General features: G+C 56.0%; 5 protein-coding genes across 6 annotated transcripts; 2 read left to right on the top strand and 3 right to left on the bottom strand.

Moving 5' to 3' along the window:
• Positions 1–10643: 10643 nt before the first annotated feature.
• KIF1A (kinesin family member 1A) lies at positions 10644–70827 on the top strand. Its single transcript, XM_067301495.1, has 50 exons — positions 10644–10749; positions 20383–20459; positions 21853–22032; positions 22442–22507; positions 23211–23389; positions 24088–24199; positions 24482–24559; positions 24900–24965; positions 25421–25438; positions 25903–25978; positions 26101–26179; positions 26648–26790; positions 27299–27325; positions 30270–30481; positions 31467–31546; positions 32412–32487; positions 37749–37828; positions 38211–38317; positions 39060–39143; positions 39344–39524; positions 39645–39717; positions 40015–40108; positions 41009–41157; positions 42086–42264; positions 42364–42501; positions 43556–43810; positions 48834–48952; positions 49049–49134; positions 49714–49852; positions 50073–50241; positions 50748–50838; positions 51877–51995; positions 52286–52341; positions 53937–54045; positions 54477–54543; positions 54649–54733; positions 55488–55593; positions 58460–58486; positions 62570–62593; positions 64367–64481; positions 65638–65771; positions 66607–66668; positions 66793–66938; positions 67313–67525; positions 67757–67834; positions 68276–68400; positions 68545–68691; positions 68862–69054; positions 69150–69268; positions 70305–70827. The coding sequence occupies exons 1-50, from the start codon at positions 10644–10646 to the stop codon at positions 70345–70347; spliced, it is 5487 nt and encodes a 1828-aa protein (XP_067157596.1). The 3' UTR covers positions 70348–70827.
• A 5028-nt stretch (positions 70828–75855) lies between these two features.
• ILKAP (ILK associated serine/threonine phosphatase) lies at positions 75856–88557 on the top strand. Of its 2 annotated transcripts, none has more exons than XM_013939695.2 (12): positions 75856–75927; positions 77407–77472; positions 77869–77925; positions 79042–79152; positions 80078–80204; positions 81230–81336; positions 81838–81931; positions 83863–83950; positions 84407–84528; positions 86465–86584; positions 87895–87976; positions 88277–88557. In XM_013939695.2, exons 1-12 carry the CDS (start codon positions 75882–75884, stop codon positions 88415–88417), a joined length of 1161 nt encoding a protein of 386 aa, XP_013795149.1. In that variant the 5' UTR covers positions 75856–75881; the 3' UTR covers positions 88418–88557. The 2 variants fall into 2 exon arrangements, with proteins under 2 accessions (XP_013795149.1, XP_013795148.1); XM_013939694.2 differs by having other exon boundaries at positions 79042–79158.
• A 3697-nt stretch (positions 88558–92254) lies between these two features.
• Positions 92255–96313, bottom strand: ERFE (erythroferrone). The gene is made up of 7 exons (XM_067302202.1): positions 96068–96313; positions 95868–95958; positions 94927–95141; positions 93655–93763; positions 93456–93546; positions 93025–93103; positions 92255–92569 (listed from the first exon to the last, which is right to left on the bottom strand). Exons 1-7 carry the CDS (start codon positions 96311–96313, stop codon positions 92471–92473), a joined length of 930 nt encoding a protein of 309 aa, XP_067158303.1. The 3' UTR covers positions 92255–92470.
• Positions 96314–97629: 1316 nt separating this feature from the next.
• KLHL30 (kelch like family member 30) lies at positions 97630–102701 on the bottom strand. The gene is made up of 7 exons (XM_067301494.1): positions 101895–102701; positions 101427–101595; positions 100911–100997; positions 100363–100518; positions 100029–100217; positions 99191–99336; positions 97630–98179 (listed from the first exon to the last, which is right to left on the bottom strand). Exons 1-7 carry the CDS (start codon positions 102666–102668, stop codon positions 97928–97930), a joined length of 1773 nt encoding a protein of 590 aa, XP_067157595.1. The 5' UTR covers positions 102669–102701; the 3' UTR covers positions 97630–97927.
• Positions 102702–105217: 2516 nt separating this feature from the next.
• Positions 105218–116086, bottom strand: ESPNL (espin like). The gene is made up of 5 exons (XM_067302200.1): positions 115916–116086; positions 107737–107845; positions 107161–107276; positions 106811–107004; positions 105218–106697 (listed from the first exon to the last, which is right to left on the bottom strand). Exons 1-5 carry the CDS (start codon positions 116084–116086, stop codon positions 105218–105220), a joined length of 2070 nt encoding a protein of 689 aa, XP_067158301.1.
• Positions 116087–122193: the final 6107 nt, after the last annotated feature.

Below are 122193 nucleotides of genomic sequence, written 5' to 3'. Positions count from 1 at the left end.
CCGAGGCGGGCAGCCGCGGCTTCCAGAAGGATCCCGCCCGGCGCGGCCTCGCCCGCGGGCGGCCCCGGGGTGGCGCCTCTGCGGGCCCCGCGGCAGGACGGGCCGGGGGACGCCGTCCCCGCACCCCCCCCCTCGCCCCGGGGCAACCGCCGCTGCCCTGTGGGCGCTGCATCCCGACCTGCGCCGGCTCCCCTGGGCGCAGCTGCCTCTCGCCGCGAAAGCGAGCGGTCTTGAGACGTCATCAGTCTGCTTCAGAGTCAACGGCAGCGGTGGAGGGAGCGGCGGGATGCCATGGCTGGGGCTGTTGCTTGTCGGTGGGCAGCTCCCCTGCTAGGGGAGCACAGTGAAGCCGTGGCCCTTGGATGCCTCACAAGGGCGAGCCGCCTTTGTTGACCTTGGGCTTGGGGGCAGCTCGGTAATGGCTGCCATGTCATTGCGGGGCAGCGTTGCTCATTTTTGGCTTGAGAAGAAGGTGGTCCCTGGCTGGAGATGCTGGTACAGAGTCTCGTACCCATCACTGCTCGTTCCCCCGGCTCTGGGGGAGCAGCCCTGCACCTGCCCCCTTTGTCTTCCCTCTTCTTCCCTCCGTGGCAGCTTCACCTAGACCTCAGGCACGTGCAGAGCCCAGGCCTCTAGTTTCTCCCGTAGAAAGTCAGGTGTGTCCGTGCTGCCCTTGAGCCCTGGGATTTCTTGCAGGGGTGAGCTAGAAGCTGCCTGCTCATGTCAGAAATGACCCTCCGGCGCACAGAGTCACTGTGCATCAGAGGTCTCCTCTGGCAGGGCTGTGGCCCCTGTGGCTGTAGGAGCAGAAAGCGCCGGTGCCCTGACCTGCTCCTGCTGGAGACCTGCTCAGGTGGGCAGAGGGGAGCAGGGGCATCTCCACGAGCCCCTCCGCCCCCAGGTACGTTACGGGGCTTGAGTTCACCTTGTGGTGTTCCCGTGCCTCGGCTGCAGGGCCCCACGATGCCGGAGGAGGACCCCGAGCGCGGTGCCTCCCCGGAATACAGCTGAGCATCCCCGTTGTCTTTGCGCAACCTTACGGCAAGGCCGTCTTTGACTTGCGGAGCTGCTGGAGCAGTTCCTTGGTGGGGTGGCCTGGGCCCTGCGCGGGCTGGGCACCCGTTGGGGTTGGATTTCTGCGGGGCGAGGAAACAGTCGTCTTTGGGAGATGTTCCCCCCCCCCCCCCCTTCATTTTGCAGCTCAAGAGCCTGGGTGGCCAGGCTCTGAGGGACAAGAAAGCGGCAGCAATTTTTAATATATATTTCCTTGCTGGTTTTGTTTCTTCTCCTCCGAGGCAGGTCTCAGCCGTGCTCACTGAGCAGAGGTGGTGCCCCAGCCCTGGCTGCGCGGGCTTGGGCTGAGCCCCGGCCCGGCGTGACGCCGCTGACCTCCATTTTGTTTCGGAGGTGGCAGCTGGCTGCGCAGGGCCGAGGGAGGCGGCGGGTGGCTCGTGCGGAGCCGGATGCGATTCCTCCCGCCGTGCGTGGCCAGGGCTCTAGCCCCTGAGCCGTGCGGTTTCTCTGTCTGCTTGGTGTTTGCTTCCAGCGCTGTTCCCTGCAGCCCGCTGTCACGGGGTGGTGGGACCTGTGCAAGCAGCCGGCGTGTCTGCCAGGCTGCCGAGCCCCCTCCTCGCCCGCTGCCCGCCCTAGCCATTGCGTTTAGTATGAAGGAGGTGGCTTCCACGCAGAACAGACTGCATTTTATTGCGTGGTTTTTCGGTGACATGGGTTTTTGTGTGCAAAACAGGCGATCAAGGGACCAGGCGATGGAGAAAAGGTGATTCACCCTTCCAGCAGTGATGATGAACCCGCTGCCTTCTAAGGGGCCTGGCCAAGGGCTAGGAAGAGAAAAGCCTTTCGCCGGCAGGCTTAAATTTGCTATCCAAAATCTGCACTGAAATTCTTTGGGGGCTGCAAATGGCCGAAAGCTGCCCTGACGTGTGGTCCCGCATCAGCTCGGGGCTTTGTGCTGGGCGAGCGGGAGGCGAGGAGGAGCGGCGCGGGGCGGCTCGCCCGCGACAAACGCCGGCCGGAGCGGGGAACGAGTGCCGGCAGACCGTGACATCAGCCCGTTGTTATCTCCGCCGGGCCCCTGGGGGCCCCGCAGGAGGAGTCCCTGTGCGCGTCGCACGGGCGGGCATGCGGGCTCCCCCGCGGCCGGGGTGCCGGGCCCGCCGCTCGTGTAGCTTGGCACCGCTCTGCCGTGTCGGTCGGGCTGGGGGGGATCAGCACGGGGCCGAAGAAGCGGGGGTGGATTTTGGCTGGGGCCGATGGGCACATTCCCCTGACTGCCGGGGAGGCCGGCGAGCCTGGCCTTTGCTGTTGATTTGCCCCGTGCTGCCCTCCAAGCTCCTTCCCTGTTTGCATGTGCTGCTCTTTCAAAAACTGCACTGTCACAGCGCCGTGCGCTGTGCGGGGCTGCAGGGAGCTTCCTGACTGCAGTCTCGGGCATTTCCCCTCGTAGGAAGCCAAGTGCCTCGGTCCGGGGGAGAAAAGCAGGGCAGAGATGCTCCCAGTGCCAAGGCCCTTGCTGCCAAGAGGGCTGCGTGGATTTCTGGGGCCAGGGCCCTTCCCTTGGCCGGCCCACAGAAATCCCGGGCTCCGGAGAGTCCGAGAGCAACAACTGCTGATTTCTGGACAGCTCCAGAGCAGACGGAGGGAGGGGAAATGCTTCTCCATGCTTTCTTCAGCCCTCTGGGCTGGAGGCTGATGTCTGCAAAAAAGCAATTTCCGGGTGCCTGAGATGGATTGGCGATAGGGATCAAGCAGGGTTTTAATATCGCACCGGGCTGCGGAGGGGAGGGGCCCGGGCAGCCGCAGAAAGCCGGCGGAGAGGAGCAGCGGCGCTCGGCTGCCAGACGCCGATGCTGTCGTGTCATTCGGGCGGCGGAGACCGGGTCGGGCTCCGTCCCGAGGGGGGCCAGCAAGCCCCCAGCCCTCTGCTGAGCATTGCTGTCCCTGTGGGGAAACCGGGTGCTCGGAGGAAAGGCGGGGGGCTGCAGCTGTGCCGGTGGTCCTTCCCCTGGCCTAGAAGCAGAGGGTGGGGAGCCTAGCATCTGGCTCCTGGTGAGGGATACGGGGAAACGGTTATTTATTAAAATGAAGCCCATTCCTGGCTGAGAGCACCTTGCGCCTTCTCCCCATGCAGGGCACAACCAGGTGCGATGTTGGCCCTCGCTGCAGAGGCGATGCAGACGAAAGGAGAAACTTTGGGTTTCCCTTGTCGCAGACAGCTCTTGACCTCCCAGAGCTGCCTTCTGCCGCTGGAAGGCAGTTTGCTGGGCGCACCATTGAGCACGAAGCCGTTGCCCCATGCTAGGCTTGGGGCGTTGGAGCTTGCGGCCGACCTGCCAGCAGCAAATCAGCAGGAGCCTAGTGTCACATGAACCACGGCGTGCTTTAGCCCCTAGGTGGGCATGAGGGGACAGGTTTCCAGATTTCCAGTGACGCTTTTCCCTGTGTGAGGTGTAGGCTGTGGAGGAGGTCCTGGGATGCTGGAGGGGCACCCTCTCCTGCTGGTCACTTCTCAGCCCTGGTGGGACAGAAGAGAGGGGTAGGGCTGTGGGTGGATAGTCCTCTGGCTTAAAGGAGATCTCTTCAGCTAATCTCTGCCCAGTTAATCTTAGCCGATCCAGTTAATTGTAACTCTCTAGGCCTTACGCTTGTCTCCTGGCCGTCAAGGGCTCGTGGGTGTGCCAGTTGGATCAGAAGAGCTAAGTAGGGCTCTTGTGCACGGAGGGGGTGAGAGACCCCTGCTCCTGCCCTTCAGGAGGATTCAGCCGTGGCCCCCCAACGCTCTGGCCCAGGGGACTCTGCCGTCCCCTCTCTGCACCTCTGCAGTCCCTCCTGAGTGAAATGTCTCTGGAAGGAGATGGAGGTTTGCTGGGAGTTTAGGTGGGAAAGGAGTGGGGATTTGGGACCTGGTGCAATCATGTTGAATAGTTTCAGCCACCTGTGAATTGAAATACGAGAACCTCCTTCTGTAGCGTTTCATCTCCATTTTCCGGTGGACGTGTGAGATCAGCCTTGTTTGCCTGGTTCACAGAGGTCCCTGCCCAGGAGCCAGGCATGTTGCTGGACTGTTCCCAGTGAAAGACTGATACCAGGTTATTGAATTTCTCTCGATGGCAGATTAAGCAGGCAGTGTCTGACTGTCCCTGAGAAGAGGCAGCCTGTCTGCTCGGCTCAGCCCTCCCTGGGCCAGCCGAGCCTTCCTCTCCTCCTGCCCTGGGTGAGGCTGCTTGCCCCAGTGGTTTCCCTCTGCTCTCTGCCTCTCCTGCCTTTTCCCAGCATGGGACATGCAGCCCCTGGCTCTTGCAGGCAGTCCCAGGAGGGCTGGGTTTGGTACTTAGAGCCAGACAGCACGGGTAGTTCACCCCACTGGGTCAGCCTGGTGTGTGGATTCTCCATCTGGGATTGGACTGGGTGAAGGAGGAATTAAAACAACTGGCGTGCAAGACCCTGCCCGTTGTGGTGTATCCACCTCTCCTGGGCGATCTGAACCTCCCCGGTAAAGGACTAAGCACCTGTGGCTGGCCTTGCTGGTTCTAGCCGTGGCTCTATCGAACTGGCTGCTGCCATCGTAGGGGGACTGTAGGCTCAGTTCCTCCCTGTAGCTGTGCCTGGAGGGGAACAGCGGCAAGAGAAGGAGACCAGGCTTCAAACAGAGCTGAGCCTGCTGGTGTGCATGTGGGGCTGGTTGTCTGAGAGGCTTGGTGCTTCCTGGGGCACTCCGCTCCAGGGCGCGTGGAGGTTGGCGGATCCTCGCGCGGTTCCTTCCCACCTTGCCGAAAGCATTTCCCAGCTCGCGCTGGCACTGGGGCTCCTCCAGGGACCTGGGGGCTCTGTGTGTGCAGCCTGCCTGCACCGTTGTGCCCCCGTGGGAGAAATAAGATTTTTGGTGCAAAGGGCTTCCCAAGAAGATGCTGCCACCCTAAGATTGAAGGGCTGGATGAAGGGGGGCTGGAGCTGAGGTGGGAATCCCTACTGCCCCCAGCAAACGGGAAGGGGACATGGAGCGAGATTCCCCTGGGAGCACTGTGGCCGGGAGCCACCAAGCGGGGTCTGAGCTGAGCCATGTGCTGTAGCCCGCTTCAGCGCAGGAGGAGCTGCGGTGTTTCAAGCAGGGGCTGATCTGGAGCCTGCTGAAGCCCAGTGGCATCTGCTTGCCAAGCAGGTCCTCAGCTGCTCCACCCTGGTTCGGGGCACGTACAGCCTTTTAGTGCTGGCGCCCGGGGCGAGAACACGGACCCAGGTAGGAAAACGAGATGGGGCTAGAAAGCTGCAGAGGAGCAAGGAGGAAGCTGTGTTTTGCTGGCTGATGAATCCTGAGGAAATGGATGGAGCTGCTCCAACACAGAAAATGGAGCCTGGGTTACTTCTTGCGGCTCTGCAGCAGACACGGGGCTGGGAATAACGGCAGGGAGAGAAGTCTGTGCTGCCGAGCCGAGCGAGCCTAATAAAACAGATAGCTTTCTAGAAATATGCCAGGGTAGACACTGGGGAGAGCAAAAAGAGCAATTTTAGCTTGAGGACAACACTAGTATTAGGCTGTTCAAGGATGTACTGTCCAGGAGAAAATTCCTGCTGGAAATGCAGGTGGTTTCTAGCTCTCAGAGCAATGAGGTATGGAGCAGCTTCCCAGGAGGAGCGGCAAGCTAACCCTGAGCTGTAGGCAGCAGGGGTTAAAAGGAGGGGTCACTGGTTTAGGGGGGAGTGAGCAGTCCCCGCCAGCCCCACGTGATGCAGACAGGCCCCGCGGAGGACTACGGACAGCCACGGATTGAGGCCGTGCAGCAAGGAGTGGTGCCAGGAAAGTGGGACAGAGGAGGAGGAGAAACCAGAGCTTATGGGTGCTGACAGTGGTAGGGCTGGAGGAATGGCCGAGGTCCTGGTGGGCTCCGATAGGAAACAGTGTGGGAGCAGGAGGGAGCAAGGGCAGGGTCTGAAGTCACCCATGCCGGCGAGTGGTCAGTCCCTGGGCAGGCAGGGCTGCTGGACAGGGTGGACACAGGTCCTGACCAGGTCCCCTAGCACGAGGTGCCAGGGGAGTCTCTGGCGCCCTGCTGCCCCGGGAAGGTGACTCTTGCAGCGTGGCCGAGGGGGATGGCAGGGTGGTCTGTGACGCGAGGCCGGAGCCCGGGAGACCTGGCCCAGTTCCTCCCTGTCCTGTCAGCAGCCGGCCATCCCTCTGGGGACTGGGGAGGCAGTGCTGGCAAAGCCTTGACCCAGAACGTGGCTGCTGTGGTGAGACCAAGGCTCAGCGAGCCCCTTGCCCTCTCCGGAGGCTGGCTCCGCATGCCTGCAGGCAGAGCATGAGCGGGGTTATACTGAGAGCTCCTTCCCTTGCCTGGACCCTTCCAGCTCCCGCGTTCAGGGATTTCCTGAGCTGATGTTGCAGCCAGACCACCTTTCGTGGCTGCAGATGGATGCGTCCTATGTGGATTCGTCTAATCCCACGTTGGTGCTCCGGGCCTCCACGCTCCCCTGAGTGGCTACCTGAGATGGGCCGTCTCTCCTTACCTGAGCGCTTCCGCCTTGCTAGCGCGGAGGGGGCCCTTATGCTGGGAGAAACGCTGCAAACTAACTTTCAGATGCTAATGGGCCTTTTTTCGAAGTAAAGAGGAAAGGCGTCTGCTGTTGGGAGAAGAGAGATCTGTGGGTTACATGAGGAGGAGAGAAAAGCATTTGACATGGGCAGTTGTCAAATGCCATTTGGAGTTTAGCTGAGGAGCAATTCAATCGTCCCTGAGCGCCGGTTGTGCAATACGGGGCTGTGCTGCCCGTCTCTGTTTCAGGACGCGCCAGCTAGAGCAGATGGCCTCCTGTGAATGCCGCCATTCCGCCCAGGAATATATTTTGTCATTTTACAGAAAAACAACTTTTTCTTTCCCCCTTGGCACAGAGTCAAATTTATTTTTATTTTTTTTGCTGCCCAAGAAAGCAACAGAATGGAGAAGGCAGAAGCATGTTTGTACACTGCATTGTGCTCACCAGGTCTGGGCTCGGCAAGGTTCTTAAACACATCTTTAAAGTAGTCTGCGTTCAGGAAATCCTGAGAGCACACGCTTGAGCTTTGAAGTCAATGGGATTTAAAGGTGCAACTGCTGACGGAGAGCAGTGTGAGCTCAGGAGCCATCCTGAACCTTGGCCAAAGGTGGGCAGTGGGAGTAGAGCTTGGTGACTCCTACCTAGCATGAATATTTGTCGTCTTCCTAGGCAGGCATGCTTTCAAAATGGACAAAGCATATTTGAAAGAAAGCACCAAGCTTATAATATTTTGTGGCTACAAATTTTCCAGTGTGCCATGACTCTACCTGTCTTTGGGCAAAATATATCTTTTTTTCCCTTTGGAACTGAAAACTCAGCTGTCAAAACTCAGTTTATTTCAAACTACCCCCTTCTCTTGGGACACTTTCCAATTTTTTTTTTCCTATTTTTTCCTCGTCTGCCACAAATACAGTTGTATTTTCATTTCCACTGGGGAAATGTCTTGTGGTGAGGGCAACCCATCCTGGTTACTTGTAAGCACAGCTAGAGTAACCAGAGCTGTGTCATCACTCACTCCTTTTTGGTCTAGAGGCCAGATCACTTGCTCAGTGTCTGGCCTGTCTCAAGCTGCTGTTTTGGTGCCTTAGTTTAATTTTTTCTACCCTGTATAAGCAAGTGTGCCCTGTTCTCACTTTCACAGCTCCTAGAGCATGATGGAGAACGAACTGCAAGATGAGATGAAAAGAATGTATTTTAGTAAGCCTGTCTGAGTAAGCACCAGAAACTGGTGGCGGTGGAGAGAGGAAGGTGTCAAAGAGTGGGCTGATTTTTAAGGAAACATGGTAAAAGGGAAGCACTAAGGAAAGATGGAAAGTATCTATTCTTTTGCTAAATCATCGGCTCTTCATGGAGAAGGAAGGAAGCATGCAGGGAATGGAAAAGGGGCCAGAGAACCTGGGACAAGATGAAAGGACCTTGGGCATCCTTCTCTGGTTAACCCCAGCAAGGCTTAATTTTGGATCGGGAAAGGCGGGGACCAGTTGCCAAGAGCCTGGAAGACAGCAATGGGAAGAGCAGGTGCTCTAAAAGATGTTCTAGGGCTGCTCATTTTGGCTTGTGATTTTTTGCAGTTAATAATCAAATAGAAAAAGCAGTGAAAAAATGGTCATGAGCTTCAAGCTTTAGCTGACTGCACGACGACCACCTCCACCACCGCAGCCCTCTGTCCCCCTCCTTGCTGCAGGTCTCCCCAGCCGCCCCCACGTTCTGCTCTGGCCTGCTCGCTGGTGCTCCGTGCCCTCTTCCTCCTGCTTGCATCCCAGCCTGGTCCCCTCCGCGGGCTTCCTGGCTTTGTTCCTCTCGGGAAGCTGCTGGGTGGAGGTTGGGGCTGGCCGGTGTCCTAGGGACACGCTGGGGACGGCCCTGAATACGGAGGGAGGCTGCCGTGGATGGGAGATGGAGTCTCCCTTCCTAAGCTGCCCTCACAATTTCTCCTGCCCACTCCCTTCTCAGGAGGCTTTTTTGGCTCGTCTTGCAGAGATGCCCCCTCGCTTTGAGAGAAAATTGATTGTTGGATTAGCTAGATTAAGTGGAAAATAGTTATTGAGTGACAACCCTCCATGCTCTCCAGCGAAGGGCAGAAGGGCCTGAGGCCGTTGGTCTAGATGAGCGATGGGGGACACGGTGGAGATACTGCAAGCGCTTGGGAACAGGACCCCAACGGGAAGGTCGATGGAGGGGGCCGGTGGCTGAACGAAGAGGAGCCTCATCTCCCGCAGCTTTGGTCCTGCAGGAGCCATGCAGCTGGGCCACCGTCCCGTCTCCTCGTTGAGCCCCATTTTCAGAGGAAGCCTCGAGGAGCCCTGCCGAGGCCCACCGAGAGCCGCAGCCCGGCGTTAGCGGCACCCAGCCCAGCGCGGCAGGGGAGCCCCGCTTTCCCAGCGTGCGCTTTGCGCTGGGGACAGCAACTGCGCGTTCAGTGGGAGAAAAGGGAGGAAGGCGCGGGGTGAGCCGCAAAATCCTGGTGCTCGCCAGGGCGGTTTATCCCAGAGCCGTCCCAGAGCACCCGGGCTGCCAGCTGAACCGCTCGTGCTGACGCGATGCTTTTATTTTTCCCAGGAGCTGAATGAGAGGCAAACGGCAGTTTTTATGCAGGAGGCCTTCTCCTTTCGCCTCCTCCCCCCATCTGCATGGTCCCGCATTTCCGTCTCTGCTGCTCTGCGGCATGGATGAAGGCAGGAGGCTCGGGTGATGGGTGTGGTGTCGTGTGCTCTGGTGGGTTTGCCGGCAGGGGATGGGATACCTGTTCCCAGGTGGTGTTACCGGTGGCGTTAGCACCCTCGTAGCCTCATTCACTGATGTGGATGTACTGCGATGCAAGGGAGGGATCAGCCCCAGCAAGCGAAGCCGCAGGGCAAGCAGAGCTGGCTAGCGTGGGTCCTGGACGTGATGCTGGTCTTGCTCATGGTTGTGCTATCCCCAGAGCGAGGGCTGGAAGTGGCTTTGAGATGGTGTGGGAGATGCAGGGATGAGAGCTGGGAAGGAGTGTCCTTCCCTCTACCCCTGTTCATACCTAGGTTTTGGACAGTTGTTTTTACCTCTTTCCAAAGCCCTGGAGATGTCCATGGCCCCAGAAAAGGTGCAGGCACACAACACTGCTGTGGCTGTTGGAGTGAGACTCTCCAGGGAGCTGGTGAGGTTCATGTGCGTTGATCAGATTTGGGCCAGGAGGGAATTTTCTCCGTGGGTCAGACTGGGCTTTTTGCCTTCCTACAACCCTGCAGGGGCTTATTTAACAAATACCGTGCGAATGCAAAGAGGCAGGTGATGACTCTTAGTCTCTCCTACCCTCTTCCTGAGATACGTGACAGCCTGGCTTTTGACGGTAAGGTTTTTAGGGGGCTTCCGGCATGGGTTGGGCAGCTGCCCTGCACATCGCTCAGCCGTGTCCCGTGACCCCAGGGGATTCACCAAACCAGGTGGCTCCTGGTGAATCGCTTGGGGCTGGCCAGCTCTGCTGCTGGCTCCCTGCCGCTGGAAAGGTCTCTGTGCCTGGGAAAGGTGCTGAGGAGTGGTGGGCCTGGGGGGCCTGAACCAACCCGGGGGCTGGCGTCAAATATTTTCAACTGGAAAAAGCAAGGGGAAGCAGTTTTCAGAAGGTGGGAGTGTGACGCACCTCTGTTTTCTAAAAGAAACGATTCATTTCTGAACTGCTAAGCATGTAGCACCATTTTATGTTTTCAGAATGAAAATTTTCAGTCTTTATTATGGGATGCAGTGTTTTCCATTGGAATGTCTGACCTAGGATAAAAAGGAGGGCAGAAGAGGCAAAATAAAGGCAAATTGAGGGATGAAGCGACATGTTTTGTTTCAGGTCAAAGGAAACATTTTGTGCAGTGATGAACTGATGCACCCAGGAGATTTTGTTTTACTGAAAACCCTAGGAAATTGTTGTCTAGGCTTGACGCAGACTCAGTTTTTCATTCATTTCTCTGGCACAGCCGCAAGACGGTGGTTTGGTTCCTCGCTCACCTCTCTGCGCAGTGGGGGCAGGACTCGGGGACAGCTTTCCTAACCTCATTTTCTCATCCTTTCCAGGACGCTCCTCGTGTGGCTCCGCTCCCCGTTAGCAGGACCCACCTCCGGCCGGCAAGATGGCGGGAGCCTCCGTGAAGGTGGCGGTGAGAGTGCGGCCCTTCAACTCCCGGGAAATGAGCCGGGAATCCAAATGCATTATCCAGATGTCAGGAAGCACCACGAGTGAGTACCGGCCTTTGGGGACCACTGCGGCCCAGCGGAAGGGGAGGGGACTCACTTGTGCTGACTGTAAAGCAGGGCTGGCAGGCCGAGGGGATCTGAACTGCTCTGGGTCCTGGCAGCAAGCAGCGCTGTGGAAGAGCAAAGGAGCACGTGTGGCTTGTCTGCTCGTGAAACGGCTGCGTGCTGCAGCTGCGACAGCAAGCAGCGGGCTGCTGGGACCTTCAGCATGGACGTCCATCGTGCACAGTGCTGTCTGGAGGAGAGAATGAGGATGCTGGGGCGGGTATCGGCATTTCCGTGGGCGAATACGGTCTCACTGGTGAAGTGGCAGTATCTGCGAGGCGGCGTTGAGCCGTCGGTTTGTGGCGGTACCGAGCGGGGCAGCCCTAGACAGCGTCCCATGGCAAATGTGGGCGAGAGGAGTATTTAGAAATGCTTGAAAATGCTAGTGTGCAGCTCTGGCGATGGGCGCTGAGCGTGACCATGCCGAGGCTGCGTGCCCGAGCACGGCTGGAAAGCGTGCCTTTGCCAGCCAGCGGCGAGCAGCTCCGATGGGTGAGGCCGTGGGCGCGTGCCACCACAGCGATGCCTGGCTGGGTGCTGCGAACCGTGGGGTAGTATCGCGACGCACTTCACCACTTCTGCAAGACTTAGAGTCGCAGGAGCAACGCGATGAAGGGGCCGGAGAAAGGCAGGAAGGGAAGCGTGGTATTTTCCAGAGCGCAGTGCTGATCCGAGACAGTGCTGCGTGGTGTGCTACCTCGCTCGCTGTTGGAGCTGCCTCGTGAGCCTTGGACGTGGCATGGCTGCTCCAGGGGGACCAGCCGCTCAAGCCCATGTTTCCTTGGGCCCGGCAGCTGCAGTGAGGAGAGCAGGACCAGTGTGGAAGAGCTGGCGACCCAGTGGAGCCAGCTCTGCTGTGCAGCCTGCTTCCTCTGCTTGGCCTTGGCGGCCTGACGAAGAACCTCCTCCTCCTTCCAGCCACCCTTTTGCTGCACCGCAGCGCCCGAGAGGCCTTGCCGCACCGGAAGGACCAGGCCAACGTAGACGTGCTCCTGGCTGCAGTGTACGGCATGGCCCGGCCAGCGGGAGCCGGACAGCTCCTAACGCAGGAGCAAGGCTTGCTGAGGGACCAGTGTTTTTCAGGACAGACATGGCTCGGGGTTTCAAGAGCAGGCTCTCCCATGAGGGGCCTGTCCAGCGTTCGCCTCTTTAAATAACGGGTGCTGGAAATACGTGGTGGAAAAGGCAGCCGAATCCCTCCCCTTTGGCTCTGAAAACCTCCAGATGGGGCAGCGTTTAAAATAACTCCCTCTTTCCTGCCTGGCTGGAGCTTCCTACGTCACCGACTGTGGGTGAAACGCTGGCAAGAGCCACCTCCACGGTGTGCGCCGCCGGGCTGCCATGACAACCCTGGAGGCAGGCTGCTGGCTTGGGGGAGAGGAGTCCACCCAAGGGTGCCAGGGCGGCTCTGCAGCACTGCCGAGCCCCTGCCTGCCAGGGACCAGGTATGGGCTGGGGAGCAGGGCGCAGACGGTTGAAAGGTCTCCAAGGCTGCACAGAGCCTTGGAGCAGGGTCTGCGGGACTGCATCATCCCTGACTGGTCTCTGCCTGGCCTTTTTGTACGGAGATGCTCCACCTGCCCAGGATGTCCATCCCAGAACTGCTCTCCCTCTCCTTGAGGAAGCCTTTCTGGGCCAACTCTGCTGCTCAGGAGACAGGACAGGATTCAGACTGGACACCCCTTTTGGCACTGCTGGGAGGGGGGCCTGGTTCCCCCCACTCAGGCCTGGTTAGGCGCATCAGGCTTTCCCCCCACTCCAGCGCGGTCAGGTTTGCTCAGAGCTAGAGAGGTCCCTCAGGTCCTTTTGCCTGGTGCAAGAGGGGACAGCCTCCAGGCGTGGTGGCAGGGCATGTTTGGAGTGGGACAGGCATTCAGACGGGCACGTCCAGCCCTTGCGTGGGCACTGTGAACTGGTTCCTCCTCCCTCTTGCCCAGGCTGAGCTGAGGCTCGGGGTTGGCAGGCCACGGCTCCGGGCAGCGGGGCCGGCAGGGACAGTTTTCTCTGTGGGCAGCTGCAGTTCCCAGCAAGCCCTTTGCTGACAGCAAAGTTTTCTTGCCTGCACAACAGAGCAGTTACTGAAACGTGAATCAACAAATCATCGGCTAATCCCCTCTGCTGAGAATGAAAGGGGTTTGTTTGCAGCTCCATGGGCTACACCAGCTCAGCACTTGTGGCAGGCGCAGCCAGCCAAGGGGTTTGTCCGGCCCGGAAAGGGGAGGAAGAGCTGGGAGCAGAATAGAGGGAGCATGCAAAGTGACTCTGCTCAGGAGGAGAGGAAGGGAAAGGGGTGTTGGGAGCTGGATGAGAAAGAAACCTTGGACATGGGGCTGAGAGACCTCCAGGGTCTCCCTGGAGAAGAAGCCTTGCCTGGACTGTGTGCATGCTGGCAGTGAGGGGATGGTGCTGGGGGGGTTTTGCAGTGCTCATGCCTGGGGCCTGCGTGGGGCCAGGACAAGTCCTGTGGGCACCATGGGCTGCACATCCCACCTATGCCTGCACTGGAACAGCCCCCTCCATGGCTGGCATCACCTGAGGCACAGCTGGGAGTCCCCGTGAGCTCCTCTCCCTGAACGATTTGCTGAAGAGGCATTGGGCTTGGGTTTTCTCCTTGCCCATTAAAGGGCATCAAGCGGATGGTCTTGTCTTCGGTTTCAGTGAATTCAGGTGCGCTGTCTGCAGTATCCTGCGAGCAGAGCTTTGCTCCTCTTCCACTTGCCATCCCACCCAGGTTACCCGGCAAATCCAAACCTCTCTTTGCCAGTAGAGAGAACTTGCAAACATTAAGTCTTTCTCTTGGATGCCTTCTCTCCACCCAAGAGCCTTGCCACCCACAAAGTTTCCTTCTTCTCCAGTAGCAGCAAAACTCTGGTGTCCCTTTCTCCTGCCAGATGGGGGAAGGCTGAAGGATGGGCCGGCAGTGCCAGTGACCCTCCCGACAGCTCAGCACCGCCTGCATCAGGCGCTAACACTCCTTGCAGAAAGGGCAAAAAAAAGAAGAAGAAGAAGAAAAAAAGCATATCTTGGGGCGAAAGTTCCCCCTTTCCAGGATTATTTACAGAGTTTGCCACATGCCCTGGAGAGAGTCTTTTTTTGTGCATAATCAATTAAACACCACCGCGTGGTGGGGCAGGGAGGGAAGGAACCGGCCCTTCTCTGCAGTCGTTTTGTCCCCAAATTTCGAGCCCGCGCCGCCGCCCCCTTGGCTCACCTCGCCGCGGCCGGCCGGCCTGCCAACACTGCCGCTTTGTTCGCGGGAACGTTCGTTCCCCCCGCGGGCTGCCGCTGACGCCGGCTTTTCCATTGTTGCTGTGATGTGCCCTCGCTTCAATAGCCCCGATTCGCTTTCTTGGCAGCTTCGCGCTGCGCCCGGCCCGCTTGGGTGAGCGCGGCAGCGGCTGAGCTCTCACCCTTCACCCTCCCCTGCAGGAGCAGGGAGGAAAAGACCCCGGCTTTCTTCCCGCCAGGCTATTAATATTCTCTGGCCAAAGCCGTGTCTCTGAGGGCGAGTGCTGTGCTGAATGGCAGAGCCTTGGGAACCGGCTGGCCTGTGCTTTTACGTCTTCCTCCCGAGAGCTGGCTGCCTCCGGCCGCCGTTGCCCGAGCCGTGCTGAGAAAGCTCCACCAGGCCTCCAGCAAAGCAAGTCGGGATGTGTTTCCAAGCCTCCGCCAAGGTTTACTCTCCTTCCGGCAACCTGGCAGAGCACCTCCAGTGTTTTATTCCATCCTGAAGCCTTGTGATATTCTTCAGAAAAATGTATCTCACGGTAAAACCCAGGATGTGTTGGTTTTCGTTTTTATTTTGCTCAATAGTTGCCCGTTCTCCACATTCTTGCAGTGTTGATGGCTCTTTATGGTAATGAAAACCGATGTCTCCAGATATTTTCTTCCTCGCTCTTTTGTCCATTTCTCTCTCTTTTCCCCTTTCCTGTTTTTCTTGCCTTTGGCCAGAGCACAAACTTTTCACAACAATTTTGGAAAAGCTCTGGGGCGACTAAAGACAGACAGACTTCACAGCTGCCTCTTGATAGCTTCTCAGCCTGGATGAGAGGTTTCTCCTGTGGCTAAAAGCAAAAAGAGGGGAAGAGAGGAGAACGAAAAAGCAATAACAGAAAAGGGAGCGAGGAAAGATCTTCCAGGTTTTGGTGCAGGTTTTCTTCCCCATTTACGAGCCCACTGTCGAGGTTGGCAGTGTGCAAGCCAAAACGGCGGGATCCCTCCATCTTCCCTGCTCTCTCGTGTGCCAGCTTGGCAGCCCTGGGGCCAGCTCCTCCCCAGGCAGGCCAGGCCAGCTGGGTGGCTGCAGCTGGAGCCGCCGGGCGCCCAGCGCTGCTTGGTGCCGTCCCCGGCTCCTCATCCGCCCTGTGCCCGGCGCGGGATTGCACCAGCGCGCAGAATAGCCTTGTTATGCAGGCGCCTTCCTGTCCTCCTTTGGCACATGCCCGTTTTGCCTTATTTGCCTTGTTTTTGTAGGGACAAAGCTCCCGTTAGCTCTGGTGGAGCCCCAGTTTTCCCAGGTTCATCTCTGTGGCTGTGGGTCACACAAGCCAGGCAGGGAGGCTCCAAGGGCTGAAGACTGCACCCAGAGTCCATCCCTGCTGCGCTGCTTGTACCTAGCTGGCGTAGGGACCCAAACCGCAGGCTGTGCTGGGGTGTGCAGAAATGCTCCCCTAGTCCTGAGCCCAGGCATCCTGGGATGGGACCGCTCGGACATCTGGTCTGACTTCACGGTTATGTTGCATGTCAGTACTCTGCGGGATGGGCTCTGCCACCCTGAACTGGTGAGCCCTTGCCATCAGACCTGCCTCTCCTGCATCCATCAGCGATGATGGTTTGCCTTCCCCATCCTCTGACTTCAGGGAGGGTCACCGTCAAGGTGTTTGCGGGCTGTCTAGGTTTCTTTGATGTCTGCTTTGTCAGGGCACTGTCTGAAATCAGCAGGAAAAGTAGTTATGAGGCATTTTCAGCGTGAATAAACAGGATAAGGAGTTACACAGGCAGGTGGCTTTGGAAACTGCTAGAAACAGCAGGCATCCTGGGGGGAGGCAGGAGAACAGATAACGTTCCCTTTTTCCCTTTCTTTTTACCTCCTGGGAGATAACCTACCAAACACACAACAGATAAAACATTTAAATTGCAGCAGCATTAGAAAGGGCAGCTGGGACCACAAGGACGATCTGAATGGCGGTCGCGGGGCCGGCAGCAGAGGACTGACCCGGAAGGCCAGCTGGACAGGTCAGGAGGAAGCAGAGACACGAGATGCTGTGGTGCTGGGCCAACGTCCCGACCACACGTGGGCAGTGCCTACTCGAGGGGCAGACCCAGGCTGAACCTGGAGGGGTTGTGTGAGGTGCTGGAGATGTGCTGTCCCCCTAAGTCTTTGCATCTCCCGGCCAGAAGCCGTCGGAGCTGCTCTGCCTGACCGCCCGTTGCATAGCCGTCGCAGATGCTTTTGTTTGCAACGGCTGTCCAGCGTGAGGAGAGACCTGCTGAAGCAACCAGGGCTTGAACACACTCTGTCTGCTTCAAATATGCACCAGCACGGCTGGGCAGCCCCCCGGGTCTTAGCGCGGAGCAAAGGCCCAGGCATGCGCGATGACTTTTTAGCGTGGATCTCACCGGGGATTTACGTGCTCATTGTTTGCGAGGCCGGCTCGGCTCATGGGTGGCTGGAAGATGGGTAGTTGCTATGGAGATGTTATTTCTGACCCCTTCCTCCTGGGAGAGCAGCTCTGCCTTCGGTAATTAGCTCCGATCTTCCTGGGATGCAAGAGGTATCCGGAGCATGAGTCAGGCTGCCTCCAGCAGGCAGAAGGGTGCCCTTGGCAGGACACGGGGGAGCCGACGCCTGGCCCCTGCCCCTCTTCGCTACCACGAGCGTGGCCCCTGCGGGGAGGCGGACGTGAACAGCACGGCGCTGCCTTTCCTCAGCTCCGGGATGGGAGCTAAGGCTCCTCGTACGCCCGGCGACTGCTCCCTGCCACCCTGCATGCGCGGCCCTGGGCAGGAGCACGCGCAACCTCCCCTCTGCTTCCCGCCGAGCTCTTGCTGGGGCTGAGCTCCCGGGGAGGGCAGGGTGTTTCTGGGGAGGGTTTGTTTGAGCTCATCTCCCTCTGTCCATAGCCCTCTCTCTGTCCCACCTATCTTTCTGATTCCTTAGTGTTGCGGAGGGTGGCTGGTGCGGTTGTAGTGGGACGGCTGCCAAGGCCGGGCACAGGGAGGTTCAGACCCTCCCGCTCAAGCAGGGCTCCGGAAAGCAGCGTGAGGGTCAGCAGGTTGGGGGAGACGGTCCAAGAGACGGTCTGCGCCTGCGGTTTTGCGGTTAGGGCCTGTGCAGCGCTCCTGGGGCCCAACCCTCCTCCCCATTGGTTTGGCCTTTTCTCACTAAATGGTTGCTGGCTACGTCAGTACAACCAGATGTCACCCTGAGGGCTACTCCTTGCCTTTCTGTGTCTCCTGGCAAGCCCGGGAGTTGGAAAGCACCTGGGGAATGCAGCAAAGCCTGCCGAAAAGGCCCTGCATCCCCTGAAATCACCGACAGAGTGAAGGAGGCTTCAGCGTGCCTGGCGGGCTGCTGGGGCTCTCTGACTCAGCGAGCAGAGAGTGACGGACACTGGAGATGGCCTAATTTGATCTGTTGGAGCCAGCGCTCTTCCTCATTGAGCTGCTGGCAGCGACCATCAGTGCACACACACACGCATGAGATGGATTTCCAGGAGTGTGAGCTGGGGATGTGCCCTGCCCCATCTCGATGGCTTCGTTTTTCCGTCAGGACAGTGGTGAAGTCATCTTTCAAAGCAGCTGGACAATGAAGCTGGTTTGTGAGAGAGCGAAGGGAGGACGTGCTGCTGCCCGGCACTGGGGCTCACTGCAAGACAGAGCCCCCGGCTGACGTCCTTGTCCCGTTGCACTGGCGCTTGCACAGACACGTGGGGCCGATGCTGCAGCCTATGCAGAGGCAAGTTGTGCAGCAGGGCAGATGCACCAAAAGCCGGCGTGATGAAGGCCTGGCATGATACATCAGATCTGTGCTGGTCTGAGGGCTCGCAGGGCATGGGGGGAGACATCTCCCAGCAGGGCAGAACCAGGAGGCAAGGGCTGAGCACTGAGGAGAGGAGGAATAAAAAGTAGTTGGGAAAAAGTATTCCTTAGAGGAGTGGGGGATCCAGCATGGGTTCTTGATGTGAGAGGCTCCTGCTTCTCTGCAGAGCTGCTTTTGTTCTGCTGCTGCACGAGGGGGAAGGCTTTGGTGGCCACAGCTCCTGGAGAAACATGTTTAGGGATCTTTAGCATGGAGATACTGTGTGCTTCCTAATCCTTCCCCGGCCTTTTGTCCTTATGGGGTTGGGAAGATGAGAGCAGCCAGGATGCTCATCTGGAGGCACGTGGCAACTCACCCCTCATGTCCAAACCCTTGGCTCTCCCTCTGCCCATCTCCTTACCTCCTCACTCTTTGTCACCTTTGCTTTCAAGGACATGCTTGCCAATTTGATATTCCCAAGCCTGTTCCCTAGCAACCCCGGTGCTTGTGGGGAATCTTCATCATTAATTTAGGACCCAGGTTGTACAAACTGCATGCGAAAGAGTCTTTACAGCCTCCTGTTTTGGTTTGTGGGTTTTTTCCACCCCCGTCTTGCAGAGCAGGAGTGTATTGCCACAGGGTTGAAAAGTCCCCACCTTGAATCCTCAATGTGTGAGCGCTGGACGAGAGCCAGCCCCGTGGCACGGCTGGCTTGTGCCCGCGAGGGAGAGGGGCCCATAAACCTCATTCGTGCGAGGCCTTCCCCCTACCCTCTCTCTCCAGACCTTCCAGCGCCTGGTGCGCAGATGGGGGCAGCTTCCCGCGTGTGGCAGCAGCCCTGGCGGGGAGCAGCCCTGGCCGACACTGTCGTTTCAGCCTCTATGCTGTAATGCCGTCCGGCTCTTCCCTGGAGGACCGGCTGCCCCTCTCATGCGCAGTCCTGCGTCCCTCAGCCCTCTGTTTCGCTGTTCTCCTTTGGCACTGGGAGTTGATTCGTAGCCCCCGTGCCAAGTCTCTTGGCACGTGAGCTTTCCCCCATCCCTGCTCTAGGTTGGCCACTCGTCCTGGAAGGTCGTGTGAATGTCGCCTAAAATGGGCGATTGATTGCTGGGTCTTGTGATTATCCTGCAGTTTTGGGTTTCTTCTGACGCATCTCTCTGAGTGCCTGTTATTTTAGAAAAAACATCATAAACACTCTTTGGGAGAAAAAAAAGGAAGAGAGCGAGTGAGGAAGAGAAGTGATGCAGTCTCCCATTTCCATGGCAACATCCTTTTCACCAGGGGATGGGAAAAAGCAGACTCTTGTTTTCATTGGCAGTTTAACACAACGCATTAATCACCCTGCTGGTGCTGGGAAAAAAGCAGGTACCGAAAATAAAGCGCAGAGCCAGATGCAAGCAGGGAAACGGGAGGCACGAGCTGGAGGGAGCCTGAGGAGGTCCAAGGAGGCTGCAGGTCTGCTCGCCATCCAGCAGCTCTTACACACGTTTGGGAGCTCCCTAGAAGATCTTTCGGACTGAGTTGAAAGGATGTGCCCGGTTTAGCAGTGGGCCTGGCCTGGCCCTGGCAGAGTCTGGGAAGCAGCAAGCACCGTAAGGCTTCGTGCTGAGAGCCCGTGCTGGGGTTATTCATGCCGTACTTTGCCGTCTCAGCCAGCGGCTTGGTTCCTAACTGCCAAAGGCCTCCTTGGCCCCTCCTGTGCCCACTTCTCAGCGCAGCCATGCCCAGCCTGCTGGAGCCGTGGGCTTTGGCACGTCCCAGCCCGTCTCTTCCTCCATTCAGAAGGGGCAGCTTTGCCCTTTGGGGATGAAGAAGGGGATATCGTATGTGTCCCTGTCCTCATCCCTCCCAGCAGCAAATTGGGGTGGCCACAGGCACAGCAGCCACTGCAGCGAGGATGGTGTGGGCAACCCAAAGCAACCAGAGATCACCAGGGCCACCTGACGGTCGGCTGCAGGGCCGGGACAGCACAGGGAAAATCCCCTCCCTTGGGGTTTGGCTGTGGCCGGCTGCTGTCCTTCAGCCCGCAGGCCCCCGCAAGCAATGATGGTGCCTGTTTCCAAGCTGGGAGCGGCACAGCTAGGACGGGAGAGGCTGGAGTCATCCCTAGAGGCTGTGGCCAGCCAGCCTCGGTGGCTGGGTACCAACTAGTGTCCAATGGCAGCACAATTCTTGCCTGGCATCAGCCATATCTCCAAGGAAATATCACATAGCTGCTGGGAACAGCAGTCCTGCTTTTCAGCCGTGGTCCTTCTCTACGGGCGGCAAACCTTGTGCAAGCGGTTCTGCCTAGGGGAGAAAGCACCTGCAGGGAAGGGACTGGGGTCTTTGCTGAGATGTCTGGCCGGGGAGGTCGTGGTGGGTTGTCTTTTGTGAGGGGGCAGCTGGCTGAGCATAGTGTGCAAGCTGCAACGGCTGTAGAAGATGCGCCCGGGTTAAAGCAGCACGTGCCTGCTCTGCCGTTTGTTGCTGTCTCGGTGAGGCTTTGGTTGCTAAGGAAGGGCTGAGGCCTTACTGTTTTCATCACGTTCCTATCTGTTTGCCCCCAGCTATCCTGAATCCAAAGCAGCCCAAAGAGACGCCAAAAAGCTTCAGCTTTGACTATTCCTACTGGTCCCATACCACGGTAAGTGGAACGACGCCTGAGCCCTCCCTGGAGCTCTCAGCTGGGGGTTAGGTGAGGTGGGAGGGCCCCAAAGCCAGGGGAGATAACGGCCCAGGTGTGACAGAGCTGTGTCCGAGAGGACTGCCTTCACAAGTGAACTGACTTGGTCCCAGCTGGACCACAGGATCTTGCCTCTGTGCAGGATCGCTGGGTGCCGAAGAGGGAGATTCGCACAGCAGAGCTGTGGGAAATCCCTGCGGCTTTCCCAGGTGGTCGTTGCCGTCACCAGCAGGAGCGCTGGGCGAGCAATGCCCCACATCAGCTACGTAACGGTGCTCCCATTGCATCTGCGCCCTTCTGGCCCTTGCTCTGTACAGAGATTTTAGCAAAGGGGTCTCCAGGCAGCGATATTCCCCAGAAGAGCCTGAATTTGGGCCGCTTGTGGCAGCCCGAGGGTGAGCTCACGGGCGGCGGGAAGCAAGCTGCGTGCGGAGCAGCGGCCCACGGGAGTCACCGCAGCCAGCGCTCAGCCACCTGCGACCCACTCATGGGCGAGAGCGGTTTTAAACTCCTGTGACTTTGCTGAGCTTCCCACTCAGTGCTGGGAGCCCTGGCAGGGCCCGTAGGCGAGCAGGGAGGGCGTTGGAATGAAAAAGCCTGTGTCAAGTCCCGTCAGCTGGCGACAGATCTGTAGCAGTTTTTCTGAGCACCAACACACAGACAATAACAGTCTGCAAGGGCCACCGAGGTACCTGCTGATGGGCCCTGACCAGGTACATCTGCCGTGAGCAAGCTGGCAGCCTTTCTCCATGTGAGGGAGGCCAGGCTGTGGAGCAGGAATGTCTTCAGTGGCTGCCAAAGTCAGTCCTGCATTTGAACTTGTGCTTGTGTCCCCTCTGATGTGATCCGTGCCCAGGTACCCACCAACAAAGTCCCAGCAAGGGACTGAATTCGCAGGTCAGCAGCTCACCTCCATAGATCTCCCAGCTCTCAGCTCAGGGACCTCACAGGTTTATTGGGGAAGAGCCTGCTTCTGCTGTTCTCCCAGTGTCTCGGAGCACCTCTGGCCTGTGGCCTTCATCTCCCTATCCCAGAGACTTGTAGCAGGAACCAGAGCTGGGCGATGGGATGCAGCCGGGTAGCACCCAAATCTAAGGTCTCCTTCCCAGGCCTGCAGCAGCATCAGGACACCCTGTGTGTGTGTCTTCTTGAGATACAGGTGACTCACAAGTGGCTTCATATGGCAATGATTTGGGCTGTGACTCTCTTCCAATCTATGTAATTTCAGTGAGGTGACAGGAATCCCCCAGTGAGCGTGGGAGAGGAATCGGGGTCCCTATTGTTTTTCCTCTCTGATCTTATGTTTAACTTCTCTTTTCTTCTCTCACTCCTGACCTCCCTCTCCTCTCCGCAGCCCGCAGACATCAATTATGCATCTCAGAAGCAGGTGTACCGGGACATTGGCGAGGAGATGTTGCAACATGCCTTTGAAGGCTATAACGTCTGCATCTTTGCCTATGGGCAGACAGGTGCTGGAAAATCCTACACCATGATGGGGAAGCAAGAGAAGGACCAGCAAGGCATTATCCCACAGGTACCCCTTGGCTGGGCTGGTGAAAAACTGCTACTTCACCTAAGCTGTGTGCGGCGCCCAAGGAGAAAGCACAGTGGGGAGGGAATGGAAAGCAGGAACTGAGCTGAGGGAAACGAGCTGCGGAGGTGTCCCTGGAAGAGAAAACGGTTTGTACTCAGGGCCTCCATGGCTCTGCTTGCTGAGAGCTGCTGTATGCGCAGATCAGTGCCTCATAGAAGAGGCTTTGTGTTTCAGTGCAGGGGCCCCTCGACATTAGCAGCTCCTGCAAGAGCTGTCTCTCCCGCTCTGCTATTCTGGTTTTTGGGGCAAGGAAGTAGGCAACATCAGAAATCCTTGTGTTCTGGACACCCCCAGACAGGAGCAGCCCTCTGACCAGGAACTGAGCAGCCTGGCCTCTTTCTCTCTGCAGCTCTGCGAGGACCTCTTCTCCCGAATCAATGACACGACGAATGACAACATGTCCTATTCCGTGGAGGTATGCACCACACCCCCTGTGTAGGCTAGCACAAACCTCCCAGGAGCATGGCTGCTAGAGACCTGACATGACCTTCTGGCAGCTCCCATCCAGCTCCACAAGAGAGATGTGCACCAAGGGAGTCCGGAGTTACTCTCCTGTGTCTAAGAGAAGAGCAAACCCTGTTAATTCTCAGTGAAACCCCACTTGGTTTCCTGCCCTGTCCCAGCAAGCTTTTGTGTGAGCTTGCCCACAGCACATCCCATCACTGTATCGTGTGCACAGGAGAACTCTTTTCCTCCTTTCTCTTTCTTCCTTCCCCTCCCTTTCCTGTGCATATGCAAGGACAAAATGGACCCCGTTTATTTGTCTACATCACTGCCACCAGCTGAGTGAATGACCTGCTTTGATAGAGCCCTCTGTCAGCTCCATGTAACTCAGGGATGGGTCGCTGTGGACACCTGCTGAGCTGATGGGAGCCGTTTTGGTGTGCAGACAGGCCCCCTCGCTGGTGTCTGGCTGTCTCTGGGTATCCCCTTCCCTGGGCTTGGGGCGCTGGGCAGTGTGTGCAGGGAGGTGAGCTCCTCTGAGGCCTCATTCTGCTGCCTGTGCTCATGTGTTGTGCTGGAAGCAAACTGAGCACTGACAATGAGGTTGGCTAAGGCTGACCACATCCCAGGTAGTGCTCGAGTCCCACCTGCTGCAAGCTGCGTCTGTCTCCTAGGTGAGCTACATGGAGATATACTGTGAGCGTGTGAGGGACCTCCTGAACCCCAAGAACAAAGGGAACCTGCGGGTGAGGGAGCACCCCCTTATGGGCCCATACGTTGAGGACCTCTCCAAGCTGGCTGTCACCTCCTACAATGACATCCAGGACCTCATGGACTCTGGGAACAAGGCCCGGTGAGTGGGGAAGCAGTATAGCTTCAGCAGAACCAGATTTCAAACAGACATCTCCAGAGAGCCCTGCTTAACCTCCTTTCTCAGGTTACCTGTCCTGGCTCTCTGAGAAATACATTCTTTCTGTCTCTCCCCTACCTCACATCAGGCAGCAAAATGTTCCTGTTTCCAGGTGCTGGCCTTCAAGCTGGAAAGGTCTAGAAGGACTTAGTTCCCCCATGCCCAGGCCACGCCACTGCCTCTTGCATTACCTCCCAGTCTGGCTGCTCTAGAGATGGCGGTTCACTTGTGTCTAACATGTACAAGAGATGGGGACCTGGCATATTTTCATGTTGTCTCCTTAGTGCTATCAAAGCACCCTGGAACCAGATGGTCAAGGTCTGGGTATTTGCATGTGGGCCGAAGCCTGCTGAAAGCAGTGGAAAGGTTTCCCTGGTGTTGGGGAGCTTGATACACGGTCTCCGTAAGAAGTTGGGGCCAAGAGAAGGTCAGTTCCCCTCTGCCCCACATGAGAGGCAGGATGTGAGCTACCTTGACTGATCGCTCCTGGATACCAGAGTCCTCTCATGTCTGCAGTGGCCATTAGATTTGCCTTCTGTGAAGTAGCCTGTCCTGAAATTAGTCCAGACCCCAGTATCAGCTGCTCTGGCCTCCTGGCACACTGCAGAGCGTCATGCCTTCTTGCCATCATCTCCCCACAGCACAGTGGCTGCCACCAACATGAATGAAACCAGCAGCCGCTCCCATGCCGTGTTCAACATAATCTTCACTCAGAAGCGGCATGACGCCGAAACGGACATCACCACTGAGAAGGTGAGAGCAGAGCCATCCCTGCTTGCCAGAACGTTAGCCCCGGTTCTGGCCAAATTGTGGCAGCAGTAACCTTGCAAAGTCCACCTTTGCTTTCTGAGTAGCTTCATGCTGCGTGATGTGTTTGTTCTCTCCTTTGAGTCCGTGACACTACGGACAGTGAAATGCCTGCCGCACTGTGCACTGGAGGTGCACTTTGTTGGGGATGGGTTGGCCAAGTGCTCAGGGAGCCGGCCAGGTGCTTGCTTTGCCCGCCATGGCTAACAGCCTTGTCTCTGGTTACAGGTCAGCAAAATCAGCCTGGTGGATCTGGCAGGGAGTGAGCGAGCTGACTCCACTGGCGCAAAGGGCACAAGACTAAAGGTGAGAGAGCAGCTCAGAGCTAGAGCAAGGCCCCTTTCTGGGAGTGGGGACAGTGCGTCCTGTCCCCTTGCTCCCAGATGCATCATGTCCTTTCCTTACCTAATTCCCTGCATACCACAGTGCTGACTGTAAAAATCTTCACTGGGGTGTTGTGTGGGAGCTGGCTGGTGCCAGTTCCACCAGGGTCCGTAAGCCCCAGTTAGGAGGTGCTGGATACCCAGTAAGGCCTGTCACCATTCCTCCACCCTGTACCAGGGCTTCCCCATCCTCCTGGCCTGTTGGGCTTTTGTGCTGCTCTGAAAAAGAGCCTGAGGATCTGGGCATTTCTTCTTTCCATCAGGAAGGAGCAAACATCAACAAGTCCTTGACCACGCTGGGGAAAGTCATCTCTGCTCTGGCTGAAATGGTACGTTCTCTGAGCAAGGGTGGCCAGCGCAGGGGGAGAATTGCCTTGCATGGGTCTGCTCAGGTAGTGAGCGCAGCCTCTTGGCTCTGCTCTCAGCGAGGCCTCCACACACAGACACTGCTCGATAAAGCGCAGGCGGAGAAGTATGTGTTGTTATCCCCTTCTTCCTGCTTGCATGTGTGGCTGTTTACCTTGTGTTTGCATGGGTGCCCGCTACTGAGCACCTGGCTCTGAAGGTTGGGCAGATATGTCCCATCCTGTCCCACGCTGTCAGTGTCACTGGGGCTGGAGTGAGCCCCTCGGATCAGACTGCTCTCCCTAGGGTCCTCCACTCTGCTTTAGGAAAGGGGAGCTGTGCTGAGTGAAGGGGAGGGGAGCAGCTCGCTGTTACCTACCTCCCCCTGGTGCCCTGCGCTTTCAACACAGCGTAAACAGTCTCTCTGCTTTCTTTGCAGGATTCGGGGCCAAATAAGGTACGTTCTGAGACAGGGCTCAGTGGGTCTGGCTTTTAGCAGAGATGGGTTGGGGGGGGAGAGCAGGGAGGTTTGCAAAGAGCCCTTTACAGATGAAACTCCAGCTGGATCCAAGTCACACTTTCTTCTGAGGGCTGGACAGATCCAGTTCATGTCCTCCCTACTTTGTAGCTCTCCTGACCCACTCTGCATGCCTGTCCGCCCTACCCCATTACCCCAGCATCAAACACCTCCCAGCCCAGGCAGTGCATTACAGAGCCAAAATGAGTTTCCCAAGGTCACTGTGGCAGAGCAGGGCAGTCCTCCTTTGAGGGTATTCTCTCCTGATGAACAGAGCCATTTGCAGGCAGCCTGGCGTGGCTGGAGGCAACCCTGCCTCTGGGCTTGGCTCACACTGGTTGTGATCTTCCCTTTGAAGAGAGCAGGAAGCCTTACAACCCCTCCCTCCACTTTCTCCTCTCCAGAACAAAAAGAAGAAAAAGACAGATTTCATCCCATACCGGGACTCTGTGCTGACCTGGCTGCTCCGAGAGAACCTGGGTGAGGAACGGATGGGTGGTGTGGGGCTGTGGGGCTTGGCAGAGAGCCGGGCTGGGAAAGGGAGGGTGACGACTGACTCAAGGACCAGCGTTTCCCTGAAGCAATTGTATCTCTCTGGGCAGGGGGCAACTCCAGGACTGCGATGGTTGCTGCTCTCAGTCCTGCTGATATCAACTATGACGAGACCCTCAGCACTTTGAGGTAGGCTCTGGGATGAAGATCTGCTCTCATGCCCTGAATGAGTGAGAGCAGGGGATGTATTTGAAACCCAGGTGCTCCCATTCACTCTCCTCACTGCTTTATTCCCCAGCATTCCTTCCCTTCAGTGGGGAGGGAGTGAGGAGGTCGCACAGCCTTGTGCAGTGCAATTGGCACCTCATATAAGAGGGCCAAAGAACTGTCCTGGTGGTTTGTTAGCGATGCTTGCTTAAACAGTAGCCACGGTTTTGCACCCTGCTGGTCCTGGCGACACGTAGGAGTCTCCTGACTGGTCAGCTGCACCTCTGAAGGATCCCCTCACTGAAGTGGGCTCTGAATTACTCCTGCACGCCCAGCAGTCGAGGGTTTGCATGCCCCACTGGCCAGGCCTGCTGCCTCGCTCCTGGACGCAGCCGCTTGTGGCTCACGGGGAGCCTCCCCTCAGTTACCCCTGGTTTGCCCTGTCTCTAGGTATGCCGACCGTGCCAAGCAGATCCGATGCAACGCCGTCATCAACGAGGACCCGAACAACAAGCTCATCCGGGAGCTGAAGGATGAGGTGGCACGCCTGCGTGACCTGCTGTATGCCCAGGGTCTCGGGGACATCATTGACAGTACGTACCACTCCATGCCCTCCGGGAGCAGCTCTTGGCAAAGGTGGGCTGCTCTCTCCCTGCCCACCAGCCCCAAGGGGCCATGCCTGGAGCTGTCCCACATCCCGCTCTGCGGTTCAGCCATCTCACTGCCCACCCTGCCATGAAGTAATATCACGTCACGGAGGTGTAGCCATTTCTCTTCACTGTCACTACACCAGCTGGGACCCCCCCAGCTAACCCCGCACACGTGTTTGCAACTCCTCTGCCGCTCCCATAAGCCAGAGGACCTGCTTTACTCCCAGCAGGCCTCCTCCCCTCTACCTCCACCCCCACCCTCATGTCCCACCTTCAGCTTCCCCGTGAACGTGCCCTGCAAAGGTGCCAGGAATTCATCCCTGGGGCTGAGTTCACCCGTGGCCTCTCCTCCGTGTGCTTTTCAGATTGTCTTAAATCCTACAGAGATGAACCTACTCTTGTTCTGTTTTCTTTGTCTTTCTTCCTGCTCCCTGCCCCCTCTCTCTCTTAGCCAACCCTGCTGCAGGAGGATCCAAATGTGTGTATTCCCCATCACTGGTATTCTGTGTTGCTTCATTGCTTTTGAGAGGCATAGGCATAGCCAAGGAACATAAGTGCAGCATGGGAAAGGGCTCCAATAGCCAGCGCTGGCTATTGGAAATGTGCTTGCCCTCAGGGAGATGTGAGGCTGGCCTTCCTCAGAGAGCAGGGAAAGGGGCATCAGCAGAGCCTCCGTTAGTGCCTTGCTCACAGCACCTGGGCTCAGACAGATATTTAGAGGGACAGGCCAGCACAGGAATGTTTCTGTGTTGGGCCAGTGTCCCCCCACTGCCCAGCGGCACCCTTTCTCGAGGGCAAGGCCCTGCATTGTTGCCTTAAATCTGCAAGTCAGGGTGCAGGGGTGTGAGAGGGCCATCCAGCATCTCTCAGGGTCTGAGTTGCATGTGGGGGGCACACATGCCTCACCCTTTCCTGCCAGCTCTGCCCCGGAGGGAATGCAGCCCCGGATGGCAGCCCCAGGCTGGGGAAGCCCAAGGAAAAGGGTCCTGTGCTCAGGCCTTAGCCAGGGTTTGCAGCCCATGCAGGTGAGAAGTTAACGGTGTATTCACCACTCTCCACCGTGCGGGGGACCAAACCTGATCCACAAAAGGACTCTTTCCTCCATGCTGTAACTATGTTTCCTCTTGCTTCTGCTGCTCTTGCTGCTTCTGCTGACACTGAGACTGGTCTCTGCTGCTGGTTCTGCTTGTGAAGGCACTGGCCATGCTCCTGGATGAAAACAGAGCCAGACATGCAAGACGCAGTGCAGGTGGCATTAGACATCTCAGTGACCCAGCACCAATCCTGCCAAGGGTTGCCCTGCTATCAGCAGAGGAACAGGACAAATTTGTTTGTGGGGAGACTTGACAGAGTGACTGGGTTTAGGTTCCCATGCTTGTTTGTGAAGCAGAGAGGGAATGGTGCAACTATCTGCGGATCCGTAGCAGCTCCCAAAGGCAGGGCTGCGGAGTGGGCTGCAGGTGGTCTGCAGAGACTAATACTGCAGCCTAGTGCTCTGTAGGCTGGGACAGTGCTCTCCATTAAAAGCTGGGTGATGGAGAGGTGTGTGGTGACCCACCAGAAGTGGTAAGGTTTGGCCATGGCCTGTCAATAAGGAATTCTGGGACACCCCCACAGGAGTCAGGCAGTGTGAAACCAGGCTGTGATGGTCCTGGTAGGGAGACAGGGGACCTGGCCCCTCCGATCCAGCTCCCTGTGCTGCTCCAGGGACAGTGCAGGAGAGGGCACAGCTCTGGAGGGATGAGGGCAGATAACCAGCATGTTGATGGACTGGCCAGGAAATCGAGGTGGGAACAGGAGGGAAAGACAGGACTGAAAATGGGGCTCAGGGTGAGCAAGAAGGAGTTGCTTTGCAATGCGGTAAGCAGACAGCATCGTGGGAGGAGAAGGCAAAGCCAGGAATCTGCAGGCTTTGGGGCTGCCTGCAGGGAGATGCTCAGGCTCAGCTCTGGGCCTGTTGGATCTACTGCTAGGAAAACCACCTGCAGGGAACAGTGTGAAGGCAGAGAAGTTGGTTCCCCACTGCCACAGGCTGAGCTGCGGCTGTGCAAAAGTTCCCCCTGCCCCGTGTGTGCCATGCTGTGGTCAGGACAGCAGGGTTTGGTGTGCGGGGAGCCAGGGCAGGCACAGAGGTGAGGTTAAAGGCCTCATTCTGCTCAATCCCTTGGTCACTCAGGCAGCCTGAATAAGGCAGGAAGTGGGAAGAAAGGAGTAAACCCTGTTGTGAGTGTGCTGGGGTCTCCCTGTGACATGGGGGACGTGAACGGGCTGTAAGAGCGAGTGGTTCTGTGCCGGGGACTCCAGGGAAGAGCCTCCAGGCCTTTGTGCCGGGCATTGATATGAGCCACGGTCCCTCCACGTGCCGGAGCCCTGCGAGAACCCCCTCAGCCCACCCTGCAGCCTGCCATGACCCACTTTTTGGAGGCACAGAGCACCACTGGGCTCAGGTCCTCTGGAAATGGGAGCTTTGACTAACTCTGCCCACTCCTACACCGACTAACCCAAACCCTGCCTGCCTCCAGCATGACACGCAGAGCTGGAGACAGGCTCCTTTTTGGTGCTGCAACTTCTCTGGGCCAGAGGAGCTTCTCTGATACCAGGGCGAACGACAGGGCCAGCCCATGCCACAGCTGGGAGAGTCCATCTCCATGACCCTCCCTTTATTTTGGTGCCTGCTCCCCTGCCGCGCTAGGCTGTGGCAGCACCACAAGGCAAATCACACAGGGCTCTGGTCTGTGGTCTGGAGCTCTTTCCACAGCTGGGACAAGCCCTTGGGGTTCACCTGGGCCAGGACCCCCTGGTGACCTAGCTGTGTCCCTTTGCCACACGTTTCAGTTGCAGCTGCCCCTGTCCCCGCTCAGGGCCCCGGCCCAGCCTGGAAGCGCTGGCAGACAAGTGTTGCTGCCTGTAACAGGCGTGCTGCGTGCTTCCCTCACGTGGCTCTGAACGGGTCCAACTGCTGCAAGACCCACTTTTGAAAAAAGATCCCCGAGAGCTCCAAAGCCGCTCCAAGGCTGTTCCCGTGGCTGCTTCTGAAAACAGCCCGTGTGGTCCTCAGGCTGCTGTCCTGCTCTCTGCCCTGAGCAGCCGGCCGCGAGCATGGTGGGTGTGAGTGTGTGACCCTCCGGATGCTGCAGGTGCTGCCTGCCGGGCTGAACGCTTGGGCCGGTTGCCCGGGCTTCAGTGTAGGCAGCCTGGCTGGGGTGGGGAAGGTGTGAGTGCCCCTCGCCCTGCTGCTGGCCTGTGCCGCTGTGCCAATGTGTATGCATTTTTCTTTTAAGTCCTGGCTTTCTTCTTGCCAAACCTGGCCACTTTTTTTCCCAACAGCTTTTCTTTTCTCTATCTTTTTCTTTCTCTCTCTCTTCCTTCTTCCTATCCATGTGTCTTTCCCCCACTCCATTCCCCTCCTTCCCTGCCCGTAGATGTGTCCGACTTTGAGAACAATAATGGTAACCCTAGAGTGGCTGAACTGAGTCAACGCCATGACAATCTCTCCACAGTGACCAATGCCATTGCCGGGATCAGCCCCTCTTCCTCCCTGTCAGCCCTGTCCAGCCGAGCTGCCTCCGTCGCCAGCCTCCACGAGCGCATCATGTTTGCTCCAGGCAGCGAAGAGGCCATCGAAAGGCTCAAGGTAAGAGCCCGCGAAGGCATGGTGCCCTGCAGGGCAGAGGCCTGGGGAGAGGGAGAGCAAAACTTCAGAGACTGGCTGCGTACACTCTTCCTCAGCACACTACCGTCAGGGTGGCGGTGAACTGCCCGATTCCCTTCCCAGTCTGGAGGGGAAACCTCTCTCTGGAAAGGGACCTCTTTAAATCCTGAGCCTCCAGACATCTTCCTCTGGATTCTTCCTGCTGTTACAAAGCTCAGCAGCAATTATAATCCTAGGCCAAAGTTTCCCAAGATGCTTTCCCAGGCTCAGCACTGAGTCCTTTGACTCTCATGCACTGAGATTTTCAGAGGTTGGGGGCTTGGAGGCTTCAGAGGTTGGGGGCTTTTTTCAGAAAATCTATCCCCTTTAAGGCACTGCAGCTTAAAATTGGAGCTGTCCAGAGACAAAGCCCTTGGAAAATCTCTTCTTTGCTTATTCTGTTCACCACTTCAGTACTGTGAAGCTAAAAAGATCCTGTTCTAAAGGGTACTCATGGGAAGTGATGCTTGGACCTTTGGCGCTCTCTGGTGCTCTAGAGTGGACAAACGTAGCAGCTGCATGGTGCTGTGGACATGGCTGCTGCTCCGGACTCATGGACAGGGAGAGGGCTCGGCATGTTAGGGTCCTGCCCAGTCTGCAGGCCTCCCTGCAGTGTGACTGCTGAGCATCCTCTGCAGGATGAATGCTCCCAGCTCAGCAAAGCACAGGAGCAGGCTGACAAGAAGGTTTGGAGAGGTTGCACTCTGAAAACAGGGATGAATGCCAGAATTGGCTGAAATACTGCTGCAGTCCATTTAATCCAGACTGAAGCTGGGACGTTCAGTCTTCAGCCAGGAGCTGCAGTCTGTTGTGGGTGCGGGAGGCCACAGTTCCCACGAGGGTTTGCTGGGCAAAGCCTAGCAGAGTGGGTGCAGGTTGACTGTCTGTGGCCTCTGCAAAATGCTAACCCATGCCCTGCGCTCACCAGGAAACCGAGAAGATCATTGCTGAGCTGAATGAGACTTGGGAGGAGAAGCTGCGGAGGACAGAAGCCATCCGGATGGAGAGGTGGGTGAGACAGGACTGGGTTTCCCTGGGGTTTCCCCTCTTCTGTGGCTTGCTAGGAGCAGTTCAGTTAGTGAGATGGGGCTGGATGCCTCCCAGGCACCCCAACACAAGCCGTATTAGCCTTTAGGGCCACAGCCTGCTTTGAGAAATCCTCTTGAGGCACATACAGAGCTGAAACAGGCCTTAAGGCTGTGTCCCCAGGAGCAAAATAACCTAGGCCAGAGCATGGGGCTGTGTCCTGTCTCATGCTCATCTAGAACTCACTTTGGCACAGTGCTGTCCCAGGTTAACTAGCACTGTCCCAGGTGTGGTTCAGGACTTAGCGCAGGCCAGGTGGTGTGAATGAGGACACCCTATTTTGGGATGTAAGAGAGCACAGCCAAATGCCTGCAAGTTGAGTCAGGACTAGAAAATGGACCTCTATCAGTAGAGACAGTCTAATCCGAGGCCAACTTCCATAGCAACGGGAAGCCATGGGTTGGGTGCAGTTGGAAATGAATCGGACAGGGAAGAGTGCAGTCTGGATCCAGGATTGTGTGGGGGACACTGTGTCTGGAATTAGTATCTGTGGGTTCAAGCCTTGCCTTGGCCGTTCCCCCACACTGAGAGCTCAGGCAAATCATCACCCCACTGCTCTGTGCTGCAGAGGTCTGTCGTACTTGGTGTGTTCAAACCATTGCAGGGTCATGTGCTTCCGTTGCCTTTAGCCTGGGATACCCTCCTCTCTGCCCTTTGGTGTGTTACATGTGCTCCAGCTGGGCTGTTCTTCGAGGCAAAGGCTAGGTCTCCTCTGGATTATGGTCACGTGGCTGGTTTTTGGAGCTCATGTGGCTTTGACAGGCTCTTCTTTCCATTGCTCCTTCAGGGAAGCATTGCTGGCCGAAATGGGGGTGGCCATGAGGGAGGACGGAGGCACCTTGGGTGTTTTCTCTCCTAAAAAGGTAAGATAACCTCTTAACCTCTTCTTCACAGCAAATCGGGTACTGGTTTCCATCCCCATGGCTCAGTGTGTAACCCTTCAAACCTGCCCTGTCTCTGCTGGCCAGCCCCAATCATTTTGGATTAGCTTTCAGAAGTGTGAACTGACCTTTTGTTGCAATGGGCTGTTCACTCTGAAACGTATAAGGGACACTTTCAATATTGAACTGGTTTGCTATTTTCATCACTGGCCATTTTGATAGGAACAGATGGCTAAATTTTCTGTCCCAATCCCACATCACCTATCACAGTGGACACTGTCCCCATTCAGATGGCCCTAGTGGGCTCCGCTTATGGTTATTGTGTTGGTATTTCAATGTCAGCTGTTAAAAGCCTGTACTTTTGGGTATTTGAAATTTCTGTCTGTCACCCAGGCTGCCTCAGAAACCAGGGATCCTTGCTAAGAAATGTAGGTGCAGGAATAATAAATACTGTTATGGCTTGTAGTGTCCCGGAGAGTATTTTCTCAGCAAACACTGGCCATGCCCCAGATGATAGCTTCTGTGCCAGTGGACTCTGCCAAGTGCTAGTTACAGCCCATTATTGTTGATCACGCAGCTGTGCAATCACTGCAGTAATGACTTTCAGTTTGTAGCTCCAATCCTACGAACCCTGTCGATTCACCTCACATGCTGCACAGGCTGCAGAGGTGTTGGCATGTGTTGGTAGGACCAGGGTACCCTTGCATGGCTCTCCTACCTTGTTGTAGTGGATCACCACACGCGCTGAAGGTAAGACGGAGAGCAGCCCCATCAGCCTCTGCCTCCTGATGCTGGTTGGCCTGGCTGATGCTTGGCCTGACCAGACATCTTAATAGACGCATGCCCTTGCAGCCCTGCTGAGAGCATGCGGAGTCAAGGAAAGCAGGGTCTGCTCCCAGCCTCCGCATGGACACCTGGTGGTGAACCTTTTGGGGTCCTCTTCATGTGTGTCCTGGCATGGCTATTACAACAGTCCTCTTCATGTGTGTCCTGGCATGGCTATTACAAGAATTTTTACACCGTCTTCTTCATTTTTCGTTTCTGTCTCAGCCACTGCCCATTAGGTCTCCAGATGTTTATGTAGAAAGCGTGGGGGTTTATTCCCCTAAGCAGGTTGGTCTTGGAGGATGGTGTTGCTGTGGTGATCTTGGTGCCTACTTACTCTTCAGCTATCTAGTGGGTGGAAACTGCTCTAAATTCTCCAGATGCTGGCAAGGAAGATTAGTGTTGAAAGCTTGCAAAACCCATTTTGATTGAGAGCAAAACACAGGGACATTGTTGACCTGCTATATGTCATCGCTGGTATAATTATTTCCCTAGGGAGCTCGGTGGAATTTAAAACATTTGCCTTCTGTTAGCAAACCTTGCAAATCCAGAGAAAAATTGCAAGCTAAAAGAGTTTCGGAGCTTCTCCCTCACGTCCAGGGGCTACATGTCTGCTCAGAGAGGCCTAATGTTAAATGTCATGGCCAGCTTCTTCCTTCCAGCTACTGTGGAGAAGAGCCTGTGCTTCTCCCTGATCTCCAGCTCTCCTGTACTGTTTGGAGTGAATCTCTTGGATCAGTCAGGGCTCAATGCACTTTTCTGAAGGGGAAATCTCTGCATGCTTTGTGTCAACAGGTTGATAAGACATTTCTTACAGTATCACTTCTTATTTCTGGGAAACTCAGAGCTTCACCTACTAGTTCCCCCTTGACTTTGCCTACTGACTGAAGCTGCAATCACAACATTTTGCAGTGGGATTAGATAAGCTAGCTCCAGTTGCAGAGGTCTGTGGTCAGGGGAGAAACACTTCTGTCATCAAGAACAGAGTGGTTTGTGCCTCATGGAAAAGAAATGATTGGGAGGCAATTGATAAGAAAGAGGTCAGGAAGAAACTCAGCCTTGGGAAACAGGTTCAGATCTCCACTCTGCCATAGGCTTTGGATGAACATCCGGATAGGGACCTGTCCCTTTGGGTGCTTCATCTGTCCTTGTATCATTAGCAGAGGAAAAACAGGCACTTTTAGGTCACAGTTCCTTTCATCCTAAAAATTCTTCCTGCTTCCATGGGAAGCGTGTCTGTCTCAGCTGCATCCTCTGAAATAGGGCTGGGGAGGTATGCTAATGTAAGGGGCTGCAGACACACACCGCGGGCTAACAGGGTCCCACCTGATCCTTGGCAGGAGGCCCAAGAGACACTAAGCCATATCTGTTCAAGGACTCCTCTTGTGAAGTGCTTGGCTCTGTATCGGGCCTGTTTAAACCTGCATATGCATGCGTGCTAGTTTTCCACAGCAGCCGGTGGTAGGTACCAGTGCCTGGGGAAAGTTGCCCAGAGCGTAGCCTTTTGAGGAGAAAAAAAAGGAGGCATGTGAAGATGTGGAGCTTTAACTAAAGCCCTTTTAGGATCTTTAGGAGCACTTGTCCAGAGACCCGGCATACAAAGCAACAGCTCTCCACTTGCTCTTGCTGGGTTAGGCCAGAAGCAGTGGCCGCAGGGTTAGTTTATCAGTGGCAGCGAGCAGAGGGGGTCCTGCTCTGTGGAAGGGTGAACTGGCAGAGAATCGCTGCAGAGCCTGTCCTGTGGTGCTCGTCAGAGAGGCTTTGGGGTTGGTCTTCTCATGCTTGTAGAACCCTTGTGCTAAGAGGCAGGGACCAAGAGAGTTGGTTAATATTCAAACATCACTTCCTCCAGGCTCAAGAGCGGTGCATCCCTATGAGTAGGAAGTCAAGCAAAGGAGGTAGGAGACCTGCATGGATGAGCAAGGAGCTCCTGGCAAAACTCAACCAGAAGAAGGAAGTCTACAGAAAGTGGAAAGGGGGACAGGCCACTTGGGATGAATATAGGAATGTTGTCAGAGTATGCAGGGATGCGACGAGGAAGGCTAAGGCCCGTTTGGAATTAAATCTGGCTAGAGATGTCAAGGACAACAAGAAGGGCTTCTTCAAATACATCAGCAGCAAGAGGAAGACTAGGGAAAATGTGGGCCCTTTGCTGAATGGGGTGGGTGCCCTGGTGACGAAGGATGCAGAGAAGGCAGAGTTACTGAATGCCTTCTTTGCTTCAGTCTTTACTGCTCAGGCCAGCCCTCAGGAACCCCAGATCCTGGAGGCAAGAGAGAAAGTCTGGAGAGAGGAAGACTTTCCCTTGGTGGAGGAGGAGTGGGTTAGAGATCATTTAAGCAAACTTGACACCCACAAATCCATGGGCCCTGATGGGATGCACCCACGAGTGCTGAGGGAGCTGGCGGACATTATTGCTAAGCCACTCTCCATCATCTTTGAAAGGTCATGGAGAACAGGAGAGGTGCCCGAGGACTGGAAGAAAGCCAATGTCACCCCAGTCTTTAAAAAGGGCAAGAAGGAGGACCCAGGGAACTACAGGCCAGTCAGCCTCACCTCCATCCCTGGAAAGGTGATGGAGCAGCTCATCCTGGAAGCCATCTCCACGCATGTGGAGGAAAAGAAGGTGATCAGGAGTAGTCAGCATGGCTTCACCAAGGGGAAATCATGCCTAACCAATCTGATAGCCTTCTATGATGGAATGACTGCCTGGGTAGATGAGGGGAGAGCAGTGGATGTTGTCTACCTAGACTTCAGCAAGGCTTTTGACACTGTCTCCCATAGCATCCTCATAGACAAGCTCAGGAAGTGTGGGTTAGATGAGTGGACAGTGAGGTGGATTGAGAACTGGCTGAATGGCAGAGCTCAGAGAGTTGTGCTCAGTGGCACAGAGTCTAGTTGGAGGCCTGTAGCTAGCGGTGTCCCCCAGGGGTCAGTCCTGGGTCCAGTCTTGTTCAACTTCTTCATCAATGACCTGGATGAAGGCACAGAGTGCACCCTCAGCAAGTTTGCTGACGATACAAAACTGGGAGGAGTGGCCGATACGCCAGAGGGCTGTGCTGCCATTCAAAGAGACTTGGACAGGCTGGAGAGGTGGGCAGAGAGGAACCTCATGAAATTCAACAAAGGGAAGTGCAGGGTCCTGCACCTGGGGAGGAATAACCCCATGCAGCAGTACAGGTTGGGGGTTGACCTGCTGGAAAGCAGCTCTGCTGAGAAGGACCTGGGAGTGCTGGTGGACACCAAGTTAAGTATGAGGCAGCAATGTGCCCTTGTGGCCAAGAAGGCCAATGGTATCCTGGGGTGCATCAGAAAGAGTGTTGCCAGCAGGTCGAGGGAGGTGATTCTCCCCCTCTACTCAGCCCTGGTGAGGCCCCATCTGGAGTACTGCGTCCAGTTCTGGGCTCCCCAGTACAAGAGGGATGTGGCACTACTGGAGCAAGTCCAGCGAAGGGCCACAAAGATGATTAGGGGACTGGAGCATCTCTCTTATGAGGAAAGGCTGAGATAGCTTGGCCTGTTTAGCTTGGAGAAGAGAAGGCTGAGAGGAGATCTTATCAATGTGTACAAGTATCTGAAGGGAGGGTGTCGAGAGGATGGGGCCAGACTCTTTTCAGTGGTGCTGAGCGACAGGACTCGAGGCAATGGGCACAAACTGAAACACAGACGCTTCCATCTGAACATGAGGAAAAACTTTTTCACTGTGAGGGTGACAGAGCACTGGAACAGGTTGCCCCGAGAGGTGGTGGAGTCTCCTTCTCTGGAGATATTCAAAATGCGCCTGGATGCAATCCTGTGCAATGTGCTCTAGGTGACCCTGCTTGAGCTGGGGGGTTGGACTAGATGATCTCCAGAGGTCCCTTCCAACCTCAGTGATTCTGTGATTCTGTGATTCTGTGACCAAGGAGTTACAAACCCAACTGAGGATTGTGTCACTCTGAACTGCTGGGAGGCTGAGGAATCTCTGATTTCTACTGTCCAAGCCTTGGCTCTTTTGGGGAGGGGGGGAGTGTAACCCTTAGTCCTTGCATGGAAGAGCGTGTGGAGCCTCTCCCTGCCTGCTGATCATCCCGGCCGGGTGCAGGAGCTCTGGGGCAGGGCATTCAGCAGCCAGGCTCTCCCAGCAGGGTGCTGCTGGCTGCCCGAGGCTGGTGGTCCTGGTGGTTCTCTCTCGCCATGGGATGCAGCTCCCTGTGGAAAGCTTAGCCCTGCTGGGGCCAGTGCCTGATTCTCTGCAATCACCTAGAAAAGTACCTGCCTGGGGCATTTTGTTGTTGAGCTACAGAGGAGTGGGAGAGCCTATTCCCTCGCAGGGAGGCAGCCTGAGGTGCAGCTGAGTTACACATACCTCAGGAGCGTCCCTCAGCACCTGGGGTGGTCGGAGCAGACAGGGGTGACTTTTTCTTTGTCTCTCCCAGACGCCCCACTTGGTCAACCTGAATGAGGACCCGCTCATGTCTGAGTGCCTTCTCTACTATATCAAGGACGGGATAACACGGTGAGGACCAATAGCCCATATCTCAGGCCCTGGCTTGCCTTCCAGGAGCAGCAGTGCATTCCTGCTCTGTATGCAGGGACCACTAGGCTGTTCTGTCACCATCCATGTGCCCTAGGTAGGCCGCAAGGATGTGTGCATGGGTATCAGGCAGACAGCCTGCCCTCTTGCCTCTGGGCTGGGCACAGAGTTCTCTGGGCATCACCAAAATGGCATAGCTGCATGGGAAAAAATGTGCATTTCCGTGGCAATCTCATTAGGGACATTGATCTCGCTGTGCACTGAGGACTGTTCAGGTCGGTCCAAAGGATATTTTTGAGTGGAGCCCTGAAAAAGGGCTGATCTAAGGAAGGAGAGAGCCGGCTCGAGCTGTATTTCCTCACAGGGTTGGTCGGGAAGATGCAGAGAAGAGACAGGACATTGTTCTCAGCGGACACTTCATTAAAGAAGAGCACTGCCTTTTCCGCAGCGATACAAAGACCAGCGGTGAAGGTACCCCCTGTTCAAAGAGGCTCCACTTCCCTGGGTTTCTTCCACTCCCTAGTCCCTCTGAGTGTCCTCAGTGTGTGCCAGTACCTGTCATGGGCCATGCTGGTCCCAGCCTGGGCTGGCGAGGGTCCTGCCATCCTCAGGCTAGTGTAGCTTTCCTGGATGGGCCATGGTCTCTCCAGGCCTGCTTCCCTCCTGGGCAAACTATGACCATTGTGTAGCTGGGAGGGAAGCTTGTGCAAGGCCCAAGAAAAGTGACGTGCTGCTTGGTGAGGGAGGAGGGAAGATGGCTGGAAGGAGGTCGGGGCAGGAAGAAAGAGTAGATTGTACACAGTTGCCCTGCCCAAGACACTATGCAGAACCCACCCCCACAAACCTGGGTGCTGGCAGGAACCTGGGGGAGAAAATCCCTTGTGGGATGAGTCTGGGAAGGCTGGAGATGCAGGATGTGGACTCTGATCCCCTTTCATGTCTAATCTCCGCCTGCTCTTAGCCCTTGGGCTGCTCTGACTAACATGAGACTGGCTGAGCTATTTGTGATCCCTGTTCACTGCCCAAGTTTGGGTGCTCCCTGTGGGTACCCCAGTGTCCCTGCACTCCACGCCTGGGGTCCTGTCTGGGGCAGCCCTTCCTTTCCTAGGCCACAGAAACATTGGCCTTCCCTGGGCTCCAGGAGACCCAGGATGCCCCTCTGCTTGTGCCTTGTTTACACTCCCTTTCTCTCCCCTTCTTGCTGTCCCTGCAGTAATAGTGACCTTAGAGCCTTGTGAAGGCGCTGACACCTACGTGAATGGCAAAAAAGTGACGGAGCCCAGCATCTTGCGATCAGGTAGGACCCGCACCTGAAGAGGGTTGACTTGGGCATGGGTACCTAGGGCCTGACCAACAAGGGGCTGGCATGAGAGAGCAGCTGTTGTAACCTACATCCCTCCGTTAGGGCCCTGCAGTTCAGTGGGTCTTCCCATGCATTCTGGACTCCTCCTTGGTTAACTCTGAGCCCTTTTTCCGCCTCCCTGTGCACCCCCTCAGGAAACCGCATCATCATGGGGAAGAGCCACGTGTTCCGGTTCAATCACCCTGAACAGGCCCGACAAGAGCGGGAGCGGACCCCATGTGCGGAGACCCCCGCAGAGCCTGTGGACTGGGCCTTTGCGCAAAGGGAGCTGCTGGAGAAACAGGGCATTGACATGAAGCAGGAGATGGAGCAGAGGTGAGGAGCTGCGGAGGAGATGGGGGACAGTGGTAGGAGGAGGACAAGAGAGGAGACAGCCAGCAGGAGTGAGATATCTATATCCGGGTTTATCATGCTATTCTTCCCCATTCCTCCCAGGCTTCAGGAACTGGAGGACCAATACCGGAGGGAGAGGGAAGAGGCGAATTACCTTCTTGAGCAGCAGAGGCTGGTAGGTGGCCAGACCTGGCTCTTTCTCAGGTGCCTGAGCACTGCCAGGTCCTGGCTGGGCTGGGGTCACCAAAGATGTTTGTGTGGGGTGGCTCTTTGTTTCCCAGAAAGCAAAGGTGGTCTGGAAGCCTCATGTGCGAATCTGTAATTCTTGGAGCTGTCCATAATCACGAACCTGGAGGAGGGAGGAGGCTGGATTTCTTTAGGGAGGGAAGGAAGCAGGATGTGATGTGGAAAGAAGGATAGTCAGCATCTCATGCTTTGTGGGTTGCATCATTCTTCTTCCTGCTTCCCCCAGGACTATGAGAGTAAACTGGAAGCTTTACAGAAGCAAATGGACTCTAGGTATTATCCTGAGGCCAATGAGGAAGAAGAAGAACCTGAAGATGAAGGTGAGTGTTGAGTGAGAAAGGAGAGATCAAATATGGTGGGGTAGGTGGGAGAGGGCAAGTCCAGATGTGTTGCGTTTTGAGAAACAATATTACATGTAGATGTATTTGGAGGGAGAGGAGAGCTGGTGTGATCTCACCAGTCTTAACTGTACCTCAATCCTGTCAACCCTTCTGAGGAAGTGTTAATAAAAAACAGCTTAAGAATGGATGGATAAGAGGAAGGATTTTAGAATAAAGACAAAAAAAAATCAACAGTGCAAGGTATGACTGCAGAACCCCTCTGAGGGTTGGAAGAAAATAGCTGGGAGGATTTTTTGTGAACCATTTCCCCAGCTCTGTGAACTCTTTGTTCTGTTTCTCAAAGGGCAGCAGGTTAGAAATTCACCCTTGAGGGCGAACACAGCAATATTTTTTACAATAGCCCACAGCTTGATTCTGTCTGGCTCAGAAGCCCTGTTAAACCTCGCTGGAATTGCTGAGGGACCATGAAGCTGACAAAATTCCACTTACACCTTGAACAAAGTGACAGGATGACCCCAGAAGTTTAAAATATCTGTATTAGTATTGTGTTCAGTTACTGCACTCTGTTCAGAAGACGTCTAAGAACTGGCAGTGTTGTTTCACACAGAATAACCCGTCCTGTTTCCTGCGTCCTTTGTCTTCTGACAGAGGTGTGGTTTGTGGTGGTGTATGGGAAAAGGTGCTTTTGTGGTATTCCTGTGGCACCTTTCACTGTAGTAGGTCTTGATGCTTTTGTAGGTACTAAAGGGGCAAGAAGAGCAAGCTGTAATCCCCTAGGTGCTTCTGCACCAATGTCACCCCTTCTCGCCATGGCAGGTGGGGCTGGGTGTGCGTCTGATGCCATGCAGCAAGTGACTATCATCTCCTGTGTCTCTACAGTGCAGTGGACTGAGCGGGAGTTTGAGCTAGCCCTCTGGGCCTTCAGAAAATGGAAGTGGTACCAGTTCACCTCTCTCCGTGACCTGCTCTGGGGCAATGCCATTTTCCTAAAAGAAGCCAATGCCATCAGTGTGGAGCTAAAGAAAAAAGTAAGTACCTGGTGTCACAGGCCAGAGTTTCTGGGTTTCACCACCAAGGTATTTCACTGCGTGTTCGTTTCCCTTTTTTGGAGGAAATCTAGCACCTCCACTTTCCCATGTGGACTGAGCAAGCAGGTCTAAGCATGCATTTTCAGAGAGCTAATGGGACAGAACCTGTAGCAGGTCACTCATAGCGTGTCCCCATCATGAGTGTGAGTGTGTCCCCACACCAGTGAATCTTTGAGGGAAATTAAGAGTGCTAGATCTTTCTCAAAGACTGAAAAACACAAGAGAAGAATGACCAGCCTGGATGAGCGTACGGGTCTGTTTGAACCAGACAGAGGCCCAGAGAGTTGCCTGGGGGAGAGATGAGAATAGCACAGGCAGACTGTGACACTTCTCTGCTAAACTTTCCCAGCCTCCAGTGACTTGAGGCTCAGGGAATTCCTCACTCAGGCACACTATTTTTGTATTTAGCCTTTGGTGAACTGTTTTTGCATGAATTTATGCACCTACCTTTTGAAAGTGTGTAAGTTTTTGGTATATGTTATATAGCTGGGCAAGATTACCTCCTCAATGGACTGCAAAGCATCTCCTTGTGCTTGCTTACAACCACCTAAGGGTCATTTTTAGTTCTGCTATTACAAGAAATGGTGCATCATCTTTCTCTATTAGCTGTAAGCCAGTTCTTAGAGCTTCTGTATGACATATATCACCTGCAGCAAAGGACATGAGACAGACCGAGTGTGTGCGGTCAGGTGTTGCTTGGGGAAATGAGTGCCCCTTCTTGCTGAGGAGGGGATTGCTCCCTGTGTTCACACTCCAGGAGATTCACAAAGCACACAAGACTCATCTCCCAGGCTGAAGGTACTGCGTGGAGCCCATCGTCCTCAGGTCTCTCATGAGTGGATTGCTGTCCCTGTGTGCCCCTTTCCAGGTCCAGTTCCAGTTTGTGCTCCTCACAGACACGCTGTATTCACCTCTCCCTCCTGACCTTCTGCCTCCTGATGCTGCCAAGGACCGGGAGAAGCGGCCATTCCCCCGTACCATTGTGGCCGTGGAGGTGCAGGACCAGAAGAATGGAGCAACACATTACTGGACCCTGGAAAAGCTCAGGTAGGGTGAAAGACACCTATATTGGGCCAGCTTGATCCAGGAGGGCTGAGGCTGGCCATTTTCTTACAACTGCCTGCCGTGTTCCTCTCTTGCCTGCAGACAGCGCCTGGACCTGATGCGTGAAATGTATGACCGCGCAGCGGAAGTGCCTTCTAGCGTCATTGAGGACTGTGACAATGTGGTGACTGGCGGAGATCCTTTCTACGACCGCTTCCCGTGGTTCAGACTGGTTGGCAGGTGAGCGCTTTGGCTCCTTCTAAATGCATCCTGGATGCAAACGCACCTGTGCAGGAGGAAACGCAACTGGCTTCATGGTGCAGAGGATGTTCTTCTCCCTGGGACAGCGCTGTGAGGCAGCAGCTGCTAAGGGAGAAAGCATTAACCCCCTGCACCAGTGAGTCCATGGTGCAGAGCCCCTCTTGCCAGCAATGACTCTCCTCTGCATCCACTGCTGGGACCCTGATGGGACCACGAGCCACTGGTAATCTTCCTGTTGCCTTCTGTAAAGCTGTGCCACAAGGCACGGGCTCTCAACCTGCCGCTGGCGGGAGGTGGGGGGCCCTGGCAGTCCTACCCTTCCCCTATCTGTGATGCGGGAGAGGGGAAGGACTGCTGCTGGGGGCATGGCCCCAGGGTGGCTGTGGAGGGGCAGGTTGAGAACCCTTGCTGTCGTGACCTCCACACCCGCGGACGTGTGTTTGTGTGTGCGCACACGTAGGCGTTCTTGTCTCAGCATCTGTTTGTATACTGTACGGTACATGCCATGCGTCTCCATGTGCTTCCCACACGCCGGTTGGAAGGGTGCGGTGCCAGCGGCTAGGGAAGGCAGGCCCAAAGAGGGGTCTGCCCAGGTGGGCAGGGGGAGCAGGGCACTGACCCGCAGAACCCGACCAAACGTGTGTGTCGTGGAGGTGTCACCCCGTGCCACGCAGCACCAGTGGAGAGATTCCCTTCGATGCCGGGGGCGTCACCGAGCCTTGTGTCTAACGCTCCGTCCCTGCTTTGCTGTGTTCCCTGCAAAGCCAGCGTTGGGAATCCCCACCGTTCGCACCAGTTTGTTTGGTTGTTCTTTTTTCCACGCTTTATAGCCGACAGCCATTGGTGGCTTCCTTTTAAGACTCACTGGACGGGCAGGTCTTTATTTCCCGACGTCCCTTGGTTTAAGCAGAGAAAAAAAAAAAAAAGGAAAAAAAAGAAAGAAAAAGAAAGCAAAGCGAAATTCCTATTCTTGCTCTCTCTGTTTGGAACAGCTGGTGTTAACCTGTCTTCTATCTTGTTGTACTAACCTTAGTTCAGATATCTCTGGCTGCAACAGCTCTCCTCTTTTCAACACATGCATGAGCGAGCGCATGGCTGATCTCACCCCCTCCCCCACCTTCTCGAACCCCGACTCCGACATCACCGAGCCTGCTGACGAGCAGCACGAGGGGCAGGAGGAGGAGGAGGAGGCGGAGGACCTGGAGGAAGACATCTTTCCGGAGTGCCCGCTGTGTGATGGCCGGGATCCGTTTTACGACCGCTCCCCCCTGTTCAGTTTAGTAGGAAGGTTGGTGAGGTTTTAGGAGAGCATGCTGGGAAGGAACTAGCTCTTTCGCATGAGGGAACTGCTTTCTGACACGACTCCCACGTTGAGGGCGTGCGTCCCGTAGGCGCAGGGGGTGGCCGGCCAGCCGGGAGAGTCTCGGAGACCAGGGCGACATGAGGGGCTGCGAGGAGATGGCCAGCGAGGTAGGGCTGTGACAAGCCTGGTGGCGAGGGAAGCGGCCGTAGGAGTCCGTGAAGGAAGGGAGGCCGTGCAAACCCAGCAGGGTCTGCAGAAGGCCCTTTAGGCAGATCCCACAGCCTCCAGGGCATCGGGAGAGCGGCCTGTAGCAGGCAGGTGGCCCTTCAAAGACAGGAGGCCTCCCATGGCCTTGGCACCCAACGAGCTGGAGAAGTCCCCTGTTTTCGGGGCCTGCGTTAGGGTCTCGGTTTGGGAGACTTCTGAAGAAATATCCGTCCAAATAAGGGCGACCTCCTGCCAGCCCTTGTATGGGCTGGGAGTATAGGTGTTCACACATTCGTCGTGGTGGTAGTGTCATGAGATGGGGGGACGCACACGCTTCCAGGTGAGGGACTTTCTGCTGTGGGGTACTTGCAGACAGCGCGTCCTGCTGACACGGTGGTCGACGTGGGGGAGGCTGTCCAAGTGCAGCGAGGAGCGGGGTTAGGCATTGCGGAGAGCAGTGGTGTGCGAGGAAAGGAGAGCCCTGTTCTGGGCAAGGAAAGGATCTGAAACTGGGCTACGTTAGTCAGCCAGCGCGAGCCTCCCGGGATGAGAAGGGTGAGGTTTTCTCCAGGTGGCTCAGGGGAAAGCCATGGGATGCAAATGAAAATCTAGGACTCTGGAGGGAGAGGAGGACTCCTTATAAAGGTGTATTTTCTCTTGCTGCTGGTGTCCAGCATTCGGACAGGAATGGTTTCCCTGTGGTCTTGCAGCAGCCAGCACAAGAGCCGTTCGGGAAATTCATGCGGGGAGACCCAAGCTGCGGGACTCCAGCTTCTCCTCACCACCAGAGAAGGAAAAGAGCTTTTCTTTCTCTTTCCTTTTGTTAGGAAACTGCCAGGCTGGTTCAGTCTTGGCTTGGAGAAACCCTCCAGACACCACAATGCCAGCTGCACCTTGAAAATGTCAGTCACAATCTGCCCTTCCCAAAAAGGCCCTCCTGAAATGGCCAGGGGTGTTGCTGGCTCCCTTAGCTTTGCTTCGGATATTTTCCTGACGGAAGACGGGACTTGTGCCCAGGGCAGGTCCGTGAGCCTCTGCCCCAGAAGCCAAAGAGGTTCACGTAAGGGCTGCTGCGAAGCAGCCCCTCCGCACCAAGGTGAAAAGCACTGTGTCCCCCGACATGGTGAAGCTGAGGCTCTTCTTCTTCAGTGTGTTAAACCCAGGCTCTTCCTTCCTCCTCTGACAACTAGGAGCTGGGTAGTGGGAGCGAGATGGGGAGCGGAAGGGAACAACGTAGGGAGAGAGGGAGATGGGATAAGAGTCTTGCAGCCTCAGACCGAAAGAGCTGGGTTCTTCCACCTTTTTTTTCTTTTTCCTTTTTCTTTTTTTTCCTCTTGGGGGCATCTTAAAAACAAACAAACCAAACTGCCAAACAAGCCTCTGACGCAGTGGACCCCCCTCCCTGCTGGGGGGATGTTCCCAGGAGGTCTTCCCTTTGGAGTCTTCCGAATTCTTTTGAGTCTGACCTGGATTTGGCTCCCCGCGCAGCAGCTGTGCCGATCACATTTCTCGTGAAGTGTGCTTTGATTGGTTTATGATTGGATCCTTGTCTTTGATTTTTTTTTCTTTATTTCTTTCTTTAATTTTTTTAGTTTTTTAGTTTTTTAGCTGCTGGCTCTCTCTCTCCAAAGCTTTAGCGAAAATTGGGGTTATTTCACTTCTGTCTTCCTTTGGAAAGGCTTTTCTTTGGTCTGAGCATGCCATCTTTGCACCTCACCAATCTTGTGGTTAGTGTCCCTGCCCTTCTTCCTTTAGTGACACACTTGTCCCTCTCCTCCCTGCCCTCCTCCCTCTCTCCTTTTCCCTTTTTCCTCCCTCCTTGACCTTCCTGGTCTCAGTCTGCTTCAGGATGAGCTGCCCTGTGATTTCACGCAGTGACAGAGGAAACACTTAACAGGCAGGTGGTCCCAAATCCTCTCACTTGTGAGAAATCCCCTGCCAGGTTCTTGCAGGCCTGTGTACATGCACACTGCCCTTCTCAGCCAGGCACCCCATGGGATGGTCCAGCCATTTGTCACTGGTGGCCTTTGAGCAGAGCCGAGGCAATGTAGGATGCCTGAAAGCTCCACCTGCCTCCTCCTGAGCAGGAACAGAGCTGAGGCCCGTGCCTTGCTTTTTGCCCGTGGGGAAATGGGAAGTGTTCGTTTGACCACCAGCACTGGCAAATGTTGGGCTGCCTTGGGATTCGTGTGGGAGTGTGTTCCCTGTCCAGAGGGGAGGCTGCCCTGGGCCTCCCAGAACTATCCTGGCAGGACTGTCCTGCATGTGATAATTGTTGGGGATTGCATTTGCTTCAATGACTTGATTCCTCTGAAATTGCTTTGGGTGGAAAAAGCCCCAAACTGCTGTTTGAGATCAATCTAAGTTATAAGAGTAGGGAGAGCCTTTGGATTTCAAGGCTGAGGTCAGTGAGGTCGCTTGAATCTGCTTCGGAGTGTGCAGGGTTATGCCCTTCCTGCAAGAGCCTTCTGGGCTTTTGCATGCCATTTCATCGCAGTGCTGCCAAGCTCTGCCATTCGGATATCTCCAAGGATGTTTGCAAGGTTAGGAAGTTGGGAACAACGAAGTCAGCCACTTAGAGATGCTCATTGCCCTCTTGGAAGCCTCCCAAAGCAGGCATATCCTAGCAGTTCCCAGCATGATCCCAACTCATAAAATACAAGGACACTGTGTGTCAAGACAGTTCTGGACACCTGCAGATGTGTGCTGCTGTCCTGCACACAGGGCGCCCCACATCCTCTTGTTTGGGCAGCACAGCTGGGGAGAACGGCTCCCCAGCTGGCTTGGTGGGTGGCGCAGAACTGCAGGCAAGGGCGCTTTCCACATCTCTGCATGGAGCTTGCTGCCGAAGACATTGGGTGGTGACCGGTCACTGCTGAGGCCGTGGCACATCACGGTCACCACGGCATGGAAAGGACCTTTGAATGCTGCTTCTCAGGCAGAGAGGACAAAAATGTTCCCCAACTTCCAGAGTGAGCCTGGCAGTGGGAGAGAGACCTGCTGACCCAGGCTTGCTGCGAGTTTGAGGAAGGCAGCAGGAGGAGGCAACATGCTTGAGAAATGCATGCTGTGACCTTGTGAGCCCATCTGCACCTTACTGAATATGCCAGTACAGACAGAACAGCAGCTGTGGCCGTACTTGTCACCATCCAGCTTTAGTTAGCCTTGTGGGCAGCAGCTGTGGTTTCAGCATCCCACGGCTGCATATCTGACTGCAATCTGGACTCCTTGGCAAGATCCCAGAGAGCTGCAGCCCACTCCAAACCCACTGGCCCTTTCACACCAGTAGGTGCATGGTTTGCAGTTTGATCCCCCTTTGCGGCAACCATCCTGTGCTCCTGGGAGTGGTCTGGACACAGCCCCCTTAGGCTATAGTGAAGGCTGGGGCTGCCGGCAGGCTGCGGGGAGGCCCTGAGCTGCCAGCAGCAGTCGCTGAGCGTGGGGTCTGTGCAGCCCCTTCATTGCCTAAGCAGAGAAAACAGCATGCTGGTCTGATGATGCCCCATCAGGCAATGTGAGGCCCCAAAGTCACGCGTGTGGAGGGACAAGAAGGACATGTGCACGCTTCCGATGCCGCTAACCACGTAACCCAGCATCTCCTCCGTGCAGGGTGAGAGTTATCTCTAGCCGCTGCTGCTCCACGACAGTTGTACGTCACGGCAGTGCTCTGCAGAGCCGGCAGGATGGCAGCCTGCTCCTCCATCCCTGTCGTCTCTCAGGCGCTGTGTCGTGAGCAGTCCTGTGCCACTAACAGTGATGGGGAAATTTTATTTGCCCCAGGGACCACTCAAGCCTAGGGAATGCCTCTCATGAGAATTGAGGCTGACATGAGGACATTGCAGGGAGCTGTGGTGCTGCTGGGGTCTGGAGAGGGCCAGGCCCGAGCATAAACCTACCCATGGTGCAGCCCTTGCTGAGCACCATCAGGCTGTGCCATGGCCTCTGTGCAGCCCAACAGGACCCTAGACATGGGGGGTAGAGTGGGATATGGTCAACCCAAACCTGGTTCCTCCTCTTGGAGGCTTGTTAGGGTTGTAGTTGATAGCCCCCAGCTCTGTTGGCCGGTGCTTGGAGCCTGGCTGCAGGCAGACCTGCAGCTTGGGACGTGGGAGCCCCGGCAGGGTTTCTGCCTGGAGGCAGGTCCCTGTGTGCTGCAGCGGACAGCCGGGAGGTTGGGCCCTTCCAGGCTCCAGCCAGGACCTTCCCTTTCCTCTCCCTTCTGTTCTCTCCTTCTCTTCTTTGCTCCTGCCGGCCTCGTCCTCCTTCCATCACCCTCCTTCCTTGCCTCCACCCGCCTTGGTCTTGCCTGGCCCGTCCCCTTTCTCCCCCCACACTTTGACTCCGCAGCAGACCCCAAATTGTTTCACAGCACCTTCTGTACTAGTCCTCCAGCTCTTCACTGCAAAGAAGGTCCTCTTCCTAGCTTCCATGTGGCACCAGCACAGTCCCCGTCCCCCTCCCCTCCCCACGACGCTGTCCCACCCACGGGAGAGATGACAGACTAAGAGGTATGCTAGCTCTCATGCCGCGCTGCCACGTTTGCTTCATCGTGAAAAGCACAGAAGCCTGACTTTGTCGTAGTGCTGCTTTTCCATCAGCCCGCTCTCGGCACGCTGAGTCTCCCCGCTCCCTGCCCCTCTCCGGCTGGCCCTGGCTGCCTCTCTTTAGTTTTGCTTTGCAGCACCATGTTGTGATGTGAGCGGTGACCTGTGATCCCGGCTGCCGGTGGCCTGCCACGTGTGTCTGGGAACCCCAGGGTGGGGAGCAGTGACCGCTCTCTTGTGTTGCTTCCATCCGACAGGGCCTTCGTGTACCTCAGCAACCTGCTCTACCCTGTGCCCCTGGTCCACCGCGTCGCCATCGTCAGCGAGAAGGGCGAAGTGAAAGGCTTCCTGCGCGTGGCAGTCCAGGCCATTTCAGGTAGGAGCAGATGTGCACACTGCCTCGGCTCACACGCCCCAGTGAGAGGGGCGTTCCAGCCTTCCTGGTAATGTCTCGTTGTCTGTCTTCCTCCAGCGGATGAAGAAGCCCCAGATTATGGTTCAGGAGTGCGGCAGTCAGGGACAGCGAAAATATCCTTTGATGACCAGCACTTTGAGAAGGTATGGTCAGATGCCCGTCCAGGGAATATGGCTTTCTGTGCACATCCAGAGAGGATGGGGGACTTTGATTGCAGGCCCCTGCATGTCCCCAGCTGATCATGATGCTCTCAACCAGTGGACGTGATCCACCTGGAGAGGTGCATGTATCACACTGCATCAGCTGTGGTTTGAAGGGATTGTGCTCCTGATCCACCTTTTCCTACTACTATCCGTCCCATGCGTCCCCCACCCCATCTCCAGCACCCACCATCCATGCTGATGTTCGTGGCCCTGTTCCCTGCTCGTGTAGTGGCGTTCCTCCCTTTGGGGAAGGATGTAGACTGCTGCTCAGTTCACCCTGCTTTCTGGTGACTTCCAGCAAGTACAGACCTGGTTGTGACGCAGTGTTGACCAAGGCGCCATTTCTCTTGGGGGTTGCTCTGGGTCAGGAGAGAAGAGTCAGAGCTGTTACTGCAGGCTGTGTCTCTGCTGAAGCACTTGTGCCAGAGGCAGGGAGCTCCCAGTGACCACAGACCCAGCAGGGCCACCTTTGGGACCACCGGTGTCTCTAAATCTCATTTCTCTCTGGACATCTTGCAGTTTCAGTCCGAGTCCTGCCCCCCAGTAGGAATGTCTCGCTCAGGGACCTCCCAGGAGGAGCTGCGAATTGTCGAAGGACAGGGGCAGATCAGTGACATGGGCCCCTCTGCGGACGAAGTCAACAACAACACGTGCGCAGGTGAGCAGGTGTCACCAGCCAGGAGGGGAGATGGGGTGATGCTGAGCACACAGTGAGCAGTGTTGGACCCAGCAGCAAGCCCATGGTGCTCACCAGATCTTTGTCATCTAGGTGCTAAAAGCCCGGGGTCCCCACCAGCCCATATCCAGCAGGTGGGGGGGACTGTTTGCAAACGCCAGGAGGACAATCTCTTCCACTGATGACTCTCTTCTCCCTACAGTGACTCCAGAGGACCTTCTCTTGGATAGCCCAGAGAAGTCTACAATGGATGGGCCTCTGGAAGCAGCTCTGGATCACCTGAAGCTGGGCAGCATTTTCACGTTCAGAGTCACTGTCCTCCAAGCCTCCAGCATCTCAGCAGAATACGCAGATATCTTCTGCCAGTTCAAGTGAGACTGAAGTGCCTGCCCTGGCCCTTGCTCTTCCTCCATGCTCAGGCCTTCACCTCATCTGGTTGCCCCAGGAAGAGGCACAGACAGATGTCAGGGAGTCCCAGCCACTCTGCTCCGGGCCCTATTTGTGAATCCCTGGGCAGGCTCAGCCGGGACAGGGTTGAGAGCATACATCCCATTGTCTCTGCTCCCATCCGTAATTTTGGTCCAAGGCTTTCAAGGAGGGGACACAAAAGTGAGAGGTGTGGAACAGGCCTTTTTGTCTGTGTGGGACCGAGTTCAGTCACTGGTGAAAGCCAGTGAGTGTCTTTCATAGACTTTGGAAGGCTACAGATCAGTGTGTGGTGGTTTTCCGTAACAATCTAGCCCAGGTTACAAAATCCAGCACCCAAGAGGGAATGGCCCATTCTCCTGGTTCCTGTCTTCTCTCTCTGTTTCTCTCTTGTTTCATTACATCCAACCTCTATTATACTGCCACTTAATAACTTTGCTTTCCTTTGCAGCTTCATCCATCGCCATGACGAGGCCTTTTCAACAGAACCCTTGAAGAACACAGGGCGAGGGCCGCCTCTGGGTTTCTACCATGTCCAGAATGTTAGTATCACTCCCTGCTTGGCATTTCCTCTACTCCACAATAGTTGGGGTCTTCGCAGAGCATTGAATCCAGCTCTGGGACTGCTAGCTTGGAAGCTCCCCCTCTCAGCTGTATGGGAGATGTTGTCCCTGCTGTGCTATCAAGAAAGGTGTATTGGGGAATGTGCCAGGTGATACTCAGCATGTGGTTTGGTGGGTCATCACTTCTGTCACACTTGAACAAACTACCAACAGCTAAAGTCTGGTGATTTTAGCAGGGGTGGCAGGACAAGCTGTTCTCCCTGCCTGTCGTGGCCCATTCTGCCTTGCACAGACAGAGTCTCCTGGGATCTTTTCCCCAGAGGAAAAACTTCCTTCCAGCTTGTCTCCTTGATGCCTGCTTTCTGCATGTAGCAACCATTTTGTCCCACTCGGCTCAGAAATCCCGACTTTAAACAAGGCAGCTATAGTGTGAAAGACCGTAAGTCACTGCTTTGTCCCCCAGATGTAGAGCAGTTGACTCCAGTTCCTGAAGTGTTCCTGTTGACTTCTGTGTGGAAAATCCCCTTTTTCAAGGGGAAGGCTCTAGGCTTTGCTTTCTTAGTGGCTGGCTCCCTCAGGCTTTCTTCTAGGAATGGCTCACAAAATGGTTCCTGGCTTTGGTAGGTGCTCACTGCCTCTGGAAGGAGCTGCTAGCCCAGACTATTTATTCTGCTCCAGAGACCCCTTGGCCTTGTACCCAAGCATGCAAATACTTCATTCTCCAACCAAAAAGGCCACAGAGCCTTGAGGGGAAAAAAGCCCTCCCGTGGGCTGTAGTTGTGAGGCTTCACGGACATACAGCCTTACAACAGCACCCTGCAGCTAGGGTTTCATGGCAGTGGTCTTGGAGAGAGCTTCACAACCCAGGGGCCATGGGGGAAGGAGATCAGTGGACAGTGCAAGGAAGAGAGCAGGCTTTGATCCTCCTGCCTTCGTATTATTGCGTGGCTGCTGCTCCTACCTGCATCTCTTTCCAGATTAAACAGCGCTGTTGCATGCTTTTGCTCTCTCTCTCAGATTGCCGTAGAGGTGACCAAGTCTTTCATTGAATACATCAAGAGCCAACCAATTGTATTCGAAGTCTTTGGACACTATCAGCAGCATCCCTTCCCACCTCTCTGCAAGGACGTCCTGAGGTGAGTGTGTCCTGGGGTGTGCCTGGGCCTTCTTTTCCTCTCTCTAGGTAGTGCCTCAGGAGCCCTGTGCGGGGGCCTGGGGCTGGGACCTGTCACAGCCTGAGGGCTCTGTGGGCCCTGGGTGAGACACTAGCCTGAGGGCACCTCTGGGTTCTCGGGGCTGAGAAAGTGGGTGCAGCTAGAGGGACCAGGTGGCCCCAAGATGTAGGTGCAGCTGGCTGAATTTGGGGCTCCTTTGCCTTTTTTTTTGTGTGTGTGGATCATCTTATCCAAGCCTGTTCTCTCTGCAGCCCGCTGAGGCCATCCCGGCGCCACTTCCCCCGTGTCATGCCGCTGTCCAAACCAGGTAGGGGTTTGCTTCCTGCCCTTTCTACAGTGTTGAGGGCTTGGGCTGGAGCTTGGAAACTGCTGGGGGTGGGAGACAAGAGGTCCCAGGACTCAGCAGTACCTGCCTGTGCGTTTCTGTGCAGGGGGCAGGTTGCGAGCACTACATATCACTGGTGTGGCCAAGCACTGTGTCAGGGGTATTTATTCTGGTCACTCAGAAATTCCTGTGCTGATAAACAAGCCCTCGCCTCAGAGCTGCACACCAAGTCATCTGACCATGCGTGGTTTCTGGTTGCAAGGCCCTTCCCATTCCCAGTGGCCTCTGCCCTGCATTTGCAGGGCAGGCAAGATGATGGCAAGGGTTCAGCGGGTGCTGGCCACAGAAGTCTCTTTCTCACTGCCACACTGCGGCAGAGAACAGGACCTCATGGACGTCACAAAATGTGTTGTACACCAGAGCAACCGCGAAGGCGAGAGGGCCCTTCAGCATCCCTTCCCTCAGTGTTTCAGCTAATGCAGACCAGCCCTTCTCAATCCTTACTACCCGTTGGCAACAGCCCTTTTCCTCCGTACTGTGTGCCCAAAACAGCCCCCGTTCGCTACGCTGTCCCTCACTATTGCTAAGTATCTGTGCGTAATTGCTTTGTGTTGGGTTTTCTATTTGTTTCCCTTCCTCCCCGGAAGAGCAAGCGAAACCCCTCCAGCTCATTAGACACTTGGTGCCCGCTGTGCTGGCTGGCTCGCTCCTGGACACGCTCTCCGGGCATGCGCTGTCTGCAGCCAGCGCAGCCACCTCGTTCCTGCTGAGTGATGGGGAGGAGGCTGCTTGCCTGCCTCCCCTGCCTGTAATGAACGGTGCTGTGAGGAAGGCTCAGAAGCCCGGTTCGTTCCTGCACAGAGCTGTGGGAGAACCAGCTGCTTCTCGGGTTTCCTGTCACAGCCTTCCCCAGGTGGACGTGCCTGGGGGACACAGAGAGGACAGCGTGGCTTTGCCACCTGGCCCTGTCTTCCCAAACAGCTTTTGTACAGGCCATACAAATCCATGCTGCATTTCAGCCCTTTGAGACCCGAGTCGTTCTGGTTTTCCATTCAGCTGAGTGCCTTGGTTTGCTGTGAACTCTGTACTTCCTAGCTCCTCAGTCAGGTGGACTATGATGTGTCTGCCTACCTCCCACTCCAGCACCAGAGGGCTGCAGTTCCCTCTAGCTGCCACTCAGTTGCCCAGCTGGTGCTGGAGCACCCCACTGCAATGAGTGATTTGAGATCTGTCCATGCTGAGGCTGTGGGTTTGGTGTGTGTGTGTTTCTCCAGGATGAGCCAGGCCCCATCCTGAAATCCTTGCTCCTCTGCTTTGGCCCCACAGTGGGAAGAAGCACCTTGATGGGAAGGAAGGTCCCCAGGATGGGGCTGTGTCCATCTGTTACACATATATGCTCCCTCCTGTTGTGGTCTTGCTTCCACCCATGGCTCTGTATGTCTGTATGTCCCCTACCCCCTGAGGTCACCGCCTGCTCTGCCTTACCCTGTGTGCTGTCATGTGCCTTACTCCATTCTTCAGCAGCAACCTTGCCCTTTTCTGCCTCGTTTTTAAGTTGTCTTTTCAACCCACTGCAGTGCCTGCAACAAAACTGAGCACTATGACCCGTCCCAGTGCTGGGCCTTGCCAGTGCAAGTATGATCTGATGGTCTTCTTTGAGATCTGTGAGCTGGAGGCCAACGGCGAGTAAGTCCTGTTCCTTAGCAAGGCCTGGTCGGGGTGTGGGAAGCTGGAGAAGGGGACTGTCGGTGCTGGGATTTCACCTGTCGCTTGTGCCACACTGTAGCATCTACATGCGGGATGGTCCTTGCAGAATGAGGCCTACCATGATCCAAGATCAATGAGGATTCCTCCTTGGGATCTGTTGGAAAAGAAATGGCACACTGAACAGTTGGGGACATGAGGTGGCAGTCAGGCCCTTGGCACTATCCCTTGCTAAAAATCACAGCCTGTTTTCAGCTGCTTTGCGAAGGGGAGAGAAAAGAGGGAGAGGGAGGCAGTGCAGTTTAGCTGTAAATTTGCCTGGTGACTTGTCCAGTGGTTGGTGCCTATGGGAAGTCTGGTGGGCTTCACAGCATGATCAGAACTAGGTCTCACACCACAATTCTCTCTTCTAGCTACATCCCTGCTGTTGTGGACCATCGTGGAGGCATGCCATGCCATGGGACCTTCCTCCTCCACCAGGTACTCCCTGTCTGAGATCCAGTCCATGCTCTACCTGGCTCCTGTCCTTCTGACCAGGAGCCATATTAACCACTGTCTTTTTCTCTCTGACCTTGTGGGTCTCAGGGTATTCAGAGGAGAATCACTGTCACCTTGGTGCATGAAACAGGCAGCCTTATCCGCTGGAAGGAAGTGCGAGAACTAGTTGTGGGTAAGCAGAGCTGGGCTTGGGTGGGACCTGAACCCAGTCTGTCTAGCTCCCCTAAACCCTTTCTCCCAGGCCCTGTTGCTCTCCCCTACTCCTAGGGGAATGTTGTTTTCCACTTTTCTCCTGCTATCCTACCTGCAAGAGAATAGAGGTGATTGATTGCTCTGTGGGTGAGACCGTGGAGAAGGGTGCCTCATGGTGGGGCAACTTGATCCTGGGCATCACATCAGCAACAACAGGCGGAGCCACTGTGGCAGTGTAGCGTATTCCTGCCAAGGCTTGGGCTCTGAATAGTCCTGTTGGTACAGCGCTGGGCTCCTGTGCCTCCCCGTGCAGGGAGGCTGCTGATTCATACAGAGGAGGGGCAAGATCATCCCTGGGCTGAGCTGCCCAGGACATGCTCTGCTAAGAATCCCAGGAGTTGCTCTGTCCATTAGTACCCTGAGGGACCCAGAGAGCCTGGGAAGGGAGGGACAGCTTGCCTGGCACCATGTCGTCAGGGCAGGCAGGAGACTGGGGAGATGCTGGGCTTTATGTGCTTCTCTGCTAAAGGAAGGAAGGATCCAGGAACAGGCCCATGCTACCAAGAACAGATACACTGGGAAGCTATCTTTGCTGCTTTTAAGCCTCCATTGCTATTGGGAAATAACCCCACTGAGAAACATGGTCTCGTGTTCTTCCCTGATCCTACATGTCATGAAGGACCTTGCAGGGCTGCCTGTCACCTGAGCAGAGCATCCCTGTGCTGTGTTTGCAGGTCGGATCCGGAACACCCCAGAAGCAGACGAGTCTCTCATTGACCCTAACATCCTGTCCCTGAACATCCTGTCATCTGGGTACATCCACCCCTCGCAGGACGACCGGTGCGTGTGGCTTTTTCTTGTGTTCCTCTTTCAAGCACAGTGCCATTGGGGCTGGCCAGAGACAGGGGAGATGTGGGGAGCCTCCCTCTCCCTTGGATGCTCTTTGCCCCTTAGCAGGGTCCTGCAGACCTTTGCTGCTTCAGGCGGGTGTTCTTCTGGAGCTGCACTGCAGAGAGTCTCGGGATACAGGACAGGAGTCACTATGAGAGCCCCAAAGCCCTGGGATGCCAGCTCATTCCTGCTTCCTCCCCACCGCTGGTGTCCAAGGCATCTCCAGGCTGGGGTTTAGCAATACAGTGAATTTGGGACAGAGCTCCTGCTACAGGTGGCAAACATGGCCACCTGACACAAAGAGCTGTTTGGGTTAAATGCACTCTGTTCCTCCAGAGCTGTTCCCTGAGCAGCGACGGAGGAGTTCATACTGACCAGCTGGCTCCTGCAGCCTGGGCAAAGCTGGCGTGAACTCATATTCATCCACTGTTCTGGCTAACTCATCAGAAATGCCATTTTGTGCCCATGGGTGATCCTTGCATGTCCTGAGTGATCCCAGAGAACCACCCCTGATCACTGCAGGCACTGATAGATTAGTTTGGGGACTTCTGGGTCTGACTCTTCATGCTTAGACTCAGCCTGTCCAAGGGCATGCATCAAGGGGGCTCTCCTCCTACGGTGGCTTTGTCTTGGGTATTGACGCAGCAGGGTTGGAGGCTTTACATCATCAAGATCTCCTTGATTGCCAGGGGATGGCTCTGGCTTAGTGTCCCCTTGGCCTTGGCCCTGCAGTCCCAGCGCACTAGATTGAAAGGAGAACACCAGAGAAGCGCCCTGCCCTGAGCTCCTGGGACCCATGTCAGAGTCCTGCAAGACCTCAACGGCAGCTGCAAATCAGGTCTCTAACAGTCTCAAGGCCCTTCTCTAGTGTGGTTTGAAGTCCCTTTGGCTGAGACGCCGGGCAGCAGCAAGCTCTGAAGACCTGTGGCTGGGTCCAACCACTGATGGGAGGGTGGTGGGCCCAGAGAGCAGAGCTCTCCTCTAGGACAAGGCTGCTGGCCCAGGGTGTGGGGGGACACCCCCCAGGCAGAGCAAACCTCCCAGGGCTGGTGGTGGGTCCACACTGAGCTGTTGGGGGAACGGTTTGAGTGCGTGTGTCTGGGGAGCTGCAGGCTGGGGAGGGTGCTGGTTGCTGTGACGTGCGTGAACGAGAATGGGGCCAGTTGTTGTCGGCACCGGAAACACCAGGACTGGTTCTGGGCACTGGGAGCACCGTGGGAGCGTAGTGGGATGGGAGTTGGACCATCTTTCCCTTCGTTTTCTTTGGGACCACTGGGCTGCTCCTCCACTGAGGTGACATGTCCCAAGGCTGGGACGGGGGGGATTGTGAAGCTCTGACTGTGAGATGGCACCCTGCAATGCTCCTGGGGCAGCTGCTAGACGAGGTGCAGCCCACTGTTTCAGTGGAGTAGTGGGGCAGTGAGTATCTGGGCAGTGTAGCCATGGTAGTGTATGTATGTGAATGTCAGACCAGGAGATTGTGTCACAGCCGTGGGGACAACAAAATGAGGCCAAACAAGAGGCTGATGGCCTGGGAGCAGGGACGGTGAGGTGAGGAGAGCTCAGACCAGCAGAGCTGCTGTGCGTTTTGCTGAGAAGTACGGGTGCTGCGAGTTAAATGGTTGAGATACATTGGCATGCTGACTCCTGGGACTACACTGATTTACATCAGCTGGTGATTTGGTCTGCTGGTCCTGGATGCAGTCAGACCTGACCTTCAGCCTCTCTAGAGCAGCCTGGCATGGGGAAATGTGCCTCTTGCTCTTCCCTCCCCTTGTGAAACCATCAGCATGGCAGGCACAGCTCTGGGGTGGCGAGGATATTCAGGGGAAAGGGAAGAGAGAGAAATGGGAAGATGCGCGCTCTTTTGGCAAGGGCTTGTATCAGCTGCATGCTCAGGAGGTCTGTGTCTCAGGGTAACCCCAAAACTAAGCTGAGGGGCCGGTACATGCCATCTCCCTTCATCCCACTTGTGGTACTGTAGACGCTGCAGCAGACTGGGCAGGGGCATAGGACAGGGAGGAGGGTGGGAGGCTTCCAGCAGGACAATGAAGGGCAATTCCAAAAGCCCTGTGCTTCGATCCTGCTTGGACTCTTGCATGCTTTGTTCCCAGCAGCCTCTAAGGATGTGAGATCCTGGACAGAGGGAGGGGAGCTAGCGGAGCAGGGCCCATCTCACCCTCTTCCTGGGCTGCTTGTGCTCCCTGCTTTGCTACCCTACATTATTCAGCCTCCATCGCCGAGAGCAGCCCTGGCTCTACCCTTCTCCTGAGTCTGCGAAGCATCCTAGATCCTCCAGAGCAGCTCTGGAGGAGACCTGGGAAAGCCCCCAGCATTGCTGAAGGAGAAGTATTGCTGTGTGTGCATTAAGCCTGGTGCGTGATGCAGCCCAGGCCGTGGCTCTGCTTTCGCGTGCCACCTCCTGACCTGCTCCCACGCAGGATCAGCACCCTGCACGCTTACTGGAGACAGTTGAGCAGGTCTCAACCCCAAAGGCAAGCTGCCAGGTGGGCCCAGCTCCCTTGCTTTGCCCCTAAGAAACAAAGTGAAGACAAACTTCCAGGTCCAAGAGTCCCCCTTGCCTTCTCTTCTGAAACTCAGCACACTGCCCGCACTGTGCATCCATGAGGGACTTCTCTGCATCCGCGAGGCTTTGCTGTCGCGGCATGGCCAAGCATCCGGGGAGGAGCTGAAGGGGTGCAAGGGGCAAGTGCCCTAGGCCCTGGCTTCCTTGCTTCTCTCTGAAACCGCTGCTGCCGCTGCTGCCGTCCATTCAAGCCCACACTAACCATGTGATTGTTTTGTGTTTTTGCAGGCAGTTTCTTGATTCGGATATGCCTAGGTATTATTTGTTTCCATTGATTTTTTTTCTACCCCTCCTCTCTCCCCTCTCTCTTCCCCTCACCTCAGCACTTTCACTCCTTCCAAAGACAGCACTTTGATTTCTGGCTCTTCTGACTCTCCATTCACCTCTTCCCTTCTCCCTCCCACATCCCCGGGCACCTCTCTTTCACTCTGTCCCTTTTCCTTGGGTTTTGCTGTTTGACTGGATCGCGCGCTCTCTCTTTCTTGCTCTCTCTCTCGTTGGCCTGTGTCCCATTGCCTGGTTTTGGTTTTGTTCTTTCATTTTGACTTGCTGCTCTCCTATCTTTCTGACATCCGGCAAAGAACATGCTGCCCCCATTGCCTCCTGCCCCTTCCCCAGCTCTGGCCCAGGAGTGCTTTGAGTAGCTACAGGCTGGTGTGGAGCACATGGGTGGCTGGCAGGGGCCGGGGCGCGTGGAGGGGGATGGCTGTGGTCTGGGAGCTGCAGAAAGGACCTGGGGACGTCCTGGCCTTTCTGCATTCCTCTCTCGTTGCCCCTGCTTCAGACGATGAGCTGGTGCCATGTCAGGTCACCGGGCTGCAGCTGAGAGCTTGGCTGCCTCCACTTCCCCGTGCCCGGGTGCACCCGTGCCGTTCGCTGCAAGCTCTGGGCTCTGCCCGTGGGGCACGGAGGGCTGCCGGGCTCTGCTGCGCAGGCAGGAGGGCTGACTCTCACTCACGTGTCATTCGCCAGCTGGGATGGTTTGCAGGGGGGCTTCTGAATTCACAGCTAGACCACAGCATGCCCTGAAGGTCTCCAGGCCGCTGAGGTCTTCCTGGGGGTCACCCTCAATCAGAGACTTTTCAGAGCTGAACCAGTGCACCACCGCTGCAGGGACTGGCCCTGCGGATGCGTGTGTGTTATCAGCAGGGCATGTCCAGCCCTCACCTGGGTGCCCTTGCCTCTTGAAGGCTTCGCTGGGCGTCCGTGCCATCCCCTGCTCTGGTAGGGGCAGTTTTCTCCCAGTGATGGCCAGCTGGTGGCTCTTAGAAGAGATGGTGGCCAGCATCTTGCAGGAGAGGGCTGGAGGGGAGGCTGTGTGTGTATTGCTCTGTAGAAACTGTGCAGAGGCATGTGCGTGCGTGTGTGTGTGTGTGCATGTGTTCTGCGCACACCCCATAGCAGCTGTAGGGGTTGTGTATACATCTTGCTGTATATAAATGATTTTATGTGTGTAAGTACAATATATACATGATGTGTGTGTGTACACAAGTATGTGTAAAGGCTACACCTTCATTCGGGTACATAGTGCTACCATGGCAGAAGAGGGCAGTAGATGTCTGGGGAAGGGGATGTGTGGGTTTAGCTGGGACCACAGTGGTGAGCCTGGTGTGCAGCCTATGGGCAAGAGCCACCAGACCCAAATGCTGTTCCCAGCCTCCGAACGGGAGCGTCACTGGGGCCCCAGGGAAGAGGGGACTCCTACAGCCACCCCCGCCTCTCGTGTATCCTGTGGGGGAAGGACATGGCAGGACATCTTTCCCCTCGGTCGCTGCACTGCTGGAAACCAAATGCAGGAGAAGGGCAGAGAAAGTGAAGCTGGGAAGATGGCTGTTGGCATGTTATGGGTGGTGGGAATCCAAGCAGCCAAGTAAGTGCTGCCAGACGGTGCTAGGGAGGACTGCTGGTGAGCTGGGTGAAACAGCACAGGAAGGAGCTGCACTGCGGTTCCCAGTTCCCAGGGATGTGGTTTCACAGTGTACCCAGCAAGAACTGGTGGTGGAGATGGGGTCTCATGAATCCCATGAGGCTCCATAGCTTTTTGATGCGGGAGACCATCCTCCCTGCAGCATCTGGGGACTGTTTCGTGCTCCTGGCTGAACCAGGAGACCCTGCAGTTCCCAGTAGAGTGATTGAGGAAGCTCACGGTGGTGTCCCCATCCTGAGCTGGGCTTAAGATGCTCAGCACCCCACTGGGGCATTGTGGCATGTGCCATCTCCTTGCGAGGCAGGGCTGCCGCCTGGGGCTCTTGGGCAGTGTGGATGTCCCAGGCAGGTTTATCCACCCTCAGGCCTCTTTTCTGATGGGAGGAGATGCCTGAGGGCAGGGCTGAGCCTCCAGAGGGTCGTTGTGTCCCGCCAAGGTGCAGGAGGGCAGATCTGGCACAGACCGAGTCCCTGCAGCCCCACTGCAGCGGCAGCTCAGATGCACTCATCTCAGATGGAGGCAGGAGCATGTGGACTCACCCTGGCATCGTCTGTGGGCTCTCAAGGCGAAGGACAGCGTGTAGAGCCAGCCGTGCTGTGACCACCAGGAAGCCTCCCTTCGCCAGCTGGCCGGGCTGCCTGACCTCCCTGGGGAATGCTGCCAAGATTTGGAGTTCAGCAAAACGCTTTGAGCTGCCCGAAGTGAGGGCTGTGCCGAGCTGCTTGCCGCAGTGGGGCCAGCGAACCAGGTTGGCAGAGCCAGCTCGCTGCTGGGGTCTGGCCTCGCTGCGAGCCATGGTGCTGGCCCACGGGGCTTGTGTGGGAGAGCTGCCGGCCCCGTGGAGGGATGGTTATACGGGTAGCTTGGGGGATACATCGGTGGAGGGCTGAGTTGGGCCGGCTGATTCCCGCCAAGCTTATCCTAAAGACAGCCATCCTTTCGGAGGCTGTGCTGTGGGGGTTTCGTTGCCCTGGAAAAGGAAGAAGTCTGCTCTGATAGTTGTCACTGCTGGAGGGGGGCCCATAGAAAGGGCAGAGTTAAGGTTATGGGGAGCACCCGAATCTGTTTTCTGCTTTTCCCACATTGGAGCGTAGGTGCAGTTTGTGTTCAGGAGGAAGTTGGGTCCCTGCTGCTTCGTGCAGCAGTTTTAGGCCATAAGGATGTGATATAAAATGAGGCTTTCTCTCAACTGCTCTAGCATTAGCCTTAAGTTTGCTCCCCTCTTAGCTGTCAGGTGCACTGTGAGGAAGGGGCTGAGGCAGAGGGTTGCAGAGGATTTTCAGACAGCTGTGAAGCAGAAAATGGATATATCTTGGTATTCCTTTGCTGATCTTTCTGGTCTCTGGCTCAGGGGTCCAAAGCGCCCATTTAGGCAGGAACAGCCGGGGGAAGAGAATGCAAGTGGTGTTGTAGAGCTTGATAGCACAGTCCTGGGTGGCACGGGAAGTATCCACCTGCCTGGCCCTGCTGAGGAATTTCCTTCATTAGTATCTCCTTCCCATGAAGTCACCCATGGTGTGTTGAATTGAGCTGTGAAATCACTGTTCTCCATTGAGCATCTGGTCTCGCTTGGTCCCTCTAAGCAGCCCCGCTATGATGGTGCAGTAAACTGGTGTTTGAGGTTGGGTTTGCATCCCTGTTGAATTCGGCCCTAAAGGGAAGGGCAGATGTGGGTTGTGAAGAGGGTGGATTACTTCCACCTTCTGAGATTCAGGCTTCGGTTTTCTTGCTGTTCTGAAAAACCAGCAGCGCTAGTATTATGCAGATCTCCATAATTCACTTGGCATATCTGGGCCTGGGGATATTTCCTTTTGTTTCCAAAATGTAAGCACAGTGGAGAATCACAGTGTCACCGTGGCTGTGTGGTTTACCCGGGATGTGCCTTTCTGATCCCAGGAGTTACTCGAGTGGCAGCTCTGGCCTCCTGTGCGTTGCGCCGGGAGCTCCTCATTCACGCTGCGAACCTCTCCGACCGCCAAACCCTCCTCTCGCTGCCGCCTCCTTTAGCCTGGCTAGCTCCTCGGGTTTTATGGCTTTTTCTGTGCCATTTGGCCTCCAAGGTGCTATTCATTCACCTCCTGATACTTGGAGGTGCGTGCGTGCATGCGTGCCCCCATGGCATGCCCGCCCCGCGCGGCCGCCCTCCCTCGGCAGGGCCCGCAGCCGGGCAGGGCAGAGCAGGCTGCGGGCTGGCGCCGGGTGCCCTGCTGCCGCGGGGAGGACGAAGCCGGGGACAGAAGGGAGACGGGCTCCTCTGCCTCACAGCCCGGCCACGTCTCCATGGCCCTGCTGCCCTCGTAGCGCTGTAGGGAGCGTTGCAGCAAGGCCCCGGATGGACAACGCTTTCTGACGTTTAATTTTTCTGTGTGTGTACGTGTGTGTGTTTGTCCTGGGTTGCCTTCCACTTATAGCATTTCATTCGGAAATGACACTAGGTATTTCTCGCGCACTTGCTCGGTCTGGTCCCTCCTGCTTTTCTCTCTTTCTCCTTTGCCTCGTTCCTTTGCTTTTTGCTCTTTTCCCCCCTACCCCTTATGCTCCTCTTTTCCTTCTCTTATATCTTCCCTTTGGAGCTCTTTCTTCTCCAGTGGTCTGTGTCTTACAAGTGATCCTCTATCTTTACTCCTTCTCATGCGGTTGTTGTGTTTGCAACATGTTCTGAACCCGTGACTCTCTGTTCTTCAAATGTGGTGTCTCGAGTAGGGACGATCGCAGCTTATCAACAAGCGCAGTCAAACCTCCTTTACCAAGAGCCTCCTCCTGCTCCCTGGCGTCACCCAACTCTGGAGCAGCCCAGGCTCTTGCTAAAGAGCTGCTTGACCTTGTTGATGCTGCGTATCGATGAGCTGTGGTGACGTGTCTGTGTTGAGATGTTGCTGAGCCATGGCTTTTTGAGGATGCTCACACAGGAGCGGGGGAGGCCCGAGGAGGGTGGCTCCGGTTGCTTTTTGAGCATGGTTTTCCCCAGTCCCTAGCTGAGACCGCAGTAGAGCTTCACCAAGCTGGTTTGGGAGAGACCCCAGCAGCGGGAAGGGGAGCAAAGCCGGGGCTCAAGGAGGATTCCCACGTGCTGGAACTGGAGCTGCCTCCTGCTTCTTCCAGCCTGAATTTCTTGCCCCTCAAAAGCACAGTTGCTGCACTGCTCTGCCTGGCTGCGCTGTCCTTTACGGGACCCCGCAGATCCGGGCCCATGCCCAGCTCACCCCCCTCCTGCTGGCTGAGTGGGGCCAGGTCTCCTCACCCCATCGCCCCTCCGGAAGTGGGTACCGAGGCGCTGCCCTCCTTCGCCAGGCCTGGGAGAGATGGAAAGGGCGGTCAGGAGAGCGAGGCACCCGTGGTTGGGACGGTGGTAGCCAGGGCAGTCAGGGCAGAGCACGTAGGCTCGGGTGGTTTCTCTCAGTGTCTAGGAAGACACCTGAGGCCTGGCCGCCAAGTCGCTCAGCTCGGGGTGGTCCCCAGCCCCCACACGCACCCACTGGGGCTCCGACACGAAGGTGTCGAAGGGGGTGAGCCGAGGGGAACGACGCCTCGCTCGCTGGGGGGCTGTCCCCCGGCCAAGCTGCCCCGGGCCCGCTGCGAGGAAGGGTCCCCCGTGCTGCTCTCCCAGGGCTGCGCTGACAGCAACCGCCCGTGCTGAGCATCCTCCCTCCTTTCTGTTCTGGCCATCGTCATCCGAACGGCGACAGCCACTCCTCGGGGGCCAGGAGGCACGTTGTGCCGCGGGCTAGAGGGCCGAGACCTGGTCCGGAAGTGCCGGGGGGGTGGCAGCTAGCAGCACCCCTGCCGCGAGCACCGGGAACACGCTCCCTGCTCTGCCCCACAGGCTCTTGCTCCCTCTCTCCTGGCTCTCCCCTGTCTTTCCCTGCACTCCAGCTGAGTACCCCGTTGCCAAATCTTCCCAACTTCTCTGCTCCTCACGCAGTTCCTCCTCCTTAATCCCCCGAGCTGAATCCCTGGTTGGTTGGCTATCTCGATGCCGGGTTTCGATCCTTGAGGATGCCACATCCCTGCCCTGCTGTGCCTGTCCCGGGTTGGCTTTGCCTTGAGCCTGAGTCCTCGGGAGTGGCTGTCCCCATCTGTCCCCATGCGTGTGCATGTCCGTGTGTCCCTGCAGGCCTGCTGCAGTGCTGCGGGGGGGATGGCGTCTCCTTGTTCGCTTGCCTGGGTTTTGGGGGTTGTTTTACTGGCTTTCTGTTTTTTCTCTGCAGGACTTTTTACCAGTTTGAAACGGCGTGGGACAGCTCCATGCACAACTCCTTGCTGCTCAACCGCGTCACCCCGTACCGAGAGAAAATCTACATCACTCTTTCCGCATACATTGAGGCAAGGACCTCTGTGATTATAAGTCAAATGGGACCTGGTATCATCCCCACCGTCAGGGGTGCAGCCAGAACGGGCACTGATGTCAGTGGGGTGCCTGATTAGACCTGCCAGCGCTGGTGCTTGGAGTGCCTGCTCCTGGCTGATGCGTGCCAAGCAGCCCTTGGGGGGAACTGCAGAGCCTGAACTCCAGTGCAGGGCTGAAGGCACGTCTTGTAATCCGAACCCAAGAGGCCATTTCCAATTCCAGCCCTGGAGCCACAGAGCTCTGAACAGCTGTCTCAAAAGGTGTTTTTCTGGCAGCTCCCCTCTCCCTGAGGCCCCAGCTTGTTCCACATCATGGCAGTGATCCTTGCAAGGCTTTCATGTGGACTCAGATGATGTGCTGTGGTGCAGTAGTCGCCAGGGAAGGCCAAGCTGCCCTCACTCCCCTAGCAGTGGGTCTGGTCCAGCTTGGAGCAGATCACTGCAGGCTAGCGGGATGTGCTGTGCACTGAGCCCAGCACCAGAACAGAAACAGGAACTGAGGTTTTATGTTGTATCACACCTGGTTGAGGCTTACGGACTGCCGGAAAGTTCAGCTCCAGGCAGTCTCGGGAGTGGAAACTGCTGGGAACTGGGTGAGGGGAGCCAGAAGAAAGAGGGGAGAATGTCTGGGTTTCCAAGCCCGTGCATGCAACGAGGAGAAAGAGTTGGTTGTAGTCCATGGCAGAGGAGAGCTGGGGTGTTGTTTAGTATTCAGTGAGCATCATCTTGAAGAGTCAGTGTGCATTTGAGAAAATGTCACTGCAGGTTGTTTTTGTTCTAATTCTGCTCTCGGCCATTAACAGGGTGAGGAAGGAGGCTTCCTCTGGGCCAGTTCCCTGGGCAGAATGACAGCTTGGCACGGCCCAGGAAAACATTAAGTGAACGCTCTTGTACAGTGCCTGGCTTGCCTTTTGCTGATTCTACTTGTTAAGGAGGAAAGAAAGGCTTCTGCAGTCCTTTCTCATGCTACCTGCCCACAGTCTGCACCTGGGCCCTGGGACCAAGGTGCAGCTCTTCCCATGGACATTTGGGTGCAGTGGACAGCACGTGGGGACAGTGGGTAGGGGAGGACGCGGCCGTAGCCTTCTTCGAACTGTCGCTGCCATTCTCCTTTCTCTCCACCCCACTGCAGATGGAGAACTGCACCCAGCCTGCGGTGATCACCAAAGATTTCTGCATGGTTTTCTACTCCCGAGATGCCAAGCTCCCTGCATCCCGCTCCATCCGCAACCTCTTTGGCAGTGGGAGCCTGCGGGCCTCAGAGAGGTACTGTGATCGTCCTGCCTTTTTGTGGAAGGAGAGGGAAAAAGAGATGCTGTGAGCATCCAGGGGGACCAGAGTTGTCCTAGGGCTTCTCAGCAGTGTGGGCAAAATAGACCAGGGCTTGGCGAAGGGGCCAAGCTGGGCTCGCTGCTCCTGCTGCTGTCACCAGCTGGACGCGTGCTTTCTCCTGAAGGCTGAAGGCCGGCTGAGGTGTTTAGCTGTTTGCGCTCTCCAGAATTTCTCTGCACACTCAGTTTAGGTGCTAGGGTCCCTCTGGGGCTCTGGATCTTGTCACTTAGAAAAGGGAGCTGGACTGGCCCCCCGCACAAGAGATGCTGTGTAACAGCCGGAGCTGGCTGGGAAGGCTTCCCTTCAGAAAAGAAGGCCAAAGGGTGCCTTCTGGTAAAAAGAGTGTGGGTCTTTTCTCTCTTTTGATGATTTCTTTTTGTAATTTCTTCAAAAAGGAAAGTTAAATGTTTCCTTTTAAACTCGAAAAGACATGGGAGTGTGTTTTTTTGTTTTTTTTTCTGTGTGTGCAAAACTCTGGAGATTTGCAACAAAAAGAGACTCTTCTCTTTTGGCAAAAACATCTATTTGCCTCCAAAATCCAAGGAAGAAGGAGGAACAGAGGTCCATTTCAAGGGGGTTTTCTCTTGCTCACGGGGGAGTTCAGGGGTGCTGTTCCTGCTTCCTGGGAAGCCAGGACGGGCCCCCGCACAGGGCTGTCTCCCTTCCTTGTACGTCTGGGAAAGGAAAGGCATCTTTCTCCAGTCTAGCTTCAAGCCCCTGCAGAGCCATTCCCCTGCATATGTAACATCTTGTCCCCTTTTGCTTGCAGTAACCGCGTGACAGGAGTCTACGAGCTGAGCCTCTGCCGTGTGGCAGATGCAGGCAGTCCAGGTAGGTGCTGTGTCTCTGCCCTCGTGTTTGCCGTGGGGACCGGAGGCTCACGGCAGGAGCTGCTCCCCGAGGAGCAATGCCCGAGCTGATGGCTCTCTCTCCAGCTGTGCTTCTCTCCTGTCAGGCATGCAGAGACGGCGCCGGCGCGTGCTGGACACCTCTGTGGCCTATGTGCGGGGAGAGGAGAACCTGGCTGGCTGGCGGCCACGCAGTGACAGCCTCATCCTTGACCATCAGTGGGAACTGGAGAAACTCAGCCTCCTGCAAGAAGTAAGAGTCTGGCCTAGAAATGCCCCTGCTCCGGGGTAGTGTAGTCCTTAGGCTGAGACAGTGTAATCTGCAGCTCGCCCCTTGCCCTGTGGATGCCGATGAGAACATGGGATTCCCCACCTGGGTGTCTCAGCCCTCCCTGTTGTAGGATTGTAGCAGGAGGCAAGGGCGGGGGTACGCTGAAGACATTTGGCTCTGTCCCTCTTGCTCTCCTGTGCAGTAGTGTTAGCTGGGCCCTAACAAGGCTCAATGTTAATGAGCAGGCAAGTTAATGGAGCTTGAGAAGCATGTTCCACAAAAGGATGCCCTGACACTTGGCTGGGGGAGCCTGTGGGAGGATGGGACCGTCACTAAGTGAGGCTGTCTGCATCCAGGTGGAGAAGACAAGGCACTACCTGCTCCTGCGTGAGAAGCTCGAGACAACCCAGCGGTTGGGCCTGGAGAGCCTGTCCCCATGCTCTAGTGAGGACTCTGAGTCCCGAAGCACCTCCTGCGTCTCCTCGCCGCTCTCAGCCGATGGGGTCCCGGAGAGCAGGACCTCTCCCCCTGAGACCCCCAGCGAGAGGCAGAAGGAACTGGCTGTGAAGGTAATGTCTCACAGCAGAGCTCGCAGAGAGGCTGGCAGCCTCTCGGTGTGCAGGGCAAAGCCGAGCAGAGGTTCCCAGGAGGGCCGGGAAGCAGCAGGGGGTTGTGGCAGGAGAAAGCTCAGGGCAAGTGGGAGGTGGGTTGACTGAGCACTGCCTGGACGGCTCAGCGACGCGGCAGGGAAGGCCGAGGGGGTGTGTGCCTGACCCTCTGGCCTCCTTTTCTCTCTGCAGTGCTTGCGTCTGCTCACGCACACCTTCAACAGAGAGTACAGCCACAGCCACGTCTGCATCAGCGCCAGCGAGAGCAAGGTACAGCTGGCCTGGCATGGCCACCCTCCCTGGGGGCCATAAGGGCTGTGAGAGTGCTGTTTTGGGGGGATCTGCAGGGGCTGGGAGCGATGCACGGGCCCATCGGGGGATACCGGTTGTGCGTAGGCTGTGAGGGCACTGCAGCACAAGCATGGGCAGAGGGCACAGTGTGGGGCTGCACTCCACAGCCAGCATGTGGGATGGGAGCCGTCCCTGCTCCTGGGTGGTGGCACTGTGGGTGGCACTGCTGCCCTGATATTCCCAGAGCTGGTGACTCTCAGGACTGTGCCAGGAGAGGACTGCACAGCTCTCCAGATCATAGGCTAGAAGAAGGTCTCATCCTTCCCAGTATGAGCAGGCGCTCGTTTATTCTCCTGCCCTGGCCTGAGCAGTGCCCAGCTTAGGGCAGAGACTCCAGTTTGCACATCTGCTCCTCCATAGCTGTCCGAAATGTCTGTGACCCTGATGAGAGAACCTTCCATGCCAGCCCTTGGTGTCACCACCCTCACCCCCTCCTCTACCTGCCCGTCACTGGTGGAAGGACGCTACAATGCCATGGAGGTCAGGTAAGAAGGTGGCCAGGAGGTTGGGTTGACTCTCGAAAGTCCACTGAGCAGGGCAGCTGTATGGCTCGGACATGGTCCTGGCTGATGGGTGTCCCCCCTGGCCTTCACTCTTCCTACAACCCCCAGCCTCTCCTTTCCTCCTAGAACTCCACAGGTCTCCTCCAGGGCAGAGAGTCCTGAACTAGAGCCTGCAGTGGAAGGAGAGCAGAAGAAATCCCCAGCCCGCCGACCTGAGGAAGAGAAGGAGCCCCAGCGTCTGTTGGTGCCAGACATTCAGGAGATCCGGGTCAGGTAGGAGTTGCTAGGGCAGCCAGCTCAAGTGCTGGCTGAGGAGGGGCAAGGCAGCAGCGTCTGGCAGGGGACAGGGGACAGTGCCCTACCATTGCCACATCCTCGCGGTACTCACTCCAGCTGGAGCATCTGTGTCCCACTCTGACCTTGGCCCCTCTCCCCCTCTGCAGTCCCATCGTCTCCAAGAAGGGCTACTTGCACTTCCTGGAGCCCCACACCAACGGGTGGGTGAAGCGCTTCGTGGTGGTAAGGCGCCCTTATGTCTACATCTACAACTCGGACAAGGACTCTGTTGAGAGGGCCATCCTCAACCTGTCCAAGGCACAAGTGGAATACAGCGAGGACCAGCAGGCCATGCTCAAGGTAGGGGCACAGGGTGCCTGCTCTGAGCGCAGGGAGCGAACCCTGCCCCAGCACCTCCCTGGACAAGGGACTCATCTCAGGCTTTCCCCCTGCAGACCCCGAACACGTTTGCAGTGTGCACGGAGCACCGGGGCATCCTGCTGCAGGCGAGCAGCGACAAGGACATGCACGACTGGCTCTATGCGTTCAACCCTCTTCTGGCTGGATCCATAAGGTAATGAGGACGGGTGGGAGGAAAGGGGTGCATGGCTATCATTTACGTGAGAGCTAGGGTGGCCTTGGGGCAGAAGTGTTTGCAGCTGCTGTAGCCAGGGCTCTGCAGCCCAGCTCTTGCCCCTTGAGGGATCCTTCTTGCATATCTGGATCTTCAATGGGTGAAAATGGAGACTGGACGCAGAGCAGGAAATATACGTGCCCAGGCTGTCCATACCGCAGTGTCTCCTGATGTTAGGGCTCTCAACTTAGTGTTTTTCTAACAAGATGTCTGTTCCCAGCCCCTTTCCCAGCCTAGAGGCTCAAAGCTGTGTTCATTCACCTGTGTTAGTGTCCTTGGCCAAGCCTTGAGCAGCACTGGAGAGGGGAAGGCCCATCCTCGAGCCCTCACAGGCGTGTCGAGCCCAGATTTGGCAGCACTGGGCTGGAGGGAGTTGGAATCACCACTTGAGTTGAATGTGTTGTCTATAGGAAGTATCTGTGCTGCTGGAGCATTCAACAGAAGCCCAGGAAAATGGTGGCCTAGCACTCTCCCTGCCCTCAGTCCCTGGTGCAGTCCCCTTGGGAGCTGCTGTCCTTCACAGCCAAGCAGGGGGAAAGCACCCCCAAGCAGAGCTGTGCCTGGATAGGTTCTCAGCAGGCAAAGTTTGGACTACTTTAGTTTTGATTTTAGTTCTGCCTCCTTACAGTTACAGGGGATCATTCCTCCCCGCTTAAACACTTGAATCTAGAGCCAGATCATGGCTGATACAAAGAGGTGCTGTGCTGAGCTCAAAGAGACGTCCATGCATAGCAGCAGGGACACTGATCCGTGATTGTTTTTGCAGATCATCTTCTCTGCAACAGCAGGACTAGGGGCAGAGGAATAAATGCATAGAAACTTTTAGGCCCTGGGTAAAGAAACCCATTAGCCCACCGTCCCTCTAGCTCTGGCTGGATTCAAGCATCAGCCTGCATCCAGGACACTAATCTCTGGGGGACCTCAGAGCTCCCTTTCTGTGTCTCTGACTCCCTTTGTCTCTCGGTTTCCAAATCAGATCCAAGCTGTCCAGAAGGAGAACAGCCCAGATGAGAATCTAACCTGAAAAACACCCTCCACCTCATCCATCTGCCAACAGGATCAAGATTGCTGATTCTGTCCCAAGAGTCCCCATGTTAACGTCCGATCTCTCACACCATCTGCTGCCCCAGCTGTCTGCTCCATGGAAGGATCCGTCTCGATTTACACCTTCACGGGGGAAACTCATTTCTGTTTGTAGCTGCAAAAGCCTGGTCCCGCCTGGGCAGGATTTCTTGGGTGCATGTGATCTTCTGCCCATCCCCTCATGGGTGACCTTCATGTCACACAATCTATAACGCTCCAGAAAGGTTCCTTTTGGAGGGGAGGGAGCAAAGAGGGTAGTTTTGGTTAAAAGCTGGTCTTTGATCTACAGAGGTAGGAGTGTTGGAGAGTTCAGAGGTGGGAAATCAGGAGGAATTGCTTCCGCGTGAAGGGAAAGTGATAGTTTAGTTATGGGGATTTCCTAACTTATTCATGTTTCTACGAAAGATGGCAGGGTGAAATCAGGTGCCAGTAGTTTAAGATTATATTTATAAAGTATTTATTTCTATTTACTTCATAGAATCCCATAAATTGGGTCCTTGCCCCTGAACAACGCCTCCCCTGGGCAGGGGAGAGCCTTGGCGGTAGGCTGGTGTGAAGGCCATCCTGGGACCTCTCTCAGAGACACCTTCCCTGGGAGAGGTGGCAAACTGTGGAGGGCATATACCCCCATGGTGCAGATGTGCCTAGTGACTGCATAGCTATCGCCCCCTGCTCCCCATCCTTTCCCCCAACCCTCTGCTTTGCCCTCCAGAGCTTAAACTACTTTTCCCTTGAGCCGTGACGGGACACTGCACTGTCTTCCCAAACGAGGCAATTCCTACCTGCCCCATCTACCTCTGGAGGGGGGATCCATGCCATTTAGGATGGCCAGGGCACCCACACTCACACAGACAAGTCAACCCCCATGGGGCACCCTGCCCCGTGGGAGAGTTGCGTGTTGGTGGGGGTGTGTGGTGTGTACGTGCGCGTGTGTGTGCTGAGGGTGAGTGTGGTTTGGCTTCTTTTCTGCCCAGTGCCTGAAATCCAGTCCCGCTGTGCTTGGTGACTGCAGCCAGATGAGTGCTGGAGGGCCAGGGCCCAGGCTGACTCTCGCAGAGCTACGGCTGGGAGACAGGGCAGGGCCCTGACCCTGCTTCTCCCTGCTTTGGGAAAAGGAGGGCTCTGAAATGCTGGCTCTGGGGACAGCTCTGCCGGTCAGCTTGCAAAGGGGATGTTGTTCCAGCCCTGAGGAGAGGCAGCCACATGCAGGCTCTCACTATTGCTGGCAAAGAACCAAAAGCGAGTGAGCCATCCCTGCCACCTTGTCCTGGGCTGGGCCTGGGAACCCTGGGGTGCTTTCCCCCCTTTACTGCAAGACGCATACCTGTCCATCGGGGCTGCCTGGGGTCCTCAGGCCACGGCCTCCTGCCAGTTGGCTGGGGATGCTGAGGGAGAGGCCGGGACAGTCCCATCTCTGCAGACAATGACAGGGAGCACGTAGGTTTGGGTGGCTGTTTTCCAAGCTAAATGGGAAAGTTCCCTGGAGCTGGGATTCAAAACAGCCATCTCAACCCAGATGGCTCCTCACTGCCCTTTTCTGAAAGGGCTTTTATGTCCCTTCTCTTTCTTGCAGGAAGAATAGGCTTGAAGCAGATTGAATGGGCAGCTGAGAGAATGGTGTGGGGCTTTGGTGGACGGTGGGGAGGAGAGAGAGATTGTGGCTTCTTTTTACTTTTCTAGCTGACATTTTCTTAAATCTCTTCCCCTGTTCCAAAAGTGAACTCCCACCTTCTTTCCCACCCTGTCTCTGTAGATGACTTAATCTGCTGCTGTAGAATAGCTGTGCTAGCGTGGGAGACCTTCCCACAGCAGAGATGGCTTCACTAATAAGGTCTTCTCCTCCCTAGCAAAGACCTCACCCACCCGATGACCTGGCTGTCACATTTCTCACGTCCCTCCAGCAGCAGCTCTCTTTGTCTTGTTTGTCAGTTGTTTCGCCGATTGGGGGACGCTTTCCTTCAGGCCTCCCTGAGCAGCTGGTTGTGTCCCGTGCAACTCTGGGCAGGAACACGGGCATCTTTCTCCGCGCGTCTCCTGGGTCCTTTGCAGGGCCCCGCTTTGCTGTCACGCATTCACAGCTGACCTTAATTTGCACAGCACGGCTGCGCCTTGGTTCTCTGTGGCACATCTCCACGCTGTCTGTTGTGTGTTGAATGCTGTGTGTGTGGTTCTGAGTGGAGGTGGTCTCTCCATGCTGTTTTCTCCTTTTTAAGCTTGTGTTGTGGAGGCAAGGACACGTAGGACAGGGGTGGCAGGGGACCGAAGACATCACATGCATACAGAGGCTTGCAAAGCCCTCCTTGTTGCTGTGCTGTGGTGTGAGCTGGGGCTCTGTGGCAACCCCATGCAGCTGCCCTGGCCCCAGCCTCCCCTCCGCTCAAAGGGACCATGTGTGTCCAGGCACCATTTAGCTTGGCTCTTGTCATGCAAAGCTTTTTGGTTTTCTTCCTGAGCCCTTTTTGGTTCTGCCCAGCCTCACTCTGGCACCTTGGACATTTCATTCCCTCTCACAGATCTGAAGTCACCACAGGGCTCAACCCCATGCTCCTTCTGTATTCCCCTTTTCAGTGTCATTCCCGCTCTCCCAGGCAGGCAGCAGCTTCATCATCCAGGAAAAGCTCTCAGTTTAGCCTTTTCCCTTATAGTCAGTTTTAGGCACCTGGAGGTCGATTTGTGTCCTTTAATGAAGGAGAAATGCCTGCCTGTGACCCTGTGGGTGACAAAAGGGCTTAAGCCACCCTGACTGGAGCAGAGCTCAGACTGCGAGCTAAGCACAGGCACAGTCTTTGCTGAACAGGGCTTGGCTGCTAAATCCAGATTTCAGATAGAGCATCCCTCCTCTTAGGAACATAATTGGCCTTAAATCCTCAGGGGAGGGGAGCAGGGCTTTCCTTCTCCATGTCCTGTCCTGTCCTCCTGCTCACCAGCCAAACCTGCTCTTAAAGAGCTGATCTGCCTCCAGGCAGCCGTGACCGTAGCAGCACACGGTAATTTCTGTTGTGGGCTTCATTAACACCTACCAGTTCCCCCATAACAGTCCTCCTGCCTTCACTGTGCTTTGCATCAGGCCCTTGGCAAAGACCATGTTGGTACAAGCCCAAATTTTAACATCATTTACAGCCACAGGCTGGTTAATTGAGACACCAAGTTCCCCAGGGGAGAGGAGAAGGCTCTTCTAGGGTGAAGGCAGCTTCTAGTGGAGATTAGGCCTTCCCATGGAGACAGGATCTGTGTCTGCCAGGGACCAGACATGGGTTCACTGGAGATGTCAGGAGAGCCAGTGCCAGTGCTGTGTCCTCTAGGGCAGCTGCCTGGAGAAAGGGGCTGTCAGCAGTCCTTGGGAGGGATCATGGGTGGGATCGCGCCTCAGGTCCATGATCCTGAGGCACGTGACCTGGGTGCAGAGGAAAGCCTGGTTTCATCCAGTCAGAGCTGAAGTGTGCCTGAGGCCAGCAAACCTGCAGAGCACACAACTCAGCTAGATGAGGGAACCAGGGCCCAATCCAAGACCTGCTGAGGTCAAGAGGAATTTTTCCATTGACCATACCTGGCTCTGGAGTGGGCCCTAGCTGAAAAGATCTGGTGTTGAGGAGTTAAGAAGAAATGCCTACTCACAGGATGCCTTTGGCTTCACTGTAAAATGTCCCAACACCTGCAAAGCGCAGCTCACAAGGGCTATTTTTATCATATTACCAGTTATGTGGCTTCTCTCCTGCTGTCACCACATGCTTTCTTAAATTTCTCAGCCCTGCTGGGGAGCCCACTCTCCACCTCCAGAAACTCAAGGTCCAATTCACACCCCTGCCCACAGAGAAGTGCAGAATTAACACCACTTATCTCCTTTATGAAACAGGAAGTCAAGATTTAGGCACGACTTTTAGCCCCCATCAGAACTAAGGCATGGAAACTTCATGAGAAGAGCAAGGGAAATGACCCAGCAATCCCTTGCAGGTGATCTGAGGGAGAGGGATTGGAAAACCTGCCAACAGCCGAGGGCTGAGCTGGCCGCTTGGAAGGATGATCACTGCTGAGCTTGACAGAGCCAGCCTGGGGAAACTCAGGCCTGTGAGATGCAATGGTGTCACTCGGGTTAGCCATGATGGGTAGGAAGCGAGGGCGAGAGGCAGCTTCATTGCACAAGTGTCACTGGCTGCTCCTTGGCCAGTGCAGCCAATTCTCTGACTGTTTTTTGTCACTGATGGAGGCCCAAGGTGGGGCCTCTGCCTGAGATGACTCTGCTCAGACAAACGCAAGGTGTTCACGCGAATCCCAGCGCCGCAGAGGGCCGCCGGGGCTACTGCTGCAGATGGGTCGCTTGTCCGGGCAGCTGCACGGAAGCGAGCAGAAGAGCTTGGCTGTGGTGGAAGACACTCACATGGTGGTCCTGGCTCCTCCTGGTGAGGCAGAGACACGTCAGCACCCCCAAACAGCACCGGCCCATCAGTCTCACAGCCCCATACGCCTCCGTCTCGCGCTTGACGAGCTGTACGAAGGAATTCCTCACTGTTCATGAGATGCGACTTGTATAAGATCCTGCTGTGAACGAGGGAGGTTGTGGTTAATTTAATTTAGTTTCCTTTTCTTTGCCTGTGCTTCCATGACCAGGTTCGTCCAGTCGGTTCTTCCTGCGCTGCCGCCCCCCGCGTGCCGGGAGACCGTTTCTCTTGCTTGTACATATGTGATTGCTGTGCGCGCACCCTGCCGCCGTACGGCGCGGAAACACTGAAGTAACGAGTCTAGTTTTCTTGATGTCTTAAAACTATGAGTGTTGGAGCTTAGGGTCTTAAACTGTCTGTGTACACTTGAGGCATTGTTCAGTTAAGAAATAAATGTGGCATTTATGCAAATACTGCACCGCGGCTCCCCCGCCCTCTCCTTTCCCCTGGGAAGCGAGCGGGCCTCGACGGGACGGGACGGGACGGGACGGGACGGGACGGGACGGCACCGGGCACCGGGCACCGGGCACCGGGCACCGGCCTCGAGGGCACCGGGCTGCGCGCGGGGAGGCGGCGCTGCGGGAGCGGGCGCCGGGCGCACCGCGGGGCTCCCTCCCGCCCCTGCTAGCGATTGGCTGGCACCGGGCGGCCTTGAGCACACCCCTGCCGCGGGATTGGTCAGCCGGCGGGCACGGCGCGCGGCAGTCGGGCTGATTGGCAGGGCGGCCCCGCATCCTAATTGGGGGAGAGGGCGCTCCGCTCCCGCCCACGGGGGCGCTTGACGGGTGACTCGCCCCGCTCGGTGATTGACAGGTCGCTCGCGGGGCGGGGGCCGTGGGTGGGGTTCCGCTCCCGCCCCTCGGCAGCCGGGCCGGGCGCTCACTTCCGGCCGCGCCGCGGCCTCTGACTGGCCAGCGCGGCGCCGTTCGTCCCGCCCCAAGGAGTGATTGGCAGGCGGGGGGCGGGGAGGCGGAGCGGCGCCTCTGCAGGAGGAAGCGGCCTCGGCGTCGTCGTCGCTGCCCGTGCCCGGCGGGATGGATCTGTTCGGGGACCTCCCGGAGCCGGGGTCCTCGGCGGCAGGTGAACGGGGCCGCGGCGGCCGCCGCCGCCGGCGGGGGGAGGGGGGAAGCGCTCGCGCCGGCGGACCAACGGCCGCGGCGCGCGCCCTGCCCCTCCCCCCCTTTCCCCGCGCGCCGCTGGGGGCGGGGCCTCGCGCACCGTCCGTCCTCCCCGCGCGCCCCTCGGCCCTGCCCGGTCACGTGCCGCGTGGGGGGGGGGGGGCGGCGGCCGGGGGCCTGCGGCCGCCGTGGGCGCTCCGCGGCGGCGGGAAGGCGAGGGAGGGCGGCCCCTCGCTCCCGGGAGGCGGCGGGGCAGCTCCTCCGGGGCGGCTCCCCGACCCCCGCTCTTGGGCGGCGTGGGCTGGGCCCGGGGCCCCGTGTCGGGCAGCCCCCGGAGGCGGCGGGACCGGGCAGGGCCAGGGGATCAGCAGAACTGTGTTTCTTGCAGGCGGAGAAGCTTAATTGCTGGTGCGAGTCTCAAACTACTCCAGTTTATTGTGTAGCTAAAAAGTAGTCTTAGGTAATGAATCTCTCTTCTTTGAAAGGTTCCGATACGGCGATTTAAACCAAGTAGTTCGGAGGGATGTTACTGATTTGAAAGCTTGAGGCAGAAGCGCTTCTTTTTAGCTGCTGCAGAAATAATTGCAGGCTTTAGGGGGATTTCTTGCTTTGTGGCCCAAGCTATGGCAGCATTTCATGTAGTTAGTATTTAACTTGCTGAAAGAAAGCACAGGAGCTGTAAAGAGCAAGAGAAGCCCCTTTTTAAATTAAATAGCTGGTCCCGACTTTGAGCAGCGTATTCTCAGGAATGAGTTCTGACAGGCTGGGAAGTTCATGTGTGTTGATGGCAAAGCTTTAAGTTGGTCTTTCCAGTAACACTTTGTATATAATGGTAAATCTCAGCTCTTAACAGTGTAACACTGAATTGTTGCAGAAGGGAGTGCGTCCGCTTGGCAGTGGTGAGGGCTTCAGACTGTGGAAGATAGACGGGAAGAGCTGAGAAGGGTGGCTGAATGGGCGTCTGTAGGAGAAGGTGGCATAAAAATCACTGGAGAAATTGCAATTACTCTTTTCTCCTCAGGTGTGCTTAGATGTGGAGTGTTACCAGTGCAGTTTAGGCTACACTGAGCCCGTTCCCCCTCACCACCCCTGTGCTGCTGCAGATCATGGATCTGTGGAGATTTGTAACAGTGTTATCTGAATTAGTTTGATGGTTTGGGCCCTTCCTGTCCTATAATGTGTTGATTGGGCTTCTGATAGTAGTTAACAGAAGTTGAGTGGATTCCTAGCAAAAATCACTGTTTTTGAGATTAAAGTTCAAATCATCTCCAGGCAAGTGGTTGTTTTGCTTGTGTGGGAACTACCTAAATTAGAGATGGAAGAAGGGTAGACAAGGCTTTTTCTCTGTTCTCTCACGTGTCTTCCCCTGGGATAGTCTTTCCAGAAACCTATCTCCTGAGTACCTGCAGCAGGTTTTTGACTCTGCCCTGATGTTTTACAGGGAAAGAAGCCCAGAAAGGGCCTCTGCTTTTTGACGATCTCCCACCGGCTGGCAGTGCTGACTCAGGTATGGGTACTCTGTTGCTGGTTTCTGCATTTGGTTTGGCTTCCTGTGTTTTGCATCAGCATCTGTTAGCTGAAACTTGTGTAAACTCTTTTCTCTGTCAAATAGGATAAGGACATTCAGGTTTTCAACACTTGTGTGCAGAACATTTGCTTTCCTCATCTTGTGTTTTTTCAGATAACCAGACTCTTATAGGCATTCCACATAAGTGTTCCCTGAAACAAATGTTAGTGTAAGGACAGACTGCCCCCACTGTCTGGTAACAGAAGTTGAAATTTGGCTGGATTTGCTAGATTGGCATTGTATAGTTTCTGCACCTGGGGAGGGGCATACAGAGAACTGTTCTTTTAACGTACCAGAGGTATTTAGTAGTTCTTGCCTTTTTTTATTGTGCCCCAGGAAAAGGAGGATCTTTACTTTTTGATGATCTCCCACCAGCCAGCAGTGGTGACGCAGGTAAGGACCTTTATCAGCCTGCCCAAATCTCTGTTGACCTGCCCTTCTCAATAAAATGCACTGATAGAGCTTGTTGTATCGGGAGGGTGGTGAGTTAATTTGGGGCAGGGTTGGCAGTTTTTTTAGCTCTTCTGTGCTGGTAGTGGTCATCTGTATGTGACCTGATTATTTAGATCTGTTCTCAGAAGTACATCCATCAGATGTCTTCCAAGTGACCCCCTAATATCTGTGCCCGAGAGCTACCTGCTGTGGAAGTGAAAGTAAATACATGCTTGCTAAGAGCGCAGATAGTGCTGGCTGAATGTTAGCACTGCCTTGACTTTTATTGCTTTTCTCCCATGGGTGCAAACGGCCTCCAGTTACTAGCTGTGAATTTCTTCAAAAACCCCGACTGTTGGTCTGGCAAAGCTTTCCACGTTTGAACAAATGTTTGTTAACAGCTGGGAGGAGACCAGATAATTCAGCGTATCATGTGGGAACAAGTCTCCTGATGGAAAAAGCTTGGGTTCTGATGTCACGGGAATCGTATTTTACTTCCTAGCTTTAATTTATAACCTGTCTTCTGAAATCCATAACAAGTACATTATGTACTTCAAAGCAATAAAATATCCTTCCTTTCATCGTGGCCACGATTTTTAGAATCAAATAATAATCATAAAAACTTAGAAATGTTCCAGTGTGAAATGTTAACATCCTTAGCAGTTAACCACAATAAGAGCTGGTAGCTAAGAAACGAACAGCAGGTTGGTGGTGAAAATCAACCACCTGCCAGTCAGGCATGACCCTACTGTTGCTGATGTGTAGTTGCACAATTTTAAGTGATCAAATCAGTGCTTGGGGGGTTAGACAGTAATGTATGGGGCAAGTAAAATGCCTTAGCTTAAATCTCCCTAGCCTGGTGTATTTTGTTTTGCGACTGCAGGACGTTTTTTGTGCATTTGTGGTCAGTTACTATGTTTTGGTTGAAAAGTAATAACTTGATCATTTAATATTGTGCAAGCCTGTGAATCTGTGTGCCTGGGAGAGTGCTGTGATATCAAAGGAATAGCTGCTGAATTCCTGCAACTAAAACAAAACTAGAAGTCTTCAGCTGTCTGCACTTCTGTTCTCTTTCAGCTTCCTGTGCTACTGAGCAGGTCTCAATAGAGAGCCATGGAAAAGGGGAGAAGAGGAAGTCCTTGGAGGAAGAGAAGAATGGCAGGGAAGAGCTTGTGGAAAAGAAAGTTTGTAAAGGTTTTCAGACAGTTTGAAAACAAATGTACTCGATTTGTACTTTTGACGTTGGGCTGAGTAAGTCCAGATCAAAGCTAAGCTTTGGTTCTTCAGTACGCTTGCAGTTTCAGCCTCTCAGGAAACAAACTGCTGTGGTGGTCTGTGAAAGCCTCTTGAGCTCTCTGGCACTCTCTGCCTCTCTTATCTGAGGGTTCTTACCCATCGTGCTAAAGTTTACTTGTCCTGCTAAAGTGACCTGAAGTCGCAGGAGTTGAGTAGCGAGCATGCTGGCATTCAGAGTGTGAGTTCCTGTGCAGCCCATAGAGGGACTGGTTATGAAACTACTGGAAGGATCGATCCGGTCCAATTTCTTTTGCCAGATCCACGAATCTCTCTGCTGAGGGGCTGCTAAGAAAGCCAGAGAGACTCGCTTTCACATGTAGCGTTTGACATCAGTGCACATGCCCGTTTGTTATGCTCAGCTTTGGGAATAGGATATGTTCAGTGGTGCAAATGAAACTAGATTTTCTAGAAACAGTGGACTTTGCTTTCTTATCCTTAGCCTCCTCTTTAAGGCTGTGCTTTGTTTAATCTGCAGTTTCAGTGCCATGCGTTCCTTTTTTATGGCATGCATCTCCCTTTTGACAAGAGCCCAGTCTGATGCCTTGCAGTATTGCTTGGACACAGCTGCCTGTTGAAATAGGGGCAAACTGCTTTTATAGCTGCTGACCTTGCAGGCACTTAAAAACTCATGTTACAAAGTAGACCGTGTTTGGCAGAAGGTGCCAGGTGTGCTGTTGTAAGGCAAGGGGCACACTTTGCTGCAGTGCTGGGAGTTCTTCTGAAAGCTAAAAAGTGATTGCTGGTTTGTTGCTTCTTAGCCTGAGCTGATGAAGGAGTTTGATTTTTGTGTGCGTGTGTCTGCTTTGTTCCCCATTAGGGTCAGTGGGCCTTCTTGGATTGAAGGGCTATGTGGCAGAGAGGAAAGGTGAACGAGAAGACATGCAGGATGCACATGTCATCTTAAACGATATCACTGAGGAATGCCAGCCTCTGCCCTCCCAAATGTAAGTGGGTCCAGACTTTCAAAGCCAGAGAATAAAGCTGTGGATTGCAGCCATCACAAGGAGGTGAAAGAGCTCCAGTTTGCTGGAGCTAAACTGTCACAGCTAAGCCGTGATACTGATCTTTTTTGCTTTGAGCAGCTGATAGTCTTGACTCAAACCTGCTTTGTGGTGTGTGTGCGCTTCGGGCTTGTTGTTTGGGAAACCTGGATTGAATCCTTAGCCCTACTCTGTGTTCCTGAGCTAATCACAGGACGAGATTATAAATAAGTATCTCCCTTTGAGTTACTGAATTACTGAGCACCACTGACCTCACAAGGATTGTGACAGCCTGATAACTCTGGATATCAAGCCTCTGTTATCTGAACTTAAGCATGGGCACTTAGAGACCCTCAGCTTAATTACAGCTAATCAATCCTTGCCTTTGGGGTTTCACAGCAGGTAAAATACTAATTGTGGCAATGGAGAACGTGGATACTTGGAGAAAGCACAGATGTCAAAACTCTCATTTCATGAGTTTAAATCTCTTAGCAAATAATATATATTTTAAAGGAACACTCTGAAGCACCATCCCGATGCTGTATTTAGCTTCTAAATTAAAGCTCCTGAGAGCTTCGTTTGCTGAGGGACCCGAGCTTCTTGTGTGTAGCCTTGTTACGACAAGTGTCAGACATGCAAAGAACTGTAGGGTCTGTTAGACCGATGTCTGCATAGTACTGGGGAGTTGCAGTGCCCTTGATGTGAAATGTTTAGCCACTCTTATGCCAAGTTGTGGTCTGTGAACTCTCTTCTGTCCTTCGCTTGCGGGTGGGGACGTTAGGAGAAAGTTTTTAGTACTTGTACTTGTAAATCAGGTAAATGCCTAAATGTGGAGGGTAGGGACTTACAACTTTTGTGAACTGCAGCACAATGTCTCTTTCCCTCTGTCTCAGGCAGGACAGGGTGTTAGAGAAACAAACGTTCTTGATCTTATCTTCTGGCTAACGGGCTTTCTTAGCCACTTTCTATTACTATTTGCTCCTTCACAGCACACGCGTCTCATACTTTGCTGTTTTTGATGGCCACGGGGGAGTTCGAGCCTCAAAATTTGCAGCACAGAATCTGCACCAAAACCTGATTAAGAAATTTCCTAAAGGTGAGAGGAGTGAAATAAGGGAGTGTGGGACAATCGTCATCTTTTGTGCCTTGACTTTATGGCTGTCGCTCAGGGAAAGTAATTTGTTTGAACACAGTTCTAAAATTCCCGTTGCTTGTCACAAATAGGCTTGTGTGCATAGAGACCACACTTTGTCCTGTGGAAGAGGGTTGGAAGCCTTTTGGCACAAGGGTGCAAGTAGCCAGGTGTGAAACGCTATGCAAGTGCTGAGATGTGCTCTACCAGTCGCAGGAGTGCCACTTCACGAGGAGAGGAAGAATAAAATAGTCCCCTAGGGAAGAGGGATGCCGTGTCATAAACTCTCTGCACATGTTACCATGCAGATCTTTGGTAGTGTGAGCCCAGGATGTACATCGGCAGCTCTGCGCAGGGTTGGAGAGAGATACTACTATATTTAACGTTGGATGAGGGAAGGATGGGACTGGCATAGGTCAGAGATGTTTTAGCAGGACCATAGTTGCTGTTTTCCTTGTCCGACAGGTGAGATAGTCAGCGTGGAGAAAACAGTGAAGAGATGCCTTTTGGATACCTTTAAACATACAGATGAAGAATTTCTAAAGCAGGCATCCAGCCAGTAAGTGTAAATGCTTCGCACACGTTTGTATTTTGTAGCCTGCATCTCACAGGCCTCATTTTGAGTGGGCAAAGGGAACTCTGAGTGGTATCTAGGCTTTGGTGAGACCCCAGCTGGTCACATACAGCATAGCTGTGCCAGCCTGTAACTGCCCGCTGGCTGGGGGTCTGCTAGAGCTAGATCACTGTGTGCTCTAATCTTATTCTGTGCTACGGGGTCTTTAGGACTATCGCTTGCCTAATATGTGTTGCATGGTAAAGGAAGGGACCACAGCCAAGAGTCTTACCAGAGCATCTTTTATTCCTTCTTTTGAAAGATTTAACATATTGCTGAAATGACACTTCCCATACTGCATGAAATGGGGCGTCTGTCTGTGGTGATGACACCAAAGCATGACGGAGGGTGTTTGTAGAGCAGTACTTCACAGGCTGCTGTGCACGGCCTTCTTCAGAGCTGCTTTCATGTTAGCAAGTATGCATACACCAAGCTAGAGCACATCCCTGAAGTGGCGTTTTTAATGCCACCTTTTGAAAGATAGCCTTCCAACTTAAGTTTAATCTTTCTTTCTTCACTACTTTGAAAATAGTTGTGTTGGTGAAAAATATCTCTCATCTTAAATTTGTTTCTGATTCTTTTAAAACAAAGCAGAAAAGTTTTAAAAAAAACACTTTCTGTGGGAGTAATGCTAGCCTATCTCCCAGCTGGGGTTTGAGTGCAAACACCCTTGCTTTTTCTCAGTCTCTGCTGAACTGGCATACTAACTATGGTTTAGGACTAAGGAAGATGCAGATTGGGTTAGAGTACTGTCACTTTGTTACTGGCCTTTCACATTTTTTTTCCCCCCTGTTTGCATAGTGTCACCTCTAACACAGCTGGAGAGACTATTGATACATCTAGTTCTGAGATTCCCTGCAAACTTTCGGCTTTAAGTAAATTAAAAACTGGCTTAGTCTCTTAAACCTTATCAGTTAAACAAGCTTGACTAGGCAAAAGGAAGAGGGTTCCTTGAGTCTATTAAAGCAGTGTCATTCCCAAACCAGTCTCCATTTGTTCAGAAACATGACTTATGGCAAAGCTGCTATTACAGGATTGCTAGTGATAGCTGTTTTGATGGCATCAAATGAAGTGAATGGTATTTGTTCAGCTGCGCCTTCAAAATAGGAAAAAAAGGACAAAAAATTTCTAGACTTCAGTCTCTCAAAGCTAGTTTCAGTAAAGAATGGTATCGTAGCTGGGCTTCATTATGGGAAGGACCGGTTTGGCAGCTGTAATCTAAGAAACACTTCTCATTTTACCCAGAGCTCTACAGGTACAAGCTTAACTACAGCAAGTGAAATATCAGGAGAGTGACTAAACTAGCGGTATTGCTAGTAAGGTGGGGTGGTGAGGGCTGAAGCATGTAGGCAGATGTACTGGGGGGAAAAGGAAGAGAAATGAAGAATAAAACTGCTCAAGTCCTGACTGTTCCTTCCTTTTGCTGCCAAGAAGGAGCCTCCTGAGGAAGGATTTGGGTTGCTTGTTTGCTCAGAATGCTGCAGCTTCCAGACAGTCATTGGGGTTGAACCTGTTCTATCTACAAATGAGCCTTCCCCGGAGCTAAGTGTGGAGGGAGGAAGGGTGGAGTGGGGAAAGTGGCTGGCTGTAGTTGAAGCAGTTGGGCCGTAGCCTTCTGAGAAGCAGAACAGAGCATCAGCGCATTTAGAAGCTGGTGCTTTATGTGGCTCCTCCATGTTTATCCAGCTTGATGTTTATGGTCGACAGTTTCCCTAGCTGCTCGCTCACGGCTTTAGCTTGCAGGCAGCGGCTGGGAGCTTGTGCTAGCTGACTGCTGAATGTCAGTGTGTGCCCCCTCTGAGTCTTCATGAGTGCTCTGTGACTGACTTCTTAAAAACTGTTTTCCCCCTTAGTAATCTTATTTTTGCTGCCTTCAGGAAGCCGGCGTGGAAGGATGGCTCCACAGCTACTTGTGTCCTAGCTGTTGACAATACTCTCTACATAGCCAACCTTGGGGACAGCCGGGTAAGTGGAACAGAGAAGTTCACAGCTGGCATCTCAATTCTTCCGAGAGCCTTGTTAACTCTGAAGGGCAAGGTGGTGTTCTCATGGGACGTTCCCAGTTGCTATTAGCTCCCCTGATGGTTCCTACAGAGCAGCTTCTTTGGAGGGGGAAAATCCTCTGCGTCGTCTCCTCTAGTGCAAAACAACCTCATGTTAGCTCTCTCTGGGTGGTGCTAAATATCTCACAGTATCCACTGCTGTTGCTTTCTGTCATGTTTACAGGCAATTAATTTGGGGAAGCCATTGCAATTCCTGCCTACTCCATACCAGCGAGATGAAAGTTACCATTACATGTTTAAGCTAATCTTCATTTTATATGTGCAGGGAGCCTGAACTGGGAACTTACAGCTCTCCTGAGCAAATTTTTTTGCTGCATTTTTGTTGTTGTTTACTCACAAAGGTCTTTTGTCAGCACAGGCGATTCTGTGTCGTTACAATGAAGAGAGTCAAAAATACGCAGCCTTAAGCCTCAGTAAGGAGCACAACCCCACGCAGTATGAGGAGCGTATGAGGATACAGAAAGCTGGAGGAAATGTCAGGTGAGTGCTTAAAGGTGGTGAGTGAGCAAATCTAAACCCTGGCCCAGCTTTGGCTGCCTGAGCACCGAGTTTCTGGAGTGTTAGCTGAGCCTGCACACTTGCTAGTGTGAGCCCCAAAAGAATCTCTTGCTGCCTGCTGGAGGCACAGGGATCCCTGAGATGTCTCTAAGGATTCAGTGACTGAGTGGGTCAGTTGGAGGCTCATTTCCCAGGAATTTACAATGGCAACAGGGTGCTGTACTGCAAAGGCAGGAAGCTGAACTAGTGCTCTACCCACACGAAAGCCTGACATTGTAATATGAGCATGGGCATGCTTAAACTTGAGCTAAACAATTTGTCTTGGTGGTTTTTTTTTTTATTTTATTTAGAAAATATCATTTGCTGTGCACTGTGACATTGAACACAATTCACTTCCTACCTCCTGCAGCATCAGTTTTCCCCCCTTGTCCTGAAAGAGCGGGAGCATTTCAGAGAACATGAGAGGCCCTGCGTGTCTGTCCTCATGGCAGTGCTTTCCCTGTTCCGTCGCCTTCCTCAGCAGGGAGCAGTCTGCGGTTGGTGTAGTTCCTCTGGGGGTTAGCTGCTGTGCTGAGGCTGTTGGAAGTGGAAGGGAGCTTTCTGGAGCTGGAGTGGGGTCATCCTCCTGTTGCTGTGCGTGTAGGTGTGTATGGCTGTTTGGGCAGCAGGTGTTAAATACAGCAGCTGTATCTGATTTCTCTGGCTAGGTTTTCTCCCTTCTTTGAAGGCTGTTTCTTGACTCAACACATACTCTGGTTAGTGACATCTTCTTAAGAGAGGGCTCAGTGCAGGTGAAGTGTCTTCTGTTTTATAGCCTGTTCTCTGCTGCAGAGGTAGAATGCCCCCTGGGGTGGGAAGGGGTGGCCTGAGTCCTGTCACGCTGCCATGCCTGGGGAGCTGTTTCTTTATCTCCAGAGAGCACATGCCACTTCTAATGTTTAGCACTGATCTATCTTTGCGCACAAGGAAGAGATGGGCTAGTCTGTTAGTTCTTTTCAGAACTGAGGGAACATCTCCCCAGCTGCCTGGGAGCCTCTCCCACTGGTAGTAGTTCAATATTTTGGACCCAAGAGATAAGGAGTGAAGAAAGGCAGTGTGTGAGCATCAGATCTGCTCTCTGGGACGTGCCTTGCTCCTTGCTTTTATGCTCAAACAGGGCTGGTTGGACTAGGAGATGGGCAAGACTCTGTCCTTCCAGACTGCGCACAGTAGCCTTGTGAGGGGAGAAGATGCTTGATCATTGGGAAGGTGGAGTGCAGGAAGCTGCCTGTGTGGGGGCAGCACTGGCTTAATTAAAGAAGTTTAACAAACGAAATCGCTCCCTAGGACGATTTGGAACTTGGGTTTCACAGTAGTGGTTGTTGTGATCAGCATTTAGTAAAGATCGAGTGATCAGGAGAAACTGCCATGGTTTTAACTCCTCAATGGTTGGCTCTTGAACCAATCTACAGGTGTTGGTGTTCTGATAGGCGAGCACAGGGGAAGCTACTAGCTCAGTCCTGGTGTTACCTTTTGTCATTTAACACTTCTGTTGGAATGCACTTTACTAAATATCTTCCTAAAGGATAATCTGCAGATTCAAGCCTCTGCCTCCAGGAGCTCGGCTCAGCATGTGAATCTGACTTCCCTGGCTTGCTAGGCTGGGCAGGACTTGAGTTAGGGCAGGGAGAAAGAAAACGGCCTTGAATTCTCTTGACTTCGTTTCTTCCTCCCCTCCTCCATTGGTTTGCGTGAAGCGTTGGGAAACGTGCAGAACGTGGCAGGGACTTGGAGGGGAAGATGTGAACTTGCCTGGGAGGTGGGGCAGGACTGGCACAAGGCAGCTAAGCCCACTGTGGAGAAGAGCGCCCTATCAGGCAGTGCAGCGAGCAGCTGTGCACGCGCACGGGGGCTCTCGATGTTTTCTTTGCTTACGCAGGGATGGAAGAGTCCTCGGAGTGCTGGAGGTTTCCCGCTCCATTGGAGACGGCCAGTACAAACGCTGTGGTGTCATCTCCGTGCCAGATATCAAACGCTGCCAACTCGCACACAATGACAGGTAAAGTGTGCCCAAACAACGGGGGGTTGCTGTGTCCTAGCTCTTGCTCGGAGTAGCTCGAGCTGCACAACCCCGCATGCCCTGCTGTTAGGGCTGAGGCATTTCAGATTAATCGCACAAAACTAAAGGATGCTCTTGATTCAGTCTCTCTGCTCCCATTCCTTATCTATATAGTGGGGATAGTGCTGCTGCCTCACTCCGCCAAGCTACTGTGAAGGCTCGTGTTGAATAAACGGGCCTCGCAGTAGCGATAACGCACACAAGCCTTAGACTTCCTGCTTGCTCTGAATAAGTTCATGTGCTGGTGTTCAAACAGTTGTTAAGGCTTGAATCCTTGGTTCCCTGTCCTGTCCATGTGCCGTTTCCAGCAACCTTGATGCACACATACACCACTGCATTGAGCTCTGATTTTTGAAGATTTGAGATACTTTTCTAATAAATGATTGGCCATGGTAAATTGCTGTGAGCTGTCAGGTCAATAGGGCCCTGAAGGTTCTCTGCTGAAGTGAGAATGTAACCCACTACTGCTGCTTTTTGCAGTATTAGCATTTCCATGTAAAGAGAGCCACTAAAATATTTGTAAAGATACTCTGCATGTCAGGCTCTGAAAGGATCCTCGGGGACACCTGCTGCTCTGACAGGCTGGCCACCTCTGCAGGAGGTTCTGTAGTTTTCCTTGTCCCCTGAAGCTGGTTGGGGCTTACGGTTAATACAATTCCCATGCAGGTGAGTGTGCGTGGCAGAGTCTTCCTATGACAGTTACGCCTCTTTTGGGGCTAAGCTGCTCACTTGCTCTTGTGAGCGTTTTTAATTAAATTATGTTAGCGCTCAGCCCAGGAGCACAAGATTTTAAAAGCTTTAAAGGGATGCACTTAAGGTATTAAGCCTGCTGTATGCCTCTCTTTCCTTGCGTTAGCTGCTTTGCGGCAAAATATGCCATTGAAAAGGACTCGGAGGGAAGAAGCAGTTTCTAAAGGAATAATGGAGCTTTCCAGCAGGGCACAGGGACATTGTATATGGTCTTGGATGACTGTGCAGTGTCAATAGGTCTCCATCCCCTCAGGATGTCTTGATCTAGGTCTGACATTGCTTTTCTAACTTCATGCGTTTTGAACTGCCTCAGCTCTATGAATAGTAAGTTCTGGAATATCAGGGGACTTCCTAGTGCTCCTGAGGGATTTTCAGATGAGCTTTAGGGCATCTTCCCTTTGGATTGGAGCATGGCTGCTCATAAAATAGGATGGAGGGATTTTGCTGTAGCTGAGGAGTCAAAGATTCAGCCTTACAACCTGGCTCCGTTTCATTTCCAGGTTCATCCTGATAGCATGTGATGGCCTCTTCAAGGTCTTTACACCAGAAGAAGCTGTGAACTTCATTGTGTCCTGCCTGGAGGTGAGGAGAAGGCAACTTGGGGGTGTTGGCTTACTTGTGTACCCTTTCATCAGTGCAGGAGGCATGAGAGAGGATGTGACTTGCTTCCTCCAGGCTAAAAACAAGCTGAGCAATGAGCGTGTGGCACGGAAATGCACTTCTGCCGGGTCTGATGAGAGCTATGTGAAGCACTGCAGGGCTGTTCCATATATCTGGGGTTGTCCTTAATGGTTCTGCTTCTCCATGCTTGGGAATTCTCAAGTGCTTGTGCCTACATACCTTGCTGGGAGCAATCAGTGTCGTCTTTCCTTGTTCCAACAGGATAAGAACATCCAGACGAGAGAAGGGAAACTAGAAGCAGATGCTAGATACGAAGCTGCGTGTAACAGACTGGCCAACAAGGCGGTGCAGCGAGGGTCGGCGGACAATGTTACAGTCATGGTGGTGCGGATAGAGCACTGAGCGATGAGGTGCAGCTGCGGGATCCCAAGCTGTTGCTGGCGGATGTAAGGAAGGGAGAAGTCAGTGTGCGTGCGTGTGTGGCTGGGGGAGGGAAGGTCCTCTCGGGTGCTCTTCAGTGTAAATAAAGGTCTTTTCTAATAGTTTTAGTTCATTTGGCCAGCAGTGTTTTATAAATGGCAAAGGCTGCCGCAGTGGATCAGCCTGCAGGGGAATCTCTTGTCCTGTCCATCCCCGCTGTGAATGTCGTGACAAACCAAATAAATCCTTTTGGTAAAGGTGCTGGCAAGAGCAGGCATCTTTGCATTTGAACTACCACCCGTTCAAAAGGGTGGCAGTTTTGTTGTTCGTTTCCTTACGCTTTGTACGAGGCCCTGGGAGTGTTTTGAGCCTTCAGGACTTGGTGGGAGCTCCAGGTCTGGCTGTACAGCGTGGATTGCGCAGTACCCTAGGCCGTCTGTCTGGAACCCAGTGTTGGCTGTGTTCTTAGTGCTGGGAAATAAATTGTGTAGTTCTGGAACTGTTTTTTGAGGTTGCATGTAGCCAAGTGATAAAAACACAGCTTGCAGAGCAGCAGTGTGCCTTCTGCCTGGGATAAAAACAGTGTTTTCCACAAGCAGTTATTGACAGAGCAAAAGTGCCTGGAGCTTGTTCCTGATACTTTGTACATTTGTAACTGGGAAAGCCTTTTCAAAAGGATTCACCAAATGGACCTGCCATGAAGTTAAGATAAGGGCAGGCTCAGCGCTTGTCTCTAGTTCTGGTCTTTGTGCCATCCAAGGAACAGGCATCTTGATTTAGGTACTAGTTGCTATTAAATATTTCTCTTATCCCTTACTCATTCCTCTACCAGCTGTTGGTGCAGAGAGCAAGTGATGCTGTTTTCCAGAGAACCACTCAGAAAGAGAAGTAACTATATCTCACATTCCTTAACACCTCGTGGTGGTTTCAGATTCAAATGACAGCATGGAGGCTAAATGGATTTGGATACCAAAGCACTTTAATCAGATATATGCCATTTTACAAATTACATGACTTCCCTGACCTGTGGACGAGATGGTGCAGTGCAGGAGATAAGCTGGGTGGGTTAGCGTAGTGGTTTCTTAGACAACCTCCTTGCTCTGCAGGACAGACGGCACAGTCTCGGAGAGAGGTTGGTCGGGTTGGCGTGGTGGTTCCTGCCGTGTGTGCGTAATCCTGGCGTGGGATCGTGAGGTTTCCCTGGGCACTTTTCTGCTCCCTGCAATCCCTGGAGGCTGGAGAGATGGTCCTGGATCCTGGTTGCAGGGTCATGGGGCCTCTTCTCTTCTCTGAGGTTCAGAACCTCTTGGTTACACCAGTACTCGAGTGTCCTTAGTTATAGGATTAGGTAGAGAATACCTCATTGATTAGTCTGTTCAAATTGTGCTGTTGTTCCCTGGTTTGTCATCACCGTTGCTGGCACTCACAGTCTGCTTGTTCGAACACCTCTGGACGCTTCTGCGCTTTTTGATGATTAACAGATTGTTTGCATAGTTGGGCTGCCTGTTCCCTTGAGCACACCAAAACCATTCTGTGTCTGGGACAGGTGGTTGATTATATTTCATCCTCTATAGCAAAAAGTCTATTAAAGTTCACAGGCGTATGCCAGCAGTTAAGCTAAGCAGGCCTAACTCAGGTGAACTGCTGCGCACCTCTGCAGAACACTGCGGAAGCAAGCGGGCCTCCGGCGTGTATGTCGGGCAGTGTTCACCTCTGCCAGCTTGTTCAGCTGCGGGCTGTTTTTCTGCACACCCTGACGGAGCATTGTACTGCAGGAAGAGCTGAGGGGGAATCATGCATGTTAGCAACATGCTCTGTCATTTCAGTTCTTGAAAGCCAAATTTGGAGACGGCCGCAACTGAGACAAGTAACAGTTTATGCAGCCCATGGCAAAAGAAACCCTGATAACATATCTCAGAAGGACAACTCGCCCTCCCTTCTCATCTCCCTGCTTTTCACAGCTCTTGCACCGGGGAGAGCTTTGTGGTGGGCTGCTAGAGCCGAGCCATGCATCAGTCTCTTTGGTGTTCCCTCCAGGAGGAGGCATCTCTTCCTTTCAGTGCAAGAGCTGGTGAAAGAACTGTCAGTTTGTCCTTCTCTTACCCCCTGCCTCCCTCCCTCTTCTACAAATATTCTTTCCTTCCTTTTAGAAAGAGTATTGAAAGCACATCTCCAGCTAGGAACATAACACATAGTGTTACATATCATTAATAAATGTATGGTGTAATGCATTTTATGGAAATATTCAGCAGGGTGGGGGGCAGAATGAAGCACTGTGGAACAGGTTTTACCAAGCTTAGGAGAAAAGTAGTGAGCCAGTTCGAAAGGCAGGTTCAACCCTAGCCTTAATGGAAGTCAAGGAACTATCTGCTTGCGTTTCCTGGTAGGGGTGGGATTAGCAAAAAGCTTCCTGAAAATAAACTCAGCCGTGTTATTCAGCAGCATCCTGCTACTGTGGGGAGCTCTGGGCCACCCCGGGACGGCCCGCGCAGAAGTGCTCTGCCTGCGCTTCCTCTCCTTTGGGCTGACAGCTCCTAGCCTCAGTAGCTCTTTCAGTTTTGTATTCTTAGCAGTGCATTGGGCTCTTTATATGCTCGCTGGCAGAGGACAGCTTATCAGCTTGGCAAGCCCTGTTCTCCAAAAGCGAATCCTTTTGTAGTCTTGGGTATGTTTGGTAGGAAAAGAAGTTGGCTAATCTGAACAAGACTAACTTGGCTGATGGTCGTGTGTGGTAACTGGAAAATGCTTTCAGGGTTGAGCCCCTCAGCTCAGTGGGAGCTGCAAAGGCCTTGTCTCTGCCAGGATGCTGCTGCCCACTAGCTCGGTTGGTGTAAAAACACTTTTTTTTCTCTTTTTTTTTCTTTTTTTTTTTTCCTGTGAGATACAGCCTTTTAGAGACAAGTTCTCCTTTGCCACCGGGAAGAACTCCGAGTTAAGACTGCAGAAACAGAGCTTTCCCCAGCATCTAATCCCTTCCACCCACCACCAAGAACTGCAGCAACAGCTACTTCAGCTACTTCTCTTAGGGGAGCTGCAGCCTGTCCCTGCGGAGGAGGCCAGGCAGGGCAAGGAAAGCCCTCGTGGCTGAGGGAGCGGGAGAGGAGGCTGCTCTGCCCCTTGCCTACGTGCTTGGGGCCTCCGTGAAAGGTGGGGCTGGGTGTAGTTGCTGGATATCTCGCTGCGCCGCTGGCCCAGCTTCCCCAGCGCGCTACGTGCGACTCAGAAATAAAACGTGTGGCTTCGTTGCCCCACGCCCAGCCTGCTCGGGTACCTATCCTGCAGCCCGCCCTCCGGCACGTAGCCCTGCTCCCATCCCTTGGTTTAGACTGCTATCGGGGCCAAAGCAAAGAGCGTATCTGCGCTGCCCACGGCCTGGGCCCTGTGCCATAGGCAGGGAACACCTGGCCCGGGACACAAGGTCTCAGAAGTGGGGAAGTCATGGGACAGTAATTTGCTTTAATTGAACGTGCTGAATTATCAGGACCCTGCTCTGTTTTGAAGATTAACTTCAGAGGACACTGGCTTCTGCCAGGAAATATTAACTGCTAATAAATTACAGGGGAAGTTAGTGATACAAATAATCTGTTTTCAGCTACTGAGAAGCTGGGCAGGGAAATCTGCTAAGAGATAAAATGGGGACTTGGGGCTTTCCTCTACTTCCTTTATCATAAACACAGTTGCCTGGAGTGGGGGGAGCAGATCCCTGCAGGAAAACTAGCCCACTGTAGGAGTCATCAGCATTGCTTTTCAAGATAACCTTCCAGCCCTAGCCTTTAGATTAAAGTGAACTCCTTTAGTTCATTGTGAGTTTGGGGGGTTTATTTATTTATTTTTCCTTTCCTCACCGACTTTCTTCTGGCTTCAGAGGGCTGGGTCCTGTGGTAGGATCTGGCCAGCCTCCCGCTCCTGCCGTAGTGGAAGGTTTTTCCTGGGCCTGGTGGTGAGAAGGGGAGATGGAGCTGCTGTTGGCAGATGGAAGGGTCTGGTTGGTCCTGGTGGAGAGGCTTGGATCCATGTGCAGTGCCCTGAGCCTTTTCACACCCCCAGCAGAACAGCACTGAAATCTGAGCCGCTTTGAACGGTGAGGGGAGAGCGTGCAATGTTGTCTACGAAAACGGAGGCGTACTGCCCAGCCTGAAAGGGAAGGAGAAGGTTTAATAAGACGGGGACGGGTCCTTCCTCCTGGCACTGTGCACGGTCTGGCTGGGCAAAGGAGAGATCTCCCTCCTGAAAGCAGCTCATGCCCCTTGCTGCTGGGAAAAGGAAGCAGAGGCCAGCAGGGAATCCTAGCCACAGTACGTGGCATAGCGTTGGGGATCACGGATGTCCTGGCAGACCCCTGTGCTGCCTCTGTCTGACTCCTGCCAAGGGTCTTGGAGCAGCTCAAGCCAAGAGCCTCCTTTGAGCTCAGACCTGAGCACCGGCGCTCTGGGGCTGCACGGCCCCAGAGCAGGGAGATGCAGAGGGCACCTGGCTGCCCGCTTCCCAGCCCTCTGCTGCCATGCGGCAGGGCCCAGGCGACAGTGGCACTTTGCTGCTGCCCTGCGAGTCCCAGGAGGCACTTGGCCCGCTCACCCAGCACCACTTACCTGCAGGTACAGGACTCCGTTGACAGAGACGGTGAAGAGGTCGCCACTGCTCTCCAGCCGGGACACCGTCTCCAGAGAGCTGCGGAAAAGTGAGAGCACTGCTGTGAAGAGTACTGGGGATCCCCTTCCGCCTGGGGATGGTGGCCTCGGTCCCCTCCCTGGCTGCGGGGTGATCTCTCTTTCAGGCGCGTAAGCAGGTACCGGGAACTGTTGTTGCCTTTCTGGCAACCTTGCAGCAGGTTGTGCTGGCAGGCAAGGTGTGTGCCTGAAAACAGGCAGAGAGTGCTCTGCCCAAGCCAGGTGCGGCACCACCAGAGCTGCTCAGGTTTGCCTTGCAGACCCTCTCCTGATCTGCCTGGTGGGCTGGAGAGACCGTGGGCTCGCTCTCCCCCGATCTGCCCTGGGCGCCGGAGGGGCTGTGGCCCCCTTACCTGTCGTGCTGGCAGAGGGACTGCACGCAGATCAGCACCCGCAGGCGATTTCGAGCGCACTGCTGCCCCTTTCTCTGGTGGTCTTTGTGCACTGCAACAGAGAGGCGCATGAGCGGAGTCCGAACCTCCCCGGCCGCAAGTTCGTCCCCTCCCGCAGGGGAGCAAGGGGAAGGCGGTGCAGGGGGGGCCGGGAGCTCACCGATATGCAGGGTGGCTGTGAAGGTGTAGTAGCCTGTGACGGGTGCTGTGTACTGGCCGCTAGTCAGGTTCAACCCCAGGCCGCGGTGGAACATCCCTTCCCGCTCAGGCTGGCGACAGAGAAAGGCTCGCGTGTTAGGGAACGACGATTTAGATGCCACAAGAAGTGGCTGAAGCCACGGGCGCTGTTAACCGCAACAGGAGAGGCTGCCGGCATCGCCTTAGTGCCCTCTGCTGCGGGCTGCCAGAGGATCCCCTGGCACGGCGGAGGCTAAACCAGCACGAGCTTCCTTGGGCTGGTTCCCCAGTTCTGCGAGAGGGAAACGTGCAGGGAAGGGGTGCTGCTGTGCCCGCACCTGGACCACGCAGGCTCTGCAGAGCAGGGCTTTTTCTAGGCTAAGCTTTTAACAGGCTAAAACCACCTCCTTTAGCATAGGGTAAAACCATCCCTGAGGGAACAGCCTGGCACAACCCCCAAATAATTCTGCTCGTTCTCCAGCTGTTCAATCTACCTGACCACTATTGTGTTTTTCTTCCTCTGTTTGTGCTTCACCTTGATTGACCTTCAAATGCCCATCCCTGGTGGAAGCAGGCCCTGCTCTCCAGAGAGGCCTTGGGCATTTTTCCTCACCTCTCTGCTTTGGCTCCTTGCTTGTGAAAGGACAAGTAACGGCAATTTTTTTGGGCTAGGTGTTTTTGCTTGTAATCCCCTCAGCATAGAACTTCTCCTTTCGTGACCCCAGGAGCAGAAAGAACAGAAAAGGCAAAACAAAATAGTAATAAAAATAAAAAATCCCAGTTCTCCAATGGCATCCTGACACACCTTAGCTGTGCCCTCCTGACCTGGATGTTGCTATTTAACCGTGGCTCTGTGCTCCTGTTGTCATGCTGAGCTGCCTTGGCTCTACATGGTACCTGCTCATTTTTTTCCTTTTTATGGGGACCTTCCTTTGGGCTGCAGTGGCTGGTTACCACCTTGTCCAGGAGGATGCCCTGCCTGCAGGCATATCACAGCACCCTTCAAGAGCCCGTGGCAGAGCTGGAGCCCACCTGACAAGCAAGCCCTTCAGCCGCAGCTCCATAAAACTTGCTGTGACCTCGAGCTAGACTGAAAAGCTGAGGCCTTGCACCCCGAGGGCTTGGAGCAAGAATGCACTTTACAGTCACTTACAGGGACTACTTTTCCTCCCTCTTAAGATCAGGCAGTGGTAGGACAAGAAAAACACCGGTGTGAGGGCTGAGCTCAGCCTCCTGCGTTTCCTCTGTCACTTACTATGTAGTAGATCTGCAGCTCCTGCAGCGACCTCTGCTCCACAGAGATGTTTCTACGCGTCCGGCAGTGGAAGGCTGCTTCCACGCGATGATGAGGCCCGTTCCTTGCCAACGGGCTGGGGACAAAGGCCAGGACGCTGTCTTCACCGCTTGCCTTGTCTTCTTCACACCCTTCGCAGGCCTTCATGCTCATCTGCTGCCCCTCCTTCGCTGTGCCTGAACCAAAACCCAACCGTAGACTTGGGTTTAGGAATCCTTAGTCCACCTAGGGTTTGCCTGGAGCCACTTCACTGTCACTGCTGACTCCAGTATGATGGCAGCATCCCCCAGGGCCGAACCATGGGGTCTGCTGTGGGCCAGGCTCAGCTGGGTGCTCTGCCAGGCCTGTGCCCGATACAGCAGAAGGGCTTTTCACAGCTGTTTTGAAGAGCAGGAGGTGACAACTCCCGCAGCGCTGCCCAGGATGAATGCCAGGGCTTGATTTCCAAATTTTTCGGCTATCCCCTGCCACGCTCACACAAACAACCCCCCTCTGATGACCTGCCCCAAGCATGTGCCTACACGTGCAAAGTCTGTCCTGATGCACGTTTAGGCAGTTGTATTTATTTCTGTTCAAACACACAGTTCCTTCAGGTCTCTGCTGAAAGTTTCCTCAATTTCCTAGCCGGGTATCCCAGTGAAAGATAACTCCATGCTCGGCCACCCCGCTCCTGCGGTGTCTGGTCCTCGCTGGCACAGACTGGCCTGCTGCCCCGTTCTTCCTCTCGCTCACATAACCCACCATATGCCCTTCTCCAGGCCCCCCGTGGCTTTTCCTTCCTGCACACGTGGGCCAGATTACCTCCCCCTCAGGCTCCTTCAGGGCCCCCCTCGCCGCAGCCCGCGAGCAGCCTCCCCAGCCCAGGCGGGTGCCCGGATGGGGCCGCCGGGCTTTATTGGTACCTTTGAGCAGGCGCTGGAGTTCCCTCAGCAGTTCTTCCGCTGTCATTTGTGCCCCAGGGGGGCCTTGGGGACCGCGAGCGCCTAGGCCAACCTGGAAACCACAAGAGAAGATGCGGTTTCGGGTGATATTGCCTGCAAGCGGAGCAAACCAGCCATGGGGTGGCAAGCGGGGCCATGGGGCGCCCCGGGGCCGGGTGTACCTGGCCTCTCTTGCCCTTGCCCCTGTCCCGCGCCTTGCCGCTGCCCGCGCTGTCGGAGCGCTTCACCAGCAGCGTCCAGGCGTCGCGGGGGTCGACGCCGCCGGCCCGCTTGGCCCCTGCTGCCCCGGCGGCGGCGGAGGCGGCCGGCGGCGACCGGGGGGCCGCTGCCTCCCCCAGGCAGGCGGCGGCAGCGGCGCAGAGCAGCGCCAGGCAGAGCCCGGCCAGGCGGCGGCGACGGCGCCGCATCCCGCATCCCGCTCCGGCCCCGCCGCCGCCGCCGCCGCAGGGGCGGGCAGGGGCGGGCAGGGGAGGGCAGGGGCGGGCAGGGCAGGGGCGGCCCCGCGGCGCGCCCGGCCCCGGTCCTGGCCCCGGTCCTGGCCCCGGCCCCGGCCCCGCGGGCGGCACCGCGCCGGCCCAGCCGTTCCCGCCGGGAATGGGCAGGATCCTTTAGCTTAGGAAAGAAATAGCCGAGGAAGGAGAGTTTTGTGTGTGAAATCCCGAACGGCCCGTGGAGGGCAGCCGGATCGGTGGTTTGCTGCCTCTTCTGCTCCAGGACTCGCAATGGACCCGCAGTCGGGCTCCGAGCAAAGCACGGCGCGCGGGCAGGATGCGCAACGCCTTCTTGTGGGTGTTTAATGACTTCCAAAAACATACAGAAAAGAATCATACAGAGCAGCTTAATGAAAAAGACAATCCTTGTAGAGCTGCGCAATCCTGCGGGTCAGGCTCGGGAGGCTGGACACGCTGCTGGGGGAGCGTTGCCTTGTGCTCACCCCATCCCTGGGCTTTCCCCCAGCAACACCGGCTCCCGGGGTGGGATGACCCGCGGGGTCGCTCCAGCAGCTGCCCGGTCCAAGCGTGGGAGCACCGAGGCCGGTGAGCTGGGGAAGGAGCACCCAAGCTGTGAGCTCATGCTGCGGGGGTGCCGGGCATGCTCCCCCACCGTGGGGAGGCCTTGCTGTTGGGGGTCGCTCCCGCACGTGCGAGAGCAAACCGGACTGAGTGCCCCATGGTGGCCCACCGCAGCGGATACCTGACACGCATGGGCCACGGCAGAGCAGGCGAGAGCTGTTTATCTCCTGCCTCGGGGAGCCAGACTGGGTCTGACCATTCAGTCCCCGCAAACCAGAGCTTGACTAGGCACCAAACACATCACTGGGTGTCCGAAAATTTGCCCCAGTCATCCTCATTTTTCCAGATTCTGAATAGCAAAGCAATTGGGGATGGGGCTGCTCAGGTGGCAGAGCAGCCACCTGAGAAGAAATGTCATTTTCTGGGTTCTGGTGTTACAGGCCAAACTTTGAGGGATGTTCCCCTTGTAAATACCCTAAAGGCTTTGGGGTTTTGGAGGGGGGGGGGGAAACAAACTTAAAAAAAGAACAGTAACCAAACCAAAGGGTGTTTTTAAGGAAAAGCCTGACTCCCCCTTAAGCACCCTGTTTCATGTCTGGAAGAGACGGGAGAGAGGTGAGAGCGACGGGAGAGCTTGGCTTCATCAGGCGATGGCACAGTAAGGCTGCCGCGCTGCCCTCCGGGGAGATGGGCTTGTTGACTGCCCTGCTCCAGAGGGGAGCAGAGCCTGGAGCCGTCGTTAACTGCATTTAATTGGGTATTTGAGACTTCACCCCTCCTGGATGATGGGCCCAAGAGCAAGCCTGGCTTTTGCATCCACAGTGAAGAAGGCCGAACTGCTCACGGCCCTTGCAGGGAGCTGCAGATTTTAGGAAGAGGGTTTGGCCCGAGCAGTGCAGAAACGCTGTGCCTGTGTATAGCAAAACCAACCCACAAAATAGCCCCGGACCAATCCTTCCCTTCCCAAATGGTGGATGAGCTCATTCAAGCCACAGGCGTTGGGCTCTGTTACCACCTGTGGCCACCCTCAAACGCCTCTGTCCACTTTGAGGTGTCCATGAAGATGGAGGAAGAGCTGTGGAAGAGCCAGAGGCAGGGCAGGGAGCCCTCCCTGGTCCAGCGGTCCTTGGCACAGTCGTACACCTCCATCTCCACCCGGTAGTCGCCGTCCATGCCTTTCCAGTGGCCCCCCGTGACGAAGAGCCGGTCGCCCAGCGATGCCATCCCGCCGTTCTCGTGGAGCGTGTGGAGCAGCTGCACCTGCGGCAGGGACATGCCAGGTGTGGAGCTTGCCCAGCAAATTGCAGCCGGGTGCGGGAGCCCCGCATGCCCCGGCAGGAGGGTGTTGGACGGGAAAGAGCCCTCCATGGTGAGCATAAACTTTGCTTAAAATTATAACCCGGTGCAATTTTTTTGCCAGAGCAAAGGCCACGCATCTAGGTGCAGAGGTAGCAAGCACAGGGCTGGTGCTGGGGGCAGACAAGGCAGGCCGGGGGCAAATTCAGCTCCACAGGGGTTAACGGTGTGGTGGGGTGAGCAGGCCTGAGCGGCTCGCCGGGAGGGAGAGGGAGGCGCTGGCGTCCGGCCGGGGAGCCAAGGGGGGGGCCGTTTCCATCGCATGGCGCCGCGCGAGCCAACAGCTGCAGGAGGAGCCCAGCACCAGTCCTGTAACCCAAGCCGGGCAGGATCCCGGCACCCAGCGGAGCTCACCCACCTGCGCCTCAGGGTGCCCACGCCTCAGCAGGCTGCTGTGAGACAGCCCTGGGGATCTGCCGCTGCAGCCTCAAGCGGCTGGAGGAAATGAGTTTGCAGGGGCTCAGCTGGCGTGGCCAAGTCCCTGACTTTTGGCAGCTCCCTGGGTGACCAGTCACCCAGCTGCTTCCCCCGGGGCTTGCCGAAAGCTTGGAGGTTGATGGACATCTGAAAGCCTCAGTGCTGCGGTGGAAAGGGTTGGCCTGGCCATGAACCGGCCAAATCCCAAACAGGCTGGCACAAACCCTCTCCACCCTCCTGTCAAGGCACGGGACTGCACCCAGACTTTGCAGTTTTTGCGCCTGCCTTCTCAAGGCAGAAGCCCTCTCATCTCCTCCTTCGCTCTGGCCTCACTTCCCTCAGAGGGAGTAGAAGTCTGTAGAGGTTTGGCACCTAAATCTTAATGGATAACTAAAAGCCGCTCTCTGCGTTTAGACCTGGAAAAGTGCAGATCAGTCTAGTGCCCCCATCCCTGGGCTCCCAGGAGAGTGAGGCTCACCGGGTCCCATGCAGCCCTACCTTCTGCCAGATGTTTGCCTCAGGGTCGTAAACATAAACCTTCTTCGTGTTGTCACCAATGAGGTAGATGAGCCCATGCAGGGAGGCACAGCGTGGGGCCGAGAGGTACTTTGGGATGAACGGGGATGTAATTACACTCCACAAATCTGCAAGGAACAGCTGTCATCATCATGTTAAAGTGCTTCAGACGCCTGCTATTAATGCAGCTATGTCTCAGTGACCAAAAAATTCATCACTGGCCCCACAGTTATTCGAAGAGAGTGCTTAAAAGAGAGGAGACAGACTGGCCAAGCAGGGGGGCATCTTCTCTACCATCCACAACAATTTTCTTGTGTAAAATAGGTGGGGAGTTGTTCATACCAGCAGCATGGGATGGTAGCAACCACCATGGGGCTGAGCAGGAGCTGTCTGAGGAGGTGCAGTTTGTCGAAGGGGTTTTTTTAGCTTTTCCCTCCCCAGCTGAGGAGCTGTCTGAAGGCCACCCCAAGGAAAGAGGCTGGGCCCAGTGTGGAGGCCAAATGCTGAGACCTTCTAGATGGACCTTGGACCAGCACCGTAGCTTTGTCTCCAGCTCTGTCTCTGGCTCCATCTCCTGCTGCTCCTGACTGGACTCCCGGGATGAATCCTGGACCCGATCCATCCCCTTGCTGTGTCCAGGGCTGATGCTGGACCCACTAGCAGCACTTAGCTCTGCCCACCCTGTCCATACCCTGTGAGATGGTGTCTCACTGCTGAGGGCACCACCTGTGCTGGGCTACCCTTGGCTCCTGGCACGGCTGTACTCTGGCTGCTCCTTGAGCACTTTCTGAGAGACGCTGACATGGGGCCCTGTGCGTACCTCTGACGGGGTTGTAGCACTGCAGGGTCAGGGCGTTGTACTTGACGGCGCAGGAGCCGATGAGGTAGAGCTTCCCCAGGCAGCCAGCAGCTGTGAAATTGCTCACGTACTTGAGGGCCGGGCTAATGGCGCACCAGCTCTTGTTGTAGGGATCGTAGCACTCCACTTCCACGATGTCCACCGTGGTACCTGTGGGGTGGCAGGGACACTGTGGTCCAACTTGGCCCAGAGCGATGAGCGCGGGAGGATGCCCTGCACCCTCTGAGCCCCTGGCAGCACCCAGGGGCTCTTTGTATCGCAGCACCTGGAGCGCTGGGCGCCCACGCTGCCTTACCACCAATAACGTAGATCTCGCCGTTGAGGACGGCGCTGGTGTGGTTCGTTCGGGCTTTCAGCATCGAAGCAATGGGCTTCCAAGCGCCGTCCTTGAGGCAGAAGCGCCAGGCCTGGGTTGTCGACCACGTGTCGTTCTGGGACCCCCGGGAGCCACCTAGAGAGGGAAGTGCCCGGCCGTGGGGAGGGATGGGGTCAGGCTGGGCTTCCCAGGATCCCCTCTGAATGCATGCGTCTCCTGGGCATCCCTCCTGGGTGGTCAAATCCACCCAAGAGAAAAGCAAGAAGAGGGCTCTTGCTTGCAAAGGTCTGCTCCCAGCAGCCTTGGGGAGAGGCACTGGTGTTTCTGCCCCACTTGGGGAGTCGCTGGGACCCACATCACACTCACACTGGCCTGGAGGGATACGCACTTTTGGAGGGCAGCCCTGGCCCCACACCAGCACCCTGGCCCAGTCTCTGCCCTCCTGGCCCTGGTGTGGGTCTCAGCACCTGCTCCTCGAGGCGATACTCGGGGTCCCCCTGCCTCAGCTGGGAGTCCCTAACACCTACCTGTGACGTACACGTCGTTGTTCAGAGCCACCAGGGAAAAGCCCCATTTGTTGTAATCCGGGAAGTCGGGCAGAGCCATCCATCTCCCTGAAACACAGCAAACGCAAGCGTTAAAGCCGTGGCCTTGGGACACCCAGAGTCACATCATGATGGGGGGGCTTGGAGACTTGGAAACTGCAGCTGGGCTCAAATCTCACAGCCTCCTCATCTTGTTTGCTTTATTTATTCATCGCTGTTGTGCAATCGGAGGCGCTATGGGGTCTGGGTGAAATGCGAGACCGTCTCCTCCTGAAGAGCGGCTGGTGGGCTGCTGTCGGGAAGGGTGAGCTGGGCAGGCAGATGCTGCTTCCAGCCCTGCCAGGGCTTGGTCTGAGTGGGAAGGAGCAGGGAAACCACACTGGTCTGCTCTACAGTGGGGTCTGGGCCAGCAGGTGGATTTGGGGCAGACTGCGGGGTTAATTAACCCACAAAGCGTGGGGGGATTCAGCTGCCCCGTTCCCCACCACAAGCACTTACTGCTCTTGGGGTTGTAGAAGGCGAAGTTTCTGGGGGTGGCCGGTGTGTCCAGCCTGCTGTCATCATCCTCGCTCTCCTCCAGGACCCGGCCGCCGACCACCACCAGCACCTCCTCCAGCTTCTGCGGCACGGCAAGGGGCCTCTTCTGAGCGCTGGAGCTGCTTCCGCCCTGACGGCAGAGGCCGGGACGGCACCGTGAGGCTCCAAACCCTGCTCCTGGCTTATTGCTCCCCGACTCATCACTCCCTGACCTGCGTCTGGCTGCGGGGCTAAGGTGCCTCCAGCAGCACAGAGGTAGGCCGGCACCTCCCACATCCCCCTGTGCTCTTTGGACACTTGTGATCTCCTGGACAAGCATTTATGCCTTTACCCGTTCCTCACTAGGCTTCGACTAAAAGCATTGCCCCTTCCCACGCTCACTGGCCCGACGGCGACGGGGAGCCGGCCTCCAAGCCTGCTGCCACTGACCGTGGTGCGGTATCGGGCGACGACGGCCTTGCTGGCATCCGAGTCACGGACGAGTGGCTCAGCAGCGAGCAGGTTCTGCAGGTACTGGTCCGGCAGCGAGACGAGGTGGGCCAGCTCAAGCAGCTCGGGCAGGAACTGGGCCCTGGGCCCCGCATCGTAGCGCACCCAGCGCAGCACGGCCTCGGCCAGGCTCTGCTCCTCCTGCACCTGCAGCTGGTCGTTGGAGAGGTAGATGGCCAACCTCTCCTTGGATAGCTGCAGGAACTCCTCCTGGCGAGAGACATCTTCAAAGTTCTCCTGCAAGAAAGACCAAGCCTTGGAGGACACCTCAGGGCAGCCGTGGCTCTCTCCAAACTCGCAGATACCTAGGCAGTTTGTGGCGTCCATCTGCTGCCGGAGGTAGCGGCTGCAGACTTTCTGGATGGTGGGGAAGTGGAGCTGGTTCGAGGTGCGGATGAGCCCCTCCACGTTTGCCTGGTTGATGGTGATCTTCCCTGTGTAGGCAAAGTCGAGCAGCGTCTCCAGCGCGCCGGGGTCCACCTCCTTGATCTCCACCCGGGCGGTGATGCTCTCGACGAAGTCACCAGAGAACATGGCGTCGAAGTAGTGGCTGCAGAGGGCCAGGACGCCGCGGTGGCAGGGGAACTCCCGGCCACCCACCAGCAGCGTCACGTCCGAGAGCTTGGGGTTGGCGCGCAGGCGCTGCAGCCCCTCCAGCACGCTCTGGGCATGCGATGCGAGGCAGAAGTCGAAGTCGTCCACGTTCCTCACCATGGTGCCTGGCTTGGCGGCCAAAGCCGTGCCGGTGCAGGGGCGCCCAGGAGGCCTCGCTTGGGAAGCTGCGGGCTGATACTGGCGTATCCGCTCGCTGGCGTGACAAGCCCGGGGAGCAGCAGATGAGTGTGGCGAGGGTGTCCCTGCGAGGAAAAGGCGATGACGAGTCCCACCCCGAGCGTGTATGTGCCTTCCTAAAGTCGCCCGTGTGATTTATAGGCACCAGCTGGGACAGGGGGAGCGTTTGCAGTGATGAGCTGTGCGCAGCAGGCTAGTTCTCTGCCCAGGCACCCCATGGCCTGAGTCATGGGGCCGGGTCACACGCCGGCCCCTCCTGGGCAGCCTGGCTGCTGCCACGACCTATTTTTCGGGAGGGTGGAGAGAGGCGGGAGGGTGGGTTTGCCATTGCGTCAGACCGCAGCCTGGGATCCGGCGCTGGGACTCTCCGAGTGCTTTCTGCCGTGAGGGAGGTGGCCGTGACCTGCCGCCTCGGCTGGCAGCGAGCCCGGGGACAGCAAGGCACGGCCGGCACGTAAAAATACGAAGGGCCGAGCTTTCGGCTGGTGCAAAACACGTCTTGTGACGCCGCTAGCCCCGGGAGCAGCAGCGGGGCAGCGCAGGCGCGTGCGGGCGCACGGGGTGGGGTGCGCAGCCCCGCAGCCGCCTCGGCTTTCGCCCCGTCAGGGCGGCACGCTCCAGCCCGCGCGGGGAGCCTGGGCCGAGCAGGGGCACGTGCTGGACGGTGCAGAGCATGCCTGCACCCCCCCCCCCCAAACGGTGTCCTGAGTGGGGGGCCCATAAGGAGCGAAACCCCGCAACAACCCCCCCACTCCTGAAAGCATCCACCCCCCCACCCCGGGTGTCTGGCATGGCTTCCCGGCGGGACAGGGCCGGGCAAGTCCGGCTAGCGCGTCCCTCCTACAGTTGCTCCCCGCGCGGCACCCAGCTGCCCCCGCTCCTACCTGGGCTTTGCACCCCTCAGAGCACCCGCCGCCTCGCCTGTCCCGTGCAGCTGGCGAGCGACGCGGCTGGCGTCTGTGGGCTGGGGAGCGACGTCCCCCCGTCAGAGACAGGGTGGCAGCTGGGGCTGAGCCGGAGGGGCTATATTTAGCCAGCTCTGGGACTTGGATCTTCCCCAGCTGCCTGCTCTTAAAGGCGCCCGCGGGGCAGCAGGCAGAGCTGCCCTGATGCTGCCCAGCCTGCCTGGTCTCGTGGTGCCCCCGAGCTGAGGCAGTGCTTTGGTGGTGTCAGACTTGGCTACGGGCTCTGCTGCGCTGGAGAAGGGCTGGGGAAGCGGGTGGACCGTGGCTTGGCAGCCCCAGGATCATGCAAGCATGCCATTTACTCAGGGAGCTGGCAGCCCGCACCTGCAGGAGGGAAAGCACCCCTGCAGGCGAAGGGTCCCTCTGGGGCACCGAAAACAGGCAGGCCAAGTGCAAGAACAACCGCTGGGCTGTGCTGCTTTTCACAGGGACACCCGAGGGTGCACACAGGGAGTGCATCGCGCCTGGGGCAGCAGGACCAGTGACACCACTGCATGTGTGCAAGAGAGAGCGCAGGGGAAAATGCTCCCTGCATCCAACCCGTCCCTCATCTCCGCTTCCAGAGATGTTCCTTCTCTCCCGCTATCTGTGGCTGGTGATGCTGGTTGCTAAATATAGGCTGTTATCTTCCTCCTTAGTGGTGAGCGGCTCTCCCGGCCCTCCACAGGAGTGGCTGCAAATAAATCACAGCAGCTGTCTCCCCAGCACCCAGCTGAGGGCCGGGGCAAGGGGCCAAGGCGGCGGGGTGCCACCATGGCGTGAGGGCAGGGTTGGCCCCAGTTTGTGCCCATCTCTGCCTCTACCTCAGGCAGAGCTAGCGCTCGGGGTGGCGATGCCATCCCTGTGCATCAGGTGGATTTTGCTGGCTTCTCCCTTGGCGGAGGACACGGGAGTCCGGGCGTTCGGGCTGGGAAGGATGGGGTGATCCTCCAGCTTTCTCCATCACCCCCAAAGCCTTGAACCACCTCAGAAAGACATTCGGTCTGCAGTGATTTTTTTTTTTTTTTTTCCGCAAGACAACACCGAAATGCTTTTATTAAGCCTGCAGTTCCCGTGGAAACTGAGCCCTTTGCAAAAGGCAGCAGGAGAAAAAGGATACGGGAGCAGGAGCTCTGGTGGAAAATACCCAGATGTAAACGGTCGCTTCCCTCTTCCTGCCAGCCAGCTCATGGCAAGAGCTTCATCTGCTGCTTGCCTTGCAAAAAACTGAAATAGCAGAAAAAGCAGCAGTCTAGGAAAGGCTGCTAAAGGCCCTGAAAGCAGGGGGTACCTAAATCCCTGGGAGCCTGTGGTTTCGGGGTGCCTCAGAGAAGGTCCCTGCTGGTGCCCAGCCCTCTCGTGAGAATGACGGTGTCTCAGAGTCATTTTTCTGCCTATTTGCTTCAGTGTGGGAAAGGCATAGCAGGGAAAATACCCCGCCGAGGCAGTTTTTGCCCTTAAAACTGCCCCAGACACCCCCCCCCCCCCAAGCAGCACTGCAGAGCCGGTGCCTCGGGGCTGCCGGCCTCACTCCTCGAAGCTGAAGATCTCTGCTTCCTTCTCCTTCCAGAAGGCGAAGCTGCGGTCGATGTACCTGCAGATCTCCTCGTTGCTGACACCGGCGAAAGCGGCCCCGCAGCCCGGGTGATGCCGGGGCGGTGGGCTCTGTGCTGGCGTGCTGGCTGCGGGCTGCCGAGGGCTTCCCGCAGCGCCCCGGCCCGACCCCAGCCAGCACACGGAGCCCTTGGTGCTGCCAAAATACCTCGCCTTGATATCTTCAAAGCTGTCTTTCCAGCCTCGCCGGCCGGCATCAATCTCATCCGTCACGGCCCGGTGGAAGGCACGCACCGTGTCCCAGCTGTGCCGGCCCAGGTGGTCGAACACCTCGAAGCAGAGCAGGTGCCGGCCCCGGCGCTCTTCCGGGGAAAGGTCCTGCTCCAGGATGCGGAAATAGCCCAGCATGAAGAGGTCCAGCGTGAGGCTGTCGTAGTCGGCCGGCACGCCGTTGATGTGGGGCAGGAACTGCTCCGGGGAGTAAGTGCCACGCTGGCCGGGGGGCCGCCGTTGCGCGGGGCCGTGGGAGGTGACGTCCTTCCAGCTGCCGATGAGCTGCTGGATGGCATTCCTCTGGTGGACCAAGTGGCCTACTTTGGTCGTCTCCCCCGGCGTTTTCTCTGCGGATGCCTCATCCGCTTTGGGGCCCCTGGCACCCTCCCTCTGGGCCCGCTGGGACTCCAGCGTTTTCCTGGCCGCGGCGCGCAGGGACGGGCTCTCAGCAGATCGCTTCCAGTGGCTCAGGAAGAGCATCACGATCCTCTCCTTCCTGAGGCTCGCTGACTCCGGCACTGGCACCGGCACCGGCGACCCACTGGCGTCGGAAAACCCTTCTTCGCAGCTGATCCCCGAGTCGCTGGCCACCTCCGTGCCGCCGGACTCGCTTTCCCCTCCGGCCGGCTCTCTGAAGCCGCTCGGTGCCTCCCGAGACGGTCCCGCACCCCTGTTCCCGCGCCGCCCTGCCGCCACCAGGCTCCCCGAGGCCGGGCCGGGCGCCGGGGCCTCGAAGGCGCCGCGGAGGCTGCGGACGGAGACGCCGCACTGCCGGATCTCCCACTGGGCCGTGCCGCCGGCGGGGGCGCGGGGCCGGGCGGGCGCGGGGGCGGCGGGCGGCGGGGGCGCCGCGGCCCGGGCGCCCTCGGCGTTGGCCAGCAGCAGGGCCAGGCTGCTCACCACGCCGGCCAGGCGGCCGCACCACAGGGGCAGCGGCTGGCCCGGCGCCGGCGGCGGGCTCTGCACGGTGATGCTGAGCAGCGGGGAGGGCAGCAGGGCGCGCAGCTCCTGCGCCAGCCGCTCCAGCTCGCCCTGGTACTCCTCGCCGCGGCGCCGCAGGCGCAGGCTCTCCACCTGCCACTCCAGCTGCGCCAGGTCCGCCTCGGTGAGCAGCTCCCCGAAGGGGCCCAGCATGGCGTCGCGGGCCGGCGAAAAGCACCACGCGCCCAGGCCCTGCGGCAAGGGGGCCGTGAGAGCCGCACGCCGCCCCCGGCGCGAGAAAGCTTTGCCGGGCGGGCAAAGCCGGCGCGAGCGGCGGGTGCCCGCCGGGCCTCCCCCCGCCCCCCAAAATGCCCTACCTCGCCTCCCGCGGCGTCGTCGGCCGCCAGGCGGGCCCGCAGCCGCCGCACCATCACCTGCCGCTTCCACTCGGGGATCGGGCGGCCGTGCTCATCGTGCGTGGGCACGAGGGCGTCCACGTCCGCCGGGTCCGGCCGGGGCGAGCGCACGCTCCTGTGCTGGGGTGCTGCCGGCTCCGGCGTCCCAGCCTGTGTGTGTGTGGGGGGGTGTCGTTCCCCTTGCCTGGGGACGCCTGGGCACCCCCCTCCGTGATGGCCCCAGGGCGGATGAGAAGGAGAGGAACGGGGCAGAGGGGGAAAGCGCCAGCCCCAAGCGCGGCGCTGCAGACGGTGCGGGGGACGTACGGGGTCTGTGAAGGGCGCCGGGATCCTGGCTCGCTGCGCGGGTCTCCTGATCTTCAGCTCTGCCAGGAGCGATTTGCTGGACTCGCTGGGCTTCATCATCCCGCAAGACTTGGTCACTGGCGAGGAGAGAGGGACAGGCGTGCGTTAGGCGTTAAGGTGTGTGTGTGGGGGGACGTTGGCGGAGCGCGGCGGGACGGAGGCCGGGTTTCGTGCGTCGCGGATGCTTGCACCGCTGAGGATGCGTGGGGAGGCCCGGCGATCGCTTAGCGCCCCGCGAGCGAGCAAGACCCCTTTCCTGCGTGGCGCGAATGCAACGGCAGGGAACCGTTCACAGCCGTTTCTTCCTGCTCTAGCAAATGCAAGCGAGCAGAACCGGTAAAAGCTGCGAACGCATCCGTCAGCGTAACCCCGTGCTCCTCCAGTTTTATCCGCGTGGTCTTGGCTCACAGCGTTCTGGGGGGACCAACAGCTCCCTCAGCCGACACTGCTGCGGCATCACCACCTCCCCGGGCCGGCTGCCGGCAGGGCCCCGAGCCCCGGCATGTCCCCTGGGGGTTTGGGGGGAAGAGGACTCACTGGCTGCAGGCGGCCGTGCGGGGATGGCCCCTTCTCGCGGGGCGGCGGGCGGGCGCCTTGCGTGCTGCTGCTGCTGCTGCTGCTGCGGCGGACTCATTCGCCGGCCAGCCTGGGGGAGGGAGCGCAGGGAAGGTGAGAGGGGTCCCCGGTGGGGGGCGAGCGCCCCCCCCAGCGCTGCCGGCTGCATCCTCTGCCGGGGCAGGACTTGCTGTGGCAAGGTGAGGTTCCCCCATCCCGTGTCCCCGCGGCCGCCCTGGGCAGCGGCGGAGGACGCTCAGCATTATCCTCCTGCCCCACAGCCCTCGCCGGGGCACGTTTGAGAGGCCTTTTCCTAGGGAAATACGACCCTTCCCCATCCCCGAAGACACCTCCATTTTCGCACATTCAGTGCATGGTGCAAAACCCAGCCTGGCCCCAGGCATGGCCAGAGCGGGCAGCTGGAAAGGCCAACATGGTCCTTGAGCCCCGGGCAGGTTTTGCAGGGGACAGCGGGCGATTCGCCGCCGCACTGTGCTTACAGCTTGGGCAAAGGAGGCCTCAGCTTTGCCTGCCAATTGCCTGGCAGGTCTCCTACCCCGCCGAGCCCGGGTGTCCTTACACAGCCGGCACGGCCACCGCTACCGGATCCGCTTTCCTGACCTGGTTGGGCAGGCGCCAGGCTCGCAGCGCGGCCGCTGCCGCCAGCCCCGCTGCGGCCGGCACGCGCGCAGCCCTTCAGCGCCCTTGGCAAAGCAGGGAGTGTGTACGTGCTTCCAGTTTCAAGGCAACCTGAAAGAAAAAGTGGCTGTGCCCTCCTCGAAATGGAAAATCAGAGCTGGAATGCGTCCAGATGGGGTGGAACTAGCTTTTCAGTCTGAAATGAAACACCTTGTTTAAATTTGGAGGGTCTTTTAAAGCCATCTTGCTGAAGGTAAGGACGAAGACAAAATGATCTGAAGGGAAAAGTGAAAGGTCACATTCGGACTTTTCCAGATTCCCCCTTTTCTTCCTAATTTTTTTCCCCTAATAAAATGACTCTACCATTTTTACCCGCGCTTGCACACCGGCTCGTCTCAAACCAAAGGCGACGATACTGCAAAGGAAGCCCGAGACTGGCTGTGCGCGGGTGATCCTCCCAGCCTCTGCTGCGCCTGCACACGCTTGCGGAGAAGCTCCCGGGGAAGAGCCATGGATGCTCCCTTTAAAGGTGGAGAAAGGGAGGGAGGGAGGAACCATGGAGGCCCCAGACACTCGTGGAGCCACCGCGCAGCGAGGACCGAGTGAGGCGCCCGCCTTTGCAGCCCTGTTGGGCTGTTCCTCTCGCCCTGAGACCTTCTCCCGGTGCCCAAAACTTACCTGGCCGCCCCTCCCTTCTCCAGAGGGAGAGCGCTTTTTCAGGATACCATCAAGCCGAGCCCAGCGCCTCTGAACGGGTGCGACGAGGGGCGCTGCCGTACACCTCTGCTGCCAGGCGTCCGCGTGCCTTGCGGTGCTCCGTCCCCACCGAACATCTGCTCACGGGGCTGCAGGGCACAACGGTGGGGAGAAGCTCAGCCAAGGAGCTGATTTCCTTTTCTTTTTTTCTCTCGGTAGCATATTCCAGGGCGATGGGAGCTACCTGCCCCTGACCCCTGCGGGACACCCCCAAATGAAGCAGGATGTTCCTTACCGCCCCGCGGCCCCGCTGCCGGGAATCGCTGCCGGCAGCCGCGGTCATGGCAGGACACGGCGCTGAGCCGGCGTGCTGGGGTCTGGCCAGACCGCCGGCTACGGAGGCACCCCGGGCCCCGGGAAACACCGCGCTGCGAGCTCAGCTCTCCCTGCACCTCCTGCTGGGTGAAACCCAAGCAACTAGAGCCCACTGCTGCCTGCTCGCTCCCTCAGGGTGTTACCTTTAAAAGAATAAGCCTCATTAGCGAAGCAAATGTGTTAGGCAGGATCTGCAGCTAACCCATTTCCACCACTAGCAGACGGCTTTTCTGGAGCCAAAGATCTGGCCGATACTGGCCTTCGTGGAGCTGGGCAAGGTGATATGCCATGGCAGCGCATCCCTGAGCCCTCCGGCCATGCCAGCAAGGATCATGTTGCAAGGCCAGGCGGCTGGATCTGTCCCCTGCCCTCCCACAGCACCATCAGGTGCACCAGAGAGGCTGCTAGAGAACCAGGAGTATTTCTTTGCACGGGGGAAGAAAAGATTTAGTTTGTGCCAAAGAGCGTGCCACACTCTCTCCAACAGGGTCTTGCTCAGCTGCTCTTTTCTTCACAAGCCCCGTAGTTTTTCTTGCTTTTTGCCATGCCTCTGGATGTGGGAGCTGATGATGGAGAAGAGGCCCAAGCTGCTGGGCTGCAGAGGTCTCTTCACCAATAGGACCAAGGCAGAGAGGTTTAGCAGGAGTAGTTTGATATGAAGATGAAAGAAAGCCAAAGCACTGCAAAGGGTGTCAATAACTGCCCTGACGTAGCCAACTTCAAAGCTCAGCAGCAGATTCAGGTTGAAAAGAGGAAATGCAGCTGCCAAGGACTTATATCTGAACATATCTACATCTGAACTGCCCCAGAGGAAGGGAAAAAAAGCTAGAGAAGAAATTCCCCAGGTAGGCTGAGTTTGAAAAGCCAAGTGCTAAGGGCTCCTTGCCTGCCCTGCCCAGTGGGGACAGTGCCCTATCCATTCGCCCGGGGAAATGCTGAACCCCCTCTTCTCCACTGTCGGGGCATGCTACTAGCACCAGGACGATAACAAAATGTCGGTGCCTAATGCAGCTAACCCCGCCAAATGTCCTGTGCAGAGAGCAATACGTACCCAGCATGGTCCTCCTGCCCTGTCTGGGGACCACCCGTAGCAGGGATCCTGGGGCTAAGAGAGAAGTCCGAGGGGCTGGAGAACCTGGCCTGGCTCTGCTGCTGGAGCTGGGCAAGGAGCGTGTTTGAAGCTGTAGGAGGGCAGGGCAGAGAGCACAATTAACATCGCATTAATATTTAACGGAGGGGCATCAAGTGTCAACGCTGTGCCCAGTGGGTGGGACTGGCACTTTTACAGGAAACCATCATTAGATAGAGTTGCTCCGATCCTCATCCTGCCTCACTCCTCTTGTCCCTCCTGCTCCCTGGGCCTGTGAAGAGTGGCCCTGTCACATTTGAGACTGGATGAGGCATTTCATCCAAAAATAATTTTCTGACCACAAAGCCTTGGCTGAGCCCTGACTCCCTTTCCAGCCCCATCCTTTTAGGAGTACCACGTCCTTAAGCTGAGGAGTCTCAGCAAGAGATTCTGGGGTCAGCTCTGCCTAGTCTTCAGGGCATTCCCAGACTGGCAAACAGGCCCTACATTATGGCCAAATGGGAGAAGACAGGACACAGGAGATTCGCGGCCTCCCCAGGACAGTGCCTCCATCCCCGTCAGCAGGACAGGGGAGATAGATCATGACACGGCTGCTGCACAGGGCTCACCTGGGCTCATCCACCAACTTCTTTCTCCCACTGCTTGCCGGACACTATGCACTGGCATCCATGGGCACATACATATACATCAACGCCTGTAATCATAGGCACGGTCCCATCAACTTCTTGTTTGCAGGATCAGCTCCTTGCTCTGCAGCCACAGCCTGGTCCTGGGGGCTGTTACTGCTGCTGGGGAGGCAAGTTATGTCCACAGCCTGAGGGATATAGGAACCGTTCGGCATAGGCCAGCAAGGCGAGCAGGCACCAGCTGAGTTTCCTTTCCCTTTGCGCAGGGCAGGAAGGGATCTTCAGCAGAGGGATCTGTCTCACTGCTTCCCTAACATTTGTTACTGATATTCAGTGATGTGTTTGTGTTCCTTCACTCAACCTCCATCCATTATATATGGACAGAATGGATTAGTGGAGCTCAGTTACATGAGAGAAATTCAATCGAGGGGTTGGAATAAAATCAAGAAGCAGGAGATCAAAGCCTTTAAACGCTAATCGCCCTGCGAGGCTCCATTACAGATTCAGTGTCTAATCTCTCCCCGGCCCAGGCAGGCTGATACAGTGGGAAGTGCTGGGCTGCCTGAAGCTGCTGTCCCCCTGCTCTCACTCGGGCTGCCACGTCCCTGCTCCCTGCACAGCAGCTGAGCTCTCCTGCTGCCCGGTCAGGCTCAAGCCAGGCTGTCTGCCCAGTGCCGTTCCGTGGCCACAGTGCCCTTGGCCTGAAGGGACAGGAGCTGTTCTGGTGACACATGTTCCAGAGTGGTAAAAGTTCAAAAATGCAGAGCACCTCTCCTCTGCTCGTGGGGGCTCAGGGGGAGATGGGAGCAAGTACTGGCCAAGATGCCTAAACATGATCTAAAGACTGGTGCCAAAGTTTGTATTTAATGACCTAAATCAGAGCAGCTACTATGAAACCATAGGAACTACAGGGACCATAGGGGAATTAATTATCTGATTTCACCCTGAAATACGGCCATAACGCTAGCACCCCAAAACAGAACTTTGGCCTCGTGGTTCTTGGTTTGTTTCTTTGGATCATTTGGTCCAATCTTCAGCTAGTTTCCATCAACAGAGTGCCAGTGCTCAAAAAGGCCATCTTGATTTACATCAGCCAGAGAAATGGCTCTGAGCGTGTAAAGCCAGTCCCAATGTCTTCAAAAAGCCCAAATTCAGGAGCACATTTCCTGGAAGACCTCAAAGAGTAGTGAACTGGCTGGGCTGGTCGTTGTGAGACCATGTCCCGCCAATGCAGGACTCTCTTCACTGCGAGAGCAGTCTGCGCTGTGCCGCCTGGACTGGAGGCAGCAATGCATCCTGCAATATTGATGGGGGATGTAGTATGAAACACGGGAACATGGCCTGATGTAGAAGGTGCTACATGTCTCAGGTTAACTGGACAAGTGTCACAAGCCGTGACATGAGTTGCACATGAACCCTCTCAAGTCTTGTTCCCAGCACAGAGGGCGAGAGCTGAAGGTTTGCCAGCTTCCAGGCGAAGAGAGGATTTTGCCAAAAGCACTGTAGGCATCAGCTCTTCCTCCAGATACCAGAAAGCAGCTTGCAAACACCCTGTCTCCTGCTCCCCTCTCCCATATTGAAATTGGCTGAAGGACAGAAAAGGTCACCTCCAAACCCAGCAAAGCCTGGAACCTCTGACAAGTGGATGTTAGTCAAAAGGAGTCTTTGTTAAGTACCAAAGCAGCAATAATGATTTTTTTTCAGTCTCTGGAAATGCTTGCAACAACACAGAATGTGCTGGGCAATCCCATGCACTCCATTTCCACCTCCACCAGCTTCCCATTCCCATCCCTTCTCTCCCTCCTACGATGGCCCAAAGAAACTCCTTCCTAAAGATGCCTAGTGGGTATGAATGGCCATACTGGTATAGAGCAATGGTCCACCTCTGCAGTGGTAGTGCAGGTCCTACAATACCTTATGCTGAATCAATATGGCAAAGAAATCCACAGCCTTATCCACACTAATGGAAGAACTGGTCTGCTCACCCCTGTTCCCATGCCAATTTCTCACAGCCCTCCCTCCTCCCGTGAGATCCTCCACCATCTGCCACCCTGCACATGAAGAAGCACTTTCTCCTGCTTGCCTTCAGTGGTGGCTACAACCTTGGGAAAGCACACTCCTGCCAGGGTGGCTGGGGCATATACACGTCCCCAGGGGAGACTGTTTGGGCAAACACTGGCTTTGTGGGTACCTGGGAAAGAGTGATATAGCAGGGGTGGGGATGCCTGAGCAAGAAGGCCTCTCTCACCCCCACTGCAGAGGTGGCTGACAGTGACCTGCTAGCTAGGTGATTGCTTTGGCTTACAGATGGGGTGCTGAGGAGGGACACTTCATACTCTGACCAGAGTGACATAGGGTACCAGAGTCACTGGGAGTGGTTTCTGAGATAAATCTCCATGAAGTTTGCCTCATTGCATTCACCTGCCCAGACCCTGAGGGCACTAAGAGGCCTTCGTCCCTCTGATCAGCCTCACCTGGGACCCCCACCCACTGACCACCCACAGCCCATTGGTATGGGGGCTCCATTTAAGCTCAGGCCCAGGGCCCTTAGTCCTTCCTGATGTTGTGGGTAGAGCTGGAGGGAGCTATTGCTGGCTTCCCCACTGCTGTGTGCAGGGATGATTTGGTGCTGCAGTGCAGGTAGGTGCTCAGGGCTGGTGCCCTGCCAGGGGGGAGCAGGTAGCCCCCAGCTCAGCCCTGGATGCCAGGTGCTTCTCTGCTACTGGCCCTGAGGGAGGGGCTGAACTGAGCAAGGCTGGGGCTGAACCAGGCCAGCAGTGAGGGTTTGGCACCCATCCCAGGGTGCTGCCCCTTCATGCTGCCCTGCCCATAGGGGAGTGCTGGGACACCCCCTCCATGTCATTCCCACACAGAGGGGAGCTGGGAAGGACTCTGAGTTTGGAGGGGAGGTGTTAGGGCTCCCCTACAGGGATCTTGCACACCCCGGTGCAGGGAGAAGAGGGAGACTTGGTCCTGTCATGTTGCAGCCCTCTCCCCCTGCTTTCCAGGCTGGTAGTGCCCCGTGGCTCAGATGGCAGCACTGCATTGCTGGGAGTCACAGGCAGCTCAGGGCAGCTGCCCTGGATCTGGCCCACCTGCTGCAACCCTCATGCTGCCCCGCATGGCCTTCTCCCTCCTGGCCTGGGGAGATGCTCAGCCACACAGGAGCAGCTGATTGGCCCTGGTTGTTGCTGCAGCCCCAGTGCTGGAGGCTGAAGGTACTGGTAAGCCAAGACCCAGACAGACTTCATAACCCTGAACCCTTGTGCTGCTTCTGTTGTGGCAGTGTGGGAAGCTGCCCTGCCCCTGGGGGTCAGGGCTGTAATGGGACAGGACTAAGTCTCCCTCTTCTTCCTCATCCTGACACAAGGCTGGGTGAGACCTGGGGTCACAGCAGGACTTGAGCCCATCCCAGCATGACAGCAGCACAAAGTCCTGCATGGACTGTGCTGGGCCAGGGGCTGGAGTGGGACTGCTTGCAGGGCAGGAGGAAGTGTGCATGGAGTTTGCAATGCAGCCTGGTTCTTGGGCCCACTCTGGCTGCTGGCATGAGCTGTGCAACTCGGTCCTTTCCAGGATGTGCTGTCAGCAGAGAAAGGAGGACTTTCCAGGTGACAGCAGCATTTTGCCTGCAGCCAGCACAAGCCACTGCATCAGGCAATGCCTCTGGAGGCCACTTGAGATCTGCCCTGCCACCCTGTCTGGGAACTTCTGACATTGCCTGGGAGGATTTTGTTTTTTTCCCCCTTGTGTCAAATAGATGCCCAGGCTCTTGCCAAGACCACCCCCCCTGCTCAAAGCCAGGTCAGCTAGTGCAGTCTGCCTGGGACAGTGTCCAGGTGGGTTTTGGATAGCCCCAGGGAAGGAGGGAGACTGCATGTCCTCTCTGGGAAAGCTGTTGCAGTGTTTGATCACCCTCCGAATGAGAAGGGTTTTCCTTGTGTTTCAAAGGAACTTCCTATACTGAAGTACTGTATGGTGACTGGGTGTCCATTGCCTCTGGTCCTGTCACTGGGCACTGCTGAAAGGACTCTGGCTTTGTCATTTTTACCCCCATCACATGGACAAGGACACATGAAGATGGTCCCCTGAGTCTCCTCTTCTCCACGCTGAACTGTCCCAGCTCTCTCGGCCTCTTCTTGGGCTAGAGAGGCTCCAGTCCCTCAATCCAATTTGGGGTCTTGGCTGGACTTGCTCCAGTTCAACAATGTCTCTCTTGTCCTGGGAGCCCAGGACTGGGCACAGCCCTCCAGACATGGTCTCCCCAGTGCTGAGGAGAGGGGACTAACCACCTCCCTCCAGGGTGGAGGGAAATCTGGGAGACAGAGGGGCAGGACTTGGCATTTCCCCGAGCTCAGCTTCAGGAGGTTCCTGGTGGCCTGTTTCTCTAGCCTGTTGAGGGCCTGCTGAATGGCAGCACAGCCAGCGGGTGCCTCAAGCCCTCCTCCCTGTTTGCTATCATCTGCAGACTTGCACTCTGTCCCATCCTCCAGGTCATTAATGAAGGAGTTCATCAGCATCAGCCCCAGTATTGACCCTGGGGTCCTCCACTAGTGTCTGCCTTCAGCTGGACTTCGGGCCACTGATCTCAAGCCTCTGAGCCCTGCAGCTCAGGCAGGTTTCAGGCCCCCCCTCACTCTGCATTTCCCTAACCTCTACTTCATCACTTTTCTAGGAGGATCTTAGGGAGACAGGCACCGAAAGGCAGACTAAAGTCAAGGGAAACAACACCCACTGCTCTCCCCTTGTCCAAGAAGCCAGGCATCCCATCGCGGAAGGCTATGAGGATGCTCAGGTCTGATTTCCCCATCCTAAACCCATGCTGACCACTCCCAGACGCCTTCTGGTCCTTTGTATGTTTGCAGCTGGTCTCCACGATGCCTTGCTCCATCGCCTTCGCAGTCATCGAGGTGAGCCTGACCGGTGAGTAGCGTTGTGGCGCAGCGAGGCCCGGCTGTTGCCTGGGGATGGGGAGCTGGGAGCTGAGGGCAATAACACCTGCCGGCAGGGCAGCGGCCTCGCCAGCCAGGCCCTGAGTAGCACCCGAGCGAGGCAAACAGGGCAAAGCCAGGGATCATGCCAGGATCTACCCAGAGTGCAGAGGGACGAGGCTGGACTGAGGTCAAGCTGGGAAGTGAGTCTGCAGGTGTGGGTCAGGCCCAGGGATGGGATCAGCAGGACCACAGCTGAGCATGGGATTGGCAGTGGCTGAGCTGGAGACCAGCCCTCCTCCTGCACAGCTCAGGCAGGCACTGAAGGCCACGTACTGAGCTGAAATGGGCTCTGGGGCCCATGGGCAGGGTGTGGGGGAGGCCCCGGGTGAGGCTGCTGCAGGCCATGAAGGCCTAGGAGTGCACACAAGGCCCTGGCATGTCCTTCCCTGCACCCTCTTTCTTCCCTTCCTCAAGACGGGGTGACATTTAACCCAGCAAGTTTGAGCTTTGCGCAAACATCCAGCCCCCACCTGGGGACTTTCTGAAGTCTAGGCGCTCTTCTCTGTCAGCCGAGGGTTGAACAAAGTCACCGCAGAGATGAGGGTGCTGGTTGCAGGCAGCGGGTGCTCCCTGCCCTTTATTAAACACAGGGCCCCACACAGCAGGAGGCACAAGAGGCTCCCGGGCGCCCAGGCTGTCTGCTCGGCTCTGCTGCGTCGTTTCAGGCCTTGCTTTCCACAGCGAAGGGAACTGCAGCTCCCGCTGCCCTCGTCTGTCCCTGCCCCGAGCCCCCAGGCAGCTCCTGGCAACAGGGGATTCTAGAGGAACATGCGGAAATGGGGCAACAACAAAATGTTGCACAAGAAAATAAGAAATAAGGCCATCACTTCCATTTCGACGCTAGGAGCTGGCCTGTCGTTGTGAGCCACGCTCCTCTGCCTCCTCCACCAAGCTGGGGGCTCGCAGGCCGCCGCGACCATAAATCCCTCGCGGAGCTCGTCGCCTCGCCTGGGGGACCTGCTGTGGTGGCAGCCTTGAGAAGCTGCTTCGCGTCTCCTGCTGCCGGTGCTGTGGGACCTGTGCCATAACTGGCCCCCGGCTCGGGGTCTTGCCGAACGGTCAGCGTGAGCAGTTGCCTGAGCCCTGCTTGGCCACCGCCTGCAACTTGCTGGGGCGTCGCAACCCCTCTGGCGCAGAAGCCTGCTGGGGCCATCAGGGTCACCCCTCAGGGACCTGCTTCGGGCCCTCCTTGCTGCAGAGCGGGAATGAAATCTCCCTCCTTGACGGCCGGCAGAAGAGCGCCTGGTGCGGTTTGCCTGGGAGTTGTCGTCAGGTCACCTTGTGTGGACGGAGTGGAAAGCTCGCTGGCGGAGCGGGCACTCAGCTCTGGTGGCTGACAACTGCTGGATACAGCCAAAGCAGAACCTGTGCTTGCAGATGGTGACATAGGCGGTGCTGTCAAGTGCGGTCAGGCAGATGGAGCAGCACAGGTCTTCTGAAGCATCTGGCGGCATTTTCTGCTGCAGCGGGCTCATGCTGGCGCCAGGGGAAAAGCTGCCGTCCTCTGGAAAGTCCTCTTCTGAAGACATGTCCTGCAAAGGAAAGGGACATAGAACTTGTGCAAGCTGTCCTCGCGACGAAGGGAGGAGAAAGCAGCAAAGCTGTGGAAGGGGAGAGCCGAAGAGCTGCGCAGTCTTCTTGAGGGCTGCAAGGAAGCAGCCCAAGCACCGTTAGCAAGTCAGCCAAAAGGTCTGCCCGCTCCCACAAACAGAGTTGCAGAGTGGTTGAGGTTCTGTTGAAGAGGACTGGAGCCAGTCTTGACCCCTGGGCTACACTGCTAGCTAATGGCCTCCAAGGAGACTTTGCGCTACTCATCACAACCCTCTGAGCTCTGCAATTCAGCCACTTTTCAATCCCCCTCCCTCCCTGCTCATTTAGCCTGTACTTCCTCAACTTGCCTATGAGGATGTGATGGGAGACAGTGTCCACGGCCCTCCTGAAGTCATGGGAGACAACAGGCCCTGGGCTTCCACCAAGAACACTGGCCCTCGAGCAGAGAAGGTCGTGGGGCAAAGGTCCTCCCCACGCAGCGAGGGCAAGGAAGGCCAGGGCAAAGGAAGGGAAGCGGGGGAACTTTTTGAAGCGTCCCCAGCCGATGCCCTGCTTCCAGGAAAGCTGGGGAAGGAAACTATAGACTTTTTAATAGACACCGGAGCGAGGTACTCTGTGCTTACGAGTTGTAAAGGAGCTTGAAGTAAAACTCATCTGGCAGTTGCTGGGGTCATGGGAAAGCGTGCTTTGAAACCATTTTTAAAGCCCGTGGAATGCACAACCAGAGATACAACTTGAACTCATAAGTCTTTCTATCTGCCAGAGTGCCCCTTGCCTCTCCTCGGACGAGTTTTGTTGTGTAAACTAAGGGCTCAGCTAACCTTTTCTGATCAATTGATACAGTTCCATGTGCCAAAGGAAAGGGCTTGGAGAGCCCAGTTCTGCGTGATAAGCGAGAAGCAGTTGCAAAGGGCGGGAATTCCCAATGCAATCCTGGATGCCGTAAAGGCCTTCGTATGGGCCACCGGGAAGCCTGGACGAGCAGCGAATGCAACACCGGTAAAAGTTGATTTAAAACCTGGAGCACAAGCGGTAAGAAAAAAACAACATCCTATTAAGTTAGAGGCCAGGCAAGGTTTGGAACCTTTGATAAATGCCTTTGTCCCAAATGGACTATTGCAAGAATGTCAGTCGGAGTCTAATCCCCCTATTTTAGCAGCAAAAAACCCCCACACCCAGGAATAGCCATTAGGACAAGACTGAAGAGAAATCAACCGAATAACTGTTGATGTTAAAAACTAGTCGCCTTTGAATGGGAAAGCCCTAGCACGGGTCGGAAAACTCAACTTTGCTGGAGTGTGCTACCGCAAGGATTTAAGAAGAGCCCAAGGCTCTTTGCTAATGGGCTTGCTAAGGAACTGGAGGACTGGCAAGGTAGGAATCCTCCTGCTCCTTTGCTGCAGTATGTGGATGCGTTCTATGCGCATGAGTGACAACACGTAGCAACAGGAGTTTTGACAGAGACCTTGGGAGAATGGAAGAGCCGACCAGTAGCCTACTTTTCTAAACAACTGGATGATGTGAGTAAAGGATGGCCAGCATGCCTCAGAGCAGTTGGCGCAACAGTGTTCTTGATTTAAAGAGGCACGGAAACTGATAGGTGCCTCATGCCGTTTTCGCGGTATTAGACCCAGAAGGACATCACTGGCTTTCACCGAGCAGATTGGTTCAATACCAAGCTGCCTTGATATGCAGTGATATGCAGTGGTGACTTTGCAAGGGGAGGCAGAATCATCCGCTTTACCCCCAAATACCTCTGCCCAGAAAGCAGAAATGATTGCTTTAAGTCGAGCCTTAGAAGGGTCTAAAGGGACAAAGGTCGCTATTTATACAGATTCTGAATATGCCTTTGGGGTGGTTCACGCGCATGGAGCAATATGGAAGGAGAGAGGTTCCCTGTCCTCCCAAGGGACTCCTGTTCAATATGGGCCGGAGATTGTGACGTTGTTACAGGCAGTGCCAGAACCAAAGATGGTAGCAATTATGCATTGCAAAGCCCATCAAGAGGGACAAACGGAGAGAGTGACAGGAAGCAGAAAGGCAGGTGACGCTGCGGAGAAAATTGCCCTAACGGGGATAATGGGCGCTTTAGTTCCAGCCAAGACGATTTTGATCGACCTGCCCCGCCCCACCCCCAAAAAAACCTCTGGAAAGATGATCAACTAGCCAAATCACTGAAGTGCACAAAGTCTAAAGATGGATGGTGGACTACTGAGAGCGGCCAAGGGATACTGACTGCTCCATTGGTGAGAGAATGAATGAAGAGGAGCCACCAAGAAACGCATATGGGAGCCGATGCTATGCTAACTAGCATCAAGAAATAGGCTATAGGTGCACGAATGCAAAAATATGCTGACGGGATTGTAAAAGAGTGTTTGGTGTGCTGTAAAAAGAATCCACAAATACAAAAACGACCTCCTCTCGGAGAAGTTAGAAGTTAGAAAAGTGCATAACTAGAATGATACAGAAATCCTTGGTGTGCTAGCTTTGTGGATTTACCACCTAGCCCCCGATTTTGCGCACTCTCGAAATAAAAGGATCTCTTGACTCGGTGTGTAGGTTGATTTATTGCACAGCGGGTAAGGAATGCCCGCTTTGGGACAGCACTGGGGGCTGGGGGTTTGGAAGACGGAGCCAGACTCTTCCCAGCAGGACCCAGTGACAGCACAAGAGGCAAGGGGCACACGATGAGACACAGGCAATTCCTCTGAAGCATAAGGAAAACCCTTTTTACTCAGCAGCACTAGCACCACCATCTCAAGGTCCTTTTCTTTCCCGGGGCTCGCTGCGCTGCGCTGCGCTGCCCTGGAGGGCGCTGGCAAGGGCCAAGCTTTGGGCTTGCTCCTTTTGCATGCTGTGCTACCAGGGCCTGCGCCTGGGACGGCTGCGGGACCTCCGCCAGGATGGGCCCCGTGCTCTGCGCCTTTCCCCGGAGAAATCCCAGCTCTGCTGGAGTCGTCCCTGTTGACGGCGCTCAGTCGTCCCCGAGGGGGCCTGCTCGACGCCTCGCCTGGGCGACCTGCTGCGGTGGCTCTCTCGGGCAGGGGAAGGCTCCGGGCGCCTGCTGCGCCGCCTTCTGCTGCTGCGCCTCCTTCGCTGCTCCTGCCGTGCTTGGCCCCGCGCCGGGGGCCGGGTGTGCGCTGCGGGGGCAGAGCTGGCCGACTCATGGGCAGAGCTCTCCGAGGTCTCCCCGCGAGAAGCTGTTGGCGCAGGAGCCCGTGCAGCGCTGGCGTAGGAGGGCCCCGGAGCGTCCTCCCGCCCAGGGGCCTGGTGGCGCCACGACGGGGAGGCGTGCTGGTGCCAGCCTGGAGAAGCTGCTTCCCGTCTCCTGCTGCCGCCAGCGCTGCGCGACCTGCTCCGCAATGGGCCGCTGCCTGGGGGTCTTTCCCAAGGGCCAGCAGGAGCAGTGGCGTGAGCCCCGCTCCGTCGCCGCCTGCTCCTCCCTGCGGGGTCGTAGCCCCTCGCTGCGTGCCGGAGGTGGCGGTGGCCATCCTGGTTGTGCCTCGGCGGGGACCTGCTTCGGGACCTCTCGGAGGCCGCAGCATGGCCACTGTCGCTGCTGGAGGAGCTGCTGTGCCGGTGCGCTGAAGAATGGTGCCGCCTCCTTGCAGCAGAGCGGGAACGAAATCTCCCTCCTCGAAGGTCAGCGGACGAGCTGCTGTGGCCACTGTCACTGGTGGAGGAGCTGCTGTGGGCACTGTTGATGGTGGAGGAGCTGCTGTGGGCACTGTCAGTGGTGGAGGAGCTGCTGTGGGCACTGTTGATGGTGGAGGAGCTGCTGTGGGCCCTGTTGATGGTGGAGGAGCTGCTGTGGCCACTGTCAGTGGTGGAGGAGCTGCTGTGGGCACTGTCAGTGGTGGAGGAGCTGCTGTGGCCACTGTCACTGGTGGAGGAGCTGCTGTGGGCACTGTCAGTGGTGGAGGAGCTGCTGTGGGCACTGTCAGTGGTGGAGGAGCTGTTGTGGGCACTGTCACTGGTGGAGGAGCTGCTGTGGGCCCTGTTGATGGTGGAGGAGCTGCTGTGGGCACTGTCAGTGGTGGAGGAGCTGCTGTGGGCACTGTCAGTGGTGGAGGAGCTGCTGTGCTGGTGCACTGATGAACGGTGCCGCCTTCTTGCTGCAGAGTGGGAAGGAGATCTCCCTCCTCCATGGCCAGCGGACGAGCTGCTGCGGGCAATGTCACTGGTGGAGGAGCTGCTGTGCTGGTGCACTGATGAACGGTGCCTCCTCCTTGCCGCAGAGCGGGAACGAAATCTCCCTCCTGCATGGCCAGCGGACGAGCTGCTGTGGGAGCGCCCCAGGCGGTACTCCTCAAAGTCGTTGTCAGCTCGCACCGTGTGCAGGATGGAGGTGAAAGGCCGCTGGCAGAGCGGGCACTCGGCTCTGGTGGCTGACCACTGCCGGATGCAGCCAAAGCAGAAGCGGTGCATGCAGAAGGCCACGTAGGCGGCGTTGTCCGCTGTGTCCAGG

Source organism: Apteryx mantelli, chromosome 9 (genome assembly GCF_036417845.1).
Source record: "Apteryx mantelli isolate bAptMan1 chromosome 9, bAptMan1.hap1, whole genome shotgun sequence".
NCBI classification, from domain to species: Eukaryota; Metazoa; Chordata; class Aves; order Apterygiformes; family Apterygidae; genus Apteryx; species Apteryx mantelli.
This window is presented reverse-complemented; position numbering and strand designations above follow the sequence as displayed.

What these genes read in the sequence shown, in the direction of transcription:
- KIF1A (XM_067301495.1), top strand. Translation starts at nt 10,644, where the DNA reads ATGGCGGGAGCCTCCGTGAAGGTGGCGGTGAGAGTGCGGCCCTTCAAC. An exon ending in CTTGATTCGGATATGCCTAG is followed by an intron (nt 58,487 to 62,569) that starts GTATTATTTGTT and finishes TTCCACTTATAG; the next exon opens with CATTTCATTCGGAAATGACA. An exon ending in CTTCTGGCTGGATCCATAAG is followed by an intron (nt 69,269 to 70,304) that starts GTAATGAGGACG and finishes TTTCCAAATCAG; the next exon opens with ATCCAAGCTGTCCAGAAGGA.
- ILKAP (XM_013939694.2), top strand. Translation starts at nt 75,882, where the DNA reads ATGGATCTGTTCGGGGACCTCCCGGAGCCGGGGTCCTCGGCGGCAG. An exon ending in GGCTGGCAGTGCTGACTCAG is followed by an intron (nt 77,473 to 77,868) that starts GTATGGGTACTC and finishes ATTGTGCCCCAG; the next exon opens with GAAAAGGAGGATCTTTACTT. An exon ending in CTAAAGCAGGCATCCAGCCA is followed by an intron (nt 81,932 to 83,862) that starts GTAAGTGTAAAT and finishes TGCTGCCTTCAG; the next exon opens with GAAGCCGGCGTGGAAGGATG.
- ERFE (XM_067302202.1), bottom strand. Translation starts at nt 96,313, where the DNA reads ATGCGGCGCCGTCGCCGCCGCCTGGCCGGGCTCTGCCTGGCGCTGCTC. An exon ending in AGCTGCAGATCTACTACATA is followed by an intron (nt 93,764 to 94,926) that starts GTAAGTGACAGA and finishes CTCTGTCGCCAG; the next exon opens with CCTGAGCGGGAAGGGATGTT. An exon ending in TCCCTCTGCCAGCACGACAG is followed by an intron (nt 93,104 to 93,455) that starts GTAAGGGGGCCA and finishes ACTTTTCCGCAG; the next exon opens with CTCTCTGGAGACGGTGTCCC.
- KLHL30 (XM_067301494.1), bottom strand. Translation starts at nt 102,668, where the DNA reads ATGGTGAGGAACGTGGACGACTTCGACTTCTGCCTCGCATCGCATGCC. An exon ending in CAACGACGTGTACGTCACAG is followed by an intron (nt 100,519 to 100,910) that starts GTAGGTGTTAGG and finishes TTCCCTCTCTAG; the next exon opens with GTGGCTCCCGGGGGTCCCAG. An exon ending in CGAGATCTACGTTATTGGTG is followed by an intron (nt 100,218 to 100,362) that starts GTAAGGCAGCGT and finishes GCCACCCCACAG; the next exon opens with GTACCACGGTGGACATCGTG.
- ESPNL (XM_067302200.1), bottom strand. Translation starts at nt 116,086, where the DNA reads ATGACTGCGAAGGCGATGGAGCAAGGCATCGTGGAGACCAGCTGCAAA. An exon ending in TCTTGGACAAGGGGAGAGCA is followed by an intron (nt 107,846 to 115,915) that starts GTGGGTGTTGTT and finishes TCCCTCCCCCAG; the next exon opens with GCTGGCCGGCGAATGAGTCC. An exon ending in CGGCGCCCTTCACAGACCCC is followed by an intron (nt 107,005 to 107,160) that starts GTACGTCCCCCG and finishes ACACACACACAG; the next exon opens with GCTGGGACGCCGGAGCCGGC.